At 47.6% G+C, this 141,614-nt stretch overlaps 3 protein-coding genes across 12 annotated transcripts in view; all 3 read left to right on the forward strand.

Moving 5' to 3' along the window:
• Positions 1-1,012, forward strand: part of MYO1C (myosin IC) — a 30,590-nt gene extending 29,578 nt beyond the window's left edge. For all 5 annotated transcript variants that reach the window (XM_010373499.2, XM_030923434.1, XM_030923435.1 and 2 more), the window contains exon 32: positions 1-1,012. This exon is cut by the window's left edge and continues 657 nt beyond it. The gene's annotated coding sequence lies outside the window, so the exon portion shown is untranslated.
• A 10,804-nt stretch (positions 1,013-11,816) lies between these two features.
• CRK (CRK proto-oncogene, adaptor protein) lies at positions 11,817-45,223 on the forward strand. 4 transcript variants are annotated; one of them, XM_010373498.2, is made up of 3 exons: positions 11,817-12,288; positions 27,955-28,320; positions 42,306-45,223. In XM_010373498.2, the coding sequence occupies exons 1-3, from the start codon at positions 12,048-12,050 to the stop codon at positions 42,311-42,313; spliced, it is 615 nt and encodes a 204-aa protein (XP_010371800.1). In that variant the 5' UTR covers positions 11,817-12,047; the 3' UTR covers positions 42,314-45,223. The 4 variants fall into 4 exon arrangements, with proteins under 4 accessions (XP_010371800.1, XP_010371797.1, XP_010371799.1 ...); XM_010373495.2 differs by having other exon boundaries at positions 27,955-28,490; positions 42,306-45,216; XM_010373497.2 differs by lacking the exon at positions 42,306-45,223 and adding an exon at positions 29,736-29,894 and having other exon boundaries at positions 27,955-28,490.
• A 13,643-nt stretch (positions 45,224-58,866) lies between these two features.
• Positions 58,867-116,253, forward strand: YWHAE (tyrosine 3-monooxygenase/tryptophan 5-monooxygenase activation protein epsilon). 3 transcript variants are annotated; one of them, XM_010373493.2, is made up of 7 exons: positions 58,867-59,195; positions 98,726-98,925; positions 101,565-101,671; positions 102,402-102,608; positions 107,778-107,914; positions 112,743-112,789; positions 115,259-116,253. In XM_010373493.2, the coding sequence occupies exons 1-6, from the start codon at positions 59,132-59,134 to the stop codon at positions 112,748-112,750; spliced, it is 723 nt and encodes a 240-aa protein (XP_010371795.1). In that variant the 5' UTR covers positions 58,867-59,131; the 3' UTR covers positions 112,751-112,789; positions 115,259-116,253. The 3 variants fall into 3 exon arrangements, with proteins under 3 accessions (XP_010371795.1, XP_010371794.1, XP_010371796.1); XM_010373494.2 differs by lacking the exon at positions 112,743-112,789 and adding an exon at positions 93,386-93,418 and having other exon boundaries at positions 58,992-59,195; positions 115,259-115,453; XM_010373492.2 differs by lacking the exon at positions 112,743-112,789.
• The last annotated feature ends 25,361 nt before the right edge of the window (positions 116,254-141,614 follow it).

Raw genomic sequence — 141,614 nt, forward strand, 5'->3', positions numbered from 1 at the left:
CTGCACCTTTTACAGCCCACTCTGACTTCCATCTGCAGGCTGAGACCACGCTTGCCTGCCCTCTTCTTCCTGCCTTAAGAATGTCCTTTTAGGCCGGGCACGGTGGCTCACACCTGTAATCCCAGCACTCTGGGAGGCCGAGGTGGGCTGATCACCTGAGGTTAGGAGTTCGAGACCAGCCTCACCTACATGAAGAAACTCCGTCTCTAGTAAAAATACAAAATTAGCTGGGCATGGTGGTGCACGCCTGTAATCCCAGCTACTCGGGAGGCTGCGGCAGGAGAATCGCTTGAACCCGGGAAGTGGAGGTTGCAGTGAGCCAAGATTACACCACTGCACTCCAGTCTGGGCAACAGAGCGAGACACCGTCTCAAAAAAAAAGAAAAAAAGAACGCCCTTTTACTGTTCTCATCATCGCAGTCTGAGGCCGTGCCGGAGTGGGGAAGGATGTCTTACGCCATAGAAGTTGGAAGACTGGGAGATCATCCAGCTTAGCCCCTTGATGTTTTAGAGCAGAAGACGGATGCCCAAACAGAAGGCACTTGCCCGCGGTCATACGGCAGGTTGCCACAAAACCAGGACAGCAGCCCCTCCTCAGCGTGCCTCACTGCCACTCCCAGGGACTGGGAGCCCCATAAAACCCAGTCATGTCTTGACAGCAGATCTGGCTTCTTGACCAGCAATCAGCCCTGGGGGCCGCCGGGTGGGAAGAGTACCTCTGCCAGAGTCCAGGCCTTAGGATGACAGACAGCTTGCCTGCACACTTGGGCCCCACTCAACGATGTAGGGCCTTTTCTGGCCCCTGACCCCTCCCTGGCATGGGAGCATGGGGAATGGCTGGCCTTGGGGGGAGCGGCAAGGGCACCACCTCTTTCTGCTGCTTCTTCCCACCCCTACCCTCAAGGGCCTGGGGGCTGCCCAGCTGCCTCTGTGCCCTTCCGGGGATCTCAGCCCACTGCTGACACTTCTGCAATCCAGAGAAACACTAAATAAAGCAATATGTGTTTGCCAACGTGGTCTCCTTGTCAGTATCAGGAAACGAAGAGGGCCCCCCGGGAGGCAACCAAAGGTCTCATGTTGCAGGTTGTTTTTGAGACAGTCTCCCTCTTGTCACCCAGGCTGGAGTGCAATAGCACAATTTTGGCTCACTGCATCCTCTGCCTCCCGGGTCCAAGTGATTCTCCTGCCGCAGCCTCCTGAGTAGCTGGGACTACAGGTGCCTGCCACTACACCCGGCTAATTTTTGTATTTTTGTATTTTTTTTTTTTGAGACAGAGTCTCGCTCTGTCACCCAAGCTGGAGTGCACTGGCCAGATCTCAGCTCACTGCAAGCTCCGCCTCCCAGGTTCACGCCATTCTCCTGCCTCAGCCTCCCGGGTAGCTGGGACTACAGGCGCCCACCACCTCCCCCGGCTAGTTTTTTGTATTTTTTAGTAGAGACGGGGTTTCACCGTGTTAGCCAGGATGGTCTCGATTTCCTGACCTTGTGATCCGCCCGCCTCAGCCTCCCAAAGTGCTGGGATTACAGGCTTGAGCCACCGCGCCCGGCCTAATTTTTGTATTTTTAGTAGAGACGGGGTTTCACCATGTTGGCCAGGCTGGTCTCAAACTCCTGACCTCAGGCGATCCTCTCGCCTCGGCCTCCCAAAGTGCTGGGATGACAGGTGTGAGCCACCGTGCCCAGCCACCTTGCGTTCAAATTCTGTTGCAAGTGACAAACCCAGTCCAAACTGGCTTGGGCCAAAACAAATGGCATTTATGAGCATTAGCACCTTAGTCCCGGGGTAGGGCTGCTTCCAGGTGCTCACACACGGTCAGGAATGTGTCTCGAGCCATCACCTGGCTCCACCTTCCTCTACAGTGGCTTCTCTTCCAAGCAGATTCTCACCTGGAGGTGGGGTGGCAGCAACAGCCGCCCACAGCTCCAGGTTTTCATTCTGTCGGTTCAGCATTGGAGGCAGACAGAGGAAGTGCCAGCTGGGCGCGGTGGCTCACGCCTGTCATCCCAGCACTTTGGGAGGCCGAGGCGGGCGGATCGTGAGGTCAGGAGATCGAGACCATCCTGGCTGACATGGTGAAACCCCGTCTCTACTAAAAATACAAAAAACTAGCTGGGCGTGGTGGCAGGCGCCTGTAATCCCAGCTACTGGGGAGGCTGAGGCAGGAGAATGGCGTGAACCCGGGAGGCGGAGCTTGCAGTGAGCCGAGATCGCGCCACTGCACTCCAGCCTGGGCGACAGAGCGAGACTCCGTCTCAAAAAAAAAAAAAAGAAAGAGGAAGTGCCTCTTTCCCAAAATGTGAAAGTCTCAGAGCCGATTCTCAGCGCAGCAAGTTGAATGAGGTATCCACCCTGACCCAGTCACTGTAGCGAGGGAGAGGAGTAGATTCTGATTCGTCAGGCCTGGATCGGGTGCCTGCCCTGGAGACAGCTACGTGAACCACACCGGAAACCACAGGACCAAGAGTGGGAGGAGATGACTCCCCAAAATGAAATCGGTGTTGCCTCCACAAGAAAGAGAACGAGTGGGCCGGGCGCAGTGGCTCACACCTGTAGTCCCAGCACTTTGGGAGGCCCAGGCGGGTGGATCACCTGAGGTCAGGAGTTCAAGACCAGCCTGGCCAACATGGTGAAACCCCGTCTCTACTAAAAATACAAAATTAGCCAGGCATGGTGGCGAGCACCTGTAATCCCAGCCGCTCAGGAGGCTGAGGCAGGAGAATCCCTTAAACTCAGAAGGCAGAGGTTGCGGTGAGCCGAAATTATGCCACTGTCCTCCAGCCTGGGCGACAGAGCGAGACTCCGTCTCAAAAAAAAAAAAAAAAGAATGAGAGCTTCAAGCTGCAACCGCAGAGCTCATTGGCAGATGGCTGTGAGTTTTTCTAAGAGGGCGGCGGGCTGTGGGTGGAGGGAACGGTGCACGTGGGGCTTAGAGACAAGAACAGGTTTAGCCCCGGGGTCAGCCCAGCTGCTTGAGGAGCTTTGATTTGTAACCTAGGGTGGACGTTCTCAAACAATGAAGATACCACGCAACCTGTGATATTTTGGGCTTGACACGATCCTGTATGCACACCTACATTTTGATGCCTCTTCCCACGATTAATTTTCCCGAGGAAAAATGAAAGCACTGCAAGTATTCGTTTGGTTTATCCACAGTAACAGTGGCTCCGAGACGCTGATAGATAAGATAGATATTAAGTGCAATTACATGCTTTATAACTGGGTCAACATTCGTTTCTGTAGCAAACCAGAATGCATGTGAGAGTGACATTGCAGACATTACACAGGCATCCGCCTTTTTTTTTCTTTTGTGACAGAGTCTCTGTCTCCCAGGCTGGAGTGCAGTGGTGCGATCTCAACGTGGTCATCCCAAAGTGATGGAATGACAGGCGTGAGCCACTGTGCCTGGCCTACTCTGACCTTTCTTTGTTTTTTTTTTTTTATTTAGATGGAGTCTCGCTCTGTCACCCAGGCTGGAGTGCAGTGGCACGATCTGGGCTCACTGCAAGCTCCGCCTCCCAGGTTCACCCATTCTCCCGCCTCAGCCTCCTGAGTAGCTGGGACTACAGGCGCCCGCCACCTCACCCGGCTAATTTTTTGTATTTTTAGTAGAGACGGGGTTTCACCGTGTTAGCCAGGATGGTCTCAATCTCTTGACCTCATGATCCATCCACCTCGGCCTCCTAAAGTGCTGGGATTACAAGCATGAGCCACTGTGCCCGGCCTACTCTGACCTTTTGAGAGGTAACCAGGACTGGTTTGTGCCCTCAGCTCACATCCTGAGGGAAGTCCCGTGACCTCCAGGAATATCTGCCAATTGTGGGAAGCTAATCCTGGCTCTAGACAACAGCTTCCGCCAGTTCTCCACTCATCCTTCCTTCATTCAACCAGGCGCTTTGGGAGGCTGAGGTGGGTGGATCATTTGAAGTCAGGAGTTCGAGAACAACCTGGCCTCCTGAGGCAGGAGAATCGCTTGAACCCAGGAGGCGGAGGTTGCAGTGAGCTGAGATCGCACCACTGTACTCCAGCCTGGGCAACAGTTTTTTTTGTTGTTTTGTTTTTGTTTTTGTTTTTGTTTTTTGAGACGGAGTCTCACTCTGTCACCCAGGCTGGAGTGCAGTGGTGCAATCTCGGCTCACTGCAACCTCCACCTCCCGAGTTCAAGCAATTCTTCTGCCTCAGCCTCCTGAATAGCTGGGACTACAGGTGCGTGCCACCATGCCCAGATAATTTTTGTATTTTTAGTAGAGATGGGGTTTCACCATATTGGCCAGACTGGTCTCGAACTCCTGACTTCATGATCCTCCAGCCTTGGCCTCCCAAAGTGCTGGGATTACAGGTGTGAGCTGCCACACCTGGCCCATTCAACCAGTATTTACTGAAGGAATGCTTGCCGTGTGCCAGGATCTCGGCGAGGCTCTTGGGATATAGCAGGAACAACAAAAGGACCAAATCCCTGTTCTCATGGAGCTTACACTCCAGCAAAGAATAGAGACGATACATAAGGAAAATATGTAATATATTAGAAAGAGAGAAGTGCTAGGAAAAGAAGCAAAGCCGACAAGGGGAGAGGGAGTGTTGGTGTGTAGTTGACAGTCAGGCAAGGCCTCACGGAGGAGATGACATTGGAGCAGGGACCTGAACAAGGAGAGGAAGTGACTGCTGGTGATGTGGAGCAAGAGTGCTCAAGGCAGAGGGAACCGCAAGGCACTAACCTAGGGGCTCCTGAGAGGAAGCGGAAGGAGGCTGGGGGCAGAGAAGAGTGGCAGAGGAAATGGGCATCTTCTCCTTGATTCTGCCCAGCAAAAAGGCCTGTGTGTGAGCAGCTTCCCTAAAAGATAGGGGTGCTGAGAGGAGTTTGCACACAGCAAAGCAAATAACCCATTCTCAATGGTCCTACAATCACATTGCCCGTGGGGACATCTCACTGACCTTTCCTGGAAGGCGCAGCCTCCTACCTTCGCTCCTAGCTCCGTCTCCTCCCAAGACTCTCCTTGGAGTTCCCTTCACACGGTGCCCCAAAGTGTTCCTTTATTTCTTTATTTGGAGATTCACTCTTCTCACCCAGACTGGAGTGCAGTGGCTCGATTTCGGCTCGCTGCAACCTCTGCCTCCTGGGTTCCAGCAATTCTCCTGCCTCAGCCTCTTAAGTAGCTGGGATTGCAGGCGCCCACCACCACGCACAACTAATTTTTTGTATTTTTAGTGGAGATGGGGTTTCACCATGTTGGCCAGGCTGGTCTTGAACTCCTGACCTCAGGTGATCCACCTGCCTCGGCCTCCCGAAGTGCTGGGATTACAGGCATGAGCCACTGTGCCCGGCCACCTTTGCGCATTTCAAGACTGGTTCCTGTCTCTGCAGAACTGCAGGCTACCCACTGGGAGGACTGCGGCTTCCCTTTTCCACTGTCCATCCCTTGGACATCTCCCTGCCCCCTTTCTACCCTCCCTGTCTCCATATGTGGATGAGAACAGGGCAGGAATGCATTTTCCCACTACCATAAATTGTACCTGCACACACCCACCTTTTCTCTTTCTCTCTCACACACATTTTGGAAGGTGATACTGTCCGTTTTCTCTTTAAATAGCAATTTTTTGCCATCTTGATACAAATAATTGTCTTTTTTTTTTTTTTTTTTTTGAGACGGAGTCTCGCTCTGTCGCCCAGGCTGGAGTGCAGTGGCCGGATCTCAGCTCACTGCAAGCTCCGCCTCCCAGGTTCACGCCATTCTCCTGCCTCAGCCTCCCGAGTAGCTGGGACTACAGGCGCCCGCCACCTCGCCCAGCTAGTTTTTTGTATTTTTTAGTAGAGACGGGGTTTCACCGTGTTCGCCAGGATGGTCTCGATCTCCTGACCTCGTGATCCGCCCGTCTCGGCCTCCCAAAGTGCTGGGATTACAGGCTTGAGCCACCGCGCCCGGCCCAAATAATTGTCTTTTTAGGCCGGGTGGTGTGGCTTACACCTGTAATGTCGGCACTTTGGGAGGCCGAGGTGGGTGGATCATTTGAGGTCAGGAGTTCGGCACCAACCTGGCCTCCTGAGGCAGGAGAATCCCTTGAACCCAGGAGGCGGAGGTTGCAGTGAGCTGAGATCATGCCACTGCACTCCAACCTGGGCAACAGAGCGAGACTCCAGTCTCAAAAAACAAACAAAAACAATTTTTTTTTGTCCGTGAAGCATGTTATTTTTAAACATGTATGACATCCCTAGAAAAAGAATCCCAGGATTTCCCTCCTGTGTGTTTTTGTCTTGCTGCTTCACAGTCCATGATGCCAGCTGAGTACAATGAAACCAAACGGGTGGGATGGAAGCAGATTATCTTCCATTTTTCTTTTTTTTTTTTTTTGAGACAGAGTCTCGCTCTGTCGCCCAGGCTGGAGTGCAGTAGCTGGATCTCAGCTCACTGCAAGCTCCGCCTCCCGGGTTCACGCCATTCTCCTCCCTCAGCCTCCCGAGTAGCTGGGACTACAGGCGCCCACCACCACGCCCTGCTAATTTTTTGTATTTTTTAGTAGAGACGGGGTTTCACTGTGTTAGCCAGGATGGCCTCAATCTCCCGACCTCTTGATCCACCCATCTCAGCCTCCCAAAGTGCTGGGATTCCAGGCGTGAGCCACCGCGCCCAGCCTATCTTCCATTTTTCTAGATCTCTGAGTTGCACATCAAACCTGGGGCTGATGCCTCCATGCTCGGTTAGCCTGCCTGTGAGGTTCACAACAATTTTCCCAGCTCTGTGATCATCAGTGATTTCAAATTCGCCAATGTAACCCCGCTTCATCATCACGGTGAGAAACTGGACAAAGACTTTGGAGCATGGCCCAGTAAGAACCTGGCGTTTGTACGTCATGGCTCACGCCTGTCATCCCAGCGCTTCAGGAGGCCAAGCTGGGCAGATCACCTGAGGTCAGGAGTTCAAGATCAGCCTGGCCAACATGATGAAACCTTGTCTTTACTAAAAATACAAAAATTAGCCAGGCATGGTGACGCACATCTGTAATCCCAGCTACTTGGGAGGCTGAGGCAGGAAAATTGTTTGAACTCGGGAGATGGAACTAGCAGTGAGCTGAGACTGCACCACTGCATTCCAGCCTGGCAGACAGAGCAGGACTCTGTCTCAAAAGAAAAAAAAAACCCTGGCATTTGCCTCTCTTTTCAGCACTGTTGATGCTGTTGTGAGCATCAGCCAGGACATTCATGCACACCATTGTGGTGGCGTGGAAAGATGGCGGAAAGACTGATAGAAATATTTTTCTTTTCTTTTTTTTTTTTTTTTTTGAGACGGAGTCTCGCTCTGTCGCCCAGGCTGGAGTGCAGTGGCCGGATCTCCACTCATCGCAAGCTCCGCCTCCCGGGTTCACGCCATTCTCCTGCCTCAGCCTCCCGAGTAGCTGGGACTACAGGCACCGCCACCTCGCCTGGCTAGTTTTTTTGTGTGTTTTTAGTAGAGACGGGGTTTCACCCTGTTAGCCAGGATGGTCTCGATCTCCTGACCTCGTGATCTGCCCACTTCAGCCTCCCAAAGTGCTGGGATTATAGGCGTGAGCCACCGCGCCCGGCCAGAAAAAAATTTTCTTACTGCCTGCTTTATTTTTTTTTAAGGAAAAGAGGGAATAAGTAGCCCAACTTCAGAGCGAGCTGTTTACATGGTAGCCAGCCTTGGGCAGTGTCACGACCATATGATACGGCTCTAGAAGCTTCAGGGGACAGAAACAGGCAGGCAAGCAGGTTGTGGAGCTCCAGTTTCTTCCCCATTGCTGAAAGAAGGAATGCCTTTCTTTAGTCAGGAGAGTTGGGAGGGGAAGATTTGGGTGGATTTTTCTGTTGGAATCAGCAGCCTTCCATTCTCTCCCCCACTTCACCTCTGCTTCAGAGCCTCCTTCCAGGACCCTCCCTTCTCTCCTTCACCCCGCCCCAAATAGACACCAGAAACCTCGCCTAAGCAAGGAGGCCACTTTCTTTGTAGGGCAGGTCTCAGGCTTATCAGAGGGTGAAAGCCACCATTGTAGCTGCAAATCCTTATGTTTGAAGGGGATGAAGGAGGATGAGAAAAGAAAGGAGAGAGGGATGGGCTTGCACGCTCATTGTCCCGAGGGTCACTCCCGTTCCTGTGCTGTTGGTGTCTGAAATTTTGGATTCTCCTGGGTCTACAAGGAGGGAAGACACGCTTGAGTGGCGGCTGATGGCTGGGTCTTCCCTTCTTGCTTATCTCTTTATTTTCCAGCTTAGTTATGATTTCTTCCTCCTTCTCCTTTTTTTTTTTTTTTTTTTCCTTGAGACAGAGTCTTGCTCTATCCCCCAGGCTGGAGTGCAGTGGCACGATCTTGGCTCACTGCAACCTCCGCCTCCTGGGTTCAAGCGATTCTCCTGCCTCAGCTTCCCAAGTAGCTGGGACTTAGGTGCCCGCCACGCCTGGCTAATTTTTGTATTTTTGGTAGAAATGGTGTTTACCCAGTTGGCCAGGCTGGTCTCAAACTCCCGACTTCAAGTGATTCACCCGCCTTTGCCTCCCAAAGTGCTGGGGTTACAGGCGTAAGCCATCATGCCTGGCCTATTCTTCTTAAAAAAAATTCTTTTTCGGTTGGGCGCAGTGGCTCATGCCTGTAATCCCAGCACTTTGGGAGGGTGAGGCAGGCGGATCACCTGAGGTCGGGAGTTTGAGATCAGCCTGACCAACATGAAGAAACCCCGTCTCTACTAAAAATACAAAAAATTATATGGGCGTGGTGGTGCATGCCTGTAATTCCAGCTACTTGGGAGGCTGAGGCAGGAGAATCTCTTGAACTCAGGAGGCGGAGGTTGCGGTGAGCTGAGATCGTGCCATTGCACTCCAGCCTGGGTAACAGGAGCGAAATTCTGTCTCGAAAAAACAAAAAAAAATCTTTTTCTTGTAATTTCCATGTGCCCTAGGGAGGGGTCTTAGGGGGACTGCTTTGGAACAGGCAGTCTCTGGGTCAGGTCCAGAGCTCACAGACCAGCCAGAATTCACACTGGCATGGCTGCTTCTGCTGGTTCACTGTGCCAGGCTGTGACTAAGCCAGGGTCACGATGAGTCACCTACAGCAGGAAAAGTGCCCTTGTCCCTCCCCGGCCCCCACCCCCACTTCCCCAGAGCAGGCCCAAGGGTGTGTAGGTGAGTCCAGACCGGCTGTCTTATCCATTAGACCAGAATCCATAGCTGACTGCTTTTTTTTTTTTTTTGAGACGGAGTCTCACTCTGTCGCCCAGGCTGGAGTGCAGTGGCCGCATCTCAGCTCGCTGCAAGCTCCGCCTCCTGGGTTCATGCCATTCTCCTGCTTCAGCCTCACGAGTAGCTGGGACTACAGGTGCCGCCACCACACCCGGCTAATTTTTTGTATTTTTAGTCGAGACAGGGTTTCACCGTGTTAGCCAGGATGGTCTCCATCTCCTGACCTTGTGATCCGCCCGCCTCGGCCTCCCAAAGTGCTGGGATTACAGGCGTGAGCCACCGTGCCCCGCCTGACTGCTTTTTTAAAATGTAGATTTCTGCCACCCCTTCCTCCCACTTCCCATCTCAGAAATTTGAGGGTGCAGCAGAGTGACCATAGCTGTCTCTCCTTCCAGGATTTGAACCCTAGCTCCTCACTGTGCCAACGTGTATCTCTGGACACGTTACTTAAACTCTCTGAGCTTCAGTTTTCTCTTCTGTATGATGGGGATACTTGTCAAATAAGGTTGTTGAGAGGATTAAATGAGATGATCCATATGAAGGCAGTCAGCACAGTGTCTGGCAGACGGTCATCTCTGAATAAATGTTAGCAGTCCTGAAACGCTTATGGAGTACCTCGTAGACTAGCTGCTTGGCCTTTAAGGACATACACAGAATTGCACATGAAAAATTACAGTAAAAAGGGTAAGAGCTGTCATGGGAATAATTTGGACGTACTGCTGTTGATGGAGAGGGAGTGATGGGGTGGTTAAGAAAGGGAAGATGGCCGGGCGCAGTGGCTCAAGCCTGTAATCCCAGCACTTTGGGAGGCCAAGGCGGGTGGATCATGAGGTCAGGAGATGGAGACCATCCTGGCTAACACGGTGAAACCCCGTCTCAACTAAAAATACGAACATTATTAGCTGGGCGAGGTGGCGGGCGCCTGTAGTCCCAGCTACTTGGGAGGCTAAGGCAGGGAGAATCACTTGAACCTGGGAGGTGGCGGTTGCAGTGAGCTGTGATGGCGCCACTGCACTCCAGCCTGGGCGACAGAGCAAGAATCCATCTGAAAAAAAAAAAAGAGAGAGAGAGAGGGAGACTATGGCTCAATTTTATGCTCTAAGCTAACCTGGGAGTTTGAACACCTGAAGACTGTTAAACGTTTTACACAAGGTAGCAACACATTCAGATTTGTATACATATATATTTTTTTGAGACACGATCTCCCTCTGTCGCCCAGGCTGGAGTGTAATGGTGGGATCTCAGCTCACTGCAACCTCCGCCTCCCGGGTTCAAGCGATCCTCCTGCCTCATCCTCCTGAGTAGCTGGGATTACAGGCACCCGCTATCACGCCCAGCTAATTTTTGTATTAGCAGAGACACGGTTTCACCATATTGGTCAGCCTGGTCTCAAACTCCTGACCTCAAGTGATCCGCCTGCCTCAGCCTCCCAAAGTGTTGAGATTACAGGCGTGAGCCACCGTGCCCGGCCAGATCTGTATTTTAGAAAACTCAGTGGGAGCTGTTTGCAGTGCAATTAGGGGCAGCCAGACGAAAGGGCACCAGCGAGCCGGAACACAGACCAGAGTGATCATGATAGCAGTGAGAGTAGGAGATGCCCCTGGCTACAATTTAGTGTTTAGAAGTATCTGGGAAGGTGACCCCAAAGCCTCAAAAGAGAGGAGAACTCTGTACTTCACGTGGCTTGGCACACTCTGCTCCCTTTGCTTTGAATATCCGTCCCCATTTGTCACTCAGCGGTCAACACATGCTACCTCCTCTGGGAAGCCCTCCTGGATTACTCCACAGACTGGATGGAGGGGCGCTCTGCTCTGTGTTCATGTCCATTTCCCATGATAGCGTTTGTCAGCATTTGTCATCCTTTTGTCATGCAGTTTCCTGGTTCCTCTCACTGGTGTGTGAGTTCGAGGAGTGCAGGGCCCAGCCTCCATCACCTTTGCACCCGCAGTGCAGGTGGAGTGTCAATAACAATGTCCTGAATGAATCAATGAAAATGAGAACGTCAGCCGGCCTGTGGAGAAGCTAGAGGAACGAGAAGAAACAGACTGACATGGCCGGGCGCGATGTTTCTCGCCTGTAATCCCAGCACTTTGGGAGGCCGAGGCGGGTGGATCACCCGAGGTCAGGAGTTCGAGACCAGCCTGGCCAACATGGCGAAACCCCGTCTCTACTAAAAATACAAAAATTAGCCAGGCGTGGTGGCGCTCGCCTGTAGTCCCAGCTACTAGGGAGGCTGAGGCAGGAGAATCGCTTGAACCCTGGAGGCAGAGGTTGCGGTGAGCCGAGATCGCGCCACTGCACTCCAGCCTGGGGACAGAGTGACACTCCGTCTGAAAAAAGAAAAAACGGAAAAGAAAAACAGACTGATATCCCAGGAAGTCTGGCCGAGAACTGAGGCCCCAGCGCCACACGCATCTTTTCTCCTGCAATTCTGCCTGGGAGCCGCTGCCTAGAAGTCCCGGGCCGTCCAGGAACGCGAACCTGAAACAGCACCTTGCGGTCGGCGGCGCAGGCGCACGTCTCTGCGGGCTGCGAGGCCCCGCCCCCGGGCCCTAGACCCCGCCTCCCATCCCCCTCAGCCCTGGGCCGGGCAGGGCGGCACCGCCCATGAGGCCGCATGCGCAGTGCGCGCGCGAGGGCGCCTTGCCCTTCTCCCAATGGCGGGCCGCAGGCCCCTTCCCGGCAGCCTCCCTCGGGCAGGGAGCGCGTCATTTCCGGTGGGGAAGGCCCGCGGCTGCCGCCGCCATTTCGGGCGCTGCTGTGAAGCTGAAACCGGAGCCGCTCCGCTGGGCGGCGGGCGCCGGGGGCCGGAGGGGCGCGCGCGGCGGCGGCACCCCAGCGTTTAGGCGCGGAGGCAGCCATGGCGGGCAACTTCGACTCGGAGGAGCGGAGTAGCTGGTACTGGGGGCGGTTGAGTCGGCAGGAGGCGGTGGCGCTGCTGCAGGGCCAGCGGCACGGGGTGTTCCTGGTGCGGGACTCGAGCACCAGCCCCGGGGACTATGTGCTCAGCGTCTCAGAGAACTCGCGCGTCTCCCACTACATCATCAACAGCAGCGGCCCGCGCCCGCCAGTGCCACCGTCGCCCGCCCAACCTCCGCCCGGTAAGGGACTGACGGGACGGGGGGCCCTGGGCGGGGTGAGGGCCGCGGAACTCCCAGCCTGGCTGGCTGCTCCTCGAGATCGGACCCTCGGGGTCGTGGGCAGAGGGCTGTGTGACCTTGGCAGGGGCCCGCCGGCTGCTCGGGCTCATTCCCACCCGGGGAGCAGGAGTGTGGGGGAGGAGGAGCCGCGGACCGAGGCCCCGGGGTGTGCCTGGGAAGGGCAGCCCGGGGGAAGGGGAACTGCTTCGGTCCCAGGGTGGGGCTGGCTCCCGGGCCAGGCGTAAGGGTAGGGCAGGGCAAGGCAACGTGGGGACAAAGAGCTGAGGGAGATGTTGGCACTGCGGGGGCATCACTTGGCAGCGGCGCCCAGAATGAATCCGATAATCCTACAAGTGGCTTTTAGGCTGGAAACGTTTCCTGCCGTGTTGGAGAGCCGGGTTTGGCCGTGCTCCCCTGGTGGCCTTTGGTAGGAAGTCGCCACAAACTGGCCGGGAGGGATGGAGACACCCTCAGGAAACCGGTTAGTTTTTTCCTTTCTTGGGCATTTTTCCAAAATCCTTGTACCGTCCTCTTCCCCCTTGGAGGACGAAGGTGGTGAATTAAGTGATAGAAGAAAGCCTTCAGTGACCAGTCCAACCCAGTTTAAGGCGATGCCTGGCTGTGTGCAAGAGATCTAAGCGTCCCGAAGACTGTCCGCCGGTAGAGGGTTCTGGTTTTCAAAGTGTTGAGTGGAGGAAAGACATTTTATTCCAGAAAATAAACCAGAAGTGAGGCAGTGGAAACAGACCCTTCCCTGGAAGTGACTGGAACTTCATTTTCCTTGGACTTAAACATTGTCAGTGTGTACTTCAGGGCGTGACCTTGCTCAGTAAGATGGGGCTGCGGGCTGAGTCTTTCTGGATGTTGGGAACAGACTCTACGCCAAGAGCATAAATTACCTGCGCCGGGTTTTCCTTGCCAGGGATCCCTGAGATTGACTGTCTTTCCGATGCCATTGAAGTTGATTTGGGAGTGTTTTAAGGGAATAGATAGATGCCCTTAGTACTGGAGATTTATGAGGTACAAAGTAATTCTGGGGTTCTCATTGTATGTGTATCTGTTTAACAGCATCAGGAGTCCTCGTGCCTTCACACTGTTGGCAAGTCGAAGCTGTTTCTTCTTGGCCGCTGAGACTGGGTTCAGACTAGTCTCCTATGAATCAGGAAGCTCCTGAGCCATCCTCTGTAGACTTTCTCTTGTAGGATAGTTATAATTTAGATTTACTCGCTCCCGCCAGAAATAGAGAATTGAATAGGCAGTCTGTTTGTTGTTACCACATACCAATTTTTATTTTACTTTTTCCTGAGACAGAGTCTCGCTCTGTCGCCCATGCTGGAGCGCAGTAGCGCGATCTCGGCTTATGGCCACCTTCACCTCCCCGGGGCTCCCGGGTTCAAGATTCTCCTGCCTCAGCCTCCCGAGTAGCTGGGATTACAGGCACCCGCCACCACAACCAGCTAATGTTGTATTTTTAGTAGAGATGAGGTTTCACCAGATTGGTCAGGCTGGTCTCAAACTCCTGACCTCAAGTGATCCACCCTCCCAAAGTGCTGGGATTACAGGTATGAGCCACCGCGCCTGGCGAACACATACCAATTTTTTTCTTATTTTATATATTTATTTATTACTTATTTATTTTGAGACGGAGTCTCTCTCTGTCACCCAGGCTGGAGTGCAATGGCGCCATCTTGTCTCACTGCAGCCTCCGCCTTTTGGGTTCAAGTGATCTCCTGCTTCAGCCTCCTAAGTAGCTGGGATTACCAGTGCCTGTCACCACGCCCAGCTAATTTTTGTATTTTTAGTAGAGATGGGGTTTTACCAGGTTGGCCAGGTGGGTCTTGAACTCTTGACCTCAGGTGATCCACTCGCCTTTGCCCCTTCAAAGTGCTGGGATTACAGGTGTGAGCCACCGCACCCAGCTTTGTTTGAGGCGGAGTTTCGCTTTTGTTGCCCAGCCTGGAGTTCAGTGGTGCAATCTCAGCTCACTGCAATCTCTACGTCGTGGGTTCAAAGGATTCTCTTGCTTCAGCCTCCCTAGTAGCTGAGATTACAGGCACACGCCACCATGCCTGGCTAGTTTTTGTATTTTTAGTAGAGATGGGGTTTCGCCATGTTGACCAGGCTGGTCTCGAACGCCTGACCTCAGGTGATCTGCCCTCCTCAGCCTCCCAAGGTGCTGGGATTACAGGTGTGAGCCACCACACCCAGCCCAACACATAACTATTTTTAAAAAATGAGTATGGGGTCTCTAAGTTCACAAATTATTATAGATCTTTCTCATTCTGGCCAGTTTAATGGTATTATGAGAGGGGAATATTGATGTACCTGTGTTGGCCCTGAACCAGATGTATTCTACTTTGATGCCACCTGCATGGTATCTGGGGTTTTGCATTATATGTAGTAACATAATGGCAAACTGTTACTGAAACTCACTTTTCAGCCTTTTGTTTGTGTTTGTTGGTTGCCAGAGTTGAAAATGGCAGCCGGCAGGTTTGTTAGCTTGATATTTTTTCACATCTTAGCTTAACCATTTTTATATCTCAAGACTTACCTGGATAATGGAGCACCACCTTTTCAAAACAGATAAGAACTCAGTTCCTTGGCTCAGGAAAGAAGGTGAAGATTGCCAACGTTTGTGGATGGGGTGTGGAAAATTCACGAGTATTGTGATAATTCTGCCATGTTGTACCCCATTTTCTACGATTCAGTTGCTGTCTTTTTCTCTCTTCTGAGACAGGGCCTTTGTCTCCCAAGCTGGAGTGCAGTGGCATGAACACAGCTCACTGCAGCCTTGACCTCCCGGGCTCAAACCATCCTCCCACTTTAGCTTCCTGAGTAGCTGGGACTACAGGCATATCCACCATGCCTGGTTAACTGTTTAACATTTTTTTGTGGAGATGAGGGGTTTCACTGTGTTGTCCAGGCTGCTCTCAAATTCTTGGTCTCAATAGATCCTCCCGCTTCAGACTCCCAAAGTGCTGGAATTGCAAGTGTGAGCCACTGTGCCTGGCCCAGTTGCTGTCTTTTATGTTTTGTTTTGTTTTGTTTTGAGACGGAGTCTCGCTCTGTCACCCGGGCTGGAGTGCAGTGGCCGGTTCTCAGCTCACTGCAAGCTCCGCCTCTCGGGTTTATGCCATTCTCCTGCCTCAGCCTCCGAGTAGCTGGGACTACAGGTGCCCGCCACCTCGCCCGGCTATTTTTTTGTATTTTCTAGTAGAGACGGGGTTTCACCGTGTTAGCCAGGATGGTCTCGATCTTCTGACCTCGTGATCCGCCCGTCTCGGCCTCCCAAAGTGCTGGGATTACAGGCTTGAGCCATCATGCCCGGCCTGTTTTTTTTTTTTTTTGAGGCAGAGTTTTCACTCTTGTCTCCCACGCCGGAGTGCAATGGCACGATATTGACTCACTGCAACCTCCATCTCCCAGGTTCAAGCGATTCTCCTGCCTCACCCTCCTGAGTAGCTGGAATTACAGAGGCCCACCACCATGCTCAGCTAATTTTTGTATTTTTTTAGTAGAGATGGGGTTTTGCCATGTTGGCCAGGCTGGTCTGGATCTCCTGAACTCTGATGATCCACCCGCCTCGGCCTCCCAAAGTGCTGGGCCTGAACCACCGCGCCCGGCCTGTCTGTATAACCTCAGAATTACTTGTACCTCACAAATCTCAAGTGCTAAGTACTGAATCTTTGTTCTTCCCCTCACCAAGTCCTTTTGAAGTCACATAGAGAAATGTCTTGAATTTTAGAGAGGCATATACAATATTAATAACTAATGTTTATTGACTGGTTATTCTGTGCCAGGCACTTTGCTTGAGTACTTTGTGTGCCTTATTTCACCTGCTGTCTAGGACAGTGTGGTGAGATAAGTAATATGATCTCCATTTATTAAAATATTCCTATTTTATATAGGAGGAAACACTCAAATTCAGTAACTTGCTTAAGGTCACACAGCTAGGAAATGACTTTCCGAAGTTGAACCTAGGCATTCTGACCTGAGAACTGACCCTTTTATGCTACACTCTATCAGAACCAGCATCCTTTTGGGGTCTCAGCAGTGCACGTGGAGGTCTGTATCCTCAATATCCTCAGTACTTTGCCTCTGCCCTGGAATCTAAGTCTTGGTGGTTTTTGTTTTGTTTTTTTTGGACGGAGTTTTGCTCTTGTCCTCCAGGCTGCTAGAGTGCAGTGGTGCAGTCTAGGCTCACTGAAACCTCCCCTTCCCTGGGTCAAGTGATTCTCCTGCCTCAGCCTCCCGAGTAGCTAGGATTACAGGCATGCGCCACCATGCCCCGCTAATTTTTTTTTTTTGGTATTTTTAGTAGACACAGGTTTCACCGTGTTGGCCAGGCTGGTCTCGAACTCCTGACCTCAGGTAATCTGCCCGTCTTGGCCTTGTGTGTTTTTTTTTTCCCACTGGGTTGCTCAGACTGGAGTGCAGTGGCTGTTGACAGGCACAGTCATAGTACACTACAGCCCTTAACTTTGGGGCAGGCAGTCCTCCTGACTCAGGCTCTGAGTAGCTGGGACTACCAGCATGTACAGCTGCATCCAACCCAGGCTTTTTTAAAGACTAGAATTATAGAATGGCAAGAAGAGACTGGGTGCGGTGGCTCACGCCTGTAATCCCAGCACTTTGGGAGGCCAAGGCGGGCGGATCATTTGAGGCCAGGAGTTAGAGACCAGCCTGGCCAACATGGTGAAACCCCATCTCCCCTAAAAAATACAAAAATTAGCAGGGTGTGGTGGCATGTGCCTGTAATCCTGGCTACTGGAGAGATTGAGGCACAAGAATCGCTTGAACCCGGGAGGCGGAGGTTGCAGTGCGCCGAGATCATGCCACTGGCTTTATCATGCAGACAATACACATCTGCTATTTCAAGTCAATGATGAAGAAACTTTTAAAAATTGTTACTACTTTATTTTTTATTTTTGCGATGGAGTCTCGCTCTGTCGCCCAGGCTGGGGTGCAGTGGGGTGATCTCAGCTCACTGCAAACTCCCCCTCCCTGCTCAAGCCATTCTCCTGCCTCAGCCTCCTGAGTAGCTGGAACTACAGGTGCATGCCACCACGCCCAGCTAATTTTTTTGTTATTTTTAGTAGAGATGGGGTTTCGCCATGTTGGCCAGGCTGGTCTCGATCTCCTGACCTCAAGTGATCCGCCTGCCTTGGCCTCCCAAAGTGTTAGGATTACAGGCATGAGCCTCCGCGCCCAGCTGGGTTTTATTTTCAAAGGCATGGGTACAGAATGGGCCAGGGATTCTCAGCCTTTTCTGTTGAACCTGTGTTTAACTTGTCTTGTCCTCAGCTTGCATCGGCTTCCTGTGGTGCCATAGCTTGGAAGTTCCCTGGGGCCATAGGGAAGGGCTTGGTCAAGTCTCCTGGTCACATTCTGGCAGGTTGGGCTTCAAGATGGACCTCCTTGGAATGCTTGCAAGAAGCTGGTTTTTTCCTCTTGGAATAGCTAAACGTTGACCAGTCGTCAGGTTGACAAAACTGAAGGAGTGTGAGTTAGGAGAGTCGTTATGAGCTTGAGCTGTGCAACCTGGCTTTGGGCCTTATTTACCTACCACTTACTAATTGTGTAACTTTGGGCAAATTGTTTAACTTTTCTCTGCTTCAGTTTCCTCATCTGTGAAGGAGGGAAATAGTAATACTGACCTCAGGGTTGTAATGATATTCCATATTAAGTACTGGCATATTAAGTACTCCGTAAGCATTTTATATATATTTTAATAACATAACTGTGAGGTGTGGGGGCTTTTGAAGCAAAATGGAAAACTCTTCTCATCTTTGAGAGGCTCCAGAACACATGGTGTGGATGGTAGGAACTGGTGAAACAGTTTATCTTAGGGAGTAAGTGCCTGGGCGGGGTGCATCTCTAAGTGTGAAAGGACCTCGGGTTCAGCACATGGAAATAAGATGGTGCATCCAGTTACCTGCTCATCCCAAAGGCTTCTACCTGTTGCCCTAGTGGGTGGAGGAGGGCATAAAACTTGCTTCATTTTCAAGGCGTGGGACAGAAGCTAGGGTGTTAATAGTTTGTGATACCCCCTCAAGGTAGTGAAGAGTTACAGGCCAGGCTGGCAGCTGGGCCACGCCTCTTCTCTGGAGGTAGCATGAGACTGCCGATGTCCCATTGCTGCCTTTTTACACCTTCAGCTTCTGCTTCTCATTCGTTCATCTTGTCTTGGCAGTTCACAAACCTGATTCTCTTGTCTTACTCTCGATGTCTTAGTGGCCTTGTCTCCAGTGGTTCTGGAGAAGTACTTCAGTGAGAGCTACTTACAGATTTCAAACCAAAATAATTCCATGGTGAAGGGAGTAGGTTTATTTATTGTAGGACTTCCCCAAGTCTTTACTGTGCTTATGTGAATTGTGAGTTTCCAAGAGAGGGTGCTGGTTTTCACACCTGTTTGACTGCAGAACCTTCCCCCATCATGGCCCTGTTGCTCAGGCTGGTGTGCAGTGGCTCCATCATAGCTTACTACAGCCTCACTGTATGACCCAGGCTAGGCTTGCACTCCTGGCCTCAAGAGATTTCTCCCAAAAGATTAATAAATCGGTTTAAAAAAAAACAGAAAAAATAAAGAGATCTTTCTGCCTCAGCCTCCCAAAGTGCTGAGATTACAGGTGTGAGCCACTGCACCTACCTGACCACAGAACTTTTGAGAAGCATCTTGAGATCCTGTGGAATTTTCTCTGGGAAACGGTCCGGTGGGCTCTGGATTTGAGGGTGAATTGAAAATTGCTGAAGGAATTTGGAGGATTGGTTGCTTTTTATTGAGCACCTATAATGTATGAGCCACTTTTTTTTTTTGAGATGGTGTCTCGCTCTGTCACCCAGGCTGGAGTGCAATGGCATATTCTCGGCCCATCGCGACCTTCGCCTCCCAGGTTCAAGCAATTCTCCTGCCTCAGCCTCCCCAGTAGCTGGGACCAAAAGCGTGCAACACCACGCCCAACTAATTTTTGCATTTTTAGTAGAGATGGGTTTTCACCATGTTGATCAGGCTAGTCTTGAACTCCTGACCTCAGGTGATCTGCCTGGCTCTGCCTCCCAAAGTGCTAGAATTACAGGCATGAACCACCATGCCCAGTCTCTAGCCACTTTTAGGAACTTTATTAGATGGGTATCTGACCTCATTTTGCAGAGTTGGGGTGAGACACACAGAAGTTAGATAACTCAGACAGCTAGGAAATGAGAGCCAGAATGCACCAAACCTGCAAAGGACCATCCTCATACCCACCATTTTTAGAACGTTCTATTTGCTTAGGAAGCCATGTATCTTCTCAGATGGAAGCCAGTGGCTTGCCTTTTTTTTTTCTCTCTTTTGGAGACACCTCACTCTGTTACCCAAGCTGGAATGCAGTGGCCCGATCTCTGCTCACCGCAAGCTCCGCCTCCTGGGTTCCCGCCATTCTCCTGCCTCAGCCGCCTAATTAACTGGGACTATAGGTGCCTGCCACCATGCCTGGCTAATTTTTTGTATTTTTAGTAGAGACGGGGTTTCACAGTGTTAGCCAGGATGGTCTCGATCTCCTGACCTCGTGATCTGCCTCCCTCAGCCTCCCAAATTGCTGGGATTACAGGCGCGAGCCACCGTGCCTGGCCAGCCAGTGGCCTTTTTAGCGTTTTGTATTGGTGGGTATTTATCTAAGCAACCCCTGTGAATACCATAGGCAAAGAAGGAAGGGAGGGAGCAGGAATTGAGGAATGAAGGGAAAAGAGAGGGCCAGGTGTGGTGGCTCATGCCTGTAATCCCAGCACTTTGGGAGGCTGAGGCTGCCGGATCACTTCAGGTCAGGAGTTTGAGACCAGCCTAGTCAACATGGAAAACCCTGTCTCTCCTAAAAATACAAAAATTAGCCAGGTGTGGTGTCGGGCGCCTGTAATCCCAGCTACTCGGGAGGCTGAGGCAGGGAGAATTGCTGGAGCCCGGGAGGTGGAGGGTGCAGTGAGCCAAGATCGCACCAGTGCACTCCAGCCTGAACAACAGAGGGAGACCCCGTCTCAAAAAAAAAAAAAGAGAGAGAGAAAGTGCCGTGAGATCAAGGAGAGGCAGATGATCCAGTCGCGCTCTCTTGTGGTATCCTGGTATCCTGGTATCCTGGTATCCTGGTAGCCGTGTCAGAAGTGATTGGGCCTAGTTTAGCCCACAGAGCCCTCAGGTGTTCTTCATGAAACCTTCAGGGAGGGAGTGGCCTCGTAAAACTGGTCATAACCTGAGGCTGGAAATGCTTAGAAGGCTTAGAAGTAACGGGTTGAGCAGGTACCGAGAAGCAGAGAGGATATCCCCTCCTTGCGTTGATTTTTATTTCTGTATGTGTGAATTCCTAACTCCACGTTCAAAATCCAACACAAGGTGATGTAGAACGAGTCATTGAGGTTTTCCAAGTCCTGGATAGCTATGAGAATCCTGTCATTGCTTCTGTTCTCTAGACTGGCTGACTATGCCTCCTTCCTTTCCCGCCCTTCTGTTTCCTGCCTTTGGCTGTTTGTGGTTGGAAGGAGAGGAAAGAGAGAAAAGGAGCCGGAACACACAACTGTGGTGAGGTTTGGGCTTATCTGGCACTTAGGTGTGTTCTCTTCTCCTCCCTTCCTTCTGGAGTTTGGATCAATGAAGCTTGATGGCCCCCAGCAGTTCACAGAAACGGGCATTTCTTTGTGAAATTATTACATTGTCAGAGTAGAAAAATATAAGTAAAGTACATCAAAGGTTTTCCATGGCATTTTGCTTACATTTCTGTGTCTGTTGGGATTGCCAAACAAAAAGAAAGTCATAGTGAGCCCAGTTCACACTATGTGGCATTTGAACAAGAGGAGAATTGAACCTGCAGTGATCCTCCTCAGTAAAGAGAATCTCCAGGGTATAGCACTCCATGCCTGCTACAGTCATTACCAAAGTCATCTCCCCGGTCCTGTACTCGGAACTTTTGCCATCACCCTCTTGGTGCATGAGGAATGTTTGCCGTAGAGAAAAGTCCTGGCACTCGCACCCCTTTCAGTGCCTTAAATTGGAGAGACAGCCAGTATTCCCGAGTCTGGGCTGTTCACTGTTTTACGCTGACAGCCGTGAATTCCACAGGTGGACTTTGGGTAATGTGGGAAGTGTGCAGCTCTCCTTCAGACGGTCTCATCATGCATTTGGATGGAAAGAGTACTCATCAGTACTCATTCTACCCGCAGGACTTTTCATTCGCTTCCAGAGTTAACATTGTGTCTTTTTACCTCTCTCCAATAGTGGAATGAATTTTAAATGTACGCTTTCTGATCATACTGGAAGAATTGCGTTTTTTTTCTTTTTTTAATAGAGACAGGCTCTCGCTCTGTTACCCAGGCTGGAGGGCAGTGGCACAATCCTGACTCACTGCAGGCTCCACCTCCCAGGCCAATCGATCCTCCCACCTCAGCCTCCGAAGTAGCTGGGACTGAAGGTGTGCACCACCCTGCCTGGCCTTTGTTTTTTTTTTTTTTTTTTTTTTTTTTTAAGTAGAGACAGGGTCTCACTGTGTTAGCCAGGATGTTTCTAACATTGAACAAAATAATTAGGTCTCTAGCTGGGTGTGGTGGTACACACCTGTAGTCCCAGCTACCCGGGAGTCTGAGGCAGGAGGATGACTCCAGGCCAGGAGTGTAAGGCCATGGTGTGCAGTGGTGGTGTCTGCACATAGCTACTGGAGTTTATCCTGGACAGCAAAAACCTGCCTTTCAAAATTAACAAGGCCAGGCAAGGTGGCTCATGCCTGTAATTACAACACTTTGGGAGGCCAAGAGGGAAGAGGATTACTTTGAGCTCAGGAGATCAAGACCTGCCTGGGAGACATGACAAAACCCTGTTATTTAAGAAAATAGGCCGGACGTGGTGGCTTACGCCTGTAATCCCAGCCCTTTGGGAGGCCGAGGCGGGCAGATCACAAGGTCAGGAGTTCAAGATATGGTGAAACCCCATCTCCACTAAAAATACAAAAAAATTAGCCGGGTGTGGTGGTGCATGCCTGTAATCTACTTGGGAGGCTGAGGCAGGAGAATTGCTTGAACCCGGGAGGCGGAGGTTGCAGTGAGCCGAGATTGCACCACTGCACTCCAGCCTGGGCTACAGAACAAGACTCCATCTAAAAAAAAAAAAAGAAAAAGGCTGGGCACGGTGGCTCACACCTGTAATCCCAGCACTTTGGGAGGCCGAGGCGGGCGGATCACGATGTCAGGAGATCCAGACCATCCTGGCTAACACGGTGAAACCCCATCTCTGCTAAAAATACAAAAAATTAGCCAGGTGTGGTGGCGGGCACCTGTAGTCCCAGCTACTCAGGAGGCTGAGACAGGAGAATGGCGTGAACCTGGGAGGCGGAGCTTGCAGTGAGCCAAGATTGCACCACTGCACTGCAGCCTGGACAACAGAGTGAGACTCCATCTCAAAAAAAAAAGTAAAAATTAAAAAATATCTATTAGCTGGGTGTTGGTGGGTGGTTTGTACCTAGAGCCCCAGCTGTTTGGGAAGCTGAGACTGTAGAATTGCGTGAGCCCAGAAAGTGGAGGTTGCGGCCAGGTGCAGTGGCTCACGCCTGTAATCCCAACACTTTAGGAGGCCAAGGTTGGTGGGATCACCTGAGGTCAAGAGTTTGAGACCAGCCTTGCCAACATGGTGAAACCTCATCTCTACTAAAAATACAAAAAATTGCCTGGGTGTGGTGGCGGGCGCCTGTAGTCCCAGTTACTTGGGAGGCTGAGGCAGGAGAATCACTTGAACCCAGAATGGGGAGGTTGCAGTGAGCAGAGATCGTGCCACTGCACTCCAGCCTGGGCAACAGTGCAAGAGTCCGTCTCAAAAAAAAAAAAAAAAAGGCCTGGCGCAGTGGCTCACACCTGTAATTCCAGCACTTTGGGAGGCCGAGGCGGGCGGATCACGAGGTCAGGAGATTGAGACCATCCTGGCAAACACGGTGAAACCCCGTCTCTACTAAAATACAAAAAAAATTAGCCGGGCGAGGTGGCGGGTGCCTGTAATCCCAGCTGCTCAGAAGGCTAAGGCAGGAGAATGGCGTGAACCCGGGAGGTGGAGCTTGCAGTGTGCCGAGATTGTGCCACTGCACTCCAGCCTGGGTGACAGAGCGAGACTCTGTCTTAAAGAAAAAAAAAAAGGTTGCAGTGAACTGCGATTGTGCCACTGCACGCCAGCCTGGACAGCAGAGTGAGGCCCTGTCACACACCAGGCTCACACCTGTCCTCTCAGCACTTTTGGAGGCTGAGGCCGTCAGATCACTTGAGGTCAGGAGTTTGAGACCAGCCTGGCCAATGTGGTGGAACTGTGTCTCAACTGAAATTACAAAAATTAGCCAGGCGTGGTGGCACACACCTGTAATCCCAGCTACTTGGGGGGCTGAGGCAGGAGAATTGCTTGAACCCAGAAGATGGAAGTTGCAGTGAGCAGACATCCAGCCACTGCACTCCAACCTGGATGACAGAGCAAGACTCCATCTTCAAAAAAAAAGAGACCTTTTCACACACAAAAAAGAAAAATCCCAACAATAAGCAAATAATTAAAATTAATAATAGGCTGGATGCAGTGGGTCACATCTGTAATCTCAATACTTTGGGAGGCCAAGGTGGGCAGATCACTTGATCCCAGGAGTTCAAGACCAGCCTGGGCAACATAGCAAAACCCCATCTCTACTAAAAATACAAAAACTAGCCAGGTGTGGTGGTGTGTGCCTATAGTCCCAGTTGCTCAGGAGGCTGAGGTGGGAGGATCGCTAGATCCTGGGAAGTGGAGGCTGCAGTGAGCCGAGATTGTGCTCAGGAGATCAAGACCTATCTGGGCCACATGGCAAAACCCCATTATTTAAAAAAATAGGCCAGGCGTGGTGGCTTACGCCTGTAATCCCAACACTTGGGGAGGCAGAGGCAGGTAGATCTCTGGAGCTCAGGAGTTCAAGACCAGCCTGGGCAACATGGTAAAAACCCTGTGTCTACAAAAATGCAAAAATTAACTAGGTGTGGTAATGCATACCTGTAGTCCCAGCGACTCCGTAGGCTGAGGTGAAAGAATGGCTTGAGCCCAGGAAGTGGAGATTTCGGTGAGCCAAGATCATGCCACTGCACTCCAGCCTGGGCGACAGAGCCAGACCCTATCTCAGAAGACAAAAACAAAACCGCAGCCTGGGCAGTAAAACAAGCCACTGTCTCTATTAAAAAATTTGAAAATCAGCTGAGTGAAGGGCCGGGCACAGTGGCTCACGCCTTTGGGAGGCCTAGGTGGATGGATCACGAGGTCAGAAGTTGCAGACCAGCCTGGCCAAGATGGCGAAACCCCGTCTCTACTAAAAATACAAAATACAAAAATTAGCCAGGTGTGGTGGTGTGGGCCTGTAGTCCCAGCTACTTGGGAGGCTGAGGCAGGAGAGTTGCTTGAACCCGGGAGGCAGAAGTTGCAGTGAGCCAAGATTGTGCCACTGCACTCCAGCCTGGGTGACAGAGTGTGACTCTGTCTCAAAAAAAAAAAAAAAAAATCATCTGGGTGCAATGCCATCTGCACCTTTAGTTCCAGCTACTTAGAAGGCTGAGGTGGGAGAATATCTTGAGCCCAGGAGTTTAAGATTGCGGTGAGCTATGATCACACCACTGCACTCCAGCTTGTACAACAGAGGTAGACCCTGTCTCTAAAAAGAAATAACAAAAGCACATACTCAGGAGACTTAAGGTGAGAGGATCACTGGGCCCAGGAGTTTGAGACCAGCCTGGGCCACATAGGGAGACTCCTGTCTTAAAAAACAAAGCCCAGGCCAGGCGTGGTGGCTCACACCTGTAATGCTAGCACTTTGGGAGGCCAAGGCAGATGAATCATTTGAGCTCAGGAATTCGAGACTGGCTTGGGCAACATGGCGAAATCCCCTCTGCAAAAAATGAGTTGGGCGTGGTGATGTGTGCTTATAGTCCCAGCTGCTCCGGAGGCTGAGGTAAGAGGATGGCTTCAGCCGAGGAGGTAGAGGTTGTAGTGAGCTAAGATCACGCCACTGCACTCCTGCCTGGGTGACAGAGCAAGACCACCCGGTCGCAAGACAACCGCAAAGCCAAAAACTCAAAAAACTCATTGTGATTTTTTTTGAGACAAAGTCTTGCTCTGTTGCCCAGGCCGGAATGCAGTGGCATGATCATGATTCACTGTAGTCTTGCTCTGTTGCCCAGGCCGGAATGCAGTGGCATGATCATGATTCACTGTAGTCTTGCTCTGTTGCCCAGGCCGGAATGCAGTGGCATGATCATGATTCACTGTAGTCTTGCTCTGTTGCCCAGGCCGGAATGCAGTGGCATGATCATGATTCACTGTAGTCTTGCTCTGTTGCCCAGGCCGGAATGCAGTGGCATGATCATGATTCACTGTAGTCTTGCTCTGTTGCCCAGGCCGGAATGCAGTGGCATGATCATGATTCACTGTAGTCTTGACCTGGTCTCAGGCGATTCTCTCACCTCAGCTTCTTGAGTAGCTGAGACTAACAGGCATGCACCACGTTGCCTGGCTAATGTTTTCTTGTTTTTTTAAGAGATGGGATCTCACTTCATTGCCCAGGCTGGTCTTGAACTACTTGCCTCAAGCAGTCCTCCTGCCTTGGCCTCCCAAAGTGCTGGGATTACAGACGGAAACCACTGTGCCCAGTCATTTTTTTTTCACACTTAGTTTTTCTTTTTTTAAGAGTCAATGTCTTGCTCTGTCATCCAGGCTGGAGTGCTTTGGCGCGATCATGGCTCACTGTACCCACAAACTCCTGGGCTCAAGAGATCTGTAACCTTAGCTTCCCGAGTAGCTGCAACTGCAGGTGTGCACCACTAGGCCCGGCTAATTTTTTTTTTTTTTTTTTTTTTTGGACACTGAGTCTCGCTCTGTTGCCCAGACTGGAGTGCAGTGGCACGATCTCGGCTCACTGCAAGCTCCGCCTCCTGGGTTCACGCCATTCTGCTTCAGCCTCCTGTGTAGCTGGGACTACAGGCCCCCACCACCACGCCTGGCTCATTTTTTGTGTTTTTAGTAGAGATGGGGTTTCACCGTGTTAGCCAGGAGGGCCTCTATCTCCAGACCTCGTGATCCGCCCGCCTTGGCCTCCCAGAGTGCTGGGATTATAGGCGTGAGCCACTGTGCTCGGCCAGCCCAGCTAATTTTTAATAATTTTTGTAGTGATGAAGTCTTGGCTGTGTTGAAAGTCTTCGCTGTGTGAAGTCTTCGCTGGTCTGAAAATCCTGGATTCAAGCGATCCTCCCACCTCAGCCTCCTAAAGTTCTCGGATTAAGGTGTGAGGCACCAGGTCCAACAAAATTCATTTTCTTTTATTTTTGTTTGACACAGAGTCTTGCTTCATTGTCCAGGCTGGAATGCATTGGCATGATGATGGCTCACTGTAGCCTTGACCTCCCGGGCTCAAGCCATCCTCCTACCTGAGTGTCCCGAGTAGCTGGGACTACGGAAGTGTGCCACCATGCCCAGCTAATTTTTAAAATTTTTTGCAGTGACAGCCATGTTGCCAGGCTGGTCTTGAACTCCTGAGCTCCGGGGATCCACCTGTCTCAGCTTCCCTAAGTGCTTGAGCCTGGGAGGTCAAGGCTGCAGTGAACTGTGATCGTGCCACTGCACTCCAGCTTGAGCGGCACAGTGAGACTCTGTCTCAACAACAACAAAAACCACAACAGTAAAGAGACAGTTTTTCTTATTCGGAGTTACACATTTTAGATGTGGAGGGGGAAAATGTATGAGCTCAGTGTAGGCACTAAGCTCTCTCCACCCTCTGGAACATCAGCAGGGACCCATGGAAAGTGAGAGCTTGCTACATTTCCTGAGATTGAAAAATCGATGCAGGCCGGGCACGGTGGCTCACGCCTGTAGTCTCAGCACTTTGGAGGATGGGTTACCTGAGATCAGGAGTTTGAGACCAGCCTGGCCAACATGGTGAAACCCCATCTCTACTAAAAATACAAAAAATAAAAAAAGGCCAGGCGTGGTGACGGGAGTCTGGAATCCCAGCTGTTCGGGAGGCTGAGACAGGAGCTTCGCTTGAACCTGGGAGGCGGAGGTTGCAGTGAGCCGAGATCGTGCCCCTGCACTCCAGCCTGGGCAACAGAGTGAGACTTGGTCTCAGAAAAAGATGCAACAGAACCTTGAGGCGTACACTGCTCTGTAAATAGGGTAGCGACAGAACGTGTTTGGAGAACGCACTGACAGCCCCTCTGTCTTTGATTCAAGTACAAGAGCACGTCCTGACCAGCCTCGTCTCTTGGCCTTCTGATCCTTCCCTGGGGCCCTAGTGATGGGCATCTTTCTCCCAGGGGATAGTTCAGCTTCCAAATGTGATGTCGGTATGCTGTGAAGAGAAGGGGTTATTTTTTCTAGAGTTTTTTTTTCTGGTTAAATCTTGACTAAATGTATATGGGGTGTGAAATCTCCATTTGGGCCAGGCACAGTGGTGGCCTCCTGTAGCCCCAGCTACTCAGGAGTTTGTGGTGAGAGGATCACTTGAACCCTGGAGGTCAAGACCAGCCTGGGTAACACAGTGAGATCCCAACTCTAAAAAAATAAAAATAAAATCTGTATTTCATTTCCGGTATAGTACATCATTAAATAACAGCCTGCTCTGTTTCTTCCAGGGGTGAGCCCCTCCAGACTCCGAATAGGAGATCAAGAGTTTGATTCATTGCCTGCTTTACTGGAATTCTACAAAATACACTATTTGGACACTACAACGTTGATAGAACCGGTTTCCAGATCCAGGCAGGGTAGTGGAGTGATTCTCAGGCAGGAGGAGGCGGAGTATGTGCGAGCCCTCTTTGACTTTAATGGGAATGATGAGGAAGATCTTCCCTTTAAGAAAGGAGACATCTTGAGAATCCGGGACAAGCCTGAAGAGCAGTGGTGGAATGCGGAGGACAGCGAAGGCAAGAGAGGGATGATTCCAGTCCCTTACGTCGAGAAGTATAGACCTGCCTCCGCCTCAGTATCGGCTCTGATTGGAGGTAACCAGGAGGGTTCCCACCCACAGCCACTGGGTGGGCCGGAGCCTGGGCCCTATGCCCAACCCAGCGTCAACACTCCGCTCCCTAACCTCCAGAATGGGCCCATATATGCCAGGGTTATCCAGAAGCGAGTCCCCAATGCCTACGACAAGACAGCCTTGGCTTTGGAGGTACATAACGTGCACAATGTAGAAAGAAGAGATCTGCTGCAGGGTCTCCTCTCGGTCCTCTTAGAGCTTTGTAGCAGTGCTGACTACAGCAGCATTGGGATGTTGTAGATGGCAAAGCTGCTAAGCACTGATTTTGGCATTTAATGTTGGGTTTTCTCTTTTTCATAGAAAACCTATTTGGGAATGAGTAAGCTTAAAACTGTATAACTGAATGTTCTTAATTGATCTACTAAACACACTCGGACTGCTTTAATAACACCACCTGAATTCACAGGAATTCACCTCAAATGTTTTTCCTCATCCACATCCTCATCTGTTTCTTGCTTTCTGTTTGTCGTTGTCTAAAAGAAGGTGGGTTCAGATGGATTTGAGCGTAATAAGTGGTCTCTATCAAAGCACTTACATGGAGTTTTCCCGCAGAAACTTGTTTTTGCTTCAGGGGACATGGAGTTCCTTACCACTAATTGTGTTCATTGAGTAAGAATCCAGGAGGAAGCAGGCATGGTAGAGGTGTGAAGAGATTCACACCCAAAAGTCCTCATTCTGAGGAATGCCAGGTGCACGGGTCTTTCTAAATCATGTAAGAAGCCAGTTCTTCCTCAGGAATTAATTTTTGCCTTAACTGGTGAAATACCTTCAGTAGCCCACTTCCTTCTGGCCAGCCATTACATGGTGTTAATTCCTTTATTCCTCTCAGTCACACCTTTGTCTCCTTCCTTTCTTCTTCCTTCCTTCGTCTCTCCATTCCTTTCTTTTCAGAAGAGCTGATGGTTCAGTGTAAAAGCTAGTGCAGACTGGGCACAGTGGCTCACACTTGTAATCCTAGTGCTCTGGGAGGCTGAGGCAGGAGGACCACTTGAGACCAGGTGTTTAAGACCAGTCTGGGAAACGTAGTGAGACCTCAGCTTTTTAAACAAAAAGTGAAAGAAAAAAAAAAGGGGCGGGGGGGGGGAAACCTGCCAGGCATGGTGGCATGCACCTGCAGTCCTGGCTTGAATGAGAAATGGAATGTGTGTTGTCAGGGTTATCACTGCCTCTTGTTCTCATTCCTTGTTTGGAGGAAAATAGATTTCTACCCTCAGGTCTTCCTGTGAGATGAGATGATGGTAACATCCAGCATGGTGCTGTGTGTATGATGGATCTGACTCTTTTATTTTCTTGTTTTTTTCCTCTCTCTTTTTTTTTTTTTTTATTTTTGTCTGGCCTTACTGAGTCACTAGGTGTAACTCTTGATATTTATTCCAGACTTTGTTAGCACTGGGTTGAAGTAAGTATGAAAACATGGAACAAACACCGGGCGTGTTGGCTCATACCTGTAATCCCAGCACCTTATGAGGCCGATGTGGACAGATCAGTTGAGCTCAGGAGTTGGAGACCGGCCTAGACAGCATGGCAAAATGCCATCTCTACAAAAAATTAGCCAGGCATGGTGGCACATGCCTGTGGTCCCAGCTACTCGGGAGGCTGAGGAGAGAGGATCACCTGAGCCTGAAAGGTCGTGGCTACAGTGAGCTGAGATCATGACACTGCCCTCTAGCCTGGGCGACAGTGAGACTCTGTCTCAAAAAAAGAAAAACCATGGAACAAGCCAGCTGACCCAGGAGAAACCAGTTATCACATGAATTCTGCTTCTATTTGCATTTCCTTTCTCAAAGAGATTTAATCATGCCTGCCTTAGAGGCTTTACTGCTCAAAAAAATGGTTGAGCTTTTCTACCTGCTGTGAAACACAAATCTTATAAATAAAGATTTGAGTAGAAAACTGGTTTATGATTTTAGTAAGTTTTTCTTTTTGATTTGGGTATTGGGTTTTTTTGGACTCCTTTTTTTTTTTTTTTTAAGTTCTCTTTGAGACGAAATCTCACTCCATCGCCTGGGCTGGAGTGCAGTGGCATGATCTCGGCTCAGTGCAACCTCCGCCTCCCAGGTTCAAGCGATTCCCCTGCCTCAGTCTCCTGAGTAGCTGGGATTACAGGCACACACCACCATGCCCAGCTAATTTTTGTAGTTTTAGTAGAGACAGGATTTCACCATGTTGGCCAGGCTGTTCTCGAACTCCTGACCTCAGGTGATTCAACCGCCTTGGCTTCCCATAGTGCTGGGATTACAGGTGTGAGCTGTTATGCCTGGCCAATTTTTAGAAATGTCTGTTGAGCTAAAACGTATGTACTGTGTGTGGTCACTGCTTATCAAGGGGATGGGGAGCTTAGCTTCAGGCATGATCAGTTGAGCTAGAGATCTTTTGTGACTCACACCAGAGCCAGGGTAAGGCCTGTCTCCCTTTTCCACCTATGCCAGTTTCAGTCCGTCACTGATGCAGGTGAATCGTTGAGGCTGAATTATCCTCATTTGTTTCCATCAATTTGAAAGACTGTTGATGGGCCCTAGATATACTACCTGTTACTTAGATCAGGGGTCTGTAAACCTTGTCTGTGAAGGTTTTTGAGGGCCTTAAATTCTGTGTCCCAACTCTGCCACTGTAGCAAGAAAGAAATCATAGATAAAACAACAGATGAGCTTGCTATGTTCCAATAAAGCTACAAAAACAACAGGCGCATGTTTGGCCAGGTGCTGTGACTTACGCCTGTAATTCCAGCACTTTCAGAGGCTGAGGTGGGAGGCTTGCTTGAGTCCAGGTGTTTGTAATCAGTCTGGGCAACATGGTGAGACCCAGTCTCTACAAAAAAATTTTTTTTAAATTAGGTGATCTAAAAACAAAAACAAAACATACATGCCGGGCGCAGTGGCTCACACCTGTAATGCTACCACTTTGGGAGGCCGAGGCGGGTGGATCACCTGAGATCTGGAGTTTAAGACCAGCCTGACTGATATGGTGAAATCCTGTCTCTACTAAATATACAAAAATTAGCGGGGCATGGTGGTGGGCGCCTGTAATCCCAGCTACTCGGGAGGCTGAGACAGGAGAATCACTTGAGCCCGGGAGGCAGAGGTTGCAGTGAGCCGAGATTGTGCCACTGCACTTCAGCCTGGGCAACAAGAGCGAAACTCCATCTCAAAAAAAAAAAAAAAAAATTAGCCAGGCATGGTGGTGTGCAACTGTGGTCTCAGCTGCTTGGGAGGCTGAGGTAGGAAAATTGCTTGAGCCCAGGAGGTTGGAAGACAAGGCCCCTGTGCTGCCTCTCTGTACTTGCTTTTCCATGGCTTTGTGTGTATGAATTTGTGTGTGTGTCCTGCCCTGAGCTCACTGAAAGCAAGTCTGGATCAAAGGAATGTTTGCAGTCATTGATGTGCTTCTGGTTGGTAGTAGGGACCTAGAAAAGCAGTCACCTGGGTTTGTACCAGCAAAGAAAATCAAAGTTCTGTGATGTCCCCTGTATAGTGAATTCCAAAAATGAATACCATTTGGGTTCTGATTTTATTCTTATCTGGAACTCACTGATCAGCTGGGTAATCTTTTGTTCCTGGACTAATTCTAGATCTGACTGCACCAGGATCACGATTAGCCTTGAAAACTACATAGAATTAGGAAATAACCAGTGTTCATTATGTTCCTTGGGAGCAAAGAAACTGGAGTAACCACGTTGAGTCTTCTTTACCAATGACTCCATGATACAGCTGGACTTGCTTCCTCAAAAAGGAAAGACAGAAGGATGCTTGTTATATTTTAGTCAACTTTTCTAGGTGTTTTGTGGATTGTGATTCTTTAGGATATAGCCTTAAGTCCACCATTCTACTTGATAGCAAAATCTATGTTTAAATACCTCAATGTTACATTCTTTGTTCTTGCTTTTCTTTTCTTTTTTCTTTCTTTTTTTTTTGAGCGGAGTCTCGCTCTGTCGCCCAGGCTGGAGTGCAGTGGCGCGATCTCAGCTCACTGCAAGCTCTGCCTCCCGGGTTCATGCCATTCTCCTGCCTCAGCCTCCCGAGTAACTGGGACTACAGGCGCCCGCCACCACGCCCGGCTAATTTTTTTTGTATTTTTAGTAGAGACGGGGTTTCACTGTGTTAGCCAGGATGGTCTCGATCTCCTGACCTCGTGATCCAACACCTGCCTTGGCCTCTCAAAGTGCTGGGATTACAGGCGTGAGCCACCGCGCCCGGCCTTCTTTCAGACTTCTAAGGGATAAATGAGTAGAGATTTGTATGAGGCAAGATGTTATTGGGAAAAGGAATTATGTGTAAATTAGACCTTTGGACCATATCAGAACTATTTTTTTTTTTTTTTTTTTTTTTTTTTTGAGACGGAGTCTCGCTCTGTCGCCCAGGCTGGAGTACAGTGGCTGGATCTCAGCTCACTGCAAGCTCCGCCTCCCGGGTTCACGCCATTCTCCTGCCTCAGCCTCCCGAGTAGCTGGGACTACAGGCGCCCGCCAGGTCGCCCGGCTAGTTTTTTGTATTTTTAGTAGAGACGGGGTTTCACCATGTTAGCCAGGATGGTCTCGATCTGCTGACCTCGTGATCCGCCCGTCTCGGCCTCCCAAAGTGCTGGGATTACAGGCTTGAGCCACCGCGCCCGGCCAGAACTATTTTTAATGTATAGATTCTCTTTTTTTGTTTTTTTTTGAGACGGAGTCTCACTCTGTCGCCCAGGCTGGAGTACAGTTGCACAATCTCAGCTCACTGCAACCGTCTCCCGGGTTCACGCCATTCTCCTGCCTCAGCCTCCCAAGTAGCTGGGATTACAGGAGACCGCTACCACGCCTGGCTAATTTTTTGTATTTTTAGTAGAGACAGGGTTTTACCGTGTTAGCCAGGATGGTATCGATCTCCTGACCTCGTGATCCGCCCACCTTGGCCTCCCAAAGTGTTGGGATTACAGGCATGAGCCACCGCGCCCGGCCCCATTTTTTTTTTTAGATGGAGGCTCCCTCTTGTCACCCCGGCTGGAGTGCAGTGGCGCAATCTCGGCTCACTGCAACCTCCGCCTCCCAGGTTCAAACAATTCTCCTGCCTCAGCCTCCCGAGTAGCTGGGATTACAGGTGCCTGCCACTGCGTCCGTCTAATTTTTTTGTATTTTTAGTAGAGATGGGGTTTCATCATGTTGGCCAGGCTGGTCTCCAACTCCTAACCTCGGGTGAGCTGCCCACATCAGTCTTCCAAAGTGCTGGGATTACAGGTGTGAGCCACCGTGCCTGGCCCGATTTTCTTGGTTCTACCCTACAGAGGAAAACCACGTCAAAATCCAATTTTTTTTTTTTACACCAGATATGGTGGCATGTGCCTGTAGTCCCAGCTACTTGGGAGACTGAGGGGAGAGGAACCCTTGAGCCCAGAGTTTTTTTTTTTTCTTTTTGGGACAGTGTATTGCTCTGTCACCCAGTCTGGAGAGCAGTGGCACAATTTTGGCTCACTGCAAACTCCGTCTCCTGGATCTTTGTGCCTCAGGCTCCTGAGGACCTGGGATTATAGGTACCCACCACCATGGTCAGCTAATTTTTGTATTTTTAGTGGCGACCAGGTTTCACCATGCTGGATAGGCTGGTCTGCAACTCCTGACCTCAAGTTATTCGCCCAACTCGGCCTCCCAAAGTACTGGGATTACAGGCATGAGCTACCTTGCCCAGCTGAGCCCAGGAGTTTGAGGCTTTGCCCAGCAACGCAGTGAAACTCTGTCTCTCTTTAAAAAAAAAAAAGGGCAGACGCAGTGGCTCACCTATAATCCCAGTGCTTTGGGAGGCCAAGCAGGAGGAGGATTGCTTGAAGCCAAGAGTTCAAGATCAGCTTAGGCTCCAAAGCAAGACCCCATTTCTACAAAATTAAAAGTACAAAATTAGCCAGGTACAGTGGCATGTGCCTGTAGTCCCAGCTACTTAGGAGGCTGAGATAGGGGATCACAAGCCCAGGAGTTTGGGGCTACAGTGAGCTGCAACTGGGCACCCTAGCTTAGAGCGAAGCCTGATCTCAAAAAAAAAAAAAAAAAACAACCAAAAAGAAAAATCTTTTCTTTACAGTTGATTAGGTTCTTGGCAGAGAGGTTCAAATATAGGGGGGATGAGATAATGGATATGCCATAACTGAAATGAATCTTTTTTTGTTTTGTTTTGTTTTTTTTTTGTTTTTTTTTTTTTGAGAAGGAGTTTGGCACTTGTTGCCCAGGCTGGAGCGTAAAGGCACAATCGCAGCTCACTGCAGCCTCCACCTCTGGGTTCAAGTGATTCTCCTGCCTCAGCCTTCTGAGTAGCTGGGCTTATGGGCGTGTGCCCCCACGCCTGGCTAATTTTGTATTTTTCACAGAGATGGGATTTCAGAATGTTGGTCATGCTGGTCTTGAATTTCTGACCTCAGGAGTTCACCCACCTCGACCTCCCAAAGTGCTGGGATTACAGGTGTGAACCACTGCACCTGGCCTGATTCTGATTTTTAAATGGATAAAGAAGAAAATTTGTAAGCAATCAATTGGGCTAATTAACCTGACCAAAATGGCCTTGAAGTAAAAATACCTCAAGGAAGACCTTATTAAAATTAAATAACCCTTTGTGCTTTTTGGGGCCTTTCTCCTGAAATGTTGAAAGCACACGAAAATTCTCCCGAGGTCCCAAAGGCACTATGACGATATTTAGAGACCAGGGCTTCCTGTGGCACCACATGCTGCCTTAGGTCTTTTTTTTTCCCCCGGAGTCTCGCTCTGTTGCCCAGGCTGGAGTGCGGTGGCGCGATCCCAGCTCACTGTAAGCTCCGCCTCCTGGGTTCCTGCCTTTCTCCTGCCTCAGCCTCCCAAGCAGCTGGGACTACAGGCGCCTGCCACCGCGCCCGGCTAATTTTTTGTATTTTTAGTAGAAACGGGGTTTCACCGTGGTCTCGATCTCCTGACCTCGTGATCTGCCCACCTCGGCCTCCCAAAGTGCTGGGATTACAGGCGTGAGCCACCACGCGCGGCCTGCCTTAGGTCTTTAACAGTTTGGAGGAAGGGGTGGCTGCGGACTCTGGCTGGAGGAGGGCAGAGGAAGAATGCTGGAGGGAGTTGGGTATTCTAAGAACCACCATGGTGAAACCCCATCTCTACTAAAAATGCAAAAACTAGCTGGGCGTGGTGAGGCGCCTGTAGTCCCAGCTGCTCGACAGGCTAAGGCAGGAGAATCACATGAATCTTGGAGACGGAGCCAACATAGTGCCGCTGTACTCCATCCTGGGCCACAGGAACAAAAACTCCGTTACAAAAAAAAATTCTGAAAGAAAAGATCTGGGGCCGGGCGCAGTGGCTCACACCTGTAATCCCAGCACTTTGGGAGGCCGAGGCAGGTAGATCACGAGGTCAGGAGATCACGACCATCCTAGCTAACACGGTGAAACCCCGTCTCTACTAAAAATACAAAAAATTAGCCGGGCGTGGTGGCGGCGCCTGTAGTTCCAGCTACTCGGGAGACTGAGGCAGGAGAATGGCGTGAACCTGGGAGGCGGAGCTTGCAGTGAGCCGAGATCGCACCACTGCACTCCAGTCTGGGCAACAGAGCGAGACTAGGTCTCAAAAAAAAAAAAAAAAAAGAGAAAAGAAAAGATCTGAAGGCACATCAGCAGGCTTTGCCCCATGTTTTGAGAAATTGGTATCGTTCTGTGTTAACAGCAAGGGGTGGGACTGGTCCACTTTTGAACCTACCCTTCACTTCTTAGAGCTCTGTGGGATGTGATTAGAGACCACACTTTGAATGCTTAAGAATAAATACAATATAGGCTGGGCGTGATGGCTCACACCTGTAATCCTAGCACTTTGGGAGGCCGAGGTGGGTGGATTACGAGGTCAGGAGTTCGAGACCAGTCTACTCGGCATGGTGAAACCCTGTCTCTACTAAAAATGCGAAAAAAAAAAAATTAGCTGGGCGTGATGGCGCGCACTTGTCCTATCAGCTACTTGGGAGGCTGAGGCAGGAGAATTGCTTGAACCCGGCAGGTGAAGGTTGCAGTGAGCCAGGATTGCGCCACTGCACTCCAGCCTGGGTGACTGAGTGAGACTCTGTCTCAGAAAAAGAATAAAGACAATATAACATTGAGGTATGTATGTATGTATGTATGTATGTATGTATGTATGTATGTATGTATTTTGAGATGGAGTTTCACTCTTGTTGCCCAGGCTGGAGTGCAATGGCACGATCTCGGCTCACCACAGCCTCCGCCTCCCGGGTTCAAGCAATCCTCCTGCCTCAGCCTTGCGTGTAGCTGGGATTAGAGGCATTTGCCACCACGCCTGGCTAATGTTGTATTTGTAGTAGAGACGGGGTTTCTCCATGTTGGTCAGGCTGGTCTCGAACTCCCGACCTCAGGTGATCTGCCCACCTTGGCCTCTAAAAGTGCTGGGATTACAGGCATGAGCCACCGTGCCCAGCCAACACTAAGGTATTTAAACAGATTTTGCTCTCAAATAGAATGGCGTACTTAAGGCTATATCCTAAAGAGCCACCTTCCGCAAAATCTCAGGGATCCAGTTTGATGAGTTTACATCCACGTGCACCTGTGTGACAGCCATCCAGGCGAAAGAACATTTCCAGTGCTCCAAATGCTCCCTCATGGCCTTGTGTTTTCTTTTTTTCTTTTCTTTTTGAGACGGAGTCTTACTCTGTCGCCCAAGCTGGAATGCAATGGCATGATCTTGGCTCACTGCAACCTCTGCCTCCTGGGTTCCAGTGATTCTCCTGCCTCAGCCTCCCTAGTAGCTGGGATTACAGGCATGAGCCATCATGCCTGGCCAATTTTTGTATTTTTAGTAGAGATAGAGTTTCACCATGTTGGCCAGGCTGGTCTCGAACTTCTGTCCTCAAGTGATGCGCCTGCCTTGGCCTCCGAAAGTGTTGGGACTACAGGTATAAGCCACCGTGCCTGGCCTCCTGTGTTTGTTTCCAGTATGAGTAAAATAACGGATTCAGATACAGCAGATATTGGGGATGTTAGTGGAGAAGACGGGCCTTAAGTTACCAGACCATATTCTTTTTTTTTCTTTTGGGACGGAGTCTCGCTCTGTCGCCCAGGCTGGAGTGCAGTGGTGGGATCTCGGCTTACTGCAAGCTCCACTTCCCGGGTTCATGCCATTCTGCTACCTCAGCCTCCCGAGTAGCTGGGACTACAGGTGCCCGCCACCACATCTGGCTAATTTTTTTGTATTTTTAGTAGAGATGGGGTTTCACTGTTAACCAGAATAGTCTCAATCTCCTGACCTCGTGATCTGCCCACCTCAGCCTCCCAAAGTGCTGGGATTACAGGCGTGAGCCACCGCGCCCAGCCAAGATGCTTCTCTTTTTTTTGGAGACAGAATCTTGCTTTTTTCACCAGGGTGGGGTGCAGTGGTGCCCTCGGCTCACTACAGGCTCAAACTCCCAGGCTTAAGTGGTCCTCCTGCCTCAGTCTCCTGAGTAACTGTAAATACAGTTGCACACCATGATGCCTTACTCATTTTTTTTTTTTTTTTTTTTTTTTTTTTTTTTTTTCAAGAGACACAGTCTTGCTATTGTTGCCTAGCCTGGCTGGGCTGGGGCATGTCAGAACCTTTTTTTTTTAAGAGAGTTTTGCTGTGTCGCCCAGGCTGGAATGCAGTGGTACTATCTTGGCTCACTGTGATCTCTGCCTCCCGGGCTCAAGCAGTCCTCCCATGTCAGCCTCTTGAGTAGCTGGGACTACAGGCACACACCACTATGCCTGGCTCATTTATTTACTTATTTTATTGTTTGAGACAGAGTGTAGCTCTGTTGTCCAGGCTGGAGTGCAGTGACACAGTCTCGGCTCACTGCAACCTCCGCTTCCTGGGTTCAAGCTGTTCTCTGCCTCCCAAGGAGTTGGGATTACAGGTGCACGCCGCCATGTCTGGCTAATTTTTGTATTTTAGTAGAGATGGGGTTTCACCAATTTGGCCATGCTGGTCTTGAACTCCTGACCTCGTGATTCACCCACCTCGACCTCCCAAAGTGCTGGGATTACAGGCGTGAGCCACCACGCCCAGTCAATTTTTTTATTTTTTGTAGAAACGAGGTTTCACTATAGTGCACAGGCTGGTCTTGAACTCCTGAGCTCAAGTGATCCTCCTACCTCGGCCTCCCAAAGTGCTGGGTTTACAGACGTGAGCCACAGCGCCCGGCCCAGATGTGAGAAACTTTGAATTCTAAAGTTGCTGGCAGACCAGGTGCGGTGAGAGCCCTGGTGGTAGCAGCCTGTGAGGATTGCTATCTGTGTCTAAGGATGGGCGTACCATCATCCCTTCCTCTCCTTCCTTCACACGTGTGCTCAGCCTTCATCTTCACGACACAGGCAGATTTAGCTTGGTTTTTTCTGTTTTTTTCAGAAAGGGTCTTGTTGCCCAGGCTAGAGGGCAGCCTCGACCTCCCAGGAGGCTCAAGTGACCTACCTCATCCTCCCGAGTAACTGGGACCACAGGCGCACACCAGCACGCTTGGCTTTTTAAAATTTTTGTAGAGACAAGGTCTCACTCTTTTGCCAGGGCTGCTCTCAAAATCCTGGACTCAAGCCATCCCCCCACCTCAGCTTCCCACAGTGCTGGGATTACAGGCATGAGCCACCGCACCCAGACCACTGCTATTTTTTCTCAACCTCTGTATCTTATGTGTCTCTCCCCTTCTTTCTGTCCCTCATTTTCTCAGCGTCCTATGACCCATACGATGACTTTAGGCCTCTGTAATTTTTAGAGAGGTCTTTAGGAAACAGCAGAGGGGCCAGTAGTCAAGCTGTTCCATCTGTAAGTGAGGTCAGGCTGGGCCTGAAAGAGGCCCTGCGGCTGGACTTACGTGGGCTTTGGTCAGTAGATGGCCTGCGGACATTTTTAGGGAACCCAGTACAACTCCCAGGAGCATAATTTGAAAGTTCCTGATACTGTATAAAATGCATAAATGGTGCGGGGGCTCAGGCCGGGAGTTAGCTGGGCATAGTGGCGTGCACCTGTGGTCCCAGCTACTCTGGAGGCTAAGGTGGGAGGATCCCCTCAGCCGGAGAGTTACAGGCTGCAGTGAGCCATGATGGTGTCACTGCACTCCAGCCTAAGTGACAGAGTGAGACCCTGTCTCAAAAAATAAAAGATAAAAAGCATAAATGGGCTTTGGAGCCGGATAGTTCTGGGCTCAAATTCCCAGCCCCGTCACTAACTGTGCGACCTCTGTGGCACATGTATCATGCCATTTCTCTAAACTGCTGTCTTTCGATTTGTAAAATGAAAGCATTTCCTGTATTGCAGGATTATGAGGATTGGAAAATACCTTATATTTTAATGTAATATAAAGTTATAAAATATAAAATGCCCTCTGCTATATAATAATTCAGTAAATAGGCCGGGCGCGGTGGCTCAAGCCTGTAATCCCAGCACTTTGGGAGGCCGAGACGGGCGGATCATGAGGTCAGGAGATCGAGACCATCCCGGCTAATACGGTGAAACCCCGTCTCTACTAAAAAATACAAAAAACCAGCCGGGCGACGAGGCGGGCGCCTGTAGTCCCAGCTACTCGGGAGGCTGAGGCAGGAGAATGGCGTGAACCCGGGAGGCGGAGCTTGCAGTGAGCTGAGAGCCGGCCACTGCACTCCAGCCTGGGTGGCAGAGCAAGACTCCGTCTCAAAAAAAAAAAAAAATAATAATAATAATTCAGTAAATAGTAGTTGGTTTAATAAAACTAAATGAACAGAGTATGCTCAGAATTCAAATATTGATACTTAAAGGATGGTCCTAAAACTCTTTAGTCCAGTGGCATCTGAGGCTGTATTTCACCGCTCAGCATTTTGCCATGGGGTGAATCCATTCATCAGACTGACCTCTGAAGTTTCATAGCAGGGTAGAAATATATCATAGATTGTTAAAACTTTATATTTCGGCCAGGTACGGTGGCTCACGCCTGTAATCCCAGCACTTTGGGAGGCCAAGGTGGGCAGATCACGAGGTCAGGAGATCAAGACCATCCTGGCTAACAAGGTGAAACCCATCTTTACTAAAAATATAAAAAAAAAATAGCATCTGAGTGAGGTGGTGGCGCCTGTAGTCCCAGCTGCTCGGGAGGCTGAGGCAGGAGAATGGTGTGAACCTGGGAGGCGGAGCTTGCAGTGAGCTGAGATCCCGTCACTGCACTCCAGCCTGGGTGACAGAGCGAGACTCTTTTTCAAAAACAAAACAAACAAAAAAAAACTTTATATTTCATTTTGCAACAAGAGACATTACGTAAATACATGCTGAAATGCAGGGATTTTTTTTTTTTTTTTTTTTTTTTTGAGACGGAGTCTCGCTCTGTCGCCCAGGCTGGAGTGCAGTGGCCAGATCTCAGCTCACTGCAAGCTCCGCCTCCCGGGTTCACGCCATTCTCCTGCCTCAGCCTCCCGTGTAGCTGGGACTACAGGCACCCACCACCTCGCCCGGCTAGTTTTTTGTAGTTTTTAGTAGAGACGGGGTCTCACCGTATTAGCCAGGATGGTCTCAATCTCCTGAACTCGTGATCCACCCGTCTTGGCCTCCCAAAGTGCTGGGATTACACAGGCTTGAGCCACCGCGCCCGGCCTGTTTTTGTTTTTTGAGGCAGGGCCTGGCTCTGTTGCCCAGGCTGGAATGCAGTGGTGTGATCTCAGCTCTCTGCAGTCTCTGCCTCCTGGGCTCAAGCAGTCCTCCCACCTCAGCCTCCGGGGTAGCTGGGACTCTGAGCGGCTACCACCACACCCAGCTAATGTTTGTATTTTTTGTAGAGATGGGTTTCACCGTGTTACTCAGGCTGGTCTCAAACTCCTGAGCTGAAGCAATCCATCCACCTATGTCAGGCCCACCAAGTGCTGGGATTGCAGGCATGAGCCACTGTCCCCAACCATAGTTGGTTTTTTTGACCCCTCATTGGGTAATGATCAGGTAACAAGCAGCATTGAGGGAGCAGCAAGGTCTGTCCAATGGTGGGATAGGGGGGCTGGGCAGGCAGTGGCTTGTCAAATAGAGCTTGCTTAATGAGGTGGGGGTTTTCTGAGAGCTAATTGGATTTGGAGTTTTGACCTCTACCTGCCCATATGGGAAAAGGCTTGCCTTGGTCAGGAAGTGATGGGAACAGTTGATTTTCTAGGACCAAGTGACCTATGCTTGCCATGATCACTTTCTGCTGTGCAAGCAGTAATAGACCAGGACGTGTACGAGTGGGCTGGCGGATTGTGCTGCTGCCGTATGCTAAAGACGGGAGAAGGCGGCCGGGCACGGTGGTTCACGCCTGTAATCCCAGCACTTTGGGAGGCCAAGGTGGGTGGATCACGAGGTCAGGAGTTTGAAACCAGCCTGGCCAAGATGGTGAAACTCCATTTCTACTAAAAATACAAAAATTAGCTGAGCATGGTGGTGGGCACCTGTAGTCCCAGCTACTCTGGAGGCTGAGGCAGGAGAATCGTTTGAACCTGGGAGGCAGAGGTTGCACTGAGCCGAGATCGTGCCACCACTCCAGCCTAGGCAAGAGAGCAAGACTCCATCTCAAAAAATAGAAAAAACACAAAAAAAGAGGGGAGAAGGTTGCTTCTCCTCGGACAGGGTCTGCGGAGCAGGTAGAAAGCTGAGGGTAGCGGGTACGAAGAAAGGGAATACTCGCTCACTCCGTGAAGTTGGGAGTGCTCGTTCAGAGACACTTGAGATTTCCAATAATTACCACTTTCCTTTTTTAATCAAAAAGTATCATTATCTGGGATCCTGTTTTACTTTCTGTATTCTCTATTTTTCTGCACTGCTAAAAACACTTCTTCCTTCTGCCTGCATTAACCACAAGTAATCGGTCTGGTGGCTGGGGCTGGGGAGGCAGCAAATGGCCATTTCTGTAACATCCCTAGAGCAATCACACGGGCAGGGTGTGCCTAACCAGAGAACGGAGTTGTGCAGCTTGCATTCCTAACTGGAAATAAAGTGCTCTCCTTATTCTCCTCCTGCAGGTCGGTGAGCTGGTAAAGGTTACGAAGATTAATGTGAGTGGTCAGTGGGAAGGGGAGTGTAATGGCAAACGAGGTCACTTCCCATTCACACATGTCCGTCTGCTGGATCAACAGAATCCCGATGAGGACTTCAGCTGAGTATAGCTCAACAGTTTTGCTGACAGATGGGAACAATCTTTTTTTTTTTTCCAACTGCCATCTATACAATTTTCTTACAGATGTCAAAAGCAGTCTAGTTTATATAAGCATTCTGTTACCTGTGATCTTTTTTTAGACTGAACTACTCCATTCCTAGTCTTATGTACCATATTCGGGGTACGAACTGGAGGGCTCATGTGTTAGCTTCTGAAATTGGCAATTGGAGGAGGTAGTGGCCATGCCTGTGTGTATCAGAAGGGATAGGTATCTTGCCTCCTTTCTCTCAGGCAATGCAAATCACCCTGTGGAAAACCGATGGACAGGAAGGAGTATTACACACTGCTTACCCTCATTATTCAGTGGTTTTGTTTTCATTCTGGAACCATACTATCAAATGGCGCAGACTGTTCCCTTCCACCCCCGTGAAGTAATCATGCACTGTGTGAATAGTATCAAGCAGGACTGCTTTCATTGTATGGAGCATGACCAGCGTATGACTCATTCTGACATTTCAGATCCTAAGAATTCTAAGAACACTACTAGAAGCATTTGCTCCCTCCTAGTCGATGCTTCATACTTTTTCTTGGGATTCTTTTACCCCTTAACATTCTTGTCCCCCAAACCTGTGAGTAGGTTAATTCCTAAGATAAGTGTGTATTTTCATTCCAGGTGAGAAGCAGAATGTACCGAGCACTTTATTCAGTGCATAGCTTTAAGCCAGTGTTGGATTCACTAAGTGGACAGCCAGTCTCCCAGCTCTCTGCCTTCCCCTAAAGGGTCGTAGTGGGTCACCCTTCTACAGCAGTTAACTAGAGTCCTAACTAATGGGATCCAGCAGGGCCATTTCTCCTGAAGGCCAGTATCCTATTAGGAGACTCTTGGAATTCTTAGGTTCTACTCCGAGTGGAAGGACCAATCACCTCTAATACTCTGTGGAAGGTTTTGGGGCCAAATTCTGCCCTCTGCATTCTGTGCGACTTGTATAAAAGTCAAGTTAGTATTACATGAGTTTGGGGTAGGGTTAGTGCTTTGAAAATGTTGAACTGGCCGGGCGGTGGCTCACGCCTGTAATCCCAGCAGTTTGGGAGGCCGAGGCGGGTGGATCACGAGGTCAGGAGTTCGAGATCAGCCTGGCCAACATGGTGAATCCCCATCTCTACTAAAGATACAAAAAATTAGCTGGGCGTGGTGGCATGCGCCTGTAATCCCAGCTACTCGGGAGCCTGAGGCAGGAGAATCGCTTGAACCTGGGAGGTGGAGGTTCCAGTGAGCCGAGATAGCACCACTGCACTCCAGGCTGGGTGATAGGGTGAGACTCTGTCTCAAAAAAAAACAAAACAAAACATGTTGAACCAATCGTGAATTACTTATGTATTATTCATTTCTCATGAGAAGAGTAATGCTGTTGAAGTACATTACATTATAAACTGCCTTCAATTTTGGCTTTTTATGTTCAGGTTTAGTTTATAAATTGATTTAAGTATGGAATGATTTATATGGGGTCAGGTGCTCCAAAAAATAGACTTATGAGACCAAAAATGATCTAGGCTATTTAGACTACAGCATGAGACTTCCAAGTTAGTTCCCAGTCCATAAAGGCACTTACCGGTCTGTGGTGTGGTATGACCAGTAGAAACGCCTTCTAGTTTGCTTTGGACCTCATTTTGGAAAAATAATCTACCTTTCTAATTGTTCTGCATAGGTTAATATGATAAATTTGCATTATTTGAACCTATACCAGATTGTGGTATCCGAGTGACTGGCACATTGCCTAACACAGAGTGTGCACGTATTTGTCTGAGTGAATGAGGAGACTGAGAAACTGGTGACGTGGCACAGGGAAGCCAGCTGGCCCAGGATTCCATACATGACCACAAGCAGACTAATGAGTTGACGCTAATTTAATGTATTTTTACCTCACGCTAAGGTCGTGCTTGATAAAGACATTAAACTCAACTTGTAAAAGATTAGCACAGTGCTGTGCACAGAGTGGGTGCTCAGTAGTGTTGAATGAACAGGTTTGTAATCCTAGATGTAATTCCATCTGACTGCTTTGTTAAATTTTCAGTTAGAACATAGAGACTGTAAAATCCAGATACACATTAAATCTTGTTTTCCTGAAAGTATGGCATCTAAAATATTTGTAGAAAAACATTGTCGCAACTGATTTGAATGTTCCTATTTTCTTTTCCTTTGACTTTGATATTGGCTTGTAATGTCTCTTTTCATCATATGTAATATCAGTGGAACATGCAGCGCTACTCAAGTCCTAAGGATTCCTCAGTGATCGGTGGTCCAGAGCCGTTCCATGAACCGCTGGCCTGGATTTGGCTGTTGGGTGTGGCAGTTAATGCACCTCAAGAAATCAAAGGATGTCTTATGTCTTCCCAAAAAAAGCAAACGCTGAAATCCTATTGGCAAAGGAAACTGAAATTGGCTGCTATATTTTATATAATCATTTCTGCAAATCCCGTTTTTGGAATACTAATATTTGACATGGTTAATTCTTATTAATTTGTTGGAATTGTTTATTGTTAATAATGCAAATAGATAATTTTTAATTATCCACAAGTAACATTTCACTATTAATGGTTTGAAATAGGTGATAAGCAAACCAATTTGAAATAAAATATAAACATGTGCCATTGTATTATAACACTATACACTTTCTTGACAGTTAAATTTAAAAAAAAACTGTGTTTCGTAGCATGTATTGTATGTGTTTATAGTTTACATAGCAAATAAACATATGGCCAAATGTTTGGCTTGCTGATGTTTTGGAAAAAGGAATCTGAATATTTTTCACAAAAAAGCTAAATCTTTTTTTTTTTTTTTTTTTGAGACGGAGTCTCGCTCTATTGCCCAGGCTGGAGTGCAGTGGCCGGATCTCAGCTCACTGCAACCTCCGCCTCCTGGGTTCACGCCATTCTCCAGCCTCATCCTCCCGAGTAGCTGGGACTGCAGGCACCCACCACCTTGCCTAGCTAATTTTTTTTGTATTTTTAGTAGAGACGGGGTTTCACCGTGTTAGCCAGGATGGTCTCAATCTCCTGACCTCATGATCCACCCGCCTCAGCCTCCCAAAGTGCTGGGATTACAGGCGAGAGCCACTGTGCCCGGCCCTTTTTTTTTTTGAGACAAAGTTTCGCTCTTGTGGCCTAAGCTGGGGTGCAGTGATGCGATCTCGGCTTACTGCAACTTCTGCCTCCCAGGTTCAAGCAGTTCTCCTACCTCAGTCTCCCGAGTAGCTGGGGTTACAGGCATGCACCACCACACCCAGCTAATTTTTTGTATTTTTAGTAGAAATGGGGTTTCACCATGTTAGCCAGGCTGGTCTCGAACGCCTCACCTCAGGTGATCCGCCTGTTTCCGCCTCCTCAAGTGCTGGGATTACAGGTGTGAGCCACCACTGTGCCCAGCAAGAGGTAGATCTTTACACTGAGGGAATAGGAGGTATGTGCCTTCAGCAGCCTACAGTCTTGTAATTAGAGAAACAATTTTACAACCTCTGTGGGTGCTTCTTCAAGATGGGAATAGGCCGGGCGTGGTGGCTCATGCCTGTAATCCCAGAACCTTGGGAGGCCAGGGGGCGGGGGGTGGGGTGGGGTCGCAGATCGGAAGGTCAGGAGTTCGAGACCAGCCTGGCCAACATAGTGAAACCCCGTCTCTACTGAAAATACAAAAATCTGGCTGGGCATGGTGGCTCACGCCTGTAATCCACCAATTTGGGTGGATCAGAAGGTCAGGAGATAATGACCATCCTGGCTAACGCAGTGAAACCCTGTCTCTACTAAAAGTACGAAAAATTAGCTGGGCATGGTGGCGGGTGCCTTCAGTCCCAGCTACGTGGGAGGCTGAGGCAAGAGAATCGCTTGAACCCGGGAGACAGAAGTTACAGTGAGCTGAGATGGCACTGCTGTACTCCAGCCTGGACAACAGTGAGACTGTCTCAATAAAATACAAACATTAGCCAGGCGTAGTGGTGCATGCCTGTAATCCCAGCTACTCGGGAGGCTGAGGCAGGTGAATTACTTGAACCTGGGAAGTGGAGATTGCCGTGAGCCAAGATTGCACCACTGCACTCCAGCCTTGGTGACAGAGCGAGACTCCATCTCAAAAAAAAAAAAAAAGATTAATCAATAGATATACAGATACAGATTTTTTATTTTTTTTGTTTGTTTGAGATGGTGTTTCACTCTTGTTGCCCAGGCTGGAGTGCAATGACGTGATCTCGGCTCACTGAAATCTCCACCTCAAGCAATTCTCCTGCATCAGCCTCTGGAGTAGCTGGGACTACAGGCGTGAGCCACCCACCATGCCCAACTAATTTTGTATTTTTAGTAGAAATGGGATTTCTCCATGTTGGTCAGGCTGGTCTGGAACTCCTGACCTCAAGTGATCCACCTGCCTCAGCCTCCCAAAGTGCTAGGATTACAGGGGAGAGCCACCGTGCCTGGCCTTTTTTTTTTTTTTTTTTTTTTTTTTTGAGACGTAGTCTCGCTCTGTCACCCAGGCTGGAGTGCAGTGGTGCGATCTCAGCTCACTGCAAGCTCCACCTCCCGGGTTTACGCCATTCTCCTGCCTCAGCCTCCCGAGTAGCTGGGGCCACCGCGCCCGGTTAGTTTTTTGTATTTTTTAGTAGAGACGGGGTTTCACCATGTTAGCCAGGATGGTCTCGATCTCCTGACCTCGTGATCCGCCCGTCTCGGCCTCCCAAAGTGCTGGGATTACAGGTTTGAGCCACTGCGCTTGGCCTTTTTTTTTTTTGAGACAGAGTTTCACTCTTGTTGCACAGGCTGGAGTGTGATGGTGCTATCAGCTGGTTGCAACCTCTTCCTCCTAGGTTCAAGTGATTCTCCTGCCTCACCCTCGTGAGTAGCTTCACCCTCCTGAGTAGCTGGGATTACAGGCACGTGCCACCATACCTGGCTAATTTTTGTATTTTTAGTAGAGATAGGGTTTCGCCATTTTGGACAGGCTGGTCTCGAACCTCCTGACCTCAGGTGATCCACCTGCCTTGGCCTCCTAAAGTGCTGGGATTACAGGTGTGAGCCACCGCGCCTGCCCTCGTGAGTTTTTTGTTTTTTTTGTTTTTTTTTTAAGATGAAGTTTTGCTCTCGTGCCCCAGGCTGCAGTGCAGTGGCGCGATCTCGGCTCACTGCAACCTCGCCTCCCAGGTTCAAGTGATTCTCCTGCCTCAGCCTCCCGAGTAGCTGGGATGACAGGTGCCCACCACCAGGCCTGTCTAATTTTTCTATTTTTAGTAGACACAGGATTTCACCATGTTGGCCAGGCTGGTCTTGAACTCCTGACCTCAGGTGATCCACCCGCCTCGGCCTCCCAACGTGCTGGGATTACACGTGTGAGCCACCCGCTGCACCCGGCCTCTGGCCTGGTGATATTTTTAAGGGTCTCCATGAGTATCAGTCATAAAATACTGATTTGAGGGGACCATAAGAATCATATAAAGGCCTGAAAGCAGGGCGGGTACCGTGGCTTATGCCTTTAATCCTAGCACTTGGGAGGCCTAGGCGGTCGAATCACGAGATCAGGAGTTCGAAACCAGCCTGGCCCATTTGGTGAAACCCTGTCTCTGCTAAAAATACAAAAAAAATTAGCTGGGTGTGGTGGCATGCACCTGTAATCCCAGTCACTTACGAGACTGAGTCAGAAGAATTGCTTGAACCCAAGAGGCTGACAGTGCAGTGAGATTGTGCCACTTCACTCCAGCACGAGCCACAGGGTGAGACCCTGTCTGAAACAAAACTGTGGAATGGTGTGTTCCTTTATGTAGTCTACAGTATTCATACCACCTGTCATATTTTGTGACCTTGACTTCCAGGTTAAATTCTTTTCCTCTTACAGGTATGAAAAGATGAGAGGGGGCCGGTATAGAAGAAAATGAAAATAACCATTAACCCTGCTAAGTTTGACAGGGGGAGGCGAAGGATTTGGCGTGCTGTTGCCACCTGTGTTCTGAAGACTATGAAATGGGAGATCAGGTAGAGGGCAGAAAAGAACCAGCCATCTAGAAGTGAAGCTCAACAACAGAGCAGGCCGGGTGCGGTGGGTGGCTCATGCCTGGAATCCCAGCACTTCACCTGGGCCAGGCGGGCGGATCACCAGAGGTTGGGGGTTCAAGATCAGCCTGGCCAGTGTGGTGAAACCCCATCTCTACTAAAAATACAAAAATTAGCCGGGTGTGGTGGCAGCCACCTGTATTCCCAGCTACTCGGGAAGCTGAAGCAGGAGAATCACTTTAACCCGCGAGGCAGACGTTGCAGTGAGGAGATCGTACCATTGCACTCCAGCCTGGGCAACAGAGTGAGACTCTGTCTCAAAAATAAATTAATTAATTAATTAAAAGTACAGAATTAGCCAGGCATGGTGGTGGGCGCCTGTAATCTCAGCTACTCAGAAGGCTTGCTGAGTAGATAGGAGACTTGCTTGAACCTGGGAGGCAGAGGTTGCAGTGAACCAAGGCCACGCCAGTGCACTCCATCCTGGGTGACACAGCCAGACTCCATCTCAAAAAGCAAACAAGTGGCCAGGCTCAATGGCTCACACCTGTAATCCCAGCACTTTGAGGCTGAGGTGGGCAGATCATGAGGTCAGGAGATCGAGACCATCCTGGCTGACACGGTGAAACCCCGTCTCTACTAAAAATACAAAAAAATTAGCCCTGCGTGGTGGTGGGCGCCTGTAGTCCCAGCTACTCGGGAGGCAGAGCGTGCCATGAGCCGAGATCGCACCACTGCATTCCAGACTGGGTGACAGAGCGAGACTCCATCTCAAAAAAAAAAAAAGCCAACAAGCAAAAAAAACTATGATATTTAGAAAAAAGGAATGAATGTGGTGGGTGTTTTGTTTTTTTTTTGAGATGGAGTCTTGTTCTGTCACCCAGCCTGGAGTGCAGTGGTGCCGTCTCAGCTCGCCACAACCTCCACCTCCCAGATTAAAGGGATTCTTCTGCCTCAGTGTCCCAAGTAGCTGGGATTACAGGCGTCCACCACTCTGTCCCCCCCCCCAAAAAAAAAAAAGGCCAGACATGGGGGCTCACACCTGTAATCCCAGCACTTTGAGAGGCTGAGGCAGTTGGATCACGAGGTCAGGAGTTCAAAACCAGCCTGGTCAAAATGCTGAAACTCCGTCTCTACTAAAAATACAAAACAATTAACTGGGCGTGGTGGCAGGCGCCTGTAATCCCAGCCAGTCGGGAGGCTGAGGCAGAGAATTGCTTGGACCCGGGAGGTGGAGGATGCAGTGAGCCGCGATCACACCATTGCACTCCAGCCTGGGCAACAGGGTGAGACCCCATCTCAAAAATAAAAACAAATTGATGGCCGGGCGCGGTGGCTCAAGCCTGTAATCCCAGCACTTTGGGAGGCTGAGACGGGCGGATCACGAGGTCAGGAGATCGAGACCATTGTGGCTAACACGGTGAAACCCCGTCTCTACTAAAATGTACAAAAAATTGCCGGGCGATGTGGCGGGCGCCTGTAGTCCCAGCTACTCGGGAGGCTGAGGCAGGAGAATGGCGTAAACCCGGGAGGCAGAGCTTGCAGTGAGCTGAGATCCGGCCACTGCACTCCAGCCTGGGTGACAGAGCGAGACTCCGCCTCAAAAAAAAAAAAAAAAAAAAAAACAAATTGATGATCGCGTTCCCCATTTGCTCCTCGTTCAACTTGCTTATCTCAATGTCTATGACCATTGGCCAGGCCACAACTCTGGAGGCAATCCTCTCCTCTTCTCGCTCGTAATTTACCAAGTTCTCAGTCCTACACAGTTCACTTCCCTCCCTCCCCACTGCTGCCACCCTAGTTCAAACTGCCAGTGCCTCTCTCCTGGATGACCTCAAAAGCCACCTAACTGAGCTCCTTGTCACGAGTTTTGGTCCTTCCAGTCCATCCTCCACATTGCAGCCCCTGTGAGCTTTTGTATCATCTCCTATTAGATTATATTCTCCTTCGGCCAGTGTCTCACCTCCCTGCAAAGGGAAACAGCTCTTCATGTTCCAGCTCCTTTCCTTCCCAGCCTCATCTTCCTCACTCTCCTTCCAGTGCTCTGGGCTCCAGCCACACTGAGTATCTTGCCCTGTCTTTACCTGACCCACCTGCTCTCTCCTCTGGGCTTTTGGACACTGTAACTCTATCTCATTTTCAAACATCAGTCTTATCTAATGTCCTAATTTGGATTAGGTGCTTGCCCTGTGTCTTGTCTTGCTAACATGCACTTACTGCTGTGACCTCACACTGAACTGAGATTGCCCATGAGTGTGTCCATCACAAGGCCACGGCCATTCATTGTTGTATTCCCCACACCCTGCCCTGCTGGACACAGCAGATACCCAGGGGTTGTATTCTGAACCAAAGAATGAAAACACGATAGGTGGGCTAGAGGTCATCAAAAGCCACGTGGGGCTGGGCACAGTGGCTAACCCCTGTAATCCTAGCACTTTGAGAGGCCGACGTGGGCAGATCACCTGAGATTGGGAGTTCGAGACCAGTCTGGCCAGCCATGGTGACTCACACCTGTAATCCCAGCACTTTGGGAAGCCAACATGGGCAGATCACTTGACGTCAGGAGTTCCAGACCAGTCTGGCTAACATGGTGAAACCTTGTCTCTACTAAAAATACAAAACGTAGCTGGGCCTAGTGGCAGGCACCTGTAATCCCAGCTACTCGGGAGGCTGAGATAGGAGAATTCCTTGAACCCAGGAGGTGGAGGTTGCAGTGAGCCGAGATCATGCCACTGCACTCCAGCCTGGGCGACAGAGCCAGACTCCGTCTCAAAAAAAAAAAAAAAAAATTAGCCGGGCGTGGTGGCGGGTGCCTGTAATCCAGCTACTCAAGAGACTGAGGCAGGGGAATCACTGGGACCCCTGAAGCAGAGGTTGCAGTGAACCGAGATCACACCATTTCACTCCAGCCTGAGCATCACAGCAAGACTCTGTCAGAAAAAAATAAAAGTTTATCAGTTAGCTTTTGCTGCAAAGTAAACCATGGCAATCCTTAGTAGCTTAAAACAACAGTCACTTAGTCATCTTACAATTACACAGGTCAGCAGCTGGGGCTGGGCTCAGCGGGGCAGTTCTCCAGGCCTTGGCTAGTTTCGCTCATGGATGAGGTCAGCTGCTGACTGGTGGGGGCTGGCTGGTCTTGGATGGCCCTCGGCTGACAGTTTATCTCTGTTTCATTTGGTCTCCCATCCTACAGCAGGGCAGCCTGGACTGGTGGCTACTGGCAGGGTTCCAAGAGAGCAGGCAGTATTACACTATGTCTCTTAAAATGTAGCTGTGGAATTGACACAATGTCAGTCCCCTCGAGGGTTTTTTTTTTTTTTGAGACGGAGTCTGGCTCTGTCGCCCAGGCTGGAGTGCAGTGGCCGGATCTCAGCTCACTGCAAGCTCCGCCTCCCGGGTTTACGCCATTCTCCTGCCTCAGCCTCTCGAGTGGCTGGGACTACAGGCGCCCGCCACCTCGCCCGGCTAGTTTTTGTATTTTTAGTAGAGACGAGGTTTCACCGTGTTAGCCAGGATGGTCTCGATCTCCTGACCTCGTGATCCGCCTGTCTCGGCCTCCCAAAGTGCTGGGATTACAGGCTTGAGCCACCGCGCCCGGCCCAATTTCTGTATTTTTTATAGAGATGGGGATTTCATCATGTTGGGCAGCTTGGTCTAGAACTCCTGAACTCAATGGATCCTCCTGCCTCAGCCTCCCTTACTGCTGGGAAGTCTTTTTTGGTGAGACAGTTTCACTGTATCACCCAGGCTGGAGTGCAGTGGCACAATCTTGGCTCACTGCAACTTCTGTCTCCCTGGTTCGTGCCATTCTCCTGCCTCAGCCTCCCAAGTAGCTGGGACTACAGGCGCCGCCACCACGCCTGGCTAATTTTTTTGTGTATTTTTAGTCGAGACGGGGTTTCACCGTGTTAGCCAGGATGGTCTCTATCTCCTGCCCTCGTGATCCGCCCGCCTCGGCCTCCCAAAAGTGCTGGGATTCCAGGGGTGAGCCACCGCGCCCGGCCAGACACAGCTCTTATTAATGGATCAGAATAAATCAATGAGGAATTGCGAGAAACGGGAGCAAGGAAAAACAACGAAGACTCAGTGAGGTTAATATGTCGAAATTGAATTCAGAAGTCACCGGAAAAACAAAGCACACAAAGTCTGATTTGTTTCTATAAAAGGCAACTCTATAGAGATAGGAAATAGATTAGGGGTTGCCTCTGGCTGGGAGCAAGAATGGAGATCGATTGTAATCGGGCACCAAGTTTGATTTTAGTATGACGGGAATGCTCTAAAATCAGACGGTGGTGATGGCTAGGTAACTCCGTCATATACTAAAACTCATTGAATTCTTGCTCACAATAGGTGAATTTATGGTGTAGAAATTGTATCTCAGTGAACATACTATTTTTATTTTGTTTTGTTTTTTTGAGACGGAGTCTCGCTCTGTCTAGAGGTGAGGTTTTACCATGTTGACCCAGCTGGTCTCAAATTCCTGACTTGGGGTGATCTGCCCACCTCCGTCTCCCAAAGTGCCAGGGTTACAGGCATGAGCCACCATGCCTGGCTCCAACAAACATATTCTTTAAATATTGTCACTTGTCAGTCTTAGCACAATAAGACCAAACGAAGCTTGCAGCAAGTACCACCTCTGAGGTATTCTGGCCAAAAAAAAGAAAAAAGAAAAAAAATTTAAGGAATAGGAAAGAATTTAAATAGCATCACAAGGAAGCAAAGAAATAAGTCCGGAAGGCCGGGTGCAGTGGCTCACACCTGTAATCATGAGGTCAGGAGATGGAGACCATCCTGGCTAATAAGGTGAAACCTTGTCTCTCCTAAAAATACAAAAATTACCTGGGTGTGGTGGCAGGTGGCTGTAATCCCAGCCACTGGGGAGGCTGAGTTCAGGAGAATGGCTTGAACCCGGGAGGCGGAGGTTGCAGTGAGTCGAGATTGCGCCACTGCACTCCAGCCTGGGCAACAGAGCAACACACCCCTGTCTCAAAACAAATAAACAAAAAAACCCCCAAGTCCAGAGTGTGAGATATTTTACATGACAAACAGCCCAGTGTCATCGTCTTTTCATACGTGATGTGAAAAATAAAATGTCCGGGTGCGGTGGCTCACGCCTATCATCCCAGCACTTTGGGAAGCCGCGGTGGGTGGATCACCTCAGGTCAGGAGTTCGAGACCAGCCTGACCAACATGGAGAAACCTCGTCTCTACTAAAAATACAAAAAAGTAGCCAGGTGTGGTGGTGGGTGCCTGTAGTCCCAGCTACTCAGGAGGCTGAGGCAGGAGAATGGTGTGAACCTGGGTTGCGGAGGTTGCAGTGAGCCGAGATCGCACCACTATACTCCAGCCTGGGCAACAGAGCGTGACTCCATCTCAAAGACAGACAAACAAAAAACAAAAAACTGCCTAAACCCACAGGGCATCAACCTAATGGCTAAGGTTAGTATGACCATAAACCACAAATAACATTTCTGAACAGAAATCGTCCACACTCCTTCCTGACCAGAGACATGTTAGCCCCGAGATAACCCCCTCCAGCTGGAACGATGTCAGCCCCAAGGTAACCCTCTCCACCCAAGACATTCCAACCCTGCCATAAAACTTACACACACAGAAACATTCCCAGCTTGTAATAAGCCCCCTCACCCTAAAACCAATATATACTCTTAGTCTGTAAGACTAAGCACTCTTGGCTGAAGTCAGCCAGAAGCCCCTCTCAGGTTTATTTTCTCTAAAATAAATCTGTCTTTAACTGTTGAGCTGCATTTCATGTTTTTTTTTTTCTTCTTTAACTCATAGAGAGGATCACTTGAGCCCAGGAGTTTGAGTCCAGACTGCAAAATAGCGAGACGTTTGTGTCTAAAAAATCAAATAGAGGCCAGGTGCGGTGGCTCACGCCTGTAATCCCATGAATTTGGGAGGCTGAGGCAGGTGGATCACTTGAGGTCAGGAGTTCCAGACCAGCCTGACCAATGTGATGAAACCCCATCTCTTCTAAAAAACTACCAAAATTAGCCAGGCATGGTGGTAGGTGCCTGTAATCCCAGCTACTTGGGAGGTTGAGGAAGGAGAATCGCTTAAACCCAGGAGGTGGAGGTTGTGGTGAGCCAACATTGTGCCATTGCACTCCAGCATGGGCAACAGAATGAGACTCTGTCTCAAAAAGTAAATAAATTAGGCCGGGCATGGTGGCTCAGGCCTGTAATCCCAGCAGTTTGGGAGGCTGAGGCAGGAGGATCACCTGAGGTCAGGAATTCGAGACCAGCCTGACCAACATGGAGAAACCCCATCTCTACTAAAAATACAAAAAATTAGTCGGGCATGGTGGCGTGTGCCTGTAGGCCCAGCTACTCAGTAGGCTGAGGCAGGAGAATCACTTGAACCCAGCAAGTGGAGGTTGCAGTGAGCCAAGATTGTGCCATTGGACTCCAGCCTGGTGACAAAGCAAGACCCTGTCTCAAAAATAAGTAAGTAAATAAATTTTAAAAATAAATAAAATTAGGCCAGGCTCGGTGGCTCAAGCCTGTAATCCCAGCACTTTGGGAGGCCGAGATGGGCGGATCACGAGGTCAGGAGATCGAGACCATCCTGGCTAACACAGTGAAACCCCGTCTCTACTAAAAAATACAAAAAATTAGCCGGGTGAGGTGGCAGGCACCTGTAGTCCCAGCTACTCGGGAGGCTGAGGCAGGAGAATGGCGTAAACCCGGGAGGCGGAGCTTGCAGTGAGCTGAGATCCGGCCACTGCACTCCAGCCTGGGCGACAGAGCAAGACTCCGTCTCAAAAAAAAATAAATAAACAAAAATAAATAAATAAATAAATAAATATAATTAAATGAATAAACTAAGAATGTTGGAACATGGAAAAAGACAATAATGAAATAAAGCAAATTCAGCCCGGCCTGAAAGCTCATTTTTTAAAAACTCTCTCACCAAATTAGAATTAGAAGGATCTCCTTAACTTGATAAAAATTATTTATCAGGGCTGGGCGCGGTGGCTCACGGACTGGAATCCCAGCACTTTGGGAGGCCGAGGGGGGCGGATCACGAGGTCAGGAGATCAACACCATCTTGGCTAACACGGTGAAACCCTGTCTCTACTAAAAACACAAAAAAAAAACTGGACGTGGTGGTGGGCGCCTGTAGTCCCAGTTACTCAGGAGGCTGAGGCAGGAGAATGGCGTGAATCCGGGAGGCGGAGGTTGCAGCGAGCCGAGATTGTGCCACTGCACTCCAGCCTGGGCAACAGAGTGAGACTCCGTCTCAAAAAAAGAAAAAAAAAAAAACTAATAAGACAGTTCAGTAAGGCAGTTGGGTACAAGATAACTATCAAAAATCATTGATTTGGGGCTGGGCACAGTGGTTCATGCCTGTAATCTCAGCACTTTGGGAGGCTGAGGTTGGAAGATCATTGAGCCCAGGCATTTGACACCAGACAGATCAACAGGGCAAAACCCCATCTATACCAAAAAAAAAAAAAAAGAAAAGGATTTTTATGTGTATCAGTGGAAGTATAGCTCAATCAGAAATATAAAGTGGGGGGAGAGCCCATTTATAACATCAATAGCCTCCTAAATACTTGGGAACAAAATGAATTAGAAATATGTGAGATGGCCTCAGTATGCTGCCCACGTTGGTCTCAAGCTCCTGGGCATAAGGGATTCCCCCACCTAAGCCTCCTGAAGTGTTGGCATTACAGGCATGAGCCACCGAGCCTGGATAGATTATTTTTCTTTTTTCTTTGTTCTTTTTCTTTTTTTTTTAAAGACATAGTCTGGCCCTGTTGGCCATGCTGGAGTGCAGTGCCGTTATCATGGCTCGCTGCAGCCTCCACCTCCTGGCCTCAAGCGATCCTCCCACTATAGCCTCCCGAGTAGCTGGGAGTACAGGTGCATGCCACCACACTAATTTTTTGTAGAGACAGGGGTCTCACTATGTTGCCCAGGCTGGTCTTTAAATCCTGGTCTCAAGTGATCCTCCCACTTTAGCCTCCTAGAGTGCTGGGATTTCAGGCATGAGCCACTGTGCTGAGCCTGGGCTTTTTTTTTTTTTTTTTAATGCCATTAAGTCTATTGATTTTTTTCTTTTTCTTTCTTTTTTTTTTTTTTTTTTTTTTGAGACAGAGTTTTGCTCTGTCACCCAGGCTACAGTGCAGTGGTGTGATCTTGGCACACTGCAACCTCCTCCGCCCAGCTTCAAGTGTTTTTCCTGCCTCAGCCTCCCGAGTAGCTGGGACTACAGGTGTGCTGCCATCATGTCCAGCTAATTTTTATAGTTTTATTGTTATTTTATTTATTTATTTTTGAGACGGAGTCTCGTTCTATTGCCCAGGCTGGAGTGCAATGGCACAATCTCGGATCACTGCAACCTCTACCTCCCAGGTTCAAGCGATTCTCCTGCCTCAGCTTCCTGAGTAGCTGGGATTACAGGCACCTGCCACCATACCCGGTTAATTTTTTGTGCGTTTTTAGTAGAGAAAGGGTTTCACTATGTTGGCCAGACTGGTCACGAACTCCTGATCTCGTGATCCATCCATCTTGGCCTCCCAAAGTGCTGGGATAACAGGAGTGAGCCACCAAGCCTGGCCTTTGTATTTTTAGTAGAGAAGGGGTTTCACCATGTTGGCCAGGCTGGTCTCAAACTCCTGACTTCAGGTGATCCACCCACCTCAGATTCCCAAAGTGCTGGGATTACAGGAGTGAGCCACCAAGCCCGGTTAATGATATTTTTGTAACATCTTATTTCCTTCTATAGTGCTTAGCAGACTGCCACGTATCCAGGGGCTCTCCGGACGGACGAAGTGAGTTCTTGTTTCTTATTAAAGCAAATTTTTTTTTTTTTTTTTTTGAGACGAGTCTCGCTCTGTCGCCCAGGGTGGAGTGCAGTGGCCAGATCTTAGCTCACTGCAAGCTCCGCTTCCCGGGTTGACGCCATTCTCCTGCCTCAGCCTCCCGAGTAGCTGGGACTACAGGCGCCCGCCACCTCGCCCGGCTAGTTTTTTTTTTTTTTTTTTTGTATTTTTAGTAGAGACGGGGTTTCACCGTGTTAGCCAGGATGGTCTCGATCTCCTGACCTCGTGATCCGCCCGTCTCGGCCTCCCAAAGTGCTGGGATTACAGGCTTGAGCCACCGCGCCCGGCCTTCTTTTTTGTTTTGAGATGGAGTTGTGCTCTTGTTGCCCAGGCTGGTGTGCAATGGTGCGATCTTCGTTCACTGCACCCTCCGACTCCCTGGTTCAAGCGATTCTCCTGCCTCAGCCTCCCAAGTAGCTGGGATTACAGGTGTGCACCACCACGCCCAGCGCATTTTTGTATATATATATGTATTTTTTCTTTTGAGACAGTCTCGCACTATCGCCCGGGCTGGAGTGCAATGGGGGGATCTCAGCTTACTGTAACCTCCGCCTTCTGGGTTCAAGAGATTCTCCTGACTCAGCCTCCTGAGTAGCTGGGATTACAGGCATGTACCACCATGACCTTCTAAGTTTTTGTTTTTTTTTTTTTTTGAGGCGGAGTCTCGCTCTGTCGTCCGGGCTGGAGTGCAGTGGCCTGATCTCAGCTCACTGCAAGCTCCGCCTCCCGGGTTTACGTCATTCTCCTGCCTCAGCCTCCCGAGTAGCTGGGATTACAGGCTTGAGCCACCGCGCCCGGCCAGTTTTTGTATTTTTAGTAGAGACGGGGTTTCACCGTGTTAGCCAGGATGGTCTCGAACTCCTGACCTTGTGATCCGCCCGCCTTGGCCTCCCAAAGTGCTGGGATTACAGGCGTGAGCCACTGCACCCGGCCACGGCCCAGTTTGTTACCCTAAGTGTAAAAGTGTCTGAAATAGGCCCATGACCAGGAGTGGCGGAGAAAAACCAGGACGCGGGCTGGGCGCGGTGGCTCACTCCTGTAATCCCAGCGCTTTGGGAGGCCGAGGAGGGCGGATCAGCTTGAGGTCGGCAGTTCGAGACCAGCCTGGCCAACATGGTGAAACCCCGTCTCTATTAAAAATACAAAGGTTAGCTGGGCTTGGTAGCGGGTGCCTGAAATCCCAGCTACTCGGGAGAATGAGGCAGAAGAATCACTTGAACCCGGGAGGCAGACATTGTGCTGAGCCGAGATCGCACCACTGCACTCCAGCCTGGGGAAGAAGATCAAAACTCCGTCTCAAAAAAAAAAAAAAACAAAAACAAACAAAAAGGAAACCAGGACGCGGTAGTGACAGCCGCTGCTTTCAGGGAGGAAGACCTGCCATGACAGAAACCGTTAGAGCCTCCGTCGTTCTTTTCCGCAGGTCGGGCCTCGGGCCCAGGTCTCTCGCTGGCTTTTTTCAGGAGCAGTCCGGGTCGGCCCCGCCTCAGCCCTTCGCGTTCCCCGGGGGCCGCTCCCTCTCTGCAGTCGCAGTTCCCGCCTCTGGGCTCCGGCGGCCGCTGAGCCGACGGAGGAGGGGCGTCTCCTGCGCTGGTTCCAGCCTCTTCGGGCGCCGAGTTCCAGGACCCGCCCCCCGCGCCAGTTGCCAGGGAGCGGTTGCCATAGAGCTGAGCAGTTGTCCGCGTGCGCAGGCGGAAGTCCCGGATTGAGGCGCCGCCATTTTTGCTGCCCGGACGCGGAGCGAGAGGCTGACAGAGTCGGAGACACTATCCGCTTCCATCCGTCGCGCAGACCCTGCCGGAGCCGCTGCCGCTATGGATGATCGAGAGGATCTGGTGTACCAGGCGAAGCTGGCCGAGCAGGCTGAGCGATACGACGGTGAGTTGGGGGGGCAGCGGGGGGCTGGAATTCTCGGACCCTCTGCCGCCGCCCACAGAGGCCGGGAACAGGAGACAAAATGGCGGCATCGTCTGCGAGCCTGGCCCGGGGGCTTGGGTTCGGGAAGCAGGAAATGGCCTGGGAGCTCCCGGGGCGATGGGAGGCTGTATGCCCTGGAGTGTGACCCCTTCGCCGTCCTTAACTGCAAACGACTCGCGGGCCGGGAGGCCGGGGCGACAGGGTGGAGGAGTTGGTTGTAAAATGGCGGCTGGGGGGAGGGCGAGTCCCGGGGCGGGGGAGGGGGAGGAGATGGCGGGTGCTGTCTCCGAACGAGCAAGCCTCAGGGAGCTTCTGGGACGGTCTTGGGATGTGGAGAACAATTGGGTGGGGTGACGGGGGAAGCAGCACCCGCCACATGGGAGCGAGCGGAGACCGGGAGCTGTAGCGCGGGCGCCTTTCAGGGAAATATGGCGGGTGGGGGCGGTGGCTTTTCCCCGGAGGCCCCGTGTGGGGCGGCGGCCGTGGAGTCTCACAAAGGAGAAGCCTTAAGAGCGATGGGCTTCCTCAGGCCTGAGGCGGGGGACAGTCCTGGGTGATGGTGGGGGAAGAGGGGTGAGTGGGAATCGCTGCAGTTCGTCTGGGGCGGTGGCAGGCTCCGGGGCTGCGATCGGGTTTCTCTCCCGTAGGCCGGCACCTCATAGTGAGGGATTTTGGGGCTTTTCCTCCTCGCCGCCTTCTGGGGAGGCCCAGAAAATCCTCACTCCCTCCCCTTTCCTCAGACTTAAAACAGGAGACCTCGAAGTTCCTGTAACCTTTTTCTGACTGCATCACCAGTGGGTTCTGATGGATAGAAGCAGGAGACCAGGAGGCCACGACTCTGAGAGTTCGAGCCTTTGTAGGGCCCGAGCCTCTGTCCACCCGTTTGTAAAAACGATGACTTTACAGTTCGTGCGCACCATCATGACACATGGAAAGACCTGTTGAAATAAAGTTATTTCCAATAGCGTTCGGTAACTGTATTTTGGTTGACTCTGCAGGCTCGGAATGCTGGTCTGTACTTCGTGGGGGAGCTTAACCTATTCCAGGCACTCGGCTGAGGCTGGGGTTTTTGAGTTATGAAGGTTGGAGATCCTGTTACTTTCTATTTTTCCATTTCAAATAAATGGGTTTATGTAGAAATTTTAGTAGTTCCTCTTTGTTCGTTGTTCCTTTGCCCATAACGGGTTCTCCAGTCCTTTTTCATAACTTTATCGAAATATCCATTGTGTCTGTCTAGTCATTGTCAGGAAGTTTATTTTTAGTCCTCCCTCCCAGTCCACCTTTTGGACCACCTTTTGAAATACCTTCACATTTATAATTGTGCGATAATGTAGTATTAAAGGAAAAGTCATGTATGTGGGTCCTGTGGTTTTAATGCTTTTACGTGGTGGGGTGGGGTGAGACATGGTTGGAATCAAGTATCTTTGATCCTTAGATTTTTCCTAATTAAGCTACCTATATTTCAAAATGTTACCTAGGGCCGTTGCTTTCCTCGAAAGGCAGATTTAGTCATGTGAATAACCTCAGGGCTAGTCCCGGTTATCAGAAACAAGGATTCAGGGATTTGAAAATAAGACAAGGCCTCTAGAAGTCAAATTTGGGAAATACACTAAACTAAATTACGTCTTGTAAATTCTTAAATTGCTATTTGTATTGAATAAGGTTCCTGTTGGGAGAGGGAGGGGAATAAGATGGGGAAGTACAGCTCAAGGTCAGCTTTGTCTTTATTTCAGTGTTTAAAAATCAAACCGATAAAGATGTGCTTGTATTGGAAGTCTCCTCCTCTGCTCCTCATCTCCAGATGTCCCCTCTTCATCTATTAGTGTTCTTGGGAGGCAACAAATTATGCTTGAATGCTTTCTGTTTTGTGGGCATTGGAGCTCTGAGTAAACTTGCTGTGATTACTAGAAAGGATGTGAGGGAAGGTCTTTTTTTTGAAAGCTCCTTTAAAAAACCGATTTGAAAGCTTATGATTGTAGTTTCCAATTAAATGACAGGTTAGTGATAATTATATTTTTGATGCGAGTGGTGAGGACTTCTGACGAGAGCCCTTACTGGTTATTGAACATAGGACTCTGATAAAGCCACATCATTACAGTTGTTAATGTTAGGTGTCTCCTTCAGGATCTAAAGGGGTAAGGAAATAGAATCTACAAGGTGAGGAGCTATTCCTGTGACTTGGGGCATATGGTAGGAACTCAGTAGAAAGGAGAGGAGGAGAAGGAGACAGACACCAGGAATTTCTACCTGTGTCCTCTGCCTGTGTCCATTCCTTTATTGAGTGCAATATTTTTTTGTTTCTGGTGACGAAGTGTTGCTGGAGTTCTGGTCACCAAACAGAATTTAGCAGGTGTCGGTGGTGGAAGAAGGTAAGACAGTGTATTGGCAGGATTTCTTTGTTGGGTACTTGTACCCAAATGCTGGCTTTCCAGCTGCTCTTTTCTCTCTCTGTTAGTGCAATAGGCCTATTTTACTTTGCTTGCTGTGTTGAATTAGTGCCTAAACTTACATGTACCCTCATTTAATTCTATCTTAGGGCGTTGGAATCAATTTATATGGATTATTTAATGGTACGGGAGGAAAAGCCAAGCTGTGTTCAGGAAAAGGACACTTTCATGTCACAGGAAATATTTAAGTTTGGGGCCAGGAGGTGAAGATTAAATCTAACATCTCATCACTTTAACAAGCCAGTAGTCTAAGGAATCATTTTTACGTCCTTTGAAACTGTATTAAGCAAGTCCATTATTTCTTAGCATTTCTCAAACAAATATTATTGTTTGAGAATATATATGAATTAGTATAAAATGAATAGTGTATATGAATTAGTACAAAAAAGTGGGGAAGAGACCCGACGCAGTGGCTCACGCCTGTAATCCCAGCGTCTTGGGAGGTCAAGGCAGGTGGATCACCTGAGGTTGGGAGTTTAAGACCAACCTGGCCAACAAATTATCTGAGTATCGTTACTGAGGAAGTTGAGGTGGGAGAATCACTTGAACCCAGGAGGTGAAGGTTGTAGTGAGCCAAGATTGTGGCATTCCACTACAGCCTGGGCAACAGAGCGAGACTCTCGTCTCCAAAAAAAAGAAAGTGAGGCTAGGTGCGGTGGGTCACGCCTATAATCCCAGTACTTTGGGAGTTTGAGGCCAAGGCGGGCAGATCACCTGAGGTCAGAAGTTCGAGACCAGCCTTACCAACATGGAGAAACCCCGTCTCTACTAAAGATACAAAATTCGCCGGGGTGGTGGGTGCCTGTAATCCCAGCTACTTGGGAGGCGGAGGCAGGAGAATCACTTGAACCTGGGAGGCCAAGGTTGCGGTGAGCCGAGATCATGCCATTGGAGTCCAGCCAGGGCAACAGCAACAACAAAAAACGGGGAATGTAGGGGGAAATGAATAGTTTCCCCGTTCTGGGGGAGCAGAGGGGCAACATAAACTACATTTGGGCTTGTGGAGCAGCTGTTGGTTTTGTCCTTTCCTAGTCTCTTCCCTGTCAAGATCGTCTCCGTGGAAGGTGGGTGAAGTTTTGATGGTCGTGTTGGGTTCACTAGGAATGCATCTGTTGTGTTACCTACTTGAGAGCTGTGCTTTTTTTTCCCTCCGCCTCCCGGGTTCAAGCGATTCTCCTGCCTCACCCTCCCGAGTAGCTGGGACTACAGGCATGTGCCCCTATGCCAGACTAATTTTGTATTTTTTTTTTTTTTTAGGAGAGACACGGTTTCTCCATGTTAGTCAGGCTGGCCTTGAACTCCCAACCTTAGGTGATTGGCCCACATCGGCCTCCCAAAGTGCTGACATTACAGGCCTGAGCCACCGCGCCTGGCTGAGAGCTGTCTTTTTTTTTTTTTTTTTTGAGGTGGAGTCTTGCTCTTGTTGCCCAGGCTGGAGTGCAGTAGCACAATCTTGGCTCACTGCAACCTCCACCTCCTGGGTTCAAGCAATTCTCCTGCATCAACTCCAAGATTACAGGTGCCTGCCACTATGCCCGGCTAATTTTGTATTTTTAGTAGAGATGGGGTTTCGCCATGTTGACCAGGTTGATCTCGAACTCCTGACCTCAGGTGATCCGCCCGCCTAAGCCTCCCAAAGTGCTGGGATTACAGGCATGAGCCACCGTGCCCGCTGAGAGCTGTCGTTTTAAAACACCAGAGCCTCACCTCTAGCTAGTTTATTTTGCTAGTTAGTGAAGAATAGGGAAGGGAGCATGTGAGGAATGAACTTTTTAAAAACTATGGTCTTGTTAGGGAAAAAGTAGGTAGTAGTAAATTAACTTTGTTAATAAGTTTAGAAGCAGTTAGATTAACTACCCATTCTTTGACTGTAGGCCAGTAGTTTTCCATTGCCATTTCAGTTAATGGAGTAACTTTATGGAATAAAGTTTTTCTCCTTCTGAAATGCATAGGCAGAACTGGGTAATGTGTTAAAAATCCCTTCTGGCCAGGCGCAGTGGCTCACGCCTGTAATCCCAGCACTTTGGGAGGCCGAGGCGGGCGGATCACAAGGCCAGGAGATCGAGACCATCCCGGCTAACACGGTGAAACCCCGTCTCTACTAAAAATACAAAAAAGTAGCTGGGCATTGTGGCGGGTGCCTGTAGTCCCAGCTACTCGGGAGGCTGAGGCAGGAGAATGGCGGGAATCCGGGAGGCGGAGCTTTCAGTGAGCCGAGATTGCGCCACTGCTCTCCAGCCTGGGTGACAGAGCGAGACTCCGTGTCAAAAAAGAAATAAATAAAAATCCCTTCTATGGCCGGTCACAGTGTCTTGCGCCTGTAATCGCAGCCCTTTGGGAGGCCAAGGCAGGTGGATCATGAGGTCAGGAGTTCAAGACCATCCTGACCAACATAGTGAAACCCTGTCTCCACTAAAAACATACAAAAAATAGCTGGGAGTGGTGGCGGGCACCTGTAATCCCAGCTGCTTGGGAGGCTGAGCCAAGGAGAATCACTTGAACCCAGGAGGCAGAGGTTGCAGTGAGCCGAGATCGCACCATAGCACTCAGCCAACAAAGCGAGACTTCGTCTCAAAAAAAAAAAAAAAGAAAAAAGAATTCCTTCTACAGGTGGTACTTAGCCTGTGTATTTAAAACAGATGCTCTTTTGTGTATCCTTTAGGTGTTTTTATAAAATTGTACATAACTGGCATATTCTGTTTGGTTGTCTCTCACAAGTTTGCGATATATGAAATCAAGAATTCCTGCAATTTGCAGTGAAGGGTGAGTTTTTATTTATTTATTTATTTTTATTTTATTTATTTATTTTTTTTGAGACGGAGTCTCGCTCTGTCGCCCGGGCTGGAGTGCAGTGGCCGGATCTCAGCTCACTGCAAGCTCTGCCTCCCGGGCTCACACCATTCTCCTGCCTCAGCCTCCCGAGTAGCTGGGACTACAGGCGCCCGCCACGTTGCCCGGCTAGTTTTTTGTATTTTTTAGTAGAGACGGGGTTTCACAGTGTTAGCCAGGATGGTCTCAATCTCCTGACCTCATAATCCGCCTGTCTCGGCCTCCCAAAGTGCTGGGATTACAGGCTTGAGCCACCGCGCCCGGCCGAAGGGTGAGTTTTTAATTACTGTGGATATGCTGCCACCCTTGTCACCTTTCTATGAAAAGATTTCAGTTGGAGCTTTTACAGTATGGGAAAGAACACTTAGGGCAAGTATTAAAACAGCAAGATTTTGGAGTCAGTAAGTGCAGACAGACGCATTGAAAGGCCACACAGATAGGCTGTTCCTAACTGTTTTATAGCTTGGTCAAAGGAACAGGAGATATTTTTAAAATTCCTTGCCTTTAACCTGGTATACCAAGTGAAATTTCAGCCCCATAGATTAATATATTTCATTTACAAATAAATATGTTTTAAATACTTGATCAAGCTGATCTGAAAGCATTGATTTTTTTTTTTTTTTTTTTTTTTTTTTTGAGATGGAGTCTCCGTCTCCCATGCTGGAGTGCAGTGGTGCCATCTTGGGTTACTGCAACCTCCGCCTCCCAGGTTCAAGCGATTCTCCTGCCTCAGCCTCCTGAATAGCTGAGATTACAGGTGCACGCCACTTGGCTAATTTTTGTATTTTTAGGTTCTTTTTTTTTTTTTTTTTGAGATGGAGTCTCACTCTGTCATCCAGGCTGGAGTGCAGTGGCATGGGCCTGGCTCACTGCAACCTCCGCCTTCCGGATTCAAGCGATTCTCCTGCCTCAGCTTCCTGAGTAGCTGAGATTACAGGTGCATGCCTCCTGGCTAATTTTTGTATTTTTAGGTTCTTTTTTTTCTTGAGGTGGAGTCTCACTGTGTCATCCAGGCTGGAGTGCAGTGGCGTGGTCTTGGCTCACTGCAACCTCTACCTCCTGGGTTCAAACGATTCTCCTGGCTCCGCCTCCCAAGTAACTGGGACTACAGGCACGTACCACCACATCCAGCTAATTTTTCGTATTTTTAGTAGAAACAGGGTTTCACCATGTTGGCCAGGATGGTCTTGATCTCCTGACCTCAGGTGTTTCGCCCACCTCGGCTTCCCAAACTGCTGGGATTAACAGGCGTGAGCCCCCGCGCCTAGCCAATTTTTGTTATTTTTAGTAGAGATGGGATTTTACCATGTTTGACAGGCTGGTCTTAAACTCCTGACCTCAGGTGATCCGCCTGCCTCAGCCTCCCAAAGTGCTGGGATTACAGTGAGCCACTGCGCCTGGTGAGTTTTTTTTCCTTCCTTTGTTTTTTTTTTTTTTTTTTTTTTTTAGTCTCCCTCTGTTGCCCAAGCTGTAGTGCAGTGGCACAGTCTCGGCTCACTGCAACCTCTGCCTCCCGGGTTCGAGCGAAGCGATTCTCTTCTCTCAGCTTCCCGAGTAGCTGGGATTACAGGCATCTGCCACCACGCCTGGCTAATTTTTGTATTTTCAGCAGAGACAGGTTTTCACCATGTTGGCCAGGTTGGTCTGGAACTGCTAACCTCATAATCCGCCTGCCTCGGCCTCCCAAAGTGCTGGGATTACAGGCGTGAGCCACCGCACCTGGCCCGATTTGGACAACTTTAAGGCTGACTGATAACTGCAGGCATATTTTTTCTTTGTATTTCAAGAACACTGTACACCGCCAGTAATGACAAGCATTGAGTAAAGGCTACATTTTTATTTTTATTAATTTTTTTGAGACAGAGTCTCTGTCACCTAGGTTGGAGTGTAGTGGTACGATCTTGGCTCGCTGCAGCCTCTGCTTCCTGGGTTCAAGCAGTTCTGCCTCTGCCTCCCGAGTAGCTGGGACTATAGGCACCCGCCATCGCACCTGGCTAATTTTTGTATTTTTAGTAGAGATGGGGTTTCACCATGTTGGCCAAGCTGGTCTCTAACTCTTGACCTCAGGTGATCCCGCCCGCCTTGGCCTCCCAAAGGGTGTGAGCCTTTGTACCTGGCCTAAATTTTTAATTTTTTAATGGGTACATATTAGGTGTATATATTTATGGGAACACTAAATTTTGAGCTTTTTTTTTTTTTTTTTTTTTTTTTTTTTTTTTTTTGAGACAGGGTCTTGCTTTGTGATCCGGATTGAAGTGTAGTGTCGCTATTGTAGCTCACTGCAGGCTCAACCGCCTGGGTTTAAGTGACTCTCCTGCCTCAGCTTCCCGAGTTACCGGGACTACTGTGCCTGCCTGATTTTTGTGTTTTTTGTAGAGATGGGGTGTCTGTGTTGCCCAGGCTGGTCTTGAATTCCTGGACTCCCACCTTGGCCTCCCAAAGTGCTGGGATTACAGGTGTGAGCCACTGCCCTGGCCTAAACTTTACATGTATTACATACGTGTAGTATACATATATGTAAATGTCATATACATATATGTATATGATATTATGTACCTCATAGTTCACAGACCACGTTGATGAAAGTTTTTAATTTATATAACCAGATTGAAGCAGGTAGAGTGTTACTCCCATTTTCTGGTTCAATAAAGTGAATTTGAGAGAGATTTTCCTGTGATCATATGGCTAATCAGGTATTAAATGGTAAAGCCAGAACTTAGTGTCTGCTCACCTTTAGATTGGTACACTTATTCTCCTTAGCCTCTCAAAAAAGACCTCTGTTTAAGTAAGGTGGTGCCTTTTAGGGGAGTAGGGGGTGAGTACGGTATACTTCTTGAACAATTCTAATAGCAATTACTTCACATCTTAATGTTTATGATGACTAATATCTATGGTGAATTGTAGACAAAGCTTTTTCACTTTCAAGGCACAGTGAAATTAAAATGAGGGGAAGTTTAGATACTCTGGGAAGTTTAGGTACTCTCAGAATGTTTATTCACATACAGGTTCTTAAAAAACATGGTTTATTGTAGACAGATGTCACCTCTTTAAGCAAAAGAAAAAACAACAAAAAAAGCTCCAGCTGAGTGCCGTGGCTCACACTTGTCATCCCAGCACTTTGGGAAGCTGAGGCGGGCAGATCACCTGAGGTCAGGAGTTTGAGACCAACCTGACCAGTATGGTGAAACCCAGTCTCTTCTAAAAATATAAAAATTAGCCGGCTGTGGTGGCTTGTGCCTTTAGTCCCAGCTACTGAGGAGGTTGAGGCGGGAGAATCGCTTGAACCCGGGAGGTGGAGGTTGCAGTGAACCCAGGTCATGCGGTTGTACTCCAGCCTGGGCCACAGAGGGAGATCCTATCTCAAGAAAAGAAAAGCCCCATATTTTATCATAATGTCTGTGCTGGAATATGGCTGATGCTATGCATTTCTGTAAAGTAGCTTTAAACTATTTTCTTCTTTCACTTTTATCTTTTTTTTTTTTTTTGAGACAGAGTCTCGCTCTGTTGCCCAGGCTGGAATGCAGTGGCTGGATCTCGGCTCACTGCAAGCTCTGCCTCCCGGGTTTATGCCATTCTCCTGCCTCAGCCTCCGCTGGGACTACAGGCGCCCGCCACCTCTCCCGGCTAGTTTTTTTGTATTTTTTAGTAGAGACGGGATTTCACCGTGTTAGCCGGGATGGTCTCCATCTCCTGACCTCGTGATCTGCCTGCCTCGGCCTCCCAAAGTACTGGGATTACAGGCTTGAGCCACCGCGCCCGGCTTTTTTTTTTTTTTTTTTTTTTTTTTTTTTTTTTTTTGAGGCAGGGTCTCACTCTGTCACCCAGGCTGTAGTGCAGTGGTGCGATCTTGGCTCACTGCAGCCTCTGCCTTCCAGTCTCATGTGATTCCCCCACCTCAGTCTCCCAAGTAGCTGTTTTTTTTTAAATTTTATTTTATGTTATTTATTTATTTACTTACTTACTTACTTGGAGAGGTGGAGTCTTGCTCTCTCACTCAGGCTGGAGTGCTGGAGTGCAGTGGCGTGATCCACAACTCCTGGCTAATTTCTTTTGTATTTTAGTAGAGATGGGGTTTCACCGTGTTGCCCAGGCTGGTCTCAATCTCCTGAGCTCAGGCTATCCTCCCACCTCGGACGGGCGCCCAAAGTGCTAGGATTACAGGTGTGAGCCATCGCTCCTGGCCTTTTTTTTTTTTTTCCCCCTGAGACGGAGTTTTGCTCTTGTTGCCCAGGCTGGAGTGCAGTGACGCGATCTCGGCTCACCACAACCTACGCCTCCCAGGTTCAAGCAATTCTCGTGCCTCAGCCTCCCGAGTAGCTGGGATTACAGGCATGCACCTCCACACCTGGCTAATTGTGCATTTTTAGTAGAGACGGGGTTTCTCCATGTTGGCTGGTCTCGAACTCCTGACCTCAGGTGATCCGTCCGTCTCGGCCTCTCCCAAAGTGCTGGGGTTACAGGCGTGAGCCACCGCGCCTGGCTTTTTTTCTTTTTTTGTTTTTTTAAGTCTAGAGTTCCTCCACCGTTGCCCAGGCTGTTCTTGGAACTCCTGGACTCAAGCAGTCTGTCAAACTTGGCCTCCCAAAGTGCTGGGATTATAGGTGTGAGCCACCACCTCAGTCTTCCTTTGGCTTACTGAATGCTATTAGGTTGCTAGGTTAGTGATGTAGTCATACAACTTTTTTTTTTTTTTTTTTTTTTTTAGATGGATTTTTGTTCTTGTCATCCAGGCTGGAGTGCAGTGGCGCGATCTTGGCTCACTGCAGCCTCCATCTCCTGGGCCCAAGTGGTTCTCCTCCCTTGGCCTGCTGAGTAGCTGAGACTACAGACTTGGGCCTTCATGCCCGGCTAATTTTGTATTTTTAGTAGAGACGGAGTTTGACCATGTTGGCCAGGCTGGTCTTCAACGCCTGACCTTAGGTAGTCCTCCCGCCTCAGCCTCCCAAAGTGCTGGGATTACAGGCGTGAGCCACTGCACTCGGCCAGATACAGTCATAGAACTTTTAGGAGGGACAAAAGGTGGCGTATGATTCACAAATGTTGTTCCAGGTAGTTGGCTAGATAGCTGTCAAATGGAATCCATTAAGGAGTAGCAAAGAGCAGCAAGAAAAAGGGCTATTTTCACTACTACTTTTGAAATGGTCAGTTAACAGTTTGAGAGAGATACATACACTTTTTTGAGACAAGGTCTTGTTCTGTTGGCCAGGCTTGGATTGCATTGGTGCAGTAACCATTCACTGCAGCCTCAACCTCCCAGGCCCAAACGCTCATCCCATCTCAGCCTCCCACGTAGCTGGGCCCACAGCTGTGCACCACGATACCTGGGTAATTTAAAATAACATTTTTTTCTTTCTCCCCCCCCGCCCCCGCGAGACAAGATCTTACTGTATTCCTCAGGCTGGGGTGCAGTGTCACAGTTATGACTCACTGGCAGCTTCGACCCCCTGGGCACCTCAGCATCGCAAGTAGCTGGGACTACAGAAGTATACCACCACTTCTGGCTAATTTTTGTAGAGACAGGATTTTGCCATGTTGCGCAGACTGGTCTTGAATTCTGTAGCTCAAGATTCATGTGCCTCAGCCTCCCAAAGTTTTGGGATTACAGGGGTGAGCCACCATGGCCGGTAAAAAAAATTTTTTTTGGTAGAGGCCTGGTCCCAGCGGATTACCCAGGCTGATCTTGGACTCCTGAGCTCATGTGGTCCTCCCACCAAGTAGCTGGTACTACCATGACTGGCTAATTACAAAAATTTTTTTTGGTAGAGACGGGATCCCACTGTGTTGTCCAGTAACTCGTGGGTTCCAGCGATCCTCCCATTTTGGCTTCCCCAAAGTTCAGGGATTACAGGCATGAACCACTGCGCCTGGCCAGCTTGATATATTTAGGTATTGATACATCCAAATTGATGAATTGGGTTGCCAGCAGAACTTCATGGTTTGTGCTCTGACTAAATGTTAATGCTAGTCTTGGCCCTGAGAACAATTTCAGATGTTCATTTAAATTTATTAAATTGTGGCCGGGCGCGGTGGCTCAAGCCTGTAATCCCAGCACTTTGGGAGGCCGAGACGGGCGGATCACGAGGTTAGGAGTTCGAGACCATCCTGGCTAACACGGTGAAACCCCGTCTCTACTAAAAAATACAAAAAGCTAGCCGGGCGAGGTGGCTGGTGCCTGTAGTCCCAGCTACTCGGGAGGCTGAGGCAGGAGAATGGCGTGAACCCGGGAGGCGGAGCTTGCAGTGAGCTGAGATCCTGCCACTGCACTCCAGCCTGGGCGACAGAGCGAGACTCCGTCTCAAAAAAAAAAAAATTATTAAATTTTAGCAAGTAATAATTAAAGTCACCATAATTTAACATCCAAATGAGTACATCTTGAAAAGACATACTAATTCATAAGCTAGAACAGCAAACATAAACTGGGATTGTCCTGGGCAACAAACTTACCTTGTGGTCACCCTACGTAAGGCCATTTGTTACTAGATTTTCTCATTTAGACTCATAGAAAAGTTTCCTAAACTTTGTCCAGCCTTTTATCACAGAGATATCTTAGATCTAAGTCTCTAGAAGGTTGAATTTCGTTTTTTTCCAAATGAAGTTAGCATTTGGCAGAACATAAGTCAAAGGAAAAGTGAAAATTTCCTCCTCCTAGCTCCCTCCGCCACAAATGGGAACGTGCTAGTTAAGGATGTGGTAGTTGCTGAAAATAGAGCTTGCTGGTATTCCAAATCCTCTGATGGTGTCAACACCTAGTGTGTTGGTTTTCTTTTTTTTTTTTTTTTTTTTTTTTTTTTTTTTTGAGACGGAGTCTCGCTCTGCCGCTCAGGCTGGAGTGCAGTGGCCGGGTCTCAGCTCACTGCAAGCTCCGCCTCCCGGGTTTACGCCATTCTCCTGCCTCAGCCTCCCAAGCAGCTGGGACTACAGGCGCCCGCCACCTCGCCCTGCTAGTTTTTTGTATTTTTTTAGTAGAGACGGGGTTTCACCATGTTAGCCAGGATGGTCTCGATCTCCTGACCTCGTGATCCGCCCGTCTCGGCCTCCCAAAGTGCTGGGATTACAGGCTTGAGCCACCGCGCCCGGCCGTGTGTTGGTTTTCTTATGGCTACCTTGAGCCACTCCTGCGTTTAAAGATATAATAGACCTAGGTGTTGGTAGCAGTGTCCTAAGCTCAGAGCTTTCCCCACATACATTTTTTAAAAAAATTTTTTGCAAGTCTCTTTCAAACCAAATACCCACATAAAAATTTAAAGACCCACCCGTATCTTATTACAACTGTTCTGTTCAGAACGCCAAACTCTATAGTTCAGACCATATGACCGTGATCCTGGCTTATCTCTTTTGAAATTTTAATCTTGAATTTATTGCCCTTTCAACAATCTATCATAGTAGCTGTACAGATATGTTGTTGGTAGGCTTGATTTGTGATCGGATCAGGATTTTGTTGAGCGAAAGCAATATGAAATGTGTTCAACTCTTCATATCTAAAGTTTGAAGGAGACGCATTACTGTAAGTGTTAGGACGGTATTTCATAATTTGGCAGATGTGTATCTGCCATCCCAGAATGCACAGGAATCACTGGGTTCCTTATCTTTTGAATGGGGATTAGTGGTGTCTCTCTTGCCTACTAATTTACAGGGTGGCTATGAAAGTGTAATACTTGTCAGTACTATTTATTGTGAAACATTCTTTTCTGACGTGAAAGGTCAGATAAGTGTTTTTGTTACTGCTGTGCTAGGATTATATTAGGAGATGATAACCTACCTTTTTGAGTTATTCTTAGCAAGTGTACTCTGCTGGGCTTAGTTCTTATGTAAGATCTGCACAAAGAAATATTCTCAAAATCCTTAATCTTACATCTGTAAATTTGCATATCCAAAGTAAAGGTCATCCAAATTATTCCCAAATAATAATTTTGTCATGTTGAGCTGGCATATAGTTGTTTTGGTATTAATTTTAGATTAATAAGAGATTATTTCTCCTTAGCAAATGTAACACCTTTTGTCTGAATTTGGGATGAAAGCTTCTGTAGTATGAAAGTGTAGGCTGGGCGCGGTGGCTCACGCCTGTAATCCCAGCACTTTGGGAGGCCGAGTTGGGCCGATCACTTCAAGGTCGGGAGTTCAAGACCAGCCTGACCAACATGGAGAAATCCCATCTATACTAAAAATACAAAATTAGCCGGAAATGGTGGCAGGCACCTGTAATCCCAGCTACTCGGGAGGCCGAGGCAGGAGAACCGCTTGAACCTGGGAGGCGGAGGTTGCAGTGAGCCGAGATCACGCCATTGCACTCCAGCCTGGGCAACAAAAGTGAAACTCCGTCTCAAGAAAAAAAGAAGGAAATTTTAGTGTTAGTAGGTGCCAGGCGCAGTGGCTGATAATCCCTGTAATTCCAATACTTTGGGAGGCAGAGGCAGGAAGATCCCTTAAGCCCAAAAGTTTGAGACCAGCCTGGGCAACATAGCGAGACCCTGTTTCTACAAAAAGAAACAAAATTGACTTGGCCTAGTGGCATGCACCTGTAGTCTCAGCTACTTGGGAGACTAAGGTGGTGAGATGTCTGGCTTAAGCCCGGGAGGTCGAGGCTGCAGTGAGCCATGGTAAGATCGCTGTACTCCCTCCTGGGTGACACAGTGAGACCCTGTCTCAAAAAGGAAAGAAGAAAGATTTAGTGGGATTGATGACTTGTATTTGATTGTAATAGGTTTAATTGTAAAATAATTAGTTAAGATTTATGGTAGGAGTATCATGAAATTTTCAAGAACGTTATTTGACCAGAAAATAATTGTTACTGTTGTATGATAGTTACGACCGTTTTTGTAGATTTTTAGAAACACATTCATGAGTATGAAATACTTTATGCAGAATATACTGCTTAAGAAACATTAAAATATATTATTAAAGTATTGAAATTTTGATGGGGGTTTCTCAGCTCATCAAAGAATTGAGGTACCTGTAATCTCATTGCTTTTGGAAGCCAAGGTGGGAGGGTCATTTGAGGCCAGGAGTTTGAGACCAGCCTGAGCAACATTGCGACACCCGTTTCTATTAAAAAAAAAAGAAAGGCCGGGCGTGGTGGCTCAAGCCTGTAATCCCCAGCACTTTGGGAGGCCAAGACGGGCGGATCACGAGGTCAGGAGATCGAGACCATCCTGGCTAACACGGTGAAACCCCGTCTCTACTAAAAATACAAAGAAAAAAAACTAGCCGGGCGAGGTGGCAGCGCCTGTAGTCCCGGCTACTCTGGAGGCTGAGGCAGGAGAATGGCGTGAACCCGGGAGGCGGAGCTTACAGTGAGCTGAGATCTGGCCACTGCACTCCAGCCTGGGTGACAGAGCGAGACTCCGTCTCAAAAAAAAAAAAAAAGAAAAGAAAAGAAAAAAAGGCTGGGTGTGGTGGCTCACGCCTGTAATCCTAGCAGTTTGGGAGACTGAGGCAGGCGGATCACGAGGTCAGGAGTTCGAGACCAGCCTGACCAACAGGGTGAAACCTCATCTCAAAAGAAAAAAAAAATTAACCGGGCCCAAGTGGTGGTGGCGTGTGCCTGTAATCCCAGCTACTCAGGAGGCTGAGGCAGGAGAATCGCTGGAACTCAGGAGGTAGAGGCTGCAGAGAGCCAAGATTGTGCCTCTGCAGTCCATCCTGGGAAACTAGAGTAAGGGAAGACTCTGTCCCCGCCCACGCCCCTCCCCCCCAAAAAAATTCTTAGCACTCTCAGCGACTTAAGAAAACAAGTCAAACCTCTTAAAAATCTGAATGGATAGTTAATCCTTCTTCTAAACTGAATTGGACCCAAAGGTTATTTATGGTGGTTTTCTTCCTGAGTATTCCAAAAGAGAATTTTAAAGTATTTTTTGTTTCAGTGTCTTTTCTAATTCCGTAAAAATCGTAAAAAGATTTAGACTTTGATCTACCTCGTTTTCCTGTACTTAGTGTTTTAGGTCATTGATCTTTCCAGCCTCTTATTTTCCACCTTGGCTTTCACTGGACCTTCACCTCTTTGGTTCTACTGCAGCCAAATGTGTTTACGAGGGAGTATCCTCATAAAATTGAGAGGAGGAATCTCCCATTCTGGTTGACTAGGGGATTACTCCCCTATCCGCAATATTTTTATTTTTGTTTTTTAATCTTTGTGTCATTCCAATTTAGAATGTGGACTGATTTTTATTTTTGTTTTTTAATCTGTATCATTCCAACTTTAGTGTATCTGCTGCCAAAGTGAGCACAACCCTACCCTAAATATTGAGACCGAAGGGAAAAGTACGTTTTGTAGTCAAAATTGTAGAATCTTGGTAAAAGATTGTCTTGTTTTTGTTTCTTTTTAACCTAGCAGAAGCTAGTTTGGAAAGAAGTCTTAAAGTTCCATAGAAGGTTAAACAATTCATGTTTTACTCTTTTCCTTTTTTCTTTGAGACGGAGTCTCACTCTCTTGCCCAGACTGGAGTGCAGTGGCGCGATCTTGGCTCACTGCAGCCTCCACCTCCTTGGTTCAAGCGATTCTTCTGCCTCAGCCTCCTGAGTAGCTGGCATCACAGGCACCCGTCACCATGCCCAGCTAATTTTTCTCTTTTTTTTAGTGGAGACGGGGGTTTCACCGTGTTGACCAGGCCGGTCTCAAATTCCTGGCCTCAGGTGGTCAGCCTGCCTTGGCCTCCCTAAGAGCTGGGATTGCAGGCGTGAAGCCACCTTGCCTGGCTCATGTGGTTTTAGAGTGAGGAGAGGTACCTCTGTTTAGGCGGGTATATGAAGAGGAATCTTGACATCCTTGAGTGTCAAGATTATTGTCTTTTGAAAAACTTAATCAAAGTATTAAAGTATTAAAAAACAAGTTCCGAAACTCATTTGACAAATACTTATTGAATGCCAACTGTGTAGCAGGCACTATTTTAGATACTTCAGACACTTGGGATTCATCAATTAAGAGTTACTTTGAATTAGTTAACAACAATGGTGTCTGTTGTATGCAGCGTACAGTATCAGGTGTTGGGGCTCCCATATTAAAGACTGTAGAAAGCTCAGTGTTTTCTTCACTGCCTACTGGTGTAAAATGGGACTAACAAATTGAAAAACCTCTTTAAAGTGTTTCATTGTGATGATAAAACCCTGTAGTAAGGCCGGGCACGGTGGCTCAAGCCTGTAATCCCAGCACTTTGGGAGGCCGAGACGGGCGGATCACGAGGTCAGGAGATCGAGACCATCCTGGCTAACATGGTGAAACCCTGTCTCTACTAAAAATACAAAAAACTAGCCGGGCGAGGTGGTGGGTGCCTGTAGTCCCAGCTACTTGGGAGGCTGAGGCAGGAGAATGGCGTGAACCCGGGAGGCGGAGCTTGCAGTGAGCTGAGAACCGGCCACTGTACTCCAGCCTGGGCGACAGAGCGAGACTCCGTCTCAAAAAAAAAAAAAAACGCTGTAGTAATGATATCATCTACTGTTTATTGGCTATCTCTCACTTGTCATCCAAACAACCATGCAAAGTACTACACCCATTTTACAGGTACGGATCAAGTACTTGAGGAGAAGTGACAAATTTGGAATGTCACTGGTATTCTGCCAAGGCTGGTGTCCTGCAAAGCTGATACTCCTTCCACTTTGGTGTTTCTTGTAGGCTGGTGCCCTACAAAACTGGTACTCCTTCCGCTTCGGTATTTCTTATGTGTAAACATCAGTCCAAACTGCTTCTTGGGGCTTCCCCCCTCCTTTTTTTGTGGAGACTGAGTCTCTCTATGTTGTTGCCCAGGCTAGTCTCTCAGCTGGGCTCAAGCAGTCCTCCTACCTTGGCTTCCTAAAGTGCTGGGATTGTAGCAGTCTTTTGGCTTAGCTTCTCTCTGAATACTGTTACCTTTTTTTTTTTTTTTTTTTTTTTTTTTTGAGACAGAGTCTTGTTCTGTCGTCCAGGCTGGAGTGCAGTGGCACGATCTTAGCTCACTGCAACTCCGCCTCTCGGGTTCATGCCATTCTCTTGCCTCAGCCTCCCGAGTAGCTGGGACTACAGGCACCTGCCACCATGCCTGGCTAACTTTTTGTATTTTTAGTAGAGACAGGGTTTCACTATGTTAGGCAGCATGATCTCGAAATCTGGACTTCATGATCTGCCCGCCTTGGCCTCCCAAAGTGCTGGGATTACAGGCGTGAGCCACTGCACCCTGTCTAATGTTATCTTTAATATGAAGAAGACAGAATGGAATGTAGGTTGAGTATATTTTCCAGGTAACAGATAATGAAACTAGCATTGAAATAGGAGTCATTAAATTTAGGAGCAGGCCATCTCCATCCCCCCTCGTCCTTTTCTCCCTGCTTTTGCCAGCCTCTGAAAAATGTACATTGTTTTTAACTCTTTGATAGATGGCAGGAGTCCCCAACGCCCAGGCTGTGCACCCATACTGGTCCCTGGAAAAATTGTCTTCCACGAAACTGGTCCCTGGTGCCAGAACGGTTGGGGAGCACTGATATATGGGACTAAAGCTTTATAAATGGCTGGATAAGAAGCTCTGGGAACTTAGTAAATTGCAGTATGGTGGTGTACTTTTTCTTTGTGTACCTTTTCAGTAGATGACTTTCACGTATGTAGTTGGGAGGCCTGGGGGAATGATCATAGGAGACCTTGGTGTTTTCCTCTAGACCAGTTGCTGGTAGATTTTCATCTTCTCTACAATTTATTTATGTCATTAACATGGTCTTCTTTTTTTTTTTTTTTTTTTTTTTTGAGACGGAGTCTTGCTCTTGTCACCCAGGCTGGGGTGCAGTGGCACGATATCGGCTCACCGTGGCCTCCACCTCCCGGGTTCAAGTGATTCTCCTGCCTCAGCCTCCCGGGTAGCTGGGATTACAGGCACCCGCCACCACACCTGGCTAATTTTTGTATATTTAGTAGAGATGGGGTTTCACCATTTGAGCCACGCTGGTCTTGAACTGCTGACCTTGTGATCCACCCGCCTCGGCCTCCCAAAGTGCTGGGATTACAGGTGTGAGCCACCGCGCCCGGCCCTTTCGGTCTTAATGCCTTTATCTGATTGCTGCATATTTCTTTTTAGCCTTTACCATTTCTGGTTTCAGAATGCTGCCAACATTTCTTTATTCATTTATTCATTTTATCTTTACTTTTTTTTGAGACAGAGTCTTGCTGTGTCACCCAGGCTGGAGTGCAGTGGAGGGTGAGCTTCAGCCAAGGAGTTACAGACTGTAATGTGTTATGGTCGTGCCTGTGAATAGCCACTGCAAGCCAGCCAGGGCAACATAGGGAGACTCCTCTAAAAAGAAAAAACAAACCTGAAACTGATTGTAAAAAAAGTTTCTTTGGGAGTCTAAGGCGGACGGATCACCTGAGGTCGGGAGTTCAGGACCAGCCAGACCAACATGGAAAAACCCATCTCTACCAAAAATACAAAACATTAGCCGGACTTGGTGGCGCATGCCTCTAATCCCAGCTGCTCTTGGGAGGCAGAGGCAGGAGAATCTCTTGAACCTGAAAGGCGGAGGTTGCAGTAAGTCGAGATCACGCCCTTGCACTCCAGCCTGAGCAACAAGAGAGAAACTCTGGGCTGGGCACGGTGGCTCACTCCTGTAATCCCAGCACTTTGAGAGGCCAAAGTGGGTGGATCACAAGGCCGGGAGTTCAAGACCACCCTGGTGAAACCCCGTCTCTACTCAAAATACAAAAATTAGCTGGGCGTGGAAGCATGCACCTGTAATCTGAGCTACTTGAGAGGCTGAGGCAGGAGAATGGCTTGAACCCAGGAGGCGGAGATTGTGGTGAGCCGAGATCACGCCACTGCACTCCAGCCTGGGTGATAGGGCAAGACTCCATCTCAGAAAACAAAACAAAACAAAAAAGAAACTGTCTCCATCTCAAAAAAAAAAAAAAAAATTTTTTTTCTATGAACAAGATAAGAATTCTTTGTATGTTTACCCTTTATTAGGAAGACAGTTATTACATGCAACCACTGGTTAAATTACATTAAAAGCAACTTGGGGCCAGGCGCGGTGGCTCACGCCTGTAATCCCAGCACTTTGGGGGGCCGAGGCGGGCGGATCACGAGGTCAGGAGATCGAGACCATCCTGGCTAACACGGTGAAACCCCGTCTCTACTAAAAATACAAAAAATTAGCCGGGCGAGGTGGCGGGCGCCTGTAGTCCCAGCTACTCGGGAGGCTGAGGCAGGAGAATGGCGTGACCCCCAGGAGGCGGAACTTGCAGTGAGCTGAGATTGCGCCACTGCACTCAAACCTGGGCGACAGTGCAAGACTCCCTCTCAAAAAAAAAACAATCAACTTGGGCAACTTGGATATTTTCTAGCTAAAATACCTACCCAGAATATTTTTTCAGTCTAGACGTATGTACGTAATTCTGTATTTCACTGGGAAGCTTAGAAGAAAACTTCTAGGACTTGGTACTTTCTGTGCAGGTGTTTTGTTTACCATTTCATTATGTTACATAGATGCATGTTTATATCTGACTGAATATTTATCTTACATTATGAACTGCTTGTGAATGTTTTTATTGACTAACATATCTAATAATCCATTTTGTATTGACACTGCAGTGAACTATTTATATCCAAAATGTGATTTTTGTGATTTGAATTGTTTACTAGTTATGAGAAGTGGGACTTGTTAGTAAATGAGCATAAATCTTTTTTTTTTTTTTGAGAGGGAGTCTCACTGTGTCGCCCAGACTGGAGTGCAGTGGTGTGATCTTGGCTCGCTGCAAGCTCTCCTCCTGGGTTCATGCCATTCTCCTGCCTCAGCCTCCCAAATAGCTGGGAATACAGGCGCCTGCCACCATGCCCAGCTAATTTTTTATATTTTTAGTAGAGGCGGGGTTTCACCATGTTAGCCAGGATGGTCTTGATCTCCTGACCTCGTGATCCGCCCAACTCGGCCTCCCAAAGTGTTGGGATTACAGGCGTGAGCCATCGCGCCCGGCCGAATATAAATCTTTTTACATGCGTACTCTTACTGTTTTGAGATGTGGTCTCACTGTTGGCCAAGCTGGTGTGCAGTAGCAAACACCTCACTGCAGCCTTTACCTCCTGGGCCCAAGCGACCCTCCCACTTCTGCACCCTGAGTAGCTGGGACTACAGGTGTGCCCACCGTGCTTGCCTAATTTTTTTTTTTTTTTTGAGACAGGGTCTCACTCTTTCTCCGAGGATGGAGAGCAGTGGCTGGATCTTGGCTCACTGCAGCCTTCGCCTCCTGGGTTCAAGCAGTTCTCTGCCTCGGCCTCCCGAGTAGCTGGGATTACAGGCGCCTGCTTCACGCATGGCTAATTGTTTTGTACTTTTAGTGGAGACAGGGTTTCACCATGTTGGCCAGGTTGGTCTTGAATTCCTTACCTTGTGATCCACCTACCTCAGCCTCCCAAAGTGCTTGGATTCCAGGCATGAGCGACTGTGCCGGGCCCTCTTCAGCTAATTTTTTAAATGTATGAAGAGATGGGATCTTGCCATATTGCCCAGGCCGGTCTTGAACTCTTGGGCTCAGGAAATCTTCCCACCTTAGCCTCCCGAAGTGCAGAGATTACAGGAATACTCTCTGTTTTCTGAAAAGGTTTATTAACTGTATATAATATTGGCAGCTTGCGAATGTGCAGCACAAAATTTAACTAAAAACTTGTGTTTTAAAAAATTTAAACAAGGGCAGGGTGCGGTGTGGTGGTTCACGTCTTTAATCCTAGTAATTTGGGAGGCTGAGGCCGGTGGATCACCTGAGGTCAGGAGTTCAAGACCAGCCTGGTCAACATGGCGAAACCCCGTCTCTACTAAAAATAAAAAAACTAGCCTGGCATGGTGGCATGTGCCTGTAATCCCAGCTACTGGTGGGGGCGGAGGCAGGAGAATTGCTTGAACCTGGGAGGTGGAGGTTGCCGGGAGCCGAAACTGCGCCACTGCAGTCCAGCCTGGGTAACAGACCAAGACTCTGTCTCAGAAAATAAAATAAAATAAATAAACAACAATTTGTGAAATATAGTTTTTCCACTTGTTTTTTTTGAAACAGAGTTTCGCTCTTGTTGCCCAGGCTGTAGCGCAGTTGCGTGATTTCAGCTCGTGGAAACCTCGTCCTCCCGGGATCAAGCAGTTCTCCTGCCTCAGCCCCCAGAGTAGCTGGTATTACAGGCATGCGCCGCCACGCCCGGCTGATTTTGTATTTTTAGTAGAGATGGGGTGTCTCTATGTTGGTCATGCTGGTCTCGAACTCCCGACTCAGGTGATCCGCCCGCCTCAGCCTCCAAAAGTGCTGTGATTACAGGCGTGAGCCATCACACCCGGACTAATTTTTGTATTTTTAGTAGCAGTGGGGTTTTGCCATATTGGCCAGGCCAATCTGTAACTCCTGACCTCAGGTGACTGTTGGCCTCCCAAAGTGCTGGAATTACAGGCGTGAGCCACTGCGCCCAGCCTCTTAGATTGTTTAATCAGTACGTCTTTATTTGGCATGTATTGGGAACAGCTTCCTCCTTGTGAGTAGTAAAATGATTACTTATAATACCTACTATGGAAGAGCTACAGTCTAACCAGGCAAGCTGTGGCTAGAAACAGTGATGATTGCCAGCTTGTATGATAGAGGCATTGTAGAGAAGGGGAATAAGGGGTTGTGTGCTGTAGTAGTTGGGGAAAACTTGAGTAGCAGATGAGACATTAATTGGGGGGTAAGATTTGGATGTTGGGAGAGTGAGGTTATGTTACCAAAGGCACAGATATGGGATTAAATATATGAGATGTACGAATGGAAAATGTGGGTTAGAATAAATGGAGCCATATTCTACAAAAGGCTTTATTAGACTTAGATTCTAAACTCTGTGTTCCTTGTTTAGCTCTTTGTTATATCAGGCACCTTAACACCCCCACCCGTCTGGATTCTTGTTTTTTGTTTTTTGTTTTGTATTTAATCTTGGAAGTGAGGCGAAGAAAAGAAATTAAACATATAATTGAATTCATATTATATGCCAGACAATTTATTCTACAGTCTCATTTTAAACTCTCATAACTCAGGGCTGGATATCCTCCATGTTATGGGTGAGGAACAAGCTCCTAGAGATTAAGTGGCATACTTGAGGTCAAATAGCATATGAATAAGCAGAAATGGAAATCTAGTCTGGACTGGGTGTGGTGGCTCACGCCTGTAATCCCAGCACTTTGGGAGGCCGAGGCAGGCAGATTACCTGAGGTCATGGGTTCGAGACCAGCCTGGTCAACATCATGACACCTCGCCTCTGCTAAAAACACAAAATTTAACTGGGCATGGTAGCGTGTGCCTGTAATCCCAGCTACTCGCGAGGCTGACGCCAGAGACTCTTGAACCCGGAAGGCAGAGGTTTGCAGTGAGCTGAGATCGCACCACTGCACTCCAGCCTGGGCGACAGAGTGAGACTCTGTCTCAAAAAAAAAAAAAAGTCTACTAGTCTGAATCTTTTTTGCTGTAACTGTGGTGTTTTCTGTGCTGTGGTGGTACGTTCCTGTGCTGTTTCCCAAAGTGTGTGTCATTTTTGTCTAATAAAAGTGCAAGTGGTGTGGGTACTACAAGAAGAGTCAAAAGTTACTAGGTTAGAGTTGGGCCTCTTCAGAGAAGCTTCTTAGTACTTGCATTATTTCTGTTAACAGCATCCTGTACTGAAGACAAAGTATAATTTATATGTCAGCTAATCCTGTTCATTTTGCACAGTTTAATCTTAGCTTACATTAAAACAAGTTCCAAGAGTGTTTCCTAAATCTTGTCCAACTGTTTACCTCAAGTTACTCCTTCCTTCATAACTCATTGTAACACACCCCAGGATACATCCCAGCCTTTTGCTTGTCTTAGTTGAATAGAGCTAGTGATTACTCTTCTTGAATTTTACCTTTCCAAGAAAATATGACTTAAGACTCCTCAAGCTACAGATTTGACATTTTGTTACATTTTTAGATTCTTTCCATGTTATTTACTATTAGAATTAGTGTACTTGGTAATTTTTTTCATCATTCGAATTAGAAGTTTTGCATACATGAAATCTTTTGAGGCAGAGTCTTGCTGTCTTTGCCCAGGCTGGAGTGCAGTGGTGTGATCACAGCTCATTGCAGCCTTGACTTCCTGGGCTTAGGTGATCCACCCTCCTCAGCCTCCAGAGTAGCCGGGACTAAGGTGTGTGCCCCATGCTTGGCTAATTTTTTGTATTTTTAGTAGAGATGGAGTTTTGCTGTGTTCCCCAGACTGGGCCCAGACTCCTCAGCTCAAGCAAGTCCGCCCACTTCAGCCTCCTGAAGTGTTGGGATTACAGGCACGAGGACATGTAAAGTCTGAAGTGTGTCTTAACATCCCATAGAGCTCTTAGGTGATTTGGAAGCACACTGACATGAGTATAGTCAACCTTAAAGTGATGATGTCGCAAACTTTGAACAGGCTTCAAGCAGCCGAATTAATTATGATAAAATTAAAATTGCCAAATTTGGGCAGAGATTTCATGTTTAAAAACCAGTATAAGTCAGGTTAGCCATCTGAGAATGTTTTGTAACTTTTGATCATACTGAATTTCTTTTTTTTTTTTTTTTTTTTTTTTTGAGACAGAGTTTTGCTCTTGTCGCCAGGCTGAAGTGCAGTGGAATAGCATGGCATGACCTTGGTTCATTGCAACTTCATCTGTCTCCCAGGTTCAAGCGATTCTCCTGCCTCAGCCTCCTAAGTAGCTGGGATCACAGGTGTGTGCCACCACGCCCGACTAATTTTTCGTGTTTTTAGTAGAGACAGGGTTTCACCATGTTGGCCAGGCTGGTCCTGAGCTCCTAACCTCAGATAATCCACCCACCTTGGCCTCCCAAAGTGCTGGGATTACAGGCGTGAGCCGCCGTCCCTGGCCCATACTGAATTTCTTTTATGGTAAACTAGTAGTGTTGCCCCTAAAATTGTCTGAATCAGGTTTTTTAGACATTATAGTATAGAACTGATGCCTCCCAGATTGTCAGTGTGATAGAGAAGGTGCGTGATAATTGTTTTAGAAAAAGTTTTGCTCCACCTTTATATTTCTGAATAGTAACAGGAGAGTTCTCGTGTCACTAACAAGATATTGGGACCTTTTAGAAAACAGTAAGGTGGGCCGGGCGCGGGGCCTCAGGCCTGGAATCCCAGCGCATTGGGGAGGCCAAGGCGGGCGGATCACGAGGTCAGGAATTCGAGACCATCCTGGCTAACACAGTGAAACCCCATCTCTACTAAAAATACAAAAAAAAAAAAAAATCAGCTGGGTGTGGTGGCGGGCGCCTGTAGTCCCAGAGACTCAGGCTGAGGCAGGAGAATGGAGTGAACCCAGGAGGCGGAGCGTGGAATGAGCCAAGACTGTGCCACTGCACTCCAGCCTGGGCCACAGAGCGAGACTCTGTGTCAAAAACAAACAAACAAACAAAAAAGGCAGAATGTTGATTGTTATTGAGTTATCTGTGAATCGACTATGTTTAGTGATTGTCCAACTTTTGCTTAATTTTACCCATTCCTTGGAGGCTGTCCAAGCTTAATCAGGTTATTTGAAAGCTCCGCAGTTCCTGGGCATTATCATGTCAGCCTTCTGCAGAAATATCCTCAGTTACTTCATGGGGTCAGAAGTATCCAATTGAAGGTTGCTTCGCATGTGTAAATCTAGTCATGTATTTCCTGCAATGACTCCTTTTTAAGTAAATATCCACAAGGTAAATTCCTTAGAAAGTAGTACCTTGTAAGTTTTTCCCCAACAGACTTGCGTGCTATCCCTGCCAAACCATCAAAACAATTTGAGGCTTTTATTTTGAGATGGAGTCTCGCCTGTGTTGCCCAAGCTGGAGTGCAATGATGCGATCTCGGCTCACTGCAAGCTCTGTCTCCCAGGTTCAAGCAGTTCTCCTGCCTCAGCCTCCCGAGTAGTTGGGATAATACGCACCTGCCACCACGCCTAGCTAATTTTTGTATTTTTAGTAGAGATGGGAGTTTCAACATGTTGACCAGGCCAGTCTCGAACTCCTGACCTCGGGTGATCCACCTCCGTCAGCCTCCCAAAGTACTGGGATTACAGGCGTGAGCCACTGCTTCCAGCCAGGAAGTCTTTACGAAGTAAGACATTTGAGTGTGATCCAGAGGGATGATGTTTGCTAGGAAAAAGGAAAGGTCATTGGCTAATTGGTTAGCCTTTATATAAAGCAAGCTCAGGACCTTTCCAGAACCTAAGTGACCAAACTCTTTCTTTTTGAGAGACAGAGTCTTGCTCTGTTGCCCAGGGTGGAATGCAGTGGCGTGATCATAGCTCACTGTAGCCTCGGACTCCTGGGCTCAAGCGATCCTCCTGTCTCAGCCTCTGGAGTGGCTGGGACTACAGGTGTGAGCCACATTCTCGGTTCTGACAGAACCTTTTTATGTCAATGCCTGATGCTGTGCCCTTTTCTTCCCTTGGTGTGATTTCTTTTACTGTTCTTGAGCTGAAGAATTTGTTTCTGTCTGGGTTTGTTTGGGTTTTACCATTGTGTGAGTTTAGGAACAGTCCTCTCAGCTTAATTTTTCTGCCTTTAAAATCAGAATTAAGGCCAAGTGTGGTAACCCACGCATGTAATCCCACCACCTAGGGAGGCCGAGTCAGGTGGATCACCTGAGGTCAGGAGTTCGAGACCAGCCTGGCCAACATGGTGAAACCTCATCTCTACTAAAAATACAAAAATTAGCCGGGCACAGTGGCAGGCACCTGTAGTCCCAACTACCAGGGAGGCTGGGGCAGGAGAATCATTTAAACCTTGGAGATGGAGGTTGCAGTGAGATTGCGCTTTAGCCTGGGCAACAGAGTGAGACTCCGTCTCAAAACAAAAAACAAACAAAAAAAAACTTAGGGTTATGATCCTGTATGCTTTGGTAAGAGGTACATTAATCCTGTCAGCCAATACAGAACCTGCTCGTTTTTCCCATGACAGATTGTGAACAGTTGTTTTTTTTTCCTGACCCTGAATTTCATTAGAAGCTGTAAATTGTGTCTTGTGACATGTCAGCCTGATAGGGGGAGACCTGCTTCTTTTATGATTTTGTACTCTGTGTTTATCAGAAACTGTTGAAGCTCAGTGGAGACTTGTTTTACTACCAGGCAGGGACAGTCTTGGGAAAATGAGGTTTACTGGGATGTTGATGTAAAGGTATTAGAGGTATAAAAGTAAGCTTTTTGTATTCAGGAGGCTAAGGTGGGAGGATTGCTGGAGACCAGCCTGGGCAACATACAGAGACTCCTGTCTTTTTAAGAGAAAAGAATATAGCTGGGTGCGGTGGTCAAGCCTGTAATCCCAGCACTTTGGAAGGCCGAGACGGGCGGATCACTAGGTCAGGAGATTGAGACCATCCTGGCTAACACAGTGAAACCCCGTCTGTACTAAAAAATACAAAAAAACTAGCTGGGCGAGGTGGCGGGTGCCTGCAGTCCCGGCTACTCGGGAGACTGAGGCAGGAGAATGGCATAAACCTGGGAGACGGAGCTTGCAGTGAGCTGAGATCTGGCCACTGCTCTCCAGCCTGGGTGACAGAGCGAGACTCTGTCTCAAAAAAAAAAAAAAAAAAGAGAGAGAAAAGAATATAAAAAGCTTTTTTTGGGAGAGGGATAAACCTCTAGGTGGAAAAAGAAATGTGTTTTAAGTAGGAACAAACCTCTTTACTTGCTTTCTGTCTGTCTCTTTCTATTTTTCTTTCTGTCTTTCTTTCTGTTCTGTCTTTTCTTTCTCTTTCTCTATTTCTACAGAGATTTGCTCTTGTTGCCAAGGCAGGAGTGCAGTGGTGAAATCTTGGCCCACTGCAACCTCCGCTTTCGGGTTCAAGCGATTTTCCTGCGTCAGCCACCCGAGTAGCTGGGATTACAGGCATGTGCCATCACATCTGGCTAATTCTGTACTTTTAGTGGAGACGGAGTTCTCCGTGTTGGTCAGGCTGGTCTCGAACTCCCGACCTCAGGTGATCTGTCAGTCTCAGCCTCTCAAAGTGCTGGGATTACAGGTGTGAGCCACCGTTCCTGGCCCCACATTTTCTTTTTAAATTGTTGTTGAAACTGTCTCACTATGTTGCCTGCGCTGGCTTTGAACCTCTTAAGCCTCTTGCTTTTGCAGGTAGGTCGGACTGTAGGCAGACGCCACCATGCCTGGGTCTAAACCACATATTAATATATGAAACTTGTCTTTCTAGTAGAGTCACTGAAACTAGTTATTTCCCCTCTGTTGTTACAGAAGCAAATAAAAGGATCCTCGTACAGATGCATTCAAATACGTATTCAAATCTGAGGCAATATGATTAAAGCGCAGCTCAAGTCAGACCCCCTGAATTGTAGTCCATTGGCTTTGTGATCTGGAATCAGTTTAACCTTTATGTTCTTCAATATATGGAGATATTCTAAAATGGGATAATACTGGTACCTACTTCAGAGGTCTATTTAGAAGATAAGTGCATTAATACAGCGAAGCGTTTGGAACAGAGCTTAGTTTAGCATGGGGTGTTTTATTTGTGAATGAATGCATAAATACTTGAAAGAACACAACCAAAAACCAAACCTCAGTTAACAAGTCAAGGTGAAAAACTTCTGACTCTACTGGCAGCAACAGATTGTGGGTGTCCCAGACACAGGCTGGTTTCCTGTGGTAGATCTGTGTCTAGGCTATTATACAATGAAGGGAAACTTCCCTGGAACTAAACAGACTTAACCATGTTTAATTAACTTGTGAGGATTATGTTCTTCAGAATGGTGATTTTAATCACCCACCCATTGTCCCCAAACCATGAAAAGTTCCAGAAATTTGATTTTGTTACTCAAACTTACTGTAGCAAAACTGCCTGTGGATCCAAAAGAAGTGATTTCGACCATTTCAGTTTTCTGGTTCATAAGTTTCGATCACACCTGCTGCAAGCACATGACAGCCTTCCCCCACCCCCAAAATGCCTACATCGCAGTGTTAAAATACTCCCTGCAAAGGTGACTTCAGGAAGTGGTAATTGTGTTGAGGACCTTTATGTGAATATAATGGTTGGAGCACATCCTCTACTGAGGGGGGACTGAAGGGTGTAGTTAGTCTAGAGTTTTGGATAAATCAGCTTTTTCTTTTTTCTTTTTTTTTTTTTTTTTATTGAGACGGAGTCTCGCTCTGTCGCCCGGGCGGGAGTGCAGTGGCTGGATCTCAGCTCACTGCAAGCTCCGCCTCCCAGGTTTACGCCATTCTCCTGCCTCAGCCTCCCGAGTAGCTGGGACTACAGACGCCTGCCACCTCGCCTGGCTAGATTTTTGTATTTTTTAGTAGAGACGGGGTTTCACCGTGTTAGCCAGGATGAGCTTTTTCTATATAGTTTTGGGGTACATTATCATTAGTATTATGTTTCTGTTACTGGTGTTAAAAGGACAAAGATGACAGTGATATTAGGAGAGTTTGTCATTGTAGTCATTATTTGTGCGAACTGGTACAAAGCACTGGTCGTAGAATGTTTGGAGGGATTGAGAAGTTAACTTTTCTTACTCTTGAAGGAGTAGTGTGCTGGGTGGTGTGCGTCTGTAGTCCCAGTTACTTGGGAGGCTCAGGTGGGAGGATCACTTGAGGCCAGGAGTTTAAGGCTACATAGTGTGTTATGATCATGGGCCTGTGAATAGCCACTGCACTACATACAGCCAGGGCAACGTAGTGAATGAGACCCTGTCTCTTGAAGCAGTAAGTGTCTCCTGACTCATGCTACTTAATCTGCTTCCTTAATCTGCTACCTTAAGGGATGAGTGGGGGGGGTTGGGGTAGAAGAGTCAGTGGGATTTTAAAAATGAACAACTCCTGCAAACCAGTAATGAAAAGACAAATAAGTAAATATTTGGTGAAATGTTTGAATAGATATTTCTTCAAAGAACACACAAAAGGCTCATAAGCACATGAAGATGTTCAACACTATTAGCTATCAAGGAAATGCAAATCAAAACCACAAGGAAATACAGCTTCACACCCATTAGGATGACTAGTTTAAAGCATAACTAACAGATGTTCCTGAGGATGCAGCCAGATTAGAATCCTGCGTTGCTGGTGGGAGTGTAAAAATGGTGCCGCTCCCATAGAAAAATTTGGAATGTCCTTCCTCAAAAAGCTAGTTACTATGTGATCCTCAAGTTCCTCCTAGATGTGTACTCAAGGGAACTGAAAGCGTATATTCATACAAAAACATCAAGAGTGTTCGTAGCAGCATTGTTTATAGTAGTCCAAAATGGAAACAACCCAAACGTTCATTAACTAATGACTGGATCCCCCCGCCCCGAGACCAAGTCTTGCTCTGCTACCAGGCTGGAGTTGAGTGGCGCGTTCTCGGGTCACTACAACCTCTGCCTTCTGTGTTCAAGCGATTCTCCTGCCTCCTCCTCCTGAGTAGCTGGGACTACAGGCGTGTACCACCACACTCGGCTAATTTTTGTTTCTTTAGTAGAGACAGGATTTCACCATATGTTGGCCAGACTAGTCTCGATCTCTTGACCTCGTGATCTGCCTGCCTTGGCCTCCCAAAGTGCTTGGATTACAGGTGTGAGCCACTGCGCCCAGCCTTTTTTTTTTCTCCTTTTTTTTTTTTTTTTCTCTCTTGGAGACAGAGTCTTGCTGTGTTGCCCAGGCTGACCTGCAGTGGTGCGATCTCAGCTCACTGCAGCCTCCACCTCCTGGTCTCAGGTGATTCTCCTGCTTCTGCCTCCCAAGTAGCTGGGATTACAGACATGCGCCGTCAGGGCAGGCTCATTTTTGTATTTTTAGTAGAGACGGGGTTTTGTCATCTTTTGGCCAGGCTGTTCCTGAACTCCTGACCTCAGGTAATCCACCCGCCTTCCAGAATTCTGAGATGGCGTGAGCCACCGCCCAGACTTAATGAATGGATATTTAAAGCATGGTATATCCATACAATAGGTGAAGTATTGATGCCATGCTACACTAGGTGTGAACCTTGAGACCATGCTGTGGGAAAGAAGCCAGTCACAGCAGCCTCCATACTGCAGGTTCTGTTCATAGGCACACCTTATTTTATTGTACTTCACAGATACTACATTTTTACAAAACAAACAGAAGGTTTCTGGAACCTGCTTTGAGCAAGTCTATTGGTGCCATTTTCCAACAGCAGGTGCTCACTCTGTCTCTCTGTTTTGGTAACTTGTGCAATATTTCACACTTGTTTTTTGTTTGAAACGGAGTCTTGCTCTGTTACCCAGGCTGGAGTGCAGTGGCCCAGTCTCTACTCACTGCAAGTTCCACCTCCTGGGTTCACTCCATTCTCCTGCCTCAGCCTCCCGAGTAGCTGGGACTACAGGTGCCCACCACCACGCCTGGCTAATTTTTTTTTGTATTATTTAGTAGAGACAGGGTTTCTCCGTGTTAGCCAGTGTGGTCTCGATCTCCTGACCTCGTGATCCGCCCTGCTTGGCCCTTCTTTTTTTTTTTTTTTGAGACGGAGTCTCGCTCTGTCCCCCAGGCTGGAGTGGAGTGCAGTGGCCGGATCTCAGCTCACTGCAAGCTCCGCCTCCTGGGTTTACGCCATTCTCCTGCCTCAGCCTCCCGAGTAGCTGGGACTACAAGCACCAGCCACCTCGCCCGGCTAGCTTTTTTTTATATTTTTTAGTAGAGATGGGGTTTCACCGTGTTAGCCAGGATGGTCTCGATCTCCTGACCTCGTGATCCGCCCGTCTCGGCCTCCCAAAGTGCTGGGATTACAGGCTTGAGCCACCGCGCCCGGCCCCTGCTTGGCCCTTCTAAAGTGCTGAGATTACAGGTGTGAGCCAAGACGCCCAGCCTCAAACTTTTCGTTGTATGTTATAGTGGTTATCTGTGTTCAGTAATCTTTGACGTTACTATTGTAATTGTTCTGGGGATCCATGAACTGAGGGAAATTAATTGATATGTGTATTCCTTTTTGTTTTTTGAGACAGAGTTTCACTCTTATTGCTCAGGTTAGAGTGTGATGGCGCCATCTCAGCTCACTGGTTTCTGCCTCCTGAGTTCAACGATCCTCCTGCCTCAGCCTCCCGAGTACCTGGGATTACAGGCGTGCACCACCACGCCTGGCTATTTTTTTTGTATTTTTAGTGGAGATGGGGTTTCTCCATGTTGGTCAGGGTGGTCTTGAACTCCTGACCTCATGTGATCTGCCTGCCTCAGCCTCCCAAAGTGCTGGGATTACAGCGTGAGCCACCACACCCGGCCTGTATTCTTTTACTATTGATTTTTTGAGACAGGGTCTCACTCTGTCACCCAGGCTGCAGTCTTGTGATCATGGCTCACTGCAACCTTGACCTCCTGGGATGAAGCAATCCTCCTGCCTCAGCCTCCTGAGAAGCTGGGACCACAGGCACACATCACCCTGCCTGGCTAGTTTTTGTGTTTTTTGTAGAGATGGGGTCTCACCTGTTGCCCAGGCTGATCTTGAACTCCTAGGCTCAAATGATCTTCCTGCCTTCGACCTCCCAAATATTGGGATTATAGGCATGACCTCTTGTTTGTGTTCTGACGCCCTCTCTGCCTTCCCTTAGGGTTACCTATTACCTGAAACACAACAATATTTAAATTAGGCCAATTAACAACCCTGCAGTTGCTTCTAAGTGTTTAAGGGAAAGGAAAAGTCCCAGTCTCTCACTTTAGGTGGAAATGATTAAACTGAGTAAGGAAGGCTACCTTAAAAGCCGAGATAATGGTCTGAAAGGTGGTCCTTGCACCACAGTTGTGAATGCAAGGGAAAAGTTCTTCAAGGAAATTAAAAAGTGCTACTCCAGTGAACACAGCAATGATGAAAGCAAAACAGCCTTATTGATGACAGAAAGTTTTAGTGGTCTGAATAGAAGATCAAAGCTGCCACACTATTCCCTTAAGCGAAAGCCTAATTCAGACCAATCCTCTAACTCTCTTCAAATTTAAGAAAGCTGAGAGAGGTGTGAAAGCTACAGATGTAAAGCTGGAAGCCAGCAGAAGTTGGTTCATGAGGTTTAAGGAAGGACGCCATCTCCATTACCTAAAAAGTACAAGGTTGGCTGAGCGCAGTGCCTCACGCCTGTCATCCTAGCGCGTTGGGAGGCCGAGGCGGGCAGATTACGAGGTGAGGAGTTAAAAGACCATCCTGACCAACATGGTGAAACCCTGCCTCTACTAAAAATACAAAAAATTAGCTGGGTGTGGTGGCAGACACCTGTAATCCCAGCTACTTGGGAAACTGAGGCAGTAGAATTGCTTCAACCCAGGAGGCGGAGGTTGCAGTGAGCAGACGTTGTGACAGCCCTCCAGCCTTAGCGACAAAGTGAGACTCTGTCTCAAAAAAAAAGTACAGGGTCAAGTAGCAGGTGCTGATGTAGATGCTGCATCTAATTATGCAGAAGATTTAGCTAAGATTATTGATGGTGACCACACCAAATAGATTTTCAGTGTAGACAAAACAGCCTTGTATTAAAAGAAAATGCTGTCTAGGACTTTTCCTAGCTAGAGAGAAGTCAGTGTGTCTGGCTAGGACAGGCTGATGCAGTTAGGGGCTGACGCAGCTGGTGACTTTAAATTGAAACCGGTGCTCATTGACCGTTTCAGAAATTCGAGGCCTCTTTAAGAATTATGCTAAATTTACTCTGCCTGGTTTATAAATGGAACAGCAAAGCCTGGAAGACAGCAGTTCTGTTTACAGCATGGTTTTCTGAATATCTTAAGTCCACTGTTGAAACTTAGTACTCAGGAAAAAAAAAAAAAACTACCTTCAATGTATTACTGCACATTGAAAATGCCCCGAGGCTGGGTGCAGTGGTGCGCAGCTGTAATCCCAGCACTATGGGAGGCCGAGGGGGGTGGGGCACTTGAGCATAAGAGTTCAAGACCAGCCTGAGGAACATGGCAAAACCCTGTCTTTACAAAAAATAATAAAAGTTAGCTGGATATAATGGTGTACACCTCTGCAGTCCCAGCTACTCAGGAGGCTGAGGTCAGAGGATTGCCTGAGCTGGGAAGGTTGAGGCTGTAGTGAGCTGAGATGGTGCCACTTTTGTATCATCTTGGGTGACAGAGTGAGACTGTTTCAAAACACTCACACCATACAGTTCTGTCTTTCTCTCACACTCACACACTGTACTTGGTCACCCGGAGGGAGCTCTGATGAAGTTGTGTCAGGAGAGCAAGGTTTTTTTTAAAATAGAGACGGGGCTTCACTAGTCCAGGCTGGTCTTGGACTCCTGACCTCGTGATCCACCTGCCTTGGTCTCCCAAAGTGCTGGGATTACAGACGTGAGCCACCATGCCCGGCGTGCAATGTTGTTTTTATGCCTGTTAACACAGCAGGTGGGCAGATCACCTGAGGTCAGGAGTTTAAGACCAGCCTCACCAACATGCTGAAACCTCATCTCTACTAAAAATAGAAAAGTTAGCCGGGCGTGGTGGCGTCTGCTTGTAGTCTCAGCTACTCAGGAGGCCGAGACGGGAGAATTGCTTGAACCCTGGAGGCAGAGGCTGCAGTGAGCCGAGATAGTGCCACTGCCTGGTTGACAGAGCAAGACTGTCTCAAAAAAAAAAAAAAAAAAAATTTTCTGTGGGTAAATGCTGTCCAGCAGCATCAGATGCTACAAAGAAATCATGCAGGAAAGGAAAAGTCCATCAGCGTGGCAGACTTCATTGTCTTGCTACGGCCACTCCAACCTTCAGCAGCTGTCACCCTAGTCAGTCAGTAGCCATCAACATCAAGGCAAAACCTTCCAACGGCAAAATGTTATCACTTGCTGAAGGCTCACATGAGCATTAGCATTTTTTAGCAATAAGGTGTTTTTAAATTAAGATATGTACATTGTTGAGACATAATGCTGTTGTACGCTTAATAGATTACAGTGTAGTTTAAACATAACTTTTCTATGCACTGGGAAACACAAAATTTCATGTGACTTGCTTTATTGCAATATTTTTTTTTTGCAGTGCTCTGGAACTGAACCCGCAGTATCTTCCAAGGTATGCCCACACCTGAAATGTGCATAAGAGACAAGCGTGTAGAGGTGGAAAGTAGATAGTGGTTGCCTTGGGCTGGGGTTCAGGTACATGGGAAGTGATCGTTAATGGGGTTCGGGCTTTTCTTTTTGAAGTGATGAAAATCTAAAATTGTGATGATTGCAGAATTCTGTGAATATACTAAAAACCATTAAATGGAAGAGTTGATTTATTCATTTTTTGGAGACAGAGTCTCTCTCTGTCGCCCTGGCTGTAGTGCAGTGGCCCCATCTCGGCTCACTGAAACCTCCGCCTCCCAGGTTCAAGCAAATCTCTTGCCTCAGCCTCCTGATTAGCTGCGGCTACAGGCGCCCGCCACCATGCCCAGCTAATTTTTGTGTTTTTAGTAGAGATTGGGTTTTACCATGTTGGCCAGGCTGTTCCTGATCTCCTGACCTCGTGATCCACCCACCTTGACCTTCCAAAAGTGTCGGGATTACAGGGGCTCACCCCAGCTCCCGGCCGAATGGTACACTTTAAATGGGTGAATTGTTGTGGTAGGCGAATTATATATAAATAAAAGTATTATTAAAGGGATAACTGTCGCTTCTATAATTTTACCAGTCTGTGCATTGTTTTGTTTATATCTGAAAATGAAGGCATGTATGCTTGAATCTGAAACAGTAGAGCATCGCTGAGTGTTATAAATATATTTCCGCTTGCATTATAAAAATACTAAGTCTTCATTGTTGAAAATTTGTAAAGCACAGAAATTTGAAGAAAATTAAATCATGTGGAATATTCGAGATACGTAACTTAAATTTTTGGTGGTATTGGACATCTGTGCAGTTTTTCTGTATAGAATATTGTAAAGCCTTAAAATTAAAAGAATGGTACTGTTTTTGTGTAGCTGGGTTAAGATTTACTTTGCGATCAGTTTAGAAAGTTTAATTGGCCAGGTGCAGTGGCTCACGCCTGTAATCCCAGCACGTTGGGAGGCTGAGGCAGGCGGATCTCGAGATCAGGAGATCGAGACCATCCTGGTTAACATGGTGAAACCCCGTCTCTACTAAAAATACAAAAAAATCAGCCAGGCGTGGTGGCGGGCGCCTGTAGTCCCAGCTACTCAGGAGGCTGAGGCAGGAGAATGGTGTGAACCCGGGAGGTGGAGCTTGCAGTGAGCCGAGATCACGCCACTGCACTCCAGCCTGGGCGACAGAGCAGACTCCGTTTCAAACAAACAAACAAAAACCCCGAAAGTTTAATTACAGGCTTACCTCTGAGTTATATTTGACTTGCTGGTTTTTGAGAATGAAACTAGTGTGGAGGTGAGATTACTTAGTCCACTGCTTCTAAATTTAGCTTGTTTCATGACTATGGTTTAGAAAACAAAATTGGGCATGTTTTAAATGAATGCTTTCAGACTCCTACAAGTGAATTAATGAGTGGTCTTATTACCATATTGTAAAATTTTGTGTTTTTGGAGACAGAATCTCACTCTGTTGCCCAGGCTGGGGTGCAATGGTGCGATCTCAGCTCACTGCAAGCTCCATCTCCGGGGTTCAAGCCATTCCCCTGCCTCACCCTCCTGAGTAGCTGGCACTACAGGCGCCTGCCACCATGCCTGGCTATTTTTTGTGTTTTTGTTTTTCTTTTTTTTTTGAGATGGAGTTTCGCTCTTGTTGCCCAGACTGGAGTGCAGTGGCGTGATCTCCTCTCACTGCAACCTCCGCCTCCCGAATTCAAGTGATTCTCCTGCCTCAGCCTCTCGAGTAGCTGGAATTACAGGCATGTGCCACCACGTCTGGCTAATTTTTTCATATTTTTAGTAGAGACGGGGTTTCTCCATGCTAGTCAGGCTGGTCTTAATCTCCCGACTTCAGGTGATCTGCCTCCCTCAGCCTCCCAAGGTGCTGAGATTACAGGCGTGAGCTACCGTGCCCAGCTTAATTTGTGTATTTTTAGTAGAGATGGGGTGTCACCATGTTGGCCAGGCTGGTCTTGAACTCCTGACCTCAGGTGACCAACCTGCCTCAGCCTCCCAAAGTGCTAAGATGGCAGGTGTGAGCCACTGCACCCGACGTGTCATCCTTCTTTAATGGTTCAGAATTGCATTAGAAACCTCAGCTTGAGGTGTACAGTTAAACGTGCCACTTCTACAGGTACGATTCCCTGAGCTCTCCTTTGCACAAAAGCCTCTCACTTCACCCCTGCACCTTGATAACCATTTGCTTTGTCTTTTTAGTTTGTGTTTTTTGTAGTTTGATACAAATGGAATGATAGTCTTTTTAATCTAGCTCTTTTCACTTAATATCTTTTTGAGATTATTCCATGTTGTTGCTTGTTACCAGTTAATTATTTTCTCCCCTCCTCCTCCTCTTCTCTTTCTGGACACAGGGTCTCTTGCTCTGTCATCCAAGCTGGAGTACAGTGTTAGGATTATACAAAGTAATTGTGGTTTTTACCATTACTTTTAATGGCAAAATCCGCAGTTACTTTTGCACCAACCTAATAGCTCACTGCAGGCCTGAATTCCTGGGCTCAAGCAATTCTCTTGCCTTAGCCTCCTGAGTAGTTGAGACTACAGGCACACACCCCCACACCCAGCTAATTATTGCAGAGACAGTGTCTCACCATGTTGCCCAGGTTGGTCTCAAACTACTGGGCTCAAGTAATCCTCCTGTCTTGGCCTCCCCAAATGCTGCGATTATAGATGTGAGCTACTGTGCATGGACAGTGAATTCTTTTCTTTCGAGTGGTGTCCCGTCTTACAGATGTGAGCACCAGTGTACTTACTCATTTCCCCTATGGATGCACATTCGAGTGGTTTCCACTTTTTGGCTATTATGAATATAGTTGCTGTGAGTGAGTGTGTAAAAGTCTTTGTAACGGTTTATTTATTTTTCTTCTGTATGATACATAGAACTAGGATTGCTGAGTCGTGGTAAATGTTTATTAAAACATTGCCAATTTTTTTCGAAGAGACTTTACAAAATATTCTTTTTTTTTATATTCCCAAAAGGATTAATTTTTGAAACATATTTTCCTGGATACTTTAGGCACACTCCCCTTAATTTAGTAGTGTTTTGGTTTTTGTTTTGTTTTGTTTTTTTTTTTTGATACGGAGTCTCGCTCTGTCACCCAGGCTGGAGTGCAGTGGCGCGATCTCAGTTCACTGCAGCCTCTGCCTCCCAGGTTCAAGCAATTCTCCTGCCTCAGCCTGCGTGGTAGCCGGGATTAGAAGTGTACACCACCATGCCCAACTAATTTTTGTATTTTTAGTAGAGACGGGGTTTCACCATGTTGGGCCAGGCTGTTCTCGAATTCCTGACCTCAGGCGATCCATCAGACTTGGCCTCCCAAAGTGCTGAGATTACAGGCGTGAGCCACCGTGCCCACCAAGTTTAGTAGTGTTTTATGAAGTCACCATCTCTTTCATACCTGTTAGTTAAGGTATGCTTATGCTTAGGGTGTTAGTGAATGCTAAGGATGCTTATTTAAATGCAGATAATTTTTGTTGTTGTTGTTGTTGTTGTTTTGAGACGAGTCTCGCTATGTTGCCCTGAGTGGCAATACAGTGATGTGATCTCAGCTCACTGCAATCTCTACCTCCTGGGTTCAAGCTATTCTGCTGCGTCAGCTTCCCAAGTAGGTGGGATTGTGGTGGTGTGCACGTTGGCCAGGCTGGTCTTGAATTCGTGACCTCAAGTGATCTGCCCACCTTGGCCTCCCACAGTTCTGGGATTATAGGCATAAGCCACTGCATCCGGCCTATTTAAATTTAAATTTAAATTAAATTAAATTAATTTATTTATTTATTTTGAGATGGAGTCTCCATCTGTTGCCAGACTGGACTGCAGTGGCACAATGTTGGCTCACTGCAATCTCCACCTCTCGGGGTCAAGCGATTCTCCTGTCTCCGTCTCTGGAGTACCTGGGAATACAGGTGCTCATCACCATGCCCAGCTAATTTTTTTGTATTTTTTGTAAAGACAGTGTTTCACCATGTTGGCCGGAATAGTCTCTATCTCTTGACCTCGTAATGCGCCCACTGCGGCCTGCCAAAGTGCTGGGACTACCAGCATGCCCAGCCTCTATTATTATTTTATTATTTATTTATTTATTTATTTATTTATTTATTTATTTATTTAGAGACAGAGTCTCGCTCTGTCCCCCAGGCTGGAGTGCAGTGGCACGATCTCGGCTCACTGCAAGCTCCGCCTCCCGGGTTCACCCATTCTCTTGCCTCATCCTCGCGAGTAGCTGAGACTATAGGCGCCCACCACCTCGCCCGGCTAATTTTTTGTATTTTTAGTAGAGAAGGGGTTTCACTGTGTTAGCCAGGATGGTCTCGATCTCCTGACCTCGTGATCCGCCTGCCTCAGCCTCCCAAAGTGCTGGGATTACAGGCTTGAGCCACCGCACCCGGCCTATTTTTATTTTTTAGAGACAGGATCTGACCGTGTTGCCCTGGCTGGTCTCGAACTCCTGAGCTCAAGTGATTCTCCTGCCTCAGTTCCCAAAGTGCTAGGGGTATAAGCCACTACTACTGGCCTAAAATGCAGATTCTTGAGTCTCATCACCAAAGATTCAAACGTGGGTAATGTTGGAGAGCCACGTGGTAATATGGCATCAAAATAAGTTTCTGTTAATGTATTTATTCAGTTACTATTTCTTGTGCTGTTGCGCTTTGCATTCACACGCTGTTGTGTTAACTGTATTTCCCTATGCTTGCGATAGATCCCAAGGCTTCTCTGGGCCCCTTTCTTTGCTCGCCACCTAGTGGTAACAAATAGGAGTCATCAGAAGTTTCACCAGAAGTAGCTTCATATGAGGAAGGATAGAAAACATCCAAAGTCTGTTGGTGGCCAACCATGTACTCTGTACATTTTTGCTGTATGAACAAATTACCCCTTCTCTTGTTTTTTTGGAAATACTATTTATTTGTAAGACAATACGTTTTAGAATCTGTAAATTCTTAATCTTTCTCTTAAACTGGTGGCTCTTTTTTTTTTTTTTTTTTTTGGCTGGACAATGGTTAGGTATGCCTAATTATCTTAGAGAAGTGCTTTCAGACCACACTAAATTGTATTAGATAGTATATGACGTCTTCCTGATTCCATAGAACTTACATTCTAGAGTCTTTGCATTGGCTCTTAGTTTGGTTTCCTTTACATGTTTTTGGCTTTTTACTCATATTAGTTTTGATGATTATGAAATTATTTTTGTTAAATTTTTTTTCCAGTAGCTTGACAGAAAAAAACCTACTTTGAATGGGATATGTTAAGAAAACTTCCAGTGTGTAAGATCTGACTTCCTTTTCCCATGCAGAAATGGTGGAGTCAATGAAGAAAGTAGCAGGGATGGATGTGGAGCTGACAGTTGAAGAAAGAAACCTCCTATCTGTTGCATATAAGAATGTGATTGGAGCTAGAAGAGCCTCCTGGAGAATAATCAGCAGCATTGAACAGAAAGAAGAAAACAAGGGAGGAGAAGACAAGCTAAAAATGATTCGGGAATATCGGCAAATGGTGAGATTACTGTGCCGTCGTCCCCCCTTATCCACAGTTTGAGTTACCTGTAGGACAGTACACTAAGGTTTTGAGAGAAAAGGAGACTACATTCATATAACTCATTACAGTATGTTATAATGTTTCCGTTATTAATGTTTGTGTCTAGTTTGTAAGTTAAACTTTCCCATGGCTATGTATGTATAGGACAAAACATAGTCTGTATCAGATTTGGTATTATTCATGGTTTCAGCACATCCACTGGCTGGTCTTAGAATGGACGCCTCTTGGGTAAGGGGGAACTGTTGTATTTTCAAGCAAAATGATGACTGTTTTTTAAACAAATACGATGGGTTGGCTGGGCACAGTGGCTCATTCCTGTAATCTCAGCACCCTGGGAGGCCGAGGTGGGCGGATCACGAGGTCAGGAGATCCAGACCATCCTGGCTAACATGGTGAAACCCCGTCTACTAAAAATAGAAAAAATTAGCCGGGTGTGGTGTTGGGCGCTTGTAGTCCCAGCTACTCTGGAGGCTGTGGCAGGAGAATGGCGTGAACCTGAGAGGCGGAGCTTGCAGTGAGCCGAGATCGTGCCACTGCACTCCTGCCTGGGTGACAGAGTGAGACTCCATCTCAAAAAAGAAAAAAAAAGGAAAAAAACCACACACACAAAGCAAATATATTGGGTTAATTTGTCTCAGTCCTCTTCTCCCCGCACCCCCAGACTCGCCCTGTTGCCCAGTCTGGAGTACAGTGGCGCGATCTCCGCTCACTGCAAGCTCCATCTCCCGAGTTCACGCCATTCTTCCGCCTCAGCCTCCCCAGTAGCTGGGACTACAGGCGCCCGCCACCATGCCTGGCTAATTTTTTGTATTTTTAGCAGACATGGGGTTTCACTATGTCAGCCAGGATGGTCTCGATCTCCTGACCTCGTGATCTGCCCGTCTCAGCCTCCCAAAGTGTTGGGATTACAGGCTTGAGCCATCGCGCCCAGCCCTTTTTTTAAAAAATTTTTTTAAAGAGGAAGTTTCGCCCTTGTTGCCCACACTGGAGTGCGGTGGTGTGATCTCAGCTCATTATAACCTCTGCCTCCTGGGTTCAAGTGATTCTCCTGCCTCAGCCTCCTAAGTAGCTGGGATTACAGGTGCCTGCCACCACAACTGGTTAATTTTTGTATTTTTAGTAGAGACGAGGTTTCACCATGTTCGCCAGGCTGGTCTCGAACTTCTGACCTCAGGTGATCTGCCAGCCTAGTCCTCCCAAAGTGCTGGGATTAGAGGTGTGAGGCACCACACCTGGCCTAGTTTTTTCAACAGAATAAAACATACCAGAGTGGGACACTGTAAGCATAAGGATTATTTAATGAAGTTATTTTACATACTGTGTGTGTATATGCATATATAAAATGTTTCTCATTGTAGGTCTTGTTAAAAAAGTTGTATAGGCCGGGCGCGGTGGCTCAAGCCTGTAATCCCAGCACTTTGGGAGGCCGAGACGGGCGGATCACGAGGTCAGGAGATCGAGACCATCCTGGCTAACATGGTGAAACCCCGTCTCTACAAAAAAATACAAAAAACTAGCCGGGCGAGGTGGCGGGCGCCTGTAGTCCCAGCTACTCGGGAGGCTGAGGCAGGAGAATGGCGTAAACCCGGGAGGCGGAGCTTGCAGTGAGCTGAGATCCGGCCACTGCACTCCAGCCCGGGCTGCAGAGCCAGACTCCGTCTCAAAAAAAAAAAAAAAAAAAAAAAAAAAAAAAAAAAAAAAAAAAAAAAAAAAAAAAAAAAAAGAAATCTTCCTTCTCCTAGACCAGTCTCTGTTGGAAAAGCCATCAGGGCGGTGGTTTATTCAGAAAATGGTTTTGCTTGGGATAAGGATGTGATTATAGAAGAAAAAATGAGAGAATGTTTTACAGTGAAACGGAGGTTCCAGTTTTACAGTGAAACGGAGGTTCCAGGGGCATGGAGAGGAACCTCATGAAAGGTTCAGCAATAGTACGAGTTAATAGCAAATAGGAAGCAAGCTGGGGATGTGCATCGAGAGGTGGTGTACGTGCTCAGCATTATCAATGGATAGAGATGGTGGCAATAGCTACTTTGGTAGATAGGTTTTTGGTATCTTAACTAGTTACAGATCTCTGCCATTTAAGGAATTGCCTGGTGACTGTTAGGAATGTGAGTGCTGAAGGCAAACTGCCTGCGTTTAAATTTTGATTCTATCCCTTGCAACCGGCCTGAGTTCAAATCCTAGCTCTGCTTATTAAATTCTTTTAAGGTGATCTTAGAACAATGTCTTTACATTGCTACCTCATGAAAGAAGTTAATTCATGTAATTGACCAGCATTTATCAAGAAGCATCAGTGTTTTAGTCATTGGTAATTCTGTAACTGTGAAGGGAGTGTGGGGGCTGGTGTATGTGCGCCTGCATGTGTGTATGTAACACTTTAATAGCATGCAGAAAGGAAACCATGCTTTTTATAACCTAGAGGCAGCTTGTCTCTACTTTTGTGTCAAGAAGGAAGAAGGGAGTTGGGAGAAGGTTATTAATTCTTTTTAATACTAAGCTCTCCTCCTCAAAACCAGAGATAGATAGAATGTGTAATAATTTGTAGAATTTCTAGACTTAATCAGATTTTTTTAAAAAATTTATTTTTATTTTTTCAGGTTGAGACTGAGCTGAAGTTAATCTGTTGTGACATTCTGGATGTACTGGACAAACACCTCATTCCAGCAGCTAACACTGGCGAGTCCAAGGTTTTCTATTATAAAATGTAGGTTCTATACTAGAAGGGAAAATGTAAGATTGAAAGTTGGTCCTTTTAGAATCATAACTTTTTTCTATGTGGGTTTTCAACTTTTATTTAAGAATAATTGTTCAATGTTAGAAGGATAGTTAATATTGGAATAAAAAGATGCAATATTATGAAAATGTAAAATTTTTAATAGTTACTCATAGAAAACATAATTTTATATTTTCTGTTTTAGCATAAACAAGTTTCAGTCTTACTAATGTGTGTTAAACTGTTCCCCCATTTATACTTCAGATTGTTCCCAACTTTTGCTTATTTTATGTTCTTGTGTTTTTGTGATGCCTATCCCATTCTCTTCCCCCAAACGGCATACATTTCAGTGCTTAGTGTTTTATATAGAAATTTTATTTTATTTTTAATAAACAGTCATGCTATTCCTTGGAACTACTTGCTTAATTCTGGTCTGTTAGGTGATAATTTTGTTAATTTTTAGAGGCTCCTCAGTTAATTTCCTTGGGATTTTTGCTTATATTTAGTAATATGAAATGTCTAAGGAAAAACACAAAAGGAAGCCAGTTATTCCTGAGGGTATTTAAAATTATTGAAGTACACCTGCTACATGTTACATACATTTTTGTCACATATTTTATATAATATAGAACAATTTTAGCTTATTTTCCTTTAAAAATCATCATTCTTGGTTTAAAAATTTTTTTTGTTTGTTTGTTTTTAAATTTTGGTTTTGTTTTAGGAAAGGGGACTACCACAGGTATCTGGCAGAATTTGCCACAGGAAATGACAGGAAGGAGGCTGCGGAGAACAGCCTAGTGGCTTATAAAGCTGCTAGTGATATTGCAATGACAGAACTTCCACCAACGCATCCTATTCGCTTAGGTCTTGCTCTCAATTTTTCCGTATTCTACTACGAAATTCTTAATTCCCCTGACCGTGCCTGCAGGTAAGTTGTGGGGAAGAAAAAAGCTCTCAGCTTGAATGTTAAGGGGTAGCTATTTGGATTTTCCGTATTGTTTTTGGGCCTGCCTTTGTAGACTTGGCTGCGTAGTAATTCTTTTGACTCTTACTGAAACTACTTTGGATAGTATTAAGACAGACCTATCTCAACCCACTAGCATAGCAGTCAGGATAATTATTTTTATGTGGGATATTTTGGTAGATTGAAATCTAACGTGTTAAAATGAGTAGAGGAAGGAAATGAGACGAATTATAAAATAGAATTATTTTAATTTTGTATATTAGTTTTCAGTCTTTTTTTAAAATTTGAGACCATGTCTCACTTTGTCTTCCAGGCTGGAGTGCAGTGATGCCATCTCAGATCACTGCAACCTCCGCCTCCTGAGTTCAAGTGATTCTCCTGCCTCAGCCTCCTGAGTAACTGGAATTCCAGGGGCCTGCCAACATGCCCAACTAACTTTTTTTGTGTTTTTAGTAGAGACGGGGTTTCACCGTGTTGGCTAGGCTGGTCTGGAACTCCTGACCTCAAGTGATCTGCCTGCTTTGGCCTCCCAAAGTGTTGAGATTACAAGCATGAGCCACCGTGCCCAGCCAGTTTTCTGTCTTTTTGTTTGTTTGTTTGTTTGTTTGAGACGGAGTCTGGCTCTGCCGCCTAGGCTGGAGTGCAGTGGCCGGATCTCAGCTCACTGTAAGCTCTGCCTCCCAGGTTCACGCCATTCTCCTGCCTCAGCCTCCCGAGTAGCTGGGACTACAGGCGCCCGCCACCTCGCCCAGCTAATGTTTTGTATTTTTTAGTAGAGACGGGGTTTCACCGTGTTAGCCAGGATGGTCTCGATCTCCTGACCTCGTGATCCCCCGGCCTCAGCCTCCCAAAGTGCTGGGATTACAGGCTTGAGCCACCGCGCCCGGCCCAGTTTTCTGTCTTTGTGGGCATGTTTTGAATAGTTACTCTTGTAGAAAACATAATTTTATATTTTCTGTTTTAGCATAAACAAGTTTCAGTCTTACTAATGTGTGTTGAACTATTCCCCCATTTATACTTCAGCCTGTTCCCAGGTTTTGATAATGTCGATGCAAATATAAGGAATATTTATATGTACATAACTTTTTACTTTTAAAAAATTGTGATAGCCTGGGTGCGGTGGCTCACACCTGTAATCCCAGCACTTTGGGAGGCTGAGGCAGGTGGATCACCTGAGATCAGGAGTTCGAAACCAACCTAACCAACACGGTGAAACTCTGTCTCTACTAAAAATACAAAATTAGCCAGTTATGGTGGTGCATGCCTATAATCGCAGCTACTTGGAATACTGAGACAGGAGAATCGTTTGAACCCAGGAGGCAGAGGTTGCAGTGAGCCTTGATTACACCAGTACACTCTAGCCTGGGCGACAAAGCGAGACTTTGTTTGAAAAAATACACACACGCGCACACACACAATTTAGTGGCACCAGATACCTTGACAGTGTTGTGTAATCACTATTTATTTGAAAACTTTCTCTGCATCCCACACAAAGCAAATTACAGCCATTAAACAATCAATAACTTCATTTCCCCTCTGCCCACCTGCTAGCAACTTTTATTTTACTTTGTCATTATGAATTTTGCCCCCATTCTAGATACCTCATGTAAGTGGGATCATACAATATTTGTCCTTTTGTGGCTGTCTTTATTTCATCTAGCATAATGTTTTTATCCATGTAAAAGTAAAAGCATGAATCAGAGCTTCAGTCCTTGCAGTGACTGAATTCACACAATTCATTTTACATATTTTGACACATTGTTTAGTCATTAAACTTTTGGTGGTATCTTTCCGCCCTTTTTCTGTGGTGAGTACAGTGCTGCTGTGAACATGGATGCATTAAGTATTTGCTTGAGTCCTTGTATTTAACTTCACCTTGAGGTGGAATTGGGACTGAAAATTCTGTGTGTAACTTTTTCCCCCCCAGACAGGATCTTGTTCCGCCTGCAGTTGTGCACTCATAGCTCACTGCAGCCGTGGCTTCCTGAGCTCAGCTGATCCGCGTACCTGAGCCTCCCAAGTAGCTGTCACTAGAGGAGGGTGCCACCATACCTGGCGTTTTCTTTTCTTTTCCTTTGTTTTTGTTTGTTTGTTTTTGTTTTTGTTTTTGTTTTTGTTTTTGAGGCAGAGCCTGGTACTGTTGCCCAGGCTGGAGGGCAGTGGTGTGATCTTGGCTCACTGCAGCCTCCACCTTCCAGATTCAAGCGATTCTCCTGCCTCAGCATGTAGAGTGGCTGGGATTACAGGCGCCTGCCACCATACCTAGCTAATTTTTTGTATTTTCAGTAGAGATGGGTTTCTATGTTGTTGGCCAGGCTACTCTCAAACTCCTGACCTTGTGTGATCTGCCCGCCTCGGCCTCCCAAAGTGCTGGGATTACAGAGATGAGCCACTGTGCCAATTTTAAAATTTTTTTTGTAGAGGCAGGGTCTTGCTATGTTGCCCAAGCTGGTCTTGAAATCGTGGCCTCAAGTAATCCTCCTGCTTCAGCCTCCCAAAATGCCAAGACTGCAGGCCTGAGCCACTGCACCAGGCCCTTTTTGCCCATTTTTGAATTCATGTTTTTTTGTTAGTTGAGTGTTGGGAGTTTATTACTCCAGATAGTGATCTCTTAGCAAGTAAACAGTTTGTATTTTCTCCTCTTCTGTAGGTTGGCATTCTGTTGTTGTTGTTTTTGCTCTTGTCTTTTTTCTTTTCCCCCCCAAGACAGAGTCTCGCTGTGTTTCCCAGGCTGGAGTGCAGTGGCGTAATCTCGGCTCACTGCAACCTCTGCCTCCTGGTTTCAAGCGATTCTCCTGCCTCAGCCTCCCAAGTATCTGGGATTACAGATGCCCACCACCATACCCGGCTAATTTTTGTATTTTTTATGTAGAGATGGGGTTTCACCATGTTGGCCAGGCTGGTCTTGACCTCACCTTCAGTGATCTGGTCACCTCAGCCTCCCAAAGTGCTGAGATTACAGGCGTGAGCCACTGCACCCGGCCTATTTTAAATTTTTACAGTAAATATTGCAGTAGCAAAATGGTTTTGTTTTGTTTTTTAAATGGAGTCTCGCTCTGTCGCCCAGGCTGGAGTGCAGTGACGCGATCTCGGCTCACTGCAAGCTCCACCTCCTGGGTTCACGCCATTCTCCTGCCTCAGCCTTCCGAGTAGCTGGGACTACAGGCACCCGCCGCCAAGCCTGGCTAATTTTTTTATATTTTTAGTAGAGATGGGGTTTCACCGTGTTAGCCCATATGGTCTCAATGTCCTGATCTCGTGATCTGCCTGCCTTGGCCTCCCAAAGTGCTGGGATTACATGTGTGAGCCACCACGCCCGGCCTCTTTTGCTTTTTGTATGTTTTTTTTTGGTTTGTTGAGGACCACTGCTTAAGCAAAGTAGGTTTCTTAAGTGAAAGCCTTTCAGAGACTGAGGAAAGTGGATCAACTGATACATTAGAACTTTAACGTTGACTATTACAGGCATGCTTCACTGTGCTCGACTGATTTTTTTTGCATTTTTAGTAGAGACAGGATTTTACCATACTGGTCAGGCTGGTCTCGAACTCCTGACCTCAGGTGATCCACCCAGCTCAGCCTCCCAGAGTGCTGGGATTACAGGCATGAGCCACTGCACTTGGCCAATCTAAAAATATTCTAAATGGCTAGTTGAGTTTGTCCAGGATAGGGTTCGTAAGTAAAGAAACTTTGGCTATTTAACTGATACTGGTGGTTGCACCTTTCCTTGTCAAGACTCCAGTCTAGCTGTCCCACATGTAGCTCCAGTTTTAAGTCACTTCCATACCTTTGCTCATGCTTTTGCTTAAACCTGAAGTGTGTTCTTTTTGCTTTCTCCTGATCCATTAAGGTTAGCTCAGATTTGACCTTCCCATTAGTTGCTCCTCCTGGGTCCCTGAAATACTTTATTTGGAGTAGCACTTCATTCTTCTTCTTCTTCTTCTTCTTTTCTGTTCTTTTTTGCCCAGGCTGGAGTGCAGTGGCACAATTTCAGCTCACTGCAACCTCCGCTTCCCGAGTTCAAGCGATTCTCCTGCCTCAGCCTCCTGAGTAGCTGGGACTGTAGACATACACCACCACACCTGGCTAATTTTTTGTGTTTTTAATAGGTTTTGCCATGGTGGCCCGGCTGGTCTTCAACTCCTGGCCTCAAGTGATCTGCCCGCGCGCATTGGCCACCCAAAGTGTGCTGATTACAGGCATGAGCCACCACACCCAGTCTCCTTCTTCTTTTAAAATAGTTATATATTTGTCCATCCTCCATTTCTAAAGTTTTAAGGTGGTTGTGGACTTAGATTATGTCTGTCTCTCCTTTTTTTTTCTGTTGGTATCTGGTATCATTTCTTGGGCATAGTACACAGTATTCAGTAAGTGTGGATTTTCTTTTAAAACTGTAAATGGCTTACATGACCACATTTCCGTGGCTTCTGTGTTGCCTTTTATTTTCTTTGCTTCCCTGCCTCCATTAACGTGAAATTAAATTTTGTTAAACTTTGAGGTATTGTCCAAGATTTTCTTTTTGCGTTAATACTTTGTTAAATATCTGGGAGGGGTGGTTTGTACCATTGGTCCCAGCCACTCAAGAGGCTAAGGTGGGAAGATTGCTTGAACGCAGGAGTTCAGGTCCAGCCTGGGCAACATAACAAGTCTCTTAAAAAAAAAACTTGGCCGGGCACGGTGGCTCACTCCTGTAATCCCAGTACTTCGGGAGGCCGAGGTGGGCGGATCATGAGGTCAGGAGATCGAGACCATCCTGGCTAACATGGTGAAACCCCATCTCTATTAAAAACACACACAAAAATTTAGCCAGGCGTGGTGGCGGGTGCCTGTAGTCCCAGCTTCTCGGGAGGCTGAGGCAGGAATGGCGTGAACCTGGGAGGCGGAGCTTGCCGGGAGCGGAGATTGCACCACTGCACTCCAGCCTGGGCGACAGAGCGAACCTCCGTCTCAAAAAAAAAAAAAAAAAGTAGTGCTCCACATAGTTTTAAGTTAATTTTTATTGTATTTGCTTTTTCTTTGTATCATTGTCACTATTACACACTGGAATAACTGAAGAAAAGATTGATGTCTAACATATAATTTCTAATTCTGATTTTGGACTTAATTTTTATAATACATTTATTTAAATACCTTTAGGTTGGCAAAAGCAGCTTTCGATGATGCAATTGCAGAACTGGATACGCTGAGTGAAGAAAGCTATAAGGACTCTACTCTTATCATGCAGTTGTTACGTGATAATCTGACACTATGGACTTCAGACATGCAGGGTGACGGTAAGCAAACACTAGGAAGTAAAAGAGGCACCTCTTTCAGTTGCAGGATTTGTTTTTACTCTCTGTAGACATTCCTTGGCATATCTTTACATCAAGCTACAATTCAGACTCACTGCCTGCTTTCTATGAAATTTTAATTATTGCCTTTATAGGAAATGGTGCTAAAGTACCGAGTTCCATTTTGGGGAACTTAGTTTAATTCTTCCTTTATACTGTTTCAAAGGTTGAGGACAGGAAAAGTGGAGAGCAAGTAGTTTATTTTATCTTCGTCCAGATTCAATTTTAGGGGGCTGAAGTTAACTGTATTTAAATCCAGATGGTATCAATAGGTATTTACGAAGTTTTTCTCTTTGTTGAAATCTTTTATCTAAAAGGGAACTAGTTTCCCGTTTACCTCTGGGGTTCTGCAGAGAAATTGTATGTTGGCCCTTGGGTCTTTTTTTTTTTCTTTTTTTTTTTCTTTTTCTTTTGAGATGGAGTCTCGCTGCAAACCCCGGCTGGAGTGCAGTAGCGTGATCTCGGCTCACTGCAAGCTCTGCCTCCCGGGTTCAAGCGATTCTCCTGCCTCAGCCTCCTGGAGTAGCTGGGGTTACAGGCACCCGCTATCATGTCCACCTAATTTTTGTATTTTTAGTAGAGACGGGATTTCATCATGTTGGTCAGGCTGTTCTTGAACTGACCACAGGTGTTCCGCCCGCTTCAGCCTCTCAAAGTGTTGGGATTACAGGCGTGAGCCACTGTGCCCGGCTGTTGTTACTTTTAAGCGGTTTTCATTGCAAACACTTTAACTAGAGTATTTTACTAAATTGTGATGTTGAGTGTGTGTTAATGTTTACTTTAAATACAGAAGCCCAAATTTAATTCTCTCTCTAGAGAATCATTTTTATCCATGGTAGATTGTTGAACAGGGATGGAGAAGAAGACAAATTAATGTGATATGAGCATTACAAGATAGTTTTACATTTGGTAGTGCTGGTGCTGGTAGGAGGTTGGAAACAGTCTGTTGTCAGTTTTAGCTGCGGTTCCTTTAAGCATGTTTCTTAAGCTGGGCCGGGCGCAGAGGCTCAGGCCTAGAATCCCAGCACTTTGGGAGGCCGAGACAGGCGGATCACGAGGTCAGGAGATCAAGACTATCCTGGCTAACATGGTGAAACCCCCATCTCTACTAAAAAATACAACAGGTGTGGTGGCAGCGCCTGTAGTCCCAGCTACTCAGGAGGCTGAGGCTGGAGAATTGCTTAAACCCAGGAGGCGGAGGTTGCAGTGAACTGAGATTGTGCCACTGCACTCCAGCCTGGGTGACGGGAGATGCCATCTCAAAAAAAAAAAAAAAAAAAAAAAACGTTTTTTAGACTGGAACATATGTCACGTTGCTTGAGGCTATCTGTAGTGTCTGTTGGGGAAATCGACCTGCTGTATTGTCTTTGGAAGTGTTACACTTTTTGAAAATGCTTCTGAAAGTGGGCGTGTATGTGTCTTTTCTCTGAAAGGATCAAATCAGATTTGTGACTTTTGTGTTATGGTACTAAAGTGACAATTAGGTGACTCAGCTTTTAACGCTTACTAGCTCTATGAAATGTTTAGGATTTGATTAGATCGGGATTGGCATGAGATATTCATATACATAGGACTTACTTACACACTTGCAATAGTGCCAGATGGAGCCACAGAACACTTCCCAGCACAGCATTTCAGGCAGCTACTCCCAGTCCTTGGAACTCAGAAACAATTTACCAACTCTAAACAAGTGGCTTCCAGCTTGAAAATCTATCCTACTCTGGTTGCGGTGGCTCATGTCTGTAATCCCAGGACTTTGGGAGGCCAAGGTGGGATGATGCTTGAGCCTAGGAGTTCAAGACCAGCCTGGGCAACATAGTAAGACCCTGTCTTTTAAAAAAAAAAAAAAAAAAAAAAGGCCGGGCGCAGCGCTATGCGCCTGTAATCCCAGCTACTTGGGTGGCTGAGGCAGGAGCATTGCTTGAACACAGGAGGTGGAGGTTGCAGTGAGCTGAGGTCACGCCACTGCACTCTAGTCTGGGAGACAGAGTGAGGCTTCATAGAGCAAGACTGTCTCAAAAAAAAAAAAACTTCAATGAGGTTGGGGGATCTTGAGGCTGCAGTGAGCCTTGATTGCGCCACTGCCTTCTAACGTGGATGACTGAACGAGGTGCCATCTCTTAAGGGAAAAAAATGGTTTTAACAACTATGAAGAAGAATGGCCAAACAGCTGTGGACTCCTGACAGTCACCCCTGCTCAGATGCTGGTACCTCTCTGCCTGTTGATAGAGGGAAAGCATGTGGAGAGTTTGGGAAGCGGGATTGACTTGAGGAAATGATACCCTCTCACCCCTGGGGACATGTTTCTGAGAGTAAAAGTAATAAAAAGTAATAAAAGTGACTTGACTTGAAAGTTTTGTGTGTGTGTGTGTGTGTGTGTGTGTGTGTGTGTGTATTTTATTATTATTATTATTATTATTATTTTTTTGAGACGGAGTTTCGCTCTTTTTGCCCAGGCCGGAGTGCAATGGCGCTATCTCAGCTCACTGCAACCTCCGCCTCCCGGGTTCAAGTGATTCTCCTGCCTCATCCTCCCTAGTAGCTGGGACTGCAGGTGTCCGCCACCACGCCTAGCTAATTTTTTGTATTTTTAATAGAGACAGGGTTTTACTATGTTATGTTGGCCAGGCTGGCTCCAACTCCTGACCTCGTGATCTGCCCATCTCGGCCTCCCAAAGCGCTGCGATTACAGGTGTGAGCCAGCGTGCGCAGCTCATTTTTTGTTTTGGTTTGTTTTGTGATGCGGAGTCTCTCCCTGTGAGCCACCGTGCCTGGCCATTTTCATTATTATTATTTTTTTTTAAATAAAAACATTGCCAGGCACAGTAGCTCGTGCCTGTAATCCCAGCACTTTGGGAGGCCAAAGTGGACGGATCACCTGAGGTTGCGAGTTCGAGACCAGACCGACCAACATGGAGAAACCCCTTCTCTACTAAAAATACAAAAATTAGCCAGGCGTGGTGGTGGGCACCTGTAATCCAAGCTACTCAGGAGGCTGAGGCAGGAGAATCACTTGAACCCAGGAGGCAGAGGTTGCGGTGAGCCAAGATCGCTCCATTGCACTCCAGCCTGGGCAACGAGAGAGAGAAACTTCGCCCAAAAAAAAAAAAAAAAGGTAATAACTTCTCAGTTTTTAAAAATCTATTGAAATTCGGCTGGGCACGGTGGCTCACGCCTGTAATCCCAGCACTTTGGGAGGCCGAGGTGGGCAGATCAGGAGGTCAGGAGATCGAGACCATCCTGGCTAACACGGTGAAACCTGAAACCCTGTCTCTACTAAAAATACAAAAAAATTAGCTGGGTGTTGTGGAGGGCACCTGTAGTCCCAGCTGCTCGGGAGGCTGAGGCAGGAGAATGGTGTGAACCCGGGAGGCGGAGCTCGCAATGAGCTGAGATCCTGCACTCCAGCCCTGGCGACAGAGCAAGACACTGTCTCAAAAAAAAAAAAAAAAATCTAGTGAAATTAATTTGCGTTCAATTCCTTATTGAGTCTGTAAATCAGTTGATTAAATTTGGTTAAGCAGACTAATTTTTACAATTAATTTTTATTAAATGAAGCATTTTTATTTATATAATGTTTCCAGTCATGAAATGGTTCAACGGTAAAAAATTCAGGTTGTCTGCTGACGTTCTGGTACAACTAACAAACTGAATACACAAATATTTGTGAGTACGAAGAAATTGTTCATCAGTTTGAGAAGTTGAATATGGCAAAAAATAGAGTATTTACTTTTTTCTTTTTTTTTTGAGACGGAGTGTCACTCTGTCGCCCAGGGTGGAGTGCAGTGGCGTGATTTCTGCTCACTGCAACCCCCACCTCCCGGGTTCACAAGATTCTCCTGCCTCAGCCTCCCTGAGTTGCTGGGACTACAGGTACTACAGGTACCCGTCACCACGCCTAATTTTTTTGTATTTTTAGTAGAGACAGGGTTTCACCATGTTACCCAGGATGGTCTCAATCTCCTAACCTTGTGATCCACCCGCCTCGGCCTCCCTAAGTCCTGGGATTATAGGCCTGAGCCACCGCACCTGGCCTGGTATTGCATTTTTTAATAAATTGGTTTTGAAACTGCAATGGTGCCTGCCTGTAATCTCGGCTGTTTGGCACGGTGAGGCAGAAGGATCACTTGAGCCCAGGAGTTGGACACCACCTTGGGCAACATAAAATTTGATCTCACGAAATAAAATACTACTTTTGTGACTTGGGTTCCTTGGTGATTATAGGAGAATCGTCATGAAATTGGCAGTTTACTAGGATGTGACTTTGCATTTAGTTTAAGGATTGTTTAGATTTTTTTTTTAAAGAGACAGGGTCTTTATGTCTTTTAACTTTAGAATATGTTAATGTCTGTCCCAGCATGTTGGAACATAATTTCTTTAAAGGGAGGGATCATTGCTTTTTCTCAAGTGATTTTAGTCCCTTTACCCTGTGATAAGAGGATTAGTTCATATATGAATTCATAGATAGGAAATACGTGTTCTCTCTGCCTGTTCCTCTCCCTCCAAAATGTAGATACACTGGGCAAAGAAACATACCCAGGGAATCCTTTTTCCCCTAATATCTGTATGCCTTTGAAGAGGATATTCCATCCTTCTCAGAGTAGAAGGGAGGAGGAGACAGATTGTTTCTTAGAGTGAAGTACCAAGTATAAAGACCCAAGTCTGGCTCCTATGTCATTGATGTTTTCCTTTGTCCTGCTCTGGTGGTTTATTTTTCTTGTAATGTTGCTATCATATGATTGTTCTCCCTCCCTTTTTCCTTGCAATATAGATTCCTAAAGGAAAACCCAACTCTTCCTTTCCTAAAAACTCTACTTTGTAAGTCATGTTCATGGCACAATTAATTCTGCTTTCAGTTTTGGTTCTTCACTAATCATGGCTGTGTATGATCGTCCTGTTGCTCACAGACTCTGCCTGTTCCACCTTCCAGGGCGCTGGCCTAAGCCTTTTCTGGCCTCTCCTCCTGCCTCCTGTGGTTGGTTGGCTGTGATGTGTATGACAGTGACATTTTTACGCCTAAGTTACTTGGAACTTCTGGCACATCTCATGGTTGCTTACGAGCGAGTTGTGTTCTAGTGTTGTGTGTTAACGATATTTTGGCAGTGATTTGCTGTTAACGAGCGTGAATGTTCCTGTCATGTTTCCTGCATTTGAATACATTACTGTCCTTTGGAGAACAGTTGGGTGTCCATCAGTTCTTTCATCCCTAAGCAATTTGTTTTTTGCCTTTGCATTATGAATTAAAAATCTTTACGTATCTTAAGTAGTTTTTTAATTTTTTACACTTTTTTGAGACAGAGTTTCGCTCTTGTTACCCAGGCTAGAGTGCAGGGGCGTGATCTCGGCTCACTGCAACCTCTGCCTCCTGGGTTCAAGCCATTCTCCTGCCTCAGCCTCCCAAGTAGCTGGGATTACAGGCGTGCGCCACCTCGCCCAGCCAATTTTTTGTGTTTTTAGAAGAGATGGGGTTTCTCCCTGTTGGCCAGGCTGGTCTTGAACTCCCAACCTCAGGTGATCCACCTGCCTCGGCCTCCAGAAGTGCTGAAATTACAGGCGTGAGCCACCACGCCTGGCCAGTTTTTAAAATTTTTTAAAAACAGGGTCTTGCTTTGTCACCCAGCCTGGAGTGCAGTGACTTCAAAGCTCACTGCAGACTAGAACTCCCCCCACCTCAGTCCCCCAAGTACTGGGACTATAGACATGTGGCCCCATTCCCGTTCCCAGCGTACATATTACTTTTAGTTTTTTTTTTGTTTTTTTTGTTTTGTTTTTTTTTCTTTTTTCGAGACAGAGTCTCACTCTGTCACCCAGGCTGGAGTGCAGTGGCGTGATCTTGACTCACTGCAACCTCCGCCTCCTGGGTTCAAGCGATTCTCATGCCTCAGCCTCCCAAGTAGCTGGGATTACAGGCATGTGCCACCATGCCTGGCTGATTTTTTGTATTATTTTTTCAGTAGCGATGGGGATTCACCATGTTAGCCAGGATGGTCTTGATCTCCTGACCTGATGATTTGCCCGCGTTGGCCTCCCAAAGTGCTGGGATTGCAGACATGAGCCACCACACCCGGCCTTATTTTTATTTTTTGTAGAGACAGGGCTTCACTGTGTTGCTCAGGCTTAGTGTTTTTTTTTTTTTTGAAGTCACATATCAATGTCAAACATTTCCATCACAGAAGAGATTTTAAAACTGTCTTCACTGAAACTTAAATGCTGTGACATTTATCACTTTGAGATCTTTTAGGCTGTTTCAAAGCTGTCCTCAGTGTAAATGCTTCATGTTTGTAGGCAGCTAGTTTGGTGGTGTTTGTCCATCCTGTTTAAATAATTTAACAAGCATTATGAATGGATGGTCATCTGAACGTTTATGATTCTTGGGTTGATTTTTCATTTATTTTGATTCAAACTAGTTAAGTATATAGGAATTGTAAGTGGTTTATTTTTAAGTACAAGTGAATGTAACTTTTACCTGTTACATCATTTTTAAGGGAAAAGCCTGCATGCTTCTTTATTTTGGCTGACTTGTTTAATGCATACTAATAGGTAGATACCCTCCAACCAATAGGCTGGCTTTCTATTGCATGTCATAGTGCAGTTGAAACTCCTTCGGGTAATCACCCTGTTTAAAGGCGAAAGACAAATAGCATGAGTGAAGTGGTCCAAATGCCGTTCTTTAATAACCTCAGTGGTCTGATTTACCTTGAGCATGCTGTGTTTCACTCTGCAGTAAAACCTGATGATAGGTTGGTGTATCTGGCCAAGATACAAAAGGTGAAATACTCATAACAGCAGAACCCCACAGTAAAATACTATAGAACTTCTTAAGAACAGTTTATTGCTCAGTGAACTATTTTGAGTCGTTTCTGAAAATTAGCTTGTGGGTAAATTAGATTTTGCAAAAAGTTTGCAAAATACTCTTGATTCTTGAAGAGGTGAGGTTATTGAGAAAGAGTATTTTGACCCAAGATTTATGTGAAAGCTTGAACATCATTCTAGTAAGATGGTTTCCTTGGCTGTCTACTTTAAGAGCTTGTTTAGCATAAAAGCATTGAGTTGTACTGCGCATCAGTTTTTTCATTCTGTTGACCGATAAATATTTTCAGGACCATAATCCCTTCTTGGCTTAGGCATCTCAGATGTCAAGGATGATAGAAGTCCTTTGCCTGTGTTTAACATCAATCGTAGCAAATAGAAGGAGTCTTTATGCTTGGAATGACACGTTTGTTTGTGGCTACCATAGCCTAATGTAGTCAATACGAAATAATTTAACTTTTTTTCTTTTTTTAACAGGTGAAGAGCAGAATAAAGAAGCGCTGCAGGACGTGGAAGACGAAAATCAGTGAGACATAAAAGCCAACAAGAGAAACCATCTCTCACCACCCCCTCCTCCCCATCCCACCCCTCGGAAAGTCCCCATTGTCACTGAGAACCACCAAATCTGACTTTTACATTTGGTCTCAGAATTTAGGTTCCTGCCCTGTTGGGGTTTTGTTTTTTTGGTTTTTTTTTTTTTTTTTTTTTTTTTTTTGGTTTTTTTTTAAACCGTTTTCAAAAGTTCTTAAAGGCAAGAGTGAATTTCTGTGGATTTTACTGGTCCCAGCTTTTAGGTTCTTTTAAGACACTAACAGGACTGCATAGAGGCTTTTTCAGCATTACTGTGTTGTCTCCGTGCCAGATGTGGCAAGATCACCATTAGAAATGGAAATTACATTTGAAAGCCATTAGACTTCTAGGTGATGCGCAAGCATCTAAGAGAGGTTAATCACACTATAGAGGCATAAGTGGTATCAGTTTTCTAATTGTTTAAACTGCATTTTATACCAGTGTTTGAAAGTAATTGGGTGTTAGCTTGAGATGGTTAAAGGTTGTTTTTGGGGAGGGAGTTTGTTGTCATGGTTTTGCTGTAAAAAAGTGTTTCAAACTCTGCTGAAATGTTGCTGAAAAGCATGGTGCTGGTAACAGTTCAACAATCCGTGGCTGCTCATTCTTGCCTACTTTACTCTCCCACTGAAGCAGGTTAACGTTGAAGGTGGTGTGGAAAAGCCTGCATGCCTGTTCAATTCTTTGTTTCTTCTCCTTCCCCCTCCCCCTACCTCCTTCCCCTCACTCCTCCCCTCCTTCGCTCGCTCAACCTCTTTTGTTCAGTATGTGTAACTTGAAGCTAATTTGTACTACTGGATATCTGACTGGAGCCACAGATACAGAATCTGTATTGTTCTTACTGAAACACAGCATGGAATTAACATTAAACTTAAATAAAACAAACCTAAATTAAAAATGCCAAATATCATCGCGCCTCCATCCTTTATACTTCTAAAATAAAATCTCTAGTCCAAGCACACTGACAGTATTATGTTTGCCTGAATGTGAAACATTCCTCCTTTTTTCTTTCATAAATAAATTGTTTGCTTCCCAAAGATGTATATTTTGGAAAAAATTTGCCTGTAGTCTGGTTGTGAAGAACACTGGGTCAGTTGATGGCGTGTCTTGTCCTCCAGACCAGGCAGCAACAGGGTATTTATTTTAATCATGAAAGTGCAACATAAGTAGTACAAAGTGTAATTATGGATCATTTTCTAGCGTAGTATTTCGTACAACCAAATAAGGCTGAATGTCTTAAAATAATTCTTAAGAGGTGAAACTGTGTGCCCTCTTCCTCCAGAGGCAGTAGTGGAGAACTACTCAATCCTTTGTTAGTAATTCATGCACACATTGTAGACAGCAAGTAGCAGTCTCCCTTCCCAGAAACACTGCCTATAAGAAGCTTCTTTCCATTAACAGTTTATACATCAGTGTGTGTAGATACCTGGTTACTGTAGATCTTTTTATGTAAGGCATTTAGATGTGTCTCATTCTGACTGTAATATTGATGTACACCTGATTTTTGTCAAGATCAGTTGGCTACTTTTGGGCAGGTGCTGCAGTAAATACCCTTGCAGCAGTTTCTGCTTAAATATTTGTATATATCTGGAAGGTACATTTCTCGATTCCCTGTGTCAGTAAACACTTTTGAGTTGATAGATGCTTCCTCGTCACACTTGTCTTCTAAAATTGGATGTTGAGACCGCAAATTTACTCTCAGCTTAAACTCTTAGTAGCAGAGATTTAGGAAATGAACAGATTCGTGATATCCTAGTGTTTAGTGAGTGCTGGCAATGAGAATAAACATGTTTTTGTGAGTTGCGTTTCCGAGGGATAGGGAGACCATTGAATATAATCACATACTGCTATCTCTTGAGCAACCTCCAAGAAGTCTTCAAGTTGATTTGCTCTTGTTTCCAGCACACCTGCTACAGGTCAAAATCCAAGTGTCAAGTCTGTTGCAGAGTTTGAAGAAACCACTCGTGGGATGCAGGGATTTGCTGCCACCACACTGAACACTAATGCATGAACGGACTCGCAGAGCTCAGATGAGCACATGTAATGGGGGGGTGTTTGTTACGAAAACATGCTTCATGCAGGTGGCGCTGCTGGTTTTTTTCTTGTAATGAGGCAATACCACATGTTACAACTGTTCCAAGTTGGTTCACATGATTTTTGCTTTGTGAAAGGGTTTCTTAAGACTTTCAGTTAGGCCGGGCGCGGTGGCTCAAGCCTGTAATCCCAGCACTTTGGGAGGCCGAGACGGGCGGATCACGAGGTCAGGAGTTCGAGACCATCCTGGCTAACCCGGTGAAACCCCGTCTCTACTAAAAAATACAAAAAACTAGCCGGGCGAGGTGGCCGGGCACCTGTAGTCCCAGCTACTCGGGAGGCTGAGGCAGGAGAATGGCGTAAACCCGGGAGGCAGAGCTTGCAGTGAGCTGAGATCTGGCCACTGCACTCCAGCCTGGGCGACAGAGCGAAACTCCGTCTCAAAAAAAAAAAAAAAAAAAAAGACTTCCAGTCAGCAGTTTCAAGATGCATGAGCATTTTCAAGAGGTGTGGCGATTTCTGCAAGGTGAAGAAACAGAACCTGCCACTCAGAAACTTACAAAGGTAATTAGGAAAGAGGTGATTGGTATAGGTTTATAAGAAAGATCCTTATCAGCTGGGCACCGGTGCCTCACCCCTGTAATCCCAGCACTTTGGGAGGCTGAGGCGGGCGGATTATGAGGTCAAGAGATGGAGACCATCCTGGCCAACATGGTGAAACCCTGTCTCTACTAAAAATTCAAAAATGAGCTGGCGGTGGTGGCACGAGCCTGTACTCCCAGCTATTGCGTAGGCTGAGGCAGGAGACTCGCTTCATCCTGGGAAGCGGAGGTTGCAGTGAGCCGAGATCGCATCACTGCGCTCCAGCCTGGGGGGCAGCGAGACTCCGTCTCAAAAAAAAAAAAAAAAGATCCCTATCAAAAATTGAAAGGCTGGGTGCGGTGGCTCACCCCTGTAACCCTGTAATCCCAGCACTTTGGGAGGCCGAGGCGGGTGAATCACGAGGTCAGCAGTTGGAGACCAGCCTGGCCAACATGGTGAAACCCTGTCTCTACTAAAATACAAAAAAAATTAGCTGGACGTGGTGGCGGGCGCCTGTAATTGCAGCGACTTGGGAGGCTGAGGCGGGAGAATCGCTTGAAAACCGAAGGCGGAGGTTGCAGTGAGCCGAGATCGCGCCTCTGCACTCCAGCCTGGGCAGTAAGAGCAGGACTCCGTCTCAGAGAAAAAAAAAACAAAAAACAAAAAATTGAAAGGCAGCCAGGGAAGCCTGCAGAAAGGTGCTGTCGTGCTGTGAGGACAGTGTTACTCCCAGTTCCTATATTTGTGGGCTGGAAAGGGAATTGCCCCAAAAGTTTCTGCTCTTGATTTGAGTCCCTTTGAGGATCAGTTAAATAGAAATTGTTAGTTACAACTTGAACGTAGCTAATTTGTGTTTTAATTACACATCTCGGTACTTTGCCTTGGAAAAGGAAAACCCAAAGCTTTCCAAAAATGTTAGGAGCGACAGTAAGTGGGTTTATGTACATGCTCTGTTCCAGGTGCGCGCCCAGCACAGCACGTCTGCACAATTACATTTCGGCCCTACAGGAAGATGGGGATGAACTTCCATCACTGAAAGGGGGAACTGATGGAATAAATGGAGACATTTAATTGGCCCCTGGCCCAGACACTGCCTTGAGCCTTATAAATGAAACCTCAAATTAGCTGCTTCCTGATCCTAGGACAATAGAGTGGGCTTGCTGAAAAATCGGGATAGAGGTGTGAACCCTGTTTTCTTTTGAAAATTGTAACAATAGTTCATGGAAAACTCGTGAAATCCTAGAATGTGTCATTAGAGGAAGCCTTTGTGAGCACCGTGAGAGGAAATGGGAATGCTGCCACATCCAACCTGGATCAGGAAAACCAAGCCCTGTGTTGTTTTACCCTGTTTCTTTGAGTTGGTAGGATTGTAATTGATACTGTTAATATTTTGCTAACATTGGCTGGGCACGGTGGCTCACGCCTGTAATCCCAGCACTTTGGGAGGCCGAGGTGGGCAGATGACAAGGTAAAGAGATTGAGACCATCCTAGCTAACAGGTGAAACCCCGTCTCTGATAAAAAACACAAAAAATTAGCCGGGCATGGTGTCGGTCGCCCGTAGTCCCAGCTACTCGGGAGGCTGAGGCAGGAGAATGGCGTGAACCCGGGAGGCGGAGCTTGCAGTGAGCCGAGATCGTGCCAGTGCACTCCAGCCTGGGTGACAGAGCGAGACTGTGTCTCAAAATCAAATAATTTTGCTAACACTGAGTATCAGCTTTGCACCAGGCACTGTGCTCATTACTCAGCAATGTCTGAAATCTAGCAGGTAAGTGCTCAAGAGTAATCAGGTGAGCTGCTGCCTGTTTTTTTGCAGATAGGAAAGCTGAATGGGAAGTACTTAAGGAACTTGCTGACAGCTGCACAGCTGATGATTCAAATACAGAATAAACTTCATCTGTATCACTGAAGAGTCCCATTAGGCCATACTACCTTTGCTCTTCATTCAAAACTCAGTGTTTTCTCAAAATACTATATTTCCCCTTATTAATATATTCTAAAGTGATCATTTAAAGTATTTAAACTTTTTTTGTTGTTGTTTGTTTGTTTTTGAGACAGAGTCTCGCTCTGTCGCCCAGGCTGGAGTTCAGTGGCACGATCTCGGCTCACTGCAAGCTCCGCTTCCCGGGTTCACACCATTCTCCTGCCTCAGCCTCTGGAGTTGCTGGGACTACGGGCGCCCGCCACCACACCCGGCTAATTTTTTGTGTTTTTAATAGAGACAGGGTTTCACCGTGTTAGCCAGGATGGTCTCGATCTCCTGACCTTGTGATCCGCCTGCCTCTGCCTCCCAAAGTACTGGGATTACAGGCGTGAGCCACCGCGTCCGGCCACATTTTCGAGGTCAGTATATGTTTTATAATTAATACGTGTCTTGGAAAAGCTGCAATATGCATATTCACCAGTGTATTAGAATTGAGATATAAATGATACCATTATTTAGAGCTCACGTGGCTACTGTCCAAAAAGTTTATTTTGTAGGTTAAGGTTTTGGCAATTTTTGTTTTTTAAATTTAGCTTAATTTGGAAATTTTCAAGAAAAAATTTTACAATTGGATCAATACTTCTTTCCAATTTAAGATACTTTACCTTGGACAAGTAGAGCCACAGTCCACGTGGAGAACAATGGTTATGAGTTATCAGGTTGCCTAAGAGCCGTGACAGTTTTCTACAGTACCAAAGCCTTAATACCTTAAGGTCACATTCATTTGTAGCTACTTTTGGTGGGGACATTTCCAGTGTGCCTGCCTTCTAGGAAACGTTCTCAGCTCCTGCTTTGGGGCAGAGCTTGGGTCAGCCCTCATAGCACCAGCTCACTGTGCTGGACAGGAGGTAACCGGCCTGCTGTTTATAAGGGGAGACAGAAAGTTATTTTTTTTATTTTTATTTGAGACAGGGTCTTGTTCTGTCACCCAGGCTGCAGTGCAGTGGCACGATCACGGCTCAGTGTGACCTCAGCATCCTGGGTTCCAGGGATCCTCCTGCTTCAGCCTCCCAAGTTGCTGGCACCACATGCGTGCCCCACCGCGTTTGGCTAATTTTTGTATTTTTTGTAGAGACGGGGTTTCACCATGTTCCCTAGGCTGGTCTCAAACTCCTGGACTTCAGCAATCCGTCCGCCTCAGCCTCCCAACATGCTGGGATTACAGACATGAGCTGCTGCACCTGGCCAGAAAGTTGTTATTTTTTTTTAAATCCCTTGCTTTTTGATACTTGTTTCTCACATAACTGGATTTAAGAACGTCTAAGAGCGTCTAACCACACAACCCGGCAGTGTCAGTTATGTCCAGGCATTTTCTTCCCTCACAAGAGCCACCAGCCGCGCGTTCCAGTCATGCCGTGACTCCGGGCGTCTGTTGGCGCTCGTGCTTCTGCCCCATGGTGAGTGCTTGTTCCTGGGTCTTCACAAAGATTTCTGTCTTTGGGATTTAAAATCCTGGTGCTGGCCGGGCACGGTGGCTCAAGCCTGTAATCCCAGCACTTTGGGAGGCTGAGACGGGCGGATCACGAGGTCAGCAGATGGAGACCATCCTGGCTAACAGGTGAAACCTCGTCTCTACTAACAATACAAAAAACTAGCCGGGCGAGGTGGCGGCGCCTGTAGTCCCAGCTACTTGGGAGGCTGAGGCAGGAGAATGGCCTGAACCCAGGAGGCGGAGCTTGCAGTGAGCCAAGATCCGGACACTGCACTCCAGCCTGAGGGACAGAGCGAGACTCTGTCTCCAAAAAAAAAAAAAAAGAATTCCAGGAACAAATAACCCTAAAGAGGTTTTATCTTGTTTGTCCTTAAGGAGATGTAAGCCAAAACAGGAGATAAGATGTCAATTTCACCTGCTTTAATTGCAGTAATTAGATTTATATTATATGCTGTTATGGTGAGGATGTACAGAAATCTTTTTTTTTTTCTTGAGACAGAGTTTTGCTCTTGTTGCCCGGGCTGGAGTGAAATGGCATGATCTCAGCTTACCGCAAACTCCGCCTCTCAGGTTCAAGCAATTCTCCTGCCTCAGCCATCCAAGTAGCTGGGATTACAGGCATGCGCCACCAAACCCGGCTACCTTTTTGTATTTTTTTTTTTTTTTTTTGAGATGGAGTCTGGCTCTGTCGCCCAGGCTGGAGTGCAGTGGCCGGAACTCAGCTCACTGCAAGCTCCGCCTCCCGGGTTCACGCCATTCTCATGCCTCAGCCTCCCGAGTAGCTGGGACTACAGGCGCCCACCACCTCGCCCGGCTAGTTTTTTGTATTTTTTTTTTTTTTTAGTAGAGACGGGGTTTCACCGTGTTAGCCAGGATGGTCTCGATCTCCTGACCTCGTGATCCGCCCGTCTCGGCCTCCCAAAGTGCTGGGATTACAGGCTTGAGCCACCGCATCCGGCCCCTTTTTGTATTTTTAATAGAGACGGGGTTTCTCCATGTTGGTCAGGCTGGTCTCGAACTCCCAACCTCAGGTGATCCACCCACCTCAGCCTCCCAAAGTGCTGCGATTACAGGCGTGAGCCGCCACGCCCAGCCCAGAAATGTTCTTATATGCTGTTGCTGTATTTTTAAAGTAAACTTTTACTCAAGTGTAACATAAAAAACCATTAAAAATAGCTTAATGCATTTTCACAAAGGGAATGCACCATTTTACGACCGCCCACATCAAGAACTGTTCTAGTTCTAGGACCAGCATTGTGTAAGACCCTGTTAAGATCCCCTCTCATCATTTACTCTCTCACCCCCAAAATGGAATCTAGTATCAACTTCTGTTAGTCTTGGTAGTTTCTGAATTTGATATAAATGGAATCATACAGTATTTTCTGGAGTTTTATCTCTCAGCGTGTTGGTTGTATGAATCCATGTCATTGTGATAACTAGCTATGTCGTATTCTGTGGCAGTTGTATACCACTGTTCTGTGGATGGACATTGGAGTATTTTCATGTTTTGGATGTTACAAATAATGTTACAGATATTCTTGGACGTGCATTTTGGTATATACATGTATGTATTTATAAGTAGGAATGTGACTGACTGGGTCATCAGACATTACAGTAGATAACTGCAAAACAGTTTTTGTTTTGTTTTGTTTTTTTGAGATGGAGTCTCACTCTGTCGCCCAGGCTGGAATGGAATGGAGCGATCTCGGCTCACTACAAGCTCCGCCTCCCGGGTTCACGCCATTCTCCTGCCTCAGCCTCCCGAGTAGCTGGGACTACAAGCACCTGCCACCACGCCCGGCTAATTTTTTTGTATTTTTAGTAGAGACGGGGTTTCACCATGTTCGCCAGGATGGTCTCGATCTCCTGACCTTGTGATCCGCCCGCCTCAGCCTCCCAAAGTGCTGGGATGACAAGTGTGAGCCACCGTGCCTGGCCGCAAAACAGTTTTTTAAATGAGTTGTACTATTTTACAGTCCTATCAGCTGGGCATGAGAGTTCCAGCTACTCCACATCTTCACTGACATTGGGTATGGTCAGTTTTTTTTTTTTTTTTTTTTCCTAAAGAGACAGGGTCTCCCTCTATCACTCTGGTGAGCATGCAGTAGCATGGTAATAGTTCACTGCAGCCTGAAACTCCTGGGCTCAAATGATCCTACCATCTCAGCCTCTTTTTATTTTCGAGATCAAATTTCGCTCTAGTCACCCAGGCTGGAGTGCAATGGCGCTATCTCAGCTCACTGCAACCTTCACCTCCCGGGTTCAAGCGATTCTCCCGCCTCAGTCTACCGAGTAGCTGAGATTACAGGTGCCTGCCACCACAGCTGGATAATTTTTTTTTTTTTTTTTGAGACGGAGTCTCGCTCTGTCACCCAGGCTGGAGTGCTGTGGCCGGATCTCAGCTCACTGCAAGCTCCGCCTCCCGGGTTCACGCCATTCTCCTGTCTCAGCCTCCCGGGTAGCTAGGACTACAGGCGCCACCACCTCGCCCGGCTAGTTTTTTGTAGTTTTTAGTAGAGACGGGGTTTCACCGTGTTAGCCAGGATGGTCTCGATCTCCTGACCTCGTGATCCGCCCGTCTCGGCCTCCCAAAGTGCTGGGATTACAGGCTTGAGCCACCGCGCCCGGCCAATTTTGTGTTTTTAGTAGAGATGGGGTTTCATCACGTTGTCCATACTGGTCTCGAACTCCTGACCTCAGGTGACCCACCTGCCTCGGCCTCCCAGAGTGCTGGGATTACAGGCGTCACAAGGTCAGGAGTTCAAGACCAGCCTGGCCAATAGAGTGAAACCCCGTCTTTACTAAAAATACAAAAATTAGCCAGACATGGTGGCGCGTACCTGCAATCCCAGCTACTTGGGAGGTTGGGACAGGAGAATCGCGTGAACCTGGGAGGCGGAGGGTGCAGTGAGCTGAGATCGTGTCACTGCACTCCAGCCTGGGCGACAGAGCAAGACTCTGTCTTAAAAAACAAAAAACAAAAATCTTGTTGGCTTGATTTCAGTGTCTTTAGGCTTCAGTTGGTGGCCTGCGTGTACTGCTGTGAGGGAAAAACACTTCATTTCAACAGCTTTCCTACCCAGTGTACCAGATACTAAATCACTCCTGCCTTTTTTTTTTTTGTAGACGGAGTCTGGCTCTGTCGCCCAGGCTGGAGTGCAGTGGCGCGATTTCAGCTCACTGCAAGCTCCGCCTCCTGGGTTCACGCCATTCTCCTGCCTCAGCCTCCCGAGTAGCTGGGACTACAGGCGCCGCCACCTCGCCTGGCTAGTTTTTTTGTACTTTTTAGTAGAGACGGGATTTCACCGTGTTAGCCAGGATGGTCTCGATCTCCTGACCTCGTGATCCGCCCGCCTTAGCCTCCCAAAGTGCTGGGATTAGAGGCGTGAGCCACCGCGCCCGGCCATGGTGTTTTTTTTTTTTGTTTTTTGTTTTTTGTTTTTTTTTGAGACGGAGTCTCGCTCTGTCACCCGGACTGGAGTTCAGTGGCCGGATCTCAGCTCACTGCAAGCTCCGCCTCCCGGGTTCACGCCATTCTCCTGCCTCAGCCTCCCGAGTAGCTGGGACTACAGGCGCCCGCCACCTCGCCTGGCTAGTTTTTTGTATTTTTTAGTAGAGACGGGGTTTCACCGGGTTAGCCAGGATGGTCTTGAACTCCTGACCCCGTGATCCGCCCGTCTCGGCCTCCCAAAGTGCTGGGATTACAGGCTTGAGCCACCGCGCCCGGCCATGATGTTTTTATAGAAAGTGCTTTATCCATGCAAATTCATTTTATTCTCCTAGTGACTTTTTTCATTAGAAAAGGAATTGCAAGGCCGGGCATGGTGGCTGACACCTGGAATCCCAGCACTTTGGGAGGCCGAGGCAGATGGATCAATTGAGATCAGGAGATTGAGACCAGCCTGACCAACACGGTGAAACCCCATCTGTACTAAAAATACAAACAGTGAGCCGGGCATGGTGGCGGGTGCCTGTAGTCCCAGCTACTCGGGAGGCTGAGGCAGGAGAATCACTTGAACCCGGGAAGTGGAGGTTGCAGTGAGCCGAGATCGCGCCACAGCACTCCAGCTTGGGGGACAGAGTGAGACTCCGTCTCAATCAATCAATCAGTCCATCAGTCAATCAGTCAAAGCTGTTGAAATCAGTACACAGGGCCGGGCGCGGTGGCTCACGCCTGTAATCCCAGCACTTTGGGAGGCCGAGGCGGGCGGATCACAAGGTCAGGAGATCGAGACCACGGTGAAACCCCATCTCTACTAAAAATACAAAAAATTAGCCGGGCTCGGTGGCGGGCGCCTGTAGTCCCAGCTACTAGGGAGGCTGAGGCAGGAACCCAGGAGGCGGAGCTTGCAGTGAGCCGAGATCGCGCCACTGCACTCCAGCCTGGTGGACAGAGTGAGACTCTATCTCAAAAAAAAAAAAAAAAGAAAGAAAGAAATCAGTACACAGAAGGGTCAAGACCTGTTGAGCAGCCTGGGTGCTCCCCTCGTTGGAGCGGGTGTGTCTGAATCTGTTGATGTTACCGATTCCCACCAGGGGGCGCCCTCTCCTAGGGTATGTGTCGCTTGCAGCGTTCGCAGCTTCGCTACTGCTTTTTGTGTTGGATCAAGGCCACCATAAAAAGTATTTTGCATTGCGTCCAAAATTACATTAATACATTCTTGGGGAACACAGCCACTTTTAAGAGATAGCATCGTCTAGTAGCACAGAATAAAGATGAGATGGCAGTGTGTTTTTATATTTATTGCCTCAAGAAGCAGCAGTTAGAAATGCAGCAGTTTACTTTGAAAAGATGATTTGGGCCGGGCGCGGTGGCTCAAGCCTGTAATCCCAGCACTTTGGGAGGCCGAGACGGGTGGATCACGAGGTCAGGAGATCGAGACCATCCTGGCTAACACGGTGAAACCCCGTCTCTACTTAAAAATACAAAAAAAAAAAAAACTAGCCGGGCGACGAGGCGGGCGCCTGTAGTCCCAGCTACTTGGGAGGCTGAGGCAGGAGAATGGCGTAAACCCGGGAGGCGGAGCTTGCAGTGAGCTGAGATCCGGCCACTGCACTCCAGCCTGGGTGGCAGAGCAAGACTCCGTCTCAAAAAAAAAAAAAAAAAAAAAAAGAAAAGATGATTTGATGCTGAAACGAGTGAACCATTTCATTACTCCATAACCCGTGTATTAAAACTCTTCTAGTGGCCGGGTGTGGTGGCTCACGCCCCTAATCCCGGCACTCTGGGAGGCCGAGGCGGGCGGATCACCTGAGGTCAGGAGTTTGAGACCAACCTGACCAACATGGAGAAACCCCGTCTCTACTAAAAATACAAAAATTAGCCAGGCGTGGTTGCGTGCACCTGTAATCCCAGCTACTCAGGAGGATGGGGCAGGAGAATTGCTTGAATCCGGGAGGCAGAGGCTGCAGTGAGCTGAGATCGCGCCAGTGCACTCCAGCCTGGGCGACAAAGCGAGACCCCATCTCAAAAAAAAAAGTGGGGGTTTGTATAGACAGTGATTGGATCAGTCCCCAGCACACAGTAAGTGCTAAGTACTTTTTGCTACTACAGTAGTTTCTCAATAACTACGGATTCTAAATCTAAGCATTTGATATACATTTCAAGATAAACTCACTATTCTGATGAAATCTATGATTATTAAGTATCCTTTTTTTTTTTTTTTTTTTTTTTTGAGGCAGAGTCTCCCTCTATCTCCCAGGCTGGAGTGCAATGGTGTAATCTTGGCTCACTGCAAACCTCTGCTGCCTGGGTTCAAGTGATTCTTCTGCCTCAGCCTCCCAAGTAGCTGGGATTACAGGTGCCTGCCACTGCACCTAGCTAATTTTTGTAGTTTTAGTAGAGATGGGGTTTCACCATATTGGCCAGGCTGGTCTTGAACTCCTGACCTTGTGATCCACCCACCTCGGCCTCCCAAAGTGCTGGGATTACAGGCGTGAGCCACTGTGCCCCGCCCACTTTTTTTTTTTTTTTTTTTTTAGACCAAGTCTCACTCTGTTGCCCAGGCTGGAGTGCAGTGGTGTGATCTCAGCTCACTGCAACCTCTGCCTCCCAGGTTCAAGTGATTCTCCTGCCTCAGCCTCCTGAGTAGCTGCGATTACAGATGCCTACCACCACGCCCGGCTAATTTTTGTATTTTTAGTAGAGATGGGGTTTCACGGTGTTAGCCAGGCTGGTCTTGAACTCCTGACCTCGTGATCCGCCCTCCTCGGCCTCCCGAAGTGCTAGGATTACAGGCATGAACCACCATGTCTGGCTGATGTTCCCTTTCATGGCAAGGGATCTGAGGCTCTGTCCTAACACACTCTCCTCCGATGGCAGAGACACCAAGTCGATAAACAGGTGACTGGAGAATCTCGCTAAAGATATTTGCTATCAGGGCATTTTCTTTTGTTTCTCTAAGTCAAAAACTGGCACAAAAACAAGTCTCTTCCTCCTAAAGACACAGATTTGTGTGACTGGCGTGGAACAGAAAGGAAGGAATGTACCTTTGCCTGGTGATTTCTGCTCAGGTTGGCAAAGATTTCCCACCTTGGCACAGCTGCTCAGCTTGCAAAGCTCGTTTTATCATTAACCCTGTGCAGACACAGAAGAGCTGAGACAGTAAGGTGCGGGAAAGTCTTTCTGCTTGGAGGAAGACCAGCGATCACTTGGTGATGTTTTCTTCACCCTCCAAAATTACCTTTTAATCTGTTGTCCTGCTCTGTGGTATTCGGTTTCCCTCCTTGAGAGATAAATCTTTTGCAACCAGCCACTGTCTCTTAACTAGTGCATTTTTTTTTCTAGAAATTTCTAGAAATTTTCAAACATCCAGTCTTTTACAGAAATTACTTATAGCTTACATGAGAAGGGGCAAATGTGGTTGGTAGCCATTTTTATCTTAGTGCCAAAAAAGGTTTGGTGTAAACAATCGTTTCCAGGCCAGGCGTGGTAGCTCATGCCTGTAATCCCAGCACTTTGGGAGGCCGAGGCAAGCAGATCACCTGAGGTTGGGAGTTCGAGACCAGCCTGACCAACATGGAGAAACCCTGTCTCTACTAAAAATACAACAACAACAACAACAAATTAGCCGGACATGGTGGCGCACGCCTGTAGTTCCAGCTACCCAGGAGGCTGGAGAATCGCTTGAACCCGGGAGGCGGAGGTTGCAGTGAGCCAACATCACGCGACTGCACTCCAGCCTGAGCAATAGAGCAAGACTCCATCTCAAAAAACAAAAACAAAAAACACAAAAAACAATCCTTTCCCAAAAAGCGACAACTTTTTACTGAATGAATATGGCAGTTTGTGTTTTTCAGCCTGGAACGGGCCCTCGCGTCCTCTCCATTTGCCGTTCTATCCTCTGTTGCATGCTCTGCTGGCTGGGGCTCCGTTGTTTTCGACCTGACTCAGTGCCAGCCATCTCTGAGCCGGTGCCCTGCCTCTCATGTAACCCCTCTCAATCCACCCTGCACAGAGCTGCCGCCTTACCTTCCTCAGCAGCGTGCAACCTGTCATCCCTCTGTTCAAGGATACGGTGCAGCTCCCTGCTGTTTGTGACCGTGTGTGGTGGTGCGTTAACTAACCCCTGAGATGTCTGGCCAGCACTTTGCTTCATACATTAGACCTAAAACACACAAGAGCATGGTGGCTCACACCAGTTTTTTTTCTTTTGTTTTTGTTTTTTTGAGATGGAGTTTTGTTCTTGTTGCCCAGGCTGGAGTGCAATGGCAGGATCTCGGCTCACTACAACCTCCACCTCCTGGGTTCAAGCGATTCTCCTGCCTCAGCCTCCTGAGTAGCTGGGATTACAGGCATGTGCCACCATGCCCAGCTAATTTTGTATATTTATTTATTTATTTTGAGACAGAGTCTCGCTCTGCCACCCAGGCTGGAGTGCAGTGGCGCAATCTCAGCTCACTGCAGCCTCCGCCTCCCAGGTTCACACCATTCTCCTGCCTCAGCCTCCCGAGTAGCTGGGACTACAGGCATCTGCCACCACACCCTAATTTTTTGTATTTTTAGTAGAGACAGGGTTTCACTGTGTTAGCCAGGATGGTCTTGATCTCCTGATCTTGTGATCTGCCCTCCTCGGCCTCCCAAAGTGCTAGGATTACAGGTGTGAGCCACCGTGCCCGGCCTAATTTTGTATTTTTAGTAGAGATGAGGTTTCACCATGTTGGCCAGGCTGGTCTCGAACTCCCAACCTCAGGTGATCCACCCGCCTCGGCCTCCCAAAGTGCTGGGGTTACAGGCATGAGCCACCACGCCCAGCTGGCTCATACCTGTTATTCCAGCACTTCGGGAGGCTAAGGCAGAAGGGTTACTTGAGCCGAGGAGTTCAAGACCATCCTAGACAACATAGCAAGGCCCCATCTCTTAAAAAACGCACACCAACCAAATGCCTTATGTTCTCACTTATAATCGGGAACTGAATGATGAGAACCCATGGAGACATGGTGGGGAACAGCACACACTGGAGCCCGTCAGGGAGAGGGGTCGGGGAGGGAGAGCATCCGGAAGAAGAATTAATAGATGCTGGGCTTAATATCCAGGTGGTGGGTTGATCTGTGTAGCAAACCACCATGGCATATATTTACCCATGTTAGAAACCCGCACCTCCTGCACAGGTACCCCAGAACTTACACATACACACACACACACACACACACACACACACACACACCCCAATACAATTCTGTTCACTTAATGAGATAGTAGTATTTGTTTTTTTTCTTTTTTTTTTTTTGAGACAGAGTCTCACTCTGTCACCCAGGCTGGAATGCAGTGGCACGATCTCAACTCACTGCAACCTCCATCTCCCAGGTTCAAGTGATTCCCCCTGCCTCAGCCTCCTGAGCAGTTGGGATTACAGGTGCCCGCCACCATGCCCGGCTCATTTTTTTATTTTTAGTAGAGATGGGATTTCGCCATGTTGGCCAGGCTGGTCTCAAACTCCTGATCTCAGGTGTTGTGTCTGCCTTGGCCTCCCAAAGTGCTGGATGACAGGTGTGAGCCACGCACCCGGCAGAATCTGATAGTATTAGGTTGTAAGAAAGTCACTAAGTCACTCGAGTTTTGTTTTCTTATCTGCAAAATGGGCTGCAGCAACTTTGTGAACTTGTAGAGATAACATCAGATAAAGGATCACCATGGTATAAAATTCCTCAGAATGTTCTCAAGAAAGAATGTGGGGGCAGGGGCGGTTTTCCACTAGACTGCCAGTCCCCGGAGAGCTGGGCGCTGTGTGCTGTTCACCTCTGTATCATGTGTATGAACTTGATGCAGAAACTGTCATGTCACTCCTGAATTCAGTTCAACCCGTCTCGGAGCCTGTATCCTACTGGGCTACCCAAAATGCAATCAATCTTAGTCACACTGAATCTCCTTCCCTTTGCCTCTTGCGTTATGCAAAGTTCCCAAGAGTCTTTCACCGTCCAGGACATTTGAGGAAAACACTCAAATCCACATTGGAGCCCCCCTGAGACGCTGCCAACTGAGCCACGTAGTGGTCCCTTGAAGCTGCCAGAGCGTCTCAGAGAGGTCTCTGCTAAGGAGGGCCTGGGCCTGGGATTTTCTGGTGGGCCCCACCCCACCAGCCAAGGGGCTGCCACTCCCAGGGGAACTATGAAGGAGGGGACACAGGCGGGAGCAGTCACAGGCTGGCACCAGTGGCCTGTCCTCCCCACCACTCCTATCTTCCAGGAAGCTCTACGGGGTTCCCTCCGCCTCCCAAGGTCCTGCGCTCCCACCCCATGCCGGAGGAGCTGCTCCTCTCTCGGTGGGGATGGGAAGGCAAAGGAAGGAGAGGCTGACCCCCTCATAACTCACCCCAGGGGCAGTGGCTTCAGCTCCTGGCACACTGTCTGCATTAAGTGGTTGTTGAGTGACTGGAGAAAGGAATACAAGCAAACGCCATCAAGTTTTAACACCAATTTGCTTGTGTCCATGAGCTCAGGACCCAAAGCCCATCCTCAGAGGTGGACCTGAGTCACATCCAGCTGACCCCATAGAGCCGGAGCGGGCACCTCTGCAGCTCCGTGGACTAACCCTCTTCCTTAGTACTGTGGAGTACCGGGTCAGAGTCCTTGCAGTGGTCTCTGTGGGGTACCGGGTCAGAGTCCTTGCAGTGGTCTCTGTGGGGTACCGGGTCAGAGTCCTTGCAGTGGTCTCTGTGGGGTACCGGGTCAGAGTCCTTGCAGTGGTCTCTGTGGGGTACCGGGTCAGAGTCCTTGCAGTGGTCTCTGTGGGGTACCGGGTCAGAGTCCTTGCAGTGGTCTCTGTGGGGTACCGGGTCAGAGTCCTTGCAGTGGTCTCTGTCGGGTACTGGGCCAGAGTCCTTCCAGCAGTCTCTGTGGGGTACCAGGTCAGAGTCCTTCCAGCTGTCTCTGGGGTACCAGGTCCGAGTCCCATGCCTGGCCACTTCCTCCTTGTTTTGAAACCTATGGGAGGGACGGCATAACGGGTCTGGTGATTTCTTTTGGAATCTTGAGGTGTTTTCAAACCACGCAGAAGTGGTAGTTGCACAAATGGGAATGTACTCAATGCCACTGAATTATATCATTTATTTATTTACTTTTTGAGACAGAGTCTCACTCTGTTGTCCAGGCTGGAGGGCAATGGTGTGATCTTGGCTCACTGCAACCTCCACCTCCCAGGTTCAAGGGATTCTCCTGCCTCAGCCTCCCTAGTAGCTGGGATTACAGGCACATGCCACCACACCTGGCTAATTTTTGTGTTTTTAGTAGAGACAGGGTTTCGCCACGTTGGCCAGGCTGGTCTCGATCTCCTGACCTCAGGTGATCCACCCTCCTTGGCCTCTCAGCCTCCCAAAGTGCTGGGATTACAGGCCTGAGCCACCGCACCCAGCCAGAATTATATACTTTAAAAAGAAAATAGGCCGGGCGCGGTGGTTCATGCCTGTAATCCCAGCACTTTGGGAGGCCGAGGCGGGCAGATCACCTGAGTTTGGGAGTTTGAGACCAACCTGACCAACATGGAGAAACCCCCTCTCTACTAAAAATACACACTTAGCTGGGCGTGGTGGCACATGCCTGTAATCCCAGCTACTTGGGAGGCTGAGGCAGGAGAATTGCTTGAATCCAGAAGGCAGAGGTTGTGGTGAGCCGAGATTGCGCCATTATACTCCAGCCTAGGCAATAAGAGCAAAACTCCATCTCAAAAAAAAAAAAAAAAAAAAAAAAAAAAAACACCCAGCCACTAATGTAATTCATGCCTGACGTAATCATCTCTCAAAGCCCCGCATCCTAACACCATCACGTTAGAGGTTTGGATGTCCACATACGAATTTTAGAGGGACACAAATATTTAGTCCATAACACTACCCAAATGGTCCTTCCTCCTGGAAGGATCGCTGGCCTGCCCCTCTGTGCCTCCTGTTTTCTTTTTTGTTTGTTTTTGAGACAGAGTCTCGCTCTGTCGCCCAGGCTGGAGTGCAGTGGCTCGATCTCGGCTCACTGCAAGCTCCGCCTCCCAGGTTCATGCCATTCTCCTGCCTCAGCCTCCCGAGTAGTTGGGACTACAGGCGCCCACCACCTCGCCCGGCTAGATTTTTGTATTTTTTAGTAGAGATGGGGTTTCACCATGTTAGCCAGGATGGTGTCTATCTCCTGACCTCGTGATCCACCTGTCTCGGCCTCCCAAAGTGCTGGGATTACAGGCGTGAGCCACCACACCTGGCCAAACCAGGCTAATTTTTGTATTTTTTGTAGAGACGGGGTTTTGCCATGTTGGCCAGGCTGGTCTTGAACTCCTGACCTCAAGTGAACCTCCTGCCTCGGCCTCCCAAAGTGCTGGGATTTCAAGCGTGAGCCACCATGCCCGGCCCAGATTGCATTTTTAAATCATTTGAATTATATTTTTCACCAGAGAAATAGGTTGCTTTGAAAACATCAGTATTGAAAGCATGTTTCTTAATGGACGGATGGAGACTGTTCTGTTTCACCACGAGCACTTCAGAAGCTCCACTCTGGTAGGAGACGGGAGCACTGAACCGTTAATGGAGTGTGAGCCCTGTGCACTGGGTCATATTCAATCATTTATGGTGGTGCACAGTTGGCAACTATGGCGTCTGGGCCTTGGCTCCTCTGAAACCCCATTAAGCACGACTTGATATTTATATTTAACTGAATATGGTTCCAGCTTTTAAACTTCCTGCTGAAGGTGACCTATGCAAAGAGAACCCAAGAGTGGCTCTCCCAGCTCGCCTTGGATAAGGGTCTTGCTAATTTCCCTTCTCACAGCCACTTTCTGCTTCCAGCGCCACTTCCTACCCGGGACACAGGGCAGGTATGTAGGTGCCGTGCCATAGACACGAGGTAGGTAAGTGCCTCATCCAAGTTCATACCCTTTTAAGAAAGCAATGGAGAATTCACAGTAAATGCTTAATCTTGTAAGACTTCTTTGTGACTCTATTCTGGTCCTGCTGTTTGATCCAGCCCATTTATTTGTTCATAAAAATTTCACATAAACTAAATTTCATCTCCTAGGCTAAGTTCTATCAGATTAATATTTAACTCCAAGGAAATGTGGACATTTGCCTTAAAGAAGTTGTTTATGGCCGGGCGCGGTGGCTCACGCCTGTATTCCCAGCACTTTGAGAGGCCGAGGTGGGTGGATCACGAGGTCAGCAGTTTGAGACCGTCCTGGCTAACATGGTGAAACCCTGACTTTACTAAAAAATACAAAAACTTTGCTGGGCGTGGTGGCAGATGCCTGTAGTCCCAGCTACTGGGGAGGCTGAGGCAGGAGAATGGTGTGAACCCGGGAGGCGGAACTTGCAGTGAGTGGAGAGATCACACCACTGCACTCCAGCCTGGGCCACAGAGCGATACTCTGTCTCAAAAAAAAAAAAAAAAAGTTGTTTATTCCAGGGAAGAATCTATATTGTTATTATTTGAATGTCTTTGATTATGGTATGAAATTTTATTGTAGTCCAAAGCTCCCAGCAATCTTCTGTTGAAAATGGCAAATTTTTATGGATCAATCCACTGGTTCAGCATCTAAGCATTTTTTTATTACATTTTTTTCTGACAAAATCAATGTATGTTTATTATAGAAAATATGGATCAAGGCTGGGCACGGTGGCACATGCCTGTAATCCTAGCACTTTGGGAGGCCGAGGTGGGTGGATCATTTGAGGTCAGGAGTTCAAGACCAACCTGGCCAACATGGTGAAACACTGTCTCTACTAAAAGTACAAAAATTAGCCGGGCATGGTGGCAGGCACCTGTGATCCCAGTTACTTGGGAGGCTGAGGCAGAAGAATCGCTTGCGGGAGGCAGAGGTTGCAGTGAGCCGAGATCGCGCCATTGCACTCCAGCCTGGGTGACAAGAACAAGGCTCTGTCTCTTAAAAAAAAGGATCAAATAGAAACAAGGAAAATAAAAATTATGTTTCCCTAATATGCTATAATAGCTGTTAACACTGCATATTTTTGTTTTACACGTCTAAAAACTTACAAGCATTTTTTTTTAATTGGGATCATATGGTACATCATTTTTCATGTAACAGCATGCATAGCTTCTCGTGTCATTAAACTTTCATATGAAGCATACTTTGTAATGGCTGCATTTAATTTTATTATGCAGACGCCCAACCCCTGATTAATGAACTTTTCAAAGATAGCCAACATCCTATTTTTAACTGTAAAGTGGTTTCCAATTTTTATCCCATTAAAATAACCAAGCAACACTTGATTTTTCTTTTAAAAAATCTTGAAAGCAGGATACAGTCTCCAACTGCCAGACTGCTGTGGTATCTGCAGACTTGTGGCTTCTGAGTGTGAGTGTGTGTGTGTTTTATGAACTGAGCCCCGTCGAGTGCTCCAATTTGCTGAGCAGAATGTCTAGGCTATTTCTTGAACTTGTGGATACAAAAAGAAGAGAAGCCGAACGAGACGACCCCGGAGTGGAGGCTACAGTCATCTCTTCAGAGTGTGCCAAGAACAGTTTTCATGTAAGCAGCGTGGAGGAGGCGGATGACCCCAGAAGCAGAGCAGAGGAGGCGGATGACCCCGGAAGCAGGACAGAGGAGGCGGATGACCTCCTTTGCAAGGTTCCTTTTAGACTCAAAGTCTCATGGTTCCCACGGTGCTACCTCTTCTTTGGAACACTCCGCCTCCTGTGTGTCAATTCATTACTGCAGGCATGCTCAATCCTTTTAACATATTAGCATCACCTGCAAAAGCAGGGCTTTAAAAACAGCAGCAGCAATGCCGGAATCTACTTCCAGAGTGCTGTTGATCCAGTTTTGATCCAATTAGACTAAGGTGGAACCCAGGCACACACTCTGTGTGTGTGTGTGTGTGTGTGTGTTTAAGCTCTTCCAATCTGCAGCCGGGGTTGAGAACTTCTGCTTTATGGCTTTTTTTTTTTGATGGAGTTTCGCTCTTGTTCCCCAGGCTGGAGTGCAGTGACAGGATCTCGGCTCACTGCAACCTCCGCCTCCTGGGTTCAAGCGATTCTCCTGCCTCAGCCTCCCGAGTAGCTGAGACTACAGGCGCCCGCCACCATGCCCGGCTAATTTTTTGTATTTTTAGTAGAGACGGGTTTACGTCATGTTGGTCAGGCTGGTGTCGAACTCCCGACCTCTGGTGATCCGCCCGCCTCGGCCTCCCAAAGTGCTGGGATTACAGGCGTGAGCCACCGCGCCTGGCTTCTTAGCCTCCTTGGGGTTTGCGTCACTGGCCTTGGTGCTGAATAGCTTCAGGCCACCGGCGCTATAGAGGAATCTATACCTCCCATCCGGTTCTGCCAAAGTCATAAGCAGGTGTTTCAAAAATGCTGATGCGGCCGGGTGCGGTGGCTCACGCCTGTGATCCCCGCACTTTGGCAGGCCGAGGCGAGTGGATTAACTGAAGTCAGGAGTTGGAGCCTGACCAACATGGTGAAACCCTGTTTCTACTAAAAATACAAAAAATTGGCCGGGCGGGGTGGCTCACGCCTGTAATCCCAGCACTTTGGGAGGCCGAGGAGGGCGGATCACGAGGTCAGGAGATCAAGACCATCCTGGCTAACAGGGTGAAACCCCGTCTCTACTAAAAATGCAAAAACAGTTAGCCAGGCGCGGTGGCGGGCGCCTGTAGTCCCAGCTACTTGGGAGGCTGACTTGGAAGAATCACTTGAACCTGGGAGGCGGAGCTTGCAGTGAGCTGAGATCTGGCCACTGCACTCCAGCCTGGGCGACAGAGCGAGACTCCGTCTCAAAAAAAAAAAAAAAAAAGAAGGCCGGGCGCGGTGGCTCAAGCCTGTAATCCCAGCACTTTGGGAGGCCGAGACGGGCGGATCACGAGGTCAGGAGATCGAGACCATCCTGGCTAACCCGGTGAAACCCCGTCTCTACTAAAAAATACAAAAAACTAGCCGGACGTGGTGGCGGGCGCCTGTAGTCCCAGCTACTCAGGAGGCTGAGGCAGGAGAATGGCATAAACCCGGGAGGCGGAGCTTTCAGTGACCCCAGATCCGGCCACTGCACCCCAGCCTGGGCGACAGAGCGAGACTCCGTCTCAAAAAAAAAAAAAAAAAAAAAAAAAAAAAGCTGATTCATGGAGGAACCGGGTATCCCGGCTCTTTCTAAGTGGCTTGGCTGAAAGATCAGTATTTTATTGCTGCTGCTGCATCTGCCTCCCCAGACAGCCAATTAGCCACAGAAACAGCTGCTGCCTAAGGAGACAGTTCAGAACTGAGCTTTTAACATCCAGAAGCACATCACGTACCTAAACAATAGAATATTCACATCAAGCAAAAACATCTAGCTTTAGGTGAACGTATTTCCTTTCTGGAGAAAGGGGGCCTCAGACAGCTACCATAATTATACTGGGATTACAGGCATCTGCCACCACACCTGGCAAATTTTTTGGTATTTTTGGTAGAGACAGGGTTTTGCCGTGTTGGTCAGGCTGGTCTTGGACCTGGAGCTTGGTAGTTCCTGGATGAGTCAAGAGGAGGGAAGAGCGTACCTGACACTGTGGGAGGCAGCTGGCTATGGAGTAGGGAGCATCAGATCCAGAGTCAAAGATGTGGGCTTGAATGTCATTTCTGCTTTAGCCCAGCAGCGTGACTTTCCAATTAACCCAGCTGGTGGTCAATTCCTCCTCTGTAAAGTGGCGAGAAGGATGGCTACCATAATTATGCTCTAATTATATTGTCAGGGTTATGTGAGAAAATGCTCATATCAGCAAAGTCAGCTGACCTGACATAAGAGAGATCCTTGGGTTTGTCCCCATAGCCAGAAACTGAGCCTCTTTTGTTCACCTCACTGATGTGGGAGAGGAGAGAACATTCCCGAGGTCTTTAACATCTTTAACTTTGATAAAGGCAGCTAAGTGGGGGACATGTAAGCTATGTTCTGTGTGGACAGACAGGTGGAACCCAGCCATCATTTTAACCAGCTTCCCAGTGGTTCTGATGCAGGCCAAATGTGGAGAACCACTATTTCGTAGTGTCACACTCTACAAACACCCATGTTTTACTCGGTTATTTTCTCTCTCTCTCTCTTTTTTTTTTTTTTTTTTTTTTGAGACGGAGTCTGGCTCTGTCGCCCAGGCTGGAGTACAGTTGTGCAATTTCAGGTCCCTGCAACCTCCGCCCCCGGGTTCAAGTGATTTTCTTGCCTCAGCCTCCCCAGCAGCTGGGATTACAGGCACCCGCCACCACGCCCAGCTAAGTTTTGTATTTTAGTAAAGACAGGGTTTCACTGTGTTGGCCAGGCTGGTCTCAAATTCCTGACCTCAGGTGATCTGCTCACCTTGGCCTCCCAAAGTGCTGGGATTACAGGCGTGAGCCAGCACACCCGGCTTTTGTCATTCTACTTTCTTAATGGTGGTTTTGATAAATAGAAGTTATGAATTTTAATGTAACCCAATTTATCCATGTTTTTCCTTTGTGGGTAGTGTTTTGTATCCTGTTAAGGAATCTTTGCCTGCCCCCAGTGCCATGAAGATGGTCTCCGGTGTTTTTTTTTTCTAGAAGCTGTATTATTTTGCTTTTCAATTTAGAACTATAAATATTCTGCAACTAATTATGATGTATAATTTGAGGCAGGGGTCAAGATTCATTTTTTCATATGGATATACAATTGATCCAGCACCATATGACAAGGTCATCCTTTTTTTTTTTTTTTTGAAACAGAGTCTTGCTCTGTCACCCACGCTGGAGTGCAGTGGCATGATTTCGGCTGACTGAAAGCTCCGCCTCCCGGGTTCAAGCGATTCTCCAGCCTCAGCCTCCCTAGTGGCTGGGACTACAGACGTGTGCTACCATGCCTGGCTGATTTTTGTACTTTTGGTAGGGACAGGGTTTCACCATGTTGGCCAGTCTGGTCTCGAACTCCTGACCTCAGGCAATCCACCTGCCTCAGCCTCCCAAAGTGCTGGGATTACAGGTGTGAGCCATGGCCTCCATCCTCATCCTTTCTTACTGTACTGATGCACCAACTTTGTCACGAATGAAGCTGTTGTCTAGGTAGCAGAATCTTCTGGATATTTCATTCTTTTCCATTGGTCTATTTTTCTATCCTTGAGAAAATACCACTCTATCTTTTTTTTTTTTTTTTTTTGAGACGGAGTCTCGCTCTGCCGCCCAGGCTGGAGTGCTGTGGCCAGATCTCAGCTCACTGCAAGCTCCGCCTCCCGGGTTCACGCCATTCTCCTGCCTCAGCCTCCCGAGTAGCTGGGACTACAGGCGCCCGCCACCTTGCCCGGCTAATTTTTTTGTATTTTTTAGTAGAGACGGGGTTTCACCGTGTTAGCCAGGATGGTCTCGATCTCCTGACCTCGTGATCCGCCCGTCTCGGCCTCCCAAAGTGCTGGGATTACAGGCTTGAGCCACCGCGCCCGGCCGCTTTTTGTATTTTTTAGTAGAGACGGGGTTTCACCGTGTTCGCCAGGATGGTCTTGAACTCCTGACCTCGTGATCCACCCGTCTCGGCCTCCCAAAGTGCTGGGATTACAGGCTTGAGCCACCGCGCCCGGCCCACTCTATCTTAATTACTGTAATTTTACAATAAGTCCTGATATCTGGTAATAGGTCCTGTGGATTTGTTCTTTTTCCTCAAGGTTATCTTGGCTATTCTTGGTCCGTTGCGTTTTTTTTTTTTTTTTCTTTTCCAAGACAGAGTCTCGCTCCGTCACCCAGGCTGGAGTGCAGTGGTGTGATCTCGGCCCACTGCAACCTCCACCTCCCAGGTTCAAGCAATTCTCCTGCCTCAGCCTCCGGAGTAGCTGGGATTAGGGGCATGCCCCACCATGCCCAGCTAATTTTTGTATTTTTAGTAGAGATGGGGAGGATTCATCATCTTGGCCAGGCTGGTCTGGAACTCCTGGCCTCAGGTGATCTGCCCACTTCTGCCTCCCAAAGTGCTGGGATTACAGTGTGAGCCACTGAGCCCGGCTGGTCCTTTGCATTTTTATATAAATTGTAAAATCACTTTGTCAGCTTCCAAGAAAAACTTTCTGGATTTTGATTGACATCACAGTAAATATATAGATCAACTGGAGGAAAATGAATGTCTTTAGAACATTGAATCTTCGAGTTCATGTCTTGATATCTCCCTCCATTTATTTTGGTCCTGTCAATATTTCAGTGTCTGTTATTGGCAGATGCTGATGCCTGTCTGATCCGTGTCCATGTGTTCATTGCATTTTTATCCTCCCTGTTATTGGGGACAGTGAGCAGGATATAAAACTGTAGGTTTATGCCTCATACCCGTCAGAATGGCTGCCATCAAAAAACAAAACAGAGGCCGGGCACAGTGGCTCACGCCTGTAATCCTAGCACTTTGGGAGGCCAATGTGGGCAGATCATTTGAGCCCAGGAACTTGAGCCTGGGAAACAGAAGGAGACCCCGTCTCTACAAATAATAAAAAATTAGTCAGGTGTGGTGGCATGTACCTGTGGTCCCAGCGACTCAGAGGGCTGAGGTGGGAGGATCGCTTGAGTCCAGGAGGTCGAGGCTGCAGGGAGCCATGATCACGTCACTGCCCTCCAGCCCAAGAAACAGAGCAAGATCGTGTCTCAAAAAAAAAAAAAAAAAAAGTGTTGGGCGGGCGCAGTGGTTCACGCCTGTAATCCCAGCTCTTTGGGAGGCCAAAGTGGGTGGATCACTTGAGGTCAGGAGTTCGAGACCAGCCTGGCTAACATGGTGAAACCCCATCTCTACTAAAAGTACAAAAATCAGCCAGGTGTGATGGCGGACACCTGTAATCCCAGCTACTCAGGAGGCTGAGGCAGGAGAATCACTTGACTCTGGGGAGGGGGAGGTTGCAGTGAGCTGAGATTGTACCACTGCATTTCAGCCTGGGTGACAGAGTGAGACTCCATCTCAAAAAATAAATAAATAAATAAATAGTGTTGGTGAGGATGCTGAGGCATTTGAACCCTTGTGCACCGTTGGTTGGAATGCAAAATAGTGCAATCACTATGGGAAGCAGTAAGGCAAGTCCTCAAGAAGTTAAAAATAGAATTACCATATGATCCAGCAATTCCGCTTCTGGGTATATGCCCAAAAGAATTGAAAGCAGGATCTCAAAAAGATGTTTGTGGCCGGGTGCGGTGGCTCAAGCCTGTAATCCCAGCACTTTGGGAGGCCGAGACGGGCGGATCACGAGGTCAGGAGATCGAGACCATCCTGGCTAACACGGTGAAACCCCGTCTCTACTAAAAAATACAAAAAACTAGCTGGGCGAGGTGGCGGGCGCCTGTAGTCCCAGCTACTGGGGAGGCTGAGGCAGGAGAATGGCGTGAATCCGGGAGGCGGAGCTTGCAGTGAGCTGAGATCCGACCACTGCACTCCAGCCCGGGCGACACAGCGAGACTCCGTCTCAAAAAAAAAAAAAAAAAAAAAAAAAAAAAAGATGTTTGTGTACCCATGTTCACAGCAGCATGATTTACAATAGCCAAAAGGTGGGCCGGGCGCGGTGGCTTACACCTGTAATCCCAGCACTTTGGGAGGCCGAGGCGGCCCAATCAGCTGAGGTTGGGAGTTCGAGACCAGCCTGACCAACATGGCGAAACCCCCATCTCTACTAAAAATACAAAAAATTAGCTGAGCCTGGTGGCTCATGCCTGTAATCCCAGCTACTCGGGAGGCTGAGGCAAGAGAGTCACTTGAACCTGGAAGGTGGAGGTTGCAGTGAGCTTAGATCGACCCACAGCACTCCAGCCTGGGCAAGAAAAGCAAAACTCAGTTTCAATAAATAAATAAATAAAACAGGTTGTCACGGGTCAAATGAAATG

The sequence above is a fragment of the Rhinopithecus roxellana genome, chromosome 19 (genome assembly GCF_007565055.1).
Source record: "Rhinopithecus roxellana isolate Shanxi Qingling chromosome 19, ASM756505v1, whole genome shotgun sequence".
Lineage (NCBI taxonomy): Eukaryota > Metazoa > Chordata > Mammalia > Primates > Cercopithecidae > Rhinopithecus > Rhinopithecus roxellana.

What these genes read in the sequence shown, in the direction of transcription:
- CRK (XM_010373495.2), top strand. Translation starts at nt 12,048, where the DNA reads ATGGCGGGCAACTTCGACTCGGAGGAGCGGAGTAGCTGGTACTGGGGG. An exon ending in GCCCGCCCAACCTCCGCCCG is followed by an intron (nt 12,289 to 27,954) that starts GTAAGGGACTGA and finishes TGTTTCTTCCAG; the next exon opens with GGGTGAGCCCCTCCAGACTC. An exon ending in AGACAGCCTTGGCTTTGGAG is followed by an intron (nt 28,491 to 42,305) that starts GTACATAACGTG and finishes CTCCTCCTGCAG; the next exon opens with GTCGGTGAGCTGGTAAAGGT.
- YWHAE (XM_010373492.2), top strand. Translation starts at nt 59,132, where the DNA reads ATGGATGATCGAGAGGATCTGGTGTACCAGGCGAAGCTGGCCGAGCAG. An exon ending in AAGGTTTTCTATTATAAAAT is followed by an intron (nt 101,672 to 102,401) that starts GTAGGTTCTATA and finishes GTTTTGTTTTAG; the next exon opens with GAAAGGGGACTACCACAGGT. An exon ending in TCCCCTGACCGTGCCTGCAG is followed by an intron (nt 102,609 to 107,777) that starts GTAAGTTGTGGG and finishes AAATACCTTTAG; the next exon opens with GTTGGCAAAAGCAGCTTTCG.